The sequence below is a fragment of the Arvicola amphibius genome, chromosome 2, assembly GCF_903992535.2.
Source record: "Arvicola amphibius chromosome 2, mArvAmp1.2, whole genome shotgun sequence".
In the NCBI taxonomy this organism is placed as follows: domain Eukaryota; kingdom Metazoa; phylum Chordata; class Mammalia; order Rodentia; family Cricetidae; genus Arvicola; species Arvicola amphibius.
In genome coordinates this window covers 9,931,429-10,075,607 of record NC_052048.2, presented here as the reverse complement: position 1 = coordinate 10,075,607, position 144,179 = coordinate 9,931,429, and the positions used below count along the sequence as shown (strand labels likewise).

Sequence of the window (144,179 nt, the reverse complement as noted above, 5' to 3'; positions counted from 1 at the left end):
TCAGGAGTGACTGGATCTCCAGACGGAATGCAGGATGTCAGGCCTGGCCACAAGCCCTTACCTCCCCGGAGCTGTCTTACCAGCTGGAAGTGGATGGCGCTTTACTGTAATCCCAAGGCAGAGGGAGAATTTGCTGCAAACTCTAGCCAGCCTGGTGTGCACAACAAATCATTCAGCCGGGGCTTGGATAAGACACTATTTCCATTTTTTTTAAAGGGAGGGGTGGCCCAGAAGGGCAAAGTACTTGTTGCAAAAATGTGAGACCCGAAGTTGCATGCCCAGTACCATCCTTGTAGATGTCGCTTGGTATGAGGGCCACCTGTAGCCCAGCACTCAAGAGACAGAAATGGGAAATCCACAGGGAAGGATGACCATCTATGCTTGCGGATTCAGCAGGCTTTGCGGGGATGGGGTGGGGGGGGGGAGAGAAACTATGCCTTGATATTTAAAGTGGAGAGCAATTAAGGAAGACACCGACGTCAATCTCTGGCCTCCATATGTGTGTGTGCATGGTTCTGTATAAATAGGAAATAAAATGTATACTGGTAGCAAGAATCACATTGTAGATGTCTTGCTGTGGCTTCCATTGGTGCAATAATAGGAAGATGGCTTTGCTGCAGAAGCCAGTAAGAAGGCTGACCTGTATTCCAGACTGGTCCTGACATGGGGTAGCCAGCCAATTATAATTTCATTGTGGTTAAAAGGTTAAAAGCCGGTGGTGGCGGCACTGCCGCATCGCCTTTAATCCCAGCACTCAGGAGGCGGAGCCAGGCAGATCTCTGAGTTCAAGACCAGTCTGGTGTACAAAGAGCTAGTTCCAGACAGGCTCCAAAGCTGTCTCGAGAAAAAAAAAACAAAACAGCAAAACAAACAAACAAAAAGTCTGATCTGGGAATATGGTGATGGGAAGGAAAGTTGATACATACTGATTCGGGGAGTCTCATATACACAGTAATAGAGATTGGAGTTGGGGGTCCATCTGCTGGAAGCAAGTGTACTTTGGCAGAGACTAGGGAAGGTAATGATTGACAGTCAGTTGTGACCACCCACAGACAGACACAGAGAAAGTAAGCCAGTTCCTGAGAGGACCGTAATGTACCGTGGGTGGATCATGGTATAAAGTCTGTGCACATGTGTGTGCAGAGGCTGAAGGTGAGACAGTGAGGACAGTGGCGGAGTCTGGGGCTGGGGGGGGGACTTTTGGATGGCTTTCTTAGTATGTTCAAGGCACTGGTAGAAGATATAAACGAGGGAAGCCAAATCCTGAAGAACAAGGTCACCTATTTAGTAGTGTGGCTCTCTGTGCTGCAGAATGGTAGAAGGTAGGGCTGTTTGAACAGGGAAAGAGATGGGGTAAACAGGTTTACACAGCAGGAGCCAGGAGATCCTGTTGAGACTAGGTGTAGGAGAAACTGAGCACTGGCGGGACTGGAGATGGCCCAAGTGGTCAAGCGCAATGGTTGTCCTTTCAGAGGACCCAGGTTCGGTTCCCAGCACCCAAGTCATGGCAGCTCATAACTACCTGTAATTCCAGGTCCCAGGAGATCGGATGTCCTTTCCTGGACTTTTCGTGGATGGTTTTCTGCTTGCATGTGGCACGCATTTGCATCTACAGCCACACATACAAGATAAAATGAATGAGTAAATTTTTAAAGAACAAAGTCGCTGGTACCATGTTTACCTCTAGGAGGTGGTCCAGTGGGCAGTGGCTGACTCGGACAGGCCAGGTGTTACATCTGAGGTTTAACTTGCTGTGCGCCCTCGACAAGTAACCGGGGACAGACCTCTTGAGTGTCAGTTTAGGTAAGTTAAGGTTGAGAGTAGTACCCACCTCAGCCACACACAGCTTGTGATAACTTTACTTAAGCGTGCTAGGTGTTGGTGGGTTTGTTTTCCTGCTGTAGAGATTGCTGCAGTCTTTGTGGCTACAGTAACTGATCAGCTGTGGTTCCGTAAATCAGAAACCCAGCTTACTCATTGGTTTAAAAATGATGTTGGGCAGAAGACTGTGCTTGGTGGTGTCTTTGTCCCAGCATTCTAGAAGCTGAAGCAAGACAGTTAAGCGTTGAAGACCAGCCTGGGCTACATTAATGAGGTCTTGTCTCAAGAGTAAATGAAAACTAGCTGGAGAGATGGCTTGGTTGGCACAGTACCTGCCACACAGTAAAGCTTTGAGTCCAGACCCCTAGCCTGGTAAAAAGCCAGGAGTTTGTCAGGCCAGCAACAAGGGGCGGGGAGTAGGAAGCAGAGAGAGCAGACTCTAGAGTAGAGAGCCTCATCACTCCTGTGAGATCCGTGTCCCGAATAAGCTGGAGAAGTGATAGAGGAAGGTGCCTGACTGAAGTGGGCCTCTGGCCTCTGTGTGCAAGTGCGCCTGTATACATGTAATAACCACACTTACAGGGAAGTGCACATATAAACATATTAAATAAGGAAATACATGCGTGTTGACAGGACGGCTGAGAATCTTATTTCTCATGTCTTTCGACTTCTAGAGTTTGTCCTCCTTGGTTCCTGGTCTTCATCTCCTATGTAGGCAACCGTGCCTTCCTCCAGCCTTCATCTCCTCCTCACTCATTCTACTTGTGAGGCTCCCTCGGATAATCTGTAATCTCACACCCTCCCCGTCTTGCACCACGAGGTGGCATAGCCGCAAGTTCTAGGGTTGGGATTTGAATTCTGAACGTGGGTCAGTGGATAATTATTCTCTCACAAGTCTGGCAAAAGCTAACGTCTTGACAATTCCTGACACCTGTGTTTCTAAGTTGACCTGAGCCTTGTTGTCATGTGATGCTTACGTTAAGCGACATAGCTGCTTGAGACGGGCTCTCCTTCTGAGCTCCACTAGGTCTGATGCACAGTTATCGCGCTGATAACAAGTGTGTTAGCAGACCCAGCTGTTGGGGCTTGGTCTGAAGTCACTCTGCAAGCCAAGGCTCCATCTGCTTCTCCGTTTCTTGGCAACAAAATCACAGCTCACGGTTTCAGGTCTTTAGGTTATGGGCACTCAGCTGGTAAACTAAATATTCCAAAATCTGGAAGACTTTTGTCCCTGGGAATGAAGACAAGAGACCTTCACTCTATGCATAATTTTTATGAAATCACTTAAATAGGAAGAAAAAGTGCAGTCTTACATCTTAGCAAAATGAAGACAGTTTCCCAGATTATGTGACACAAGTCATAGTCTGTCTTGTTTGGGGTGCACATTTCTTTTACATTAATTATTGCTCTTATTTATTTGTGTATGTATGTGGTCTGGAAATAATGGCACAAATATGGATGTCAGAAGCCAGCCTTGGAGAACAGGCCCTTGCCCTCCACTGTGTGGGCTCTGGAGACTGAACTCAAGCTTGGGTCAGGCTTGGCAGATCCCCTGGCCAGAGGAGCTGTGTTGGCAGGCCCCAGATAGAAAGTTTCTCTAGGTTGTTTTATAATGATTGCAAATTCGAGGACAATAGCATCTGAATGGTTGAGATTGTAGTAGCCAGAGGCAGCCAGCAGATCTGTACTGGTCAGTTACCCCGCCCCCTTCTGGGCTTTTAGATTCACCACTGAAGTCCTGAAATTGACTCTCAGGACTGAAGAGACACAGACACATGGAATGGTGAGTTCTTAGTTTGGCCAGATGAGGGCACCGGCTCTTCACGCTTCTGGTGCTTGGGCTGTGAAGCAGATTTGGTTTCCCTTATTCAATCTGTCACTTTGTTTTCTTACTGCCAACAAGACAGTTTTGAAATTATTAATGATTTGATTGTGTCTTATTCTTATGGATTTTTTTTATCAAGAAAAACCTGTAGTTTTTGTATACAGTTTACATGTGGAAATTTTAAAATAATTGACACAATTACTTTTAAATTGACACAATTTAGAGGAACCTGGTAACTTGAAAACAAATATAACATTTACTTGTAATTTTGCTTATTAATAACGGGTGTTTAAATTTACTTAAGGAGAAGTAGACCATGGCTAGGCCAGCAGTGATGGCTATCCACAGCAAGTGCATATTAACTGTACTCATCTGTTACACGAGTTTAAAAATCTAAATTATTCCTTCTCACAGTTCCTGAGATTGGCCACAATTTTGTCCTGAATTCATCCTTAGTACTTGCCTGCTGAATCTCATTGAGGTCGATCAGATTTTGATGTTTGTTTTACTGTTAGCTTTTCAACTTTTAATAAGCTCATGTTTTATTGTCGTTCAGAACACGGCTTTCCAAAAGCACCGGAAACTGGTTTGATCGTCTGTGTGTCAGCGGCTGGGAGGCTGGTGGCTCACGCCTGTGTGTCAGCAGTTAGGCTAATACAGGAGGATCTAAGCTCTATCCTAGTGAGACCTTATCTCAAAACCAAAGCCCAGCCAGCAAGCAGAACCATCAGCATTGTGTCTTGTTTTCTTCTTAAGAATGTTCACACTGGGCCGGGCGGTGGTGGTGCACGCCTTTAATCCCAGCACTCGGGAGGCAGAGGCAGGCGGATCTCTGAGTTCGAGGCCAGCCTGGTCTACAAGAGCTAGCTCCAGGACAGGCTCTAGAAACTACAGGGAAACCCTGTCTCGAAAAACCAAAAAAAAAAAAAAAAAAAAAAAAACAAAAAAAGAATGTTCACACTGATGTCAAATAGTTGGGAGTCTCAACCATCCTGATGCTGTGGGCTCTTGTGTTGCATCTGAAGCCTTAAAGATACTAGTCTGGCGGTCCTCAGGGTAGTTCCCAGTCTGATATTAGCTGAGTCTGTGAGTCTCTGCATTCCTAGTTGGCCCTGGACCTCACTCAAGCCTTTGCTTTACTTACGCTAATTTGAACTTGATTGTCATTTGAAGCTACAAGAATCCCACTCCAAAGAAGTGTCTGTATGCATGCGCGTGTGTGTGTGTGTGTGTGTGTGTGTGTGTGTGTGTGCGCGTACACAAATACATTTTAAAGTATTCAGTGATTTGGGAATTGTTGTATGATCGGGCCACCAAATATGTAAATACCTCTGCTCTGTTTAATGTCATGCAGCACAACTGTGCACAACTGTAAGTGTAGGGTTGCTATCATTGATCAATCATTTTCTTTGGCTCAGTTTCCTTATTAGAATATGGCCTATTATTGCAAGGAGGCGGGGTATTTTTATAGTAAAGCCTCCTTCACACTGATAGCGCTTTTGAGACACTGGACCCCATTTATTTGTCACTTGTCTGTAGAGACTTGTGTGTTCTGCCAGCCACAGATCTTAGTAACTGGAATCAGACTAGAAACCATAGCAACATGAGTTGCTGAAAGGCCCCTAAATGGACAATTTTTCTGGTTTTAGTAAGTAACTTTGTTAATTTTGTCACTCGGAGTGGCGAATTCAGTGTAAAGCAATGGGTAATTTAAAGTATAATTCAACAACTATTTACTGGAAGGTAGCATTGAGAATAAAGGAGCAGGTGGGAGGTCTGTGACATAATGAGACACCGCGGGACATCTTGCCGCACACGCCGTCGTTGTGGCTTTCTTGATTGGTTTGGTCTCAGAGATTCTTACCGTATAGTCCACGTCTGCTCCTGCCAGGTACACAATAAAGCTGGCTAACTAGAGCAGAAAAAGCCACGTTATCTCTGTGTGCATAACTGACTCTGGCCTGAAGTAACTGTACCAAGTGTATATATTCAGACAGTTACTGAAAAGCCATCTGTTCATTTCTAATTAGTGCATTTGAGAAAAAGATTCCAGCTCAGGACTTGAGGTCAAAGTGGGGTCCAGACCTCCTTTTCTGTGGACTGGTCATATATATAACATATGTTTCTTGAAATTGTTTTAAATTTTTCAGCTTCTATTCTTTGCTTTATTTCTTTTTAAAAATACTGTTTGTGAATTTGCACTTACCCACTGAAATTCTACATTCTAAATCAGTTTTTATTTTACCAGAAACTTCTTGGAGAGTTGAAGTCAAAATTAATTTCGTCTCCTAAATAATACATATTTCCACCATTAACCTTAAATTTGTACAAAACCTTAAAATATATTGTATAATAATTCAATATAAAATATATTTAGTATTTATTGCATTTTATTGAACTCTTTAATGGTTAAAGCCAGGTTAAAGAACAGTATGTCATTCATGCCCTCTAGTGGTTGAAATAGACATTGCAAGTACGTAATTAAGACCAACTCCTCTTGGCATCATAATTTCTTTTATTAGTTTGCTGATTTGTCAAACGTAATTATTAGTATGAGTTTTTATCAAGACTTCAAAGGGACCCTTTCTATTATAGTTATATTCTTTTCGTGTATGTGGGGTCTTACAGCTGCAGTTCCGAGGTCTCCGCAAGTAGAGATGGCAAATTAGGTTTCTGGACTCTGTAAGGTAACAGGAAAGAAATGGCTCCGGAGAGCTGTCCTCTGGCTGTCCACACACAGCCAGCGATTCTCATTTCTGGCCTACCGTCCACTAGAGCACTGCTGGTTTTTCCCAAGTTGTGATGTAAAGTAGAAAAGGTAAAGCGGGGGTGGGGGGGAGCAGGGGTGATAGCCTGTGGGGGGACACATTCTCTGTAAGCATGAGGACCTGAGTTTGAATCCCAGCCTAACATGTAAGCTTAGCCCTGGGACATGAAGAGAGAAAGGTCCTCAGAGCCTGCTGGCCAGGCAGCCTGGCTGGACCTGAACTCCTGGCTCAGTGAGGGAGCCTGTCTCGAATAGGGCAAGACGGTGACAGAGGAGGACACAGGGACAGTCCCTTAAATATCCCCCTTTCCATTCTACTTTAATACGCTTTTTATAAACCTATTTTCAGATTGCTATGTTCGTTTTGAAAATAAATCCATACTACTTTAATGTTTTGAAAGTAGGAGCAGGTACAGACATCGAATATTAAAATTGTGTCAATCTGCCTTCTTATAGTCACTTTCATGTCATTTTTGAACCAATATCAACAATGTTCTTGACTCTGAAATTTTATTAGTGCTTTCAGAGGTGGTGAGCCTGTACTGGCTGCCGTGGGTGCCGGCCAGTCCGTGGGTGTACTTCTAGGTCTGAATTGTCAGCGTTAGTTAGTACTGAGACCTGTACTAACTTCCTGTAGAGCACTTCATTCCTTCTGTGGGTTTAGCTCGTTTTTATTTTATCTTGTTATGTATTTATATTTATGATTTATATGTAAGGTTATTATTATATATATTTTAGCAAGTAGGATGCATTTAAGAAAAAAAGTTTTAACTGAGCAATGTGTCTTGGATTTTTCTCATGTCAAAGCATCTGGTAATTTCCAGGGTCAAATACGTAAGCTCGGCAGATACATGGTTTACCAGGGAAGACCCTTCCTGGCGGAGAGATTCATGAGGCACAGAAGAATCCAGCATGCCCAGAGCATGACTAAAGGGAAAGGAGACGAGCTGTCACGAGGCTCCTGCATCGTACACATGAGAAAAGGGGGAGGATGGACGGTCAGGTGACCACACGCCACAGTAAGGGGGTGCAGACAGGAGAAATTCCAGCGTTGTGATCTCTGCGGCTGGAGGAGCCTGTGCACTGAAAGACGGTAGCTTAAAGATCAGCCAGGCTGAGGATGTGTGCGATGGTTGGGGGAAGCTGGGTGGAGGCTGAGGAAGGCAGTGATCTGCTGGTCTGCGCTCAGAAATGAGTCAGGAAAATAAATGTGGGGACATGAATACAGTAATGCAGCTTAAGCAGCAAAGGGCCTGTTCTCCGCTCTCACTTAGACAAGTGGTGAGTCTGGATGATAGAAGTGTGCTGACATTTTATTGACATGAATAACTGCTTTATGAAAATGAATAAAAGTTGGGAGAGCTGCATGAGAAAGGCTAGCCAGAATTCTCCTTGCGTGAGTGGCTTCTGCGGTTGAATATCCTTCTCTGTGCTTGTCGTCCAGGAACTGGCTGCTTGCATTGTCCTTTCCCCCGAGGCGTGGGCTCCTTGCCGTATTGATAGTTGAAAATCTGCTCATGACATGGCCGTTTCCCGCTTCCCTCACTTCCCACATCACCTCTCATATATTTTTTAAATTTATTATTCAGCAAAAAAGTTATTATTCAGATAAATCTCAATCTCAGTATCATTTTTTCCATAGACTTTATTAACTTTTCCTGTTGCCTTTGATGGCAGTCCATCAGAAGACCATGGCCTTTTTGTGTTTTCTCTCTGATTTTGAAATAATCTTGAAATAATCTTTGAAATACTCTTACTTATTACTAGAAGTTTTTTAGGAAATACTTAGCTCTTTACTGTTTACTGGGTAGAAATTATATTTTCAGTTGTAAAAATAGTATTTGAAGTCACAAGAGCTTTTCTGCTCAAACTTTGCGAATAATTAAATCAGCTGTATGAAGTTTCCCCCCTTCCCCCTCCTCCCCTCTCTTCTCTTTTCTTCTGACTCCCACACAGCTTTTTTTGTTAGCTGCTCGTTTATCAACTTTGCTGTAAAGCACTGTGCCAGACCTTGCAGAAGAGAGACTGGGCTGTGCTCCTGCGTCAGGCGTCTGCAGCTTCTCCCTGAGAGCCGAAGCAGCCATTTGCTGTGTGCGTGCCTGGTGCCTCTCGGCACACACAGCTGCTGCAGAGTCAGAGTGCAGACAGCAGTGTCATCAGCTCAGTGTCTGATCATCTCTGGCGTGTTGCAGAAGTGAAGATGACCTCACAGCCAGAACTTTCCATAATGTCAGAATCACTGCATGTCCCTATATGATCCGCTCTTTGTGTTTCCCTTGTGAGACCACCACTGAGTGTGTTTTCAATGAGATCCCCCAAAGAAACATACCTAGACGGGCAGGGGGTGAGGTTAAGGAAGCAGCAGCTGTGGGAGCCATTGCCAAGGCATCGACGGTGTTGGTGTGAGAACAGTGAGGGGTGAAGAGGGAGCCAGCAAGAGAAGCTAGACAGGAGCAGGGGGCGCGTCAGAGAGTGGAGTGTGTGCTGGCTGTTTCCTAGGATACCAGGAATTGTGGAGCAAGAGTTGACATGGGTTTGGGTCAAACTCACCAACTTCTGCACAAGAAAGAACCAAAAGATTAGAAAAACAGCCTATAAATAGAAAAAAAAGAAATCTTCGTTTCAGCTGTTTAGCTGACAGCAGATTAATATCTAGAATACATCAAAAATTAACCACCAAAGGGAGAAATAATTCAGTCAGCAAGTTGGCAAACAAACTGAATAATTACATTAAAATAATGCTCAATATCTTAAGTCATGAAGGAATGCAAATCAAAACCACACATTCCTTCTCACCCTCGTCAGATGGCTATTCTGAAGAAAGCAGATCTCAACAGAAAACAAAAACAAGTGCCGGGCTAGGATGTGGAGGGAGAGGAACTCTTACATACTGTTATTGGGAATGTAAATTAGCACAGTCATTATGTAAATGAGTGTTGATATTCCTTCAAAAGCTAGAAATAGAACTACCGTATGATTTAGCCATAGCACCCCGGGAAGGAATCCAAGTCAGCAGACAGTGAAAACTCCTCCAGGCATCCGTGCTTGTTCCTCTTCTATTGGAAATAGCCAAGGAATGGGGTCAGTGCCTGTCCACAGGTGAGCGGGAAGAGGAAACGCGTGTGTATAGCCAGAGCAGTAATTCAGCTACTGAGAAGAATGGAGTCGGGTCATTTGCAGGAAAATGGATGAGCTGAGATTATCATACCAGTCTTCAGTGGGTAGTGCGTGTTTTCTTTCCTGTGAACCCAAGGAGAAAGACAGAAAAGGACTGGGGAGCGGTGATGAAAGAAAGACAAAGGTAATAGGTGATGTGATAAAGATGGGTTATGTACACATGTGAAATGTCAGTTAAGGTCCGTCATTTTATCCATTAAGTATGAATTCATTTTTAAAAAGTAGTATTTTGTGTCTGTGTTTTTAAATATCTTGGCCAACATTCACTGTCAACATACGACTTACAGAAAAACTCAAATTAAAACCATGTATCCTTATCTTTCTCCCTGTACAAAAATGAAGTTGGCCTTGACTTAGTAACTGAAGCTGATGGTCTCCATAGAGAGGTCCAGGCCAGCCACAGGCACGACGTGAGACCCTATGTGCAGTGAGAGCATACGCCAGAAAACAAAGCTGAAAACAGCTAATGAGATGAATAGACAGTTCTCAAAAGAAGGAGCACAAGTGGCCAATAACTGTTTTTAGAAACGGTTAAGCATCTGTAGACATCAGGGGCAATCTAAATCTACTCTGAGATAGCTCATCATCCGGTCAGAATGGCTGTGGCATTGGCGCTGGTCATGATGTGGGGGAGAGGAACCTTATTCCCTGCTGATGGGAGAGCATCCTAATACAGCCATTACAGGTGTTGGCATGGAGGGTTCTCCAACATATCAGAATCGTTCTACAGTATGACCAGGCTGTACGTGTCCTGGACATGTGCCCAGAAGGCTGCCTCCCCTATCATAGAGGTGCCTGCACATCCATTATTGCTGTTCTGCTCACAGTAGCAAATGAGATGGGCATCGACACTTAACTGGATAGTGAGAATGTGGCACTTAGCAAAATGGAGCTTTATTCAGCTGTAAAGGAAAATGAAGTCTTAAAGTTGGCAGGGAAGTGCCTTTGCTTTGAATTTTATGGAAGCTTGTCATTTGTAAGGAAGTGCGGTTATTTCTGCCAATAACAGCGAAGTCAAAGGTATGAAAATAAGAAATTTTAGAAAATGGTATTTCTGAGGAAAGAAAATGTTTAAGTTCCGTTGGTTGGTAAAGTACAAAATAAAGAGAAATTAAGTACTCAGAAACTCAATGGAGTTAGTAATGGATATCACCAGTGAGTAACCTGATCTTCTATGATGTGGGAAGTGATGTATGCTGTGAATATGTTTTATTGCCATTGGTTATAAGAAGCTACATTTGGCCAGTGGCTTAACAGAATATAGCCAGGCTGGAAGAGAGAGAGAGAGAGAGAGAGAGAGAGAGAGAGAGAGAGAGAGAGAGAGAGAGAGAGAGAGAGAGAGAGAGAGAGAGCGCGCGAGCGAGCGAGCTGGGTCATTGAGAAGCCATGTAGCTGCCACCAGAGACAAACGCCTCCACTGGAGCCTGTTGAAGCTTTGCCAGTAGGCCACCACCTCGTGGTGATGCACAGATTAACAGAGATGGGTTAGTTTAGGATTTAAGAGCTAGTTAGAAATAAACTTAAGCTATTGGCCAAACAGTATTGCAAATAAAATGGTTTCTGAGTGATTATTTGGGGTCTAAGTGACTGGGAACAACCAAACAGCCTCCGCCAACACTGCTGGATCAGTCTGAAGCAGGTCTGGGGCTGGCACCGTGCTGTGTAACTGGTCCTCTAGACTGGGGACCAAATCTAGCCCATCTTTATAAATAAAATCTTGTTGGAACATAGCCCTGCTCATTTGATGTATTGTCTATGACTGTTCTCTCTTTATAGTGAGAAAGCTGATGGTTCACAAGGCCCAAAATATTTGCTATCCCTGTGGGATGAGCTTCTTGGCTTCTGTTTTAGATTTAAAAATACATAGCTTTTTTTTCTTAGATTTGTTTTATGAGTGTTTTACCTGCATGCATATACATGATGCATATATATGTACCACATATGTGCCTGGTGTCCTCAGAGGTCAGAAAGGGTATTGGATCCCCTGCAACTAGAGTTGCAGATTGCTTGCGAGCTGCCGTGTGGGTGCTGGGAATCAAACCAGGTCCTCTGCAAGAATAGCAAGTGCCCTTAACCACCGAGCCACCTCACTTCCAGGTTACATGGTCTGTTTGGGGCCATGGATACCAAGTGTGAGTCAAGGGTAGAAGGTCATAAACTAGAAGCATAAAAAAAATCGCACTGTTCATGTCTTTGATTGCATTTTAAGGAGAAAATTCTGATTAGAAAGTGCCAGAATATAGAGGTTTGTGAGAACGCTCTTCATTAGACTGGACTTTGTGGGGTGTTTTGTTCATTTGTTTGTTAGTTTTGGTTTTTTGTTTGTTTGCTCATTTGTTTTCAAGACAGGGTTTCTCTATGTAACAGCTCTACTGTCCTGGAACTCACTCTGTAGACCAGGCTGGCCTCAAACTCAACATAGATCCACCTGCCTCTGCCTTCCGAGTGCTGGGATTAAAGGTGTGTGCCACCACACCTGGTTTTTGTGGTAATTCATGACCATTGTTCAAGAAGCCAGTATTTGGAAAGTAAATATGAGCATTATGTAGAAGCAGTTTGAATTTTTAGCCTTCATTCCAAATTGGAAGTTAGGTCTGAATGTTATTACTTACTTGGAAATCTGCTCTCCTGTATGCAGTGTTTGTCTTGTTGTAACGTGTGTGTGCAATCCAAGAATAAACCTCTGGGATGTGTTGTCCCTCCGCTCCACTCCAGAGTGATGCCTGGCCGTCCGATGTGCTGTAGACGGATGGACTGTGAAGTGTCTGGGAGGCACAGGGTTGTGAGCAGGGCCATGAGGCTAAGCGTCTGCATAGCTGCAATCTCAGCTGACGTCTCCTTGTAGTGATTGGATTGCTGTCGCTGTCTTCCCTTTGGCTGTTTCTGTCAGGCTGACCTGGAACTCACAGTCCTGGTGCAGTGTCCTGAGAGCTGTAAATGTGTTTCTCCTTGTACAGTTATGTGACACAGGAGAAACCAAAGACAATAATTTATTCTGAATATAGTTTAAGGTTGAGGAATATAAAAGGTATTTGGAGTGACTAGGCATGGCGATGCGTTTCTGTAATCTTAGCACTGGAGAACTGGAGGCAGGAGGATCAGAGTCTGAGGCCAACCTAGGCTATATATTATTAACACTGTCTTAAAAACAAAACAAAAAATGTAAATGTTTTCGAGGAGAATTAATTTTATCTTAGCATTTTAATTTCAAAACATAAAAATAGATACCATATGTCGGGCATTTACACTATCTATACTAGATACTTTTCAACTGTGAGTTCACTTATTGTTTTTAACCCCATGAAATAAGGAATAGTGTTCTTCCCAACCAACCCTTCGAGAGTCTTTTGCAAGTAGCTAGTCTAGAACGTGAGTGTGAAGCCTCTCCGAAGCCTCTCCTCCTATGCGGTCTTCAACCGCATTGCTGCCCTGGGTGCCTTTTCTTTCTTTTTTCTTTTTTTTTTTTTTTAAATATTTTATTTATTTATTATGTATACAACATTCCTTCCATGTATGCTTGCATGCCAGAAGAGGGCACCAGATCTCATTAAAGATGGCTGTGAGCCACCATGTGGTTGCTGGGAATTGAACTCAGGACTTCTGGAAGAACAGTCAGTGCTCTTAACCTCTGAGCCATCTCTCCAGCCCTGCCTTTTCTTTCTTTCTCCACCCCTTTTGTGTCCTTCCTTTTATGTTCACTGCCAACTGCAGCCCTAGCCTTATGGCATCATATGGCACAAATGTGGCGCAGGATGTAGAGTGGAAGGAGCCTTAATTACACATCACATGTCTGTCCTGCTGCCCATCTTGTCCCTGTGGGTAGCTTGTGTCTGTTCTGTCCTCCACGGTCGTTTGTCCTCCACAGTCGTGTCCACAGTTCAGCCTTGGTCTCTTCAGCGGCCACGTGGTTTACTTTTAAGCTGTTCTAGATCATTCCCTTGACTTCTGCACGCTGCCTGCCATCTTGGTCGCTGCTTACATGATTTTGCCTGATGACCGTCTGGTGTTTGTCTTGCCTATGGTAACTGAGATGACTGAAATGTTGGAATGTATCCATCTAGTTTTAGATTAAAAGGGCATTAGTTTTTGTTCTTCCTATGACCTTTGGTGATACTTTATTGCATCTGGATTTCTTAAGTTTCGTTTCAGTAAAATTCATTCATGGAATCTTTTTTAAATTCGTTATTTCCAAGGCCCTTCACATGCCATATGCCAGCCACTCACCCGGACATCTACACCTCCATCCCTTCCCTGAGCTCGTGTGCACTGACATATATGTCTCATGCAGTCAGTTAGAAAAGAACTTTGCAAGCTTTGCAAACATCCTTAATCTCTCTCTCAGTTAGCAACCCTGCACCTCCTGTTGGTAGGCCCTGTACCTCCCGTGCCTCCTGTTGGTAGGCCCTGAACCTCCTGTTGGTAGGCCCTGTGCCTCCTGTTGGTAGGCCCTGTGCCTCCTGTTGGTAGGCCCTGTGCCTCCTGTTGGTAGGCCCTGTATCTCCTGCACCTCCTGTTGGTAGGCCCTGTGCCTCCTGTTGGTAGGCCCTGTATCTCCTGCACCTCCTGTTGGTAGGCCCTGAACCTCCTGCACCTCCTGTTGGTAGGCCCTGAACCTCCTGTGCCTCTTGTTGGTAGGCCCTGTACCTCCCATGCCTCCTGTTGGTAGGCCCAGTCGGCATTTTACCCTTCTAACAGTACCCCTGTGTTTACCATACCTCCATCTGTGCCCTATCATCTCTCCAATCCCTGTAGCCTCTCAGCTTTCACCACCCCTGCTGTTGACCTTTTCTGGTCCATTCTCCACCTAGTGGCTGAGCAGCACATCTCCTTAAAGTGTGAATGTCCCGGCTGGATTGGGATCTTCCTGGTCTTAACAGCCTTCTCATTGCATCCCAATCCCTTGCCTGGCCTAAGAATCTAGCCATCGTCGACTTCCTGTATTTCAGACTTCGGCTTCTGATTGGCGTCTCTCACCCCGCTGTACTTGGTGATACACGCCTTCTTTCTTGTCTTTAAAATGCCAAGCTTAGAGTCTAAATTTAGCTTGCCCAATCTGGACCTCACCCCTCATTTTTGTGCCATGAAGTCTGTTTAGTCATTGCTCCTTGGGGTTTCCTCCCATCTCCCACTGCAATCACCACAGCACATGGTACTCTGCCTGGCTCCTCTGTGGTGTATTCTGGTCCCTCCCTGGGAGGGTGTGAGCTCCCCAGGACAGGCACCTCTTTAGTGCTGTGTCTTCCGTGTGCACGAGTGTTTGCCACAGACAGTGCTAGCACAAGTTTGTAGGCTGAATGAGCAAAGGGAACAAATTCCTTTTAGAAGTAGATTTCTGTAATACTTAGGTAAAATCTCGTCATCTGATGAACAGTATTCTCAGCAGAAGAGAATAAAAACACGACTTCTGACTGGAGGGAGAGGTCCTAAGCAGTTATTACAGTGTCTCTCAGCAGAAAGTAATAACAGCCCTGTCCCGGCCCTGGCTTTTCTTTTCACTTACATAATGCAATATTTAAAAAATATTTTTTCTCTCATACCTTTTTTCTGAAGCAAGATTGTCTTGTATGTTTTTTTTAATTTATCTAGTGAAGCATGAGGGCTTTTTTCCTAGCATAAGTATTGTCTATAGCAACAGACAACTTAAATGCCAAAATAATGTATAATTAGGCCTATTCATTATCTTGCCACATGCTAAGTAGATGGTAAGGGTTTATTGCTACAGTAAAAGTCAATGGTATATTTAAGTTTATTTTATGAAAATGTATTTTAAAAATACAATTATTTTTGTCAGTAGTAAATTTATCATGTAGAATTTATACCTCTGCTAAAGACCCCTGTAAATTTCTGTGCCCCCCCCCAAAAGATCTTGTTGCTGCTCTCTCCCATTTAACAGCCCACAGGGCCTATTTTCTTTTATATAATTTTTTTTAATTTAGGTTTTTTTCATTTTATTTTGTGTGTGTGTTTTGCCTGCATGTGTGTCTGTGTACCATGTGCGTGCTTGGTGGTATTTCAGGTCAGAAGAAGGAATTGGATCCCCTGAAATTGAAGTTAGAGATGATTGTGAGCCACTATGTGGGTGCTGGAAACTGAACCCAAGTCCTCTCTGCAAGAACAAGTGCTCTTGACCACTGAGACACCTTTCTGACCCCCTAAAGAAACGTGTTTATTATTATTTTGAAGTTCGTGCGTATGTGCGTGTGTGTGCGTGCGTGTGCGTGCACTGCCCACCGAGGCCAGGCGAGGGCTGTGATCCCTTGGAGCTGGAGTTGCAGGTGGTTGTAAGCCTCCCCCACCCCGGGAATGCTGGGGCACCAGCTTGGGTCCTGGCAGAGCAGCACACGTTCTTCACCACTGAGCCGTGTCCTTAGCGCCTCGATTTCCTGATCTGTAGCTGAAAAGATCTAAGTTTTGATGGTTATTAAAAATGAATATTTTAAGAAATCAGATTCTATCCCTTTTTTCTACCTACTGCCTTCTGAAGCCTGGGTGAGAAAGCAGTAAGGCACAAAGAGGAATCTTTGCCAGCGGTGTGCATGGAGTCCATGCTTTGTGACTGGTGAGTGCTGGGACTGCCGTTGGCTTGTCTCACAGTGAGACGGTGACAGGGATGGCAGCCGCTGTTCCTAACTAGTGGTTTTGCTTCTCATTCTCAAGATCCTTTTTCTAGGTTGTGGTTTTGCTTCTCATTTTTAAGAATTACCACTGTCCCCTTCCCTAGTTGGTTAGAACTTCTTCAGACATTTTTCATAAATACATTGTCGTATATTTATGTGTGATCTTGAGGGCTTCCAAGTAGTGGCTCAACAGTCAACTGTAATTACTTGAAATTTGATGTATTTATACCCCACCCTCCTGAATGTTAAATGCCAGTGAAAGACATCATAAGCCTGCTAGCCGCAAAAACCGTTGGAAGAAGTACACTTAAACGTCCAACGCCAGTGAAAAACACCAGTGAGCCTGCCTGCCACAGGAACCACTGGAAGAGCATTCAAGACTGGAGTTCTGTGGAGAGACTAACTCCTTCTATCCTAAGATCTGTTTACAGTCTCAAACTATGTGCACAAGTTTGAAATGAAAATCGTCTTAGCCTTTTCTCATAGTCTTCCTGGAAATAGAAAACTTAAAGTCCCTGGTTCTGAGTACAGACCTGGGAGTTTGTCACTTTGCAGAACTAGTATGGGAAATGGCACGTCTGAGCTGATGGTGGCATGTGGATGATTCCCCACCAGAGCGCGTCCGGAGCTTTGGTCACTGTCAGAGCTCCTGGGAGGAACGTCAGGGGATAACCTTTAGCCTTTCTCTACCTTTCCAACCCAGTTCTGTCCGCATCTTGCTCTGTTTTTCTTATCTTTCCTCACTTATTAATAACTTCTGTTCTCCATAACCAAGGGGAAATTTTTAGTGAAGATGCCAGAGGAATTTGGGGAAGAAAGGATATATTTTTTCCCACAGATGAACTAATAACTGGAAGGCCATATGTAAATCAAAACAAAACATCATAGGTCTGTATAATAGTGACATTACAAATGAGTTGTTGACCTAAGATTAATAAGAACAAAAATGATAAAGCTTACGTTTATAATTCTGAGTCTGATAAAATTTTATTACATGCTAAAACTCATTGAAGAAAAATTGATTTTGTACTTGATCAAAGTTTCAGACTTTTGCTTCATGTAATTAGACACTGGAGAGAGCAGCAAACAAGCCACTGACTAGGAGTGTTGTCACAACTCTGCCAAAGAACTGATCCCAACTGTAAGAGTGCTCAGAAATCACCAAGATGGCAGACATATTCCACGCAGAAAGAACTTAGACACATAGCTAGTAAATACTTGAAATGTGTTTATGGTCATCAGACATCAGGGAATTGCAAAGTAACAGCCCCCAAGCTCACTGTCTAGGCTGTCAGTGCTGTGGGTAACCTGGAACACTTGGTCTGTTTTGTAGCCAGGGGCCTCTTACGTTGGGGGCAGAAACGTGCAGTGGTGTAACCGCTTGGACAGAAGTTGGCGGTTTCTTTAAAAATTACTTAGAAACTTGATTGAGTGATGCCTCACCCATCCATTTACTCAGGACTGGACTACATCTGCACAAAGATTTGTGCTATGATGCTGATAGTGTCACTAGTCCTCCAAGCCTCAGAGTGGACACAGATGCCATCTCCTGCCCAGATGCCATAGAGGGGCAACAAAGGGGCAGCATCCATGCAACAGAATAGTACCCAGGAATCAAAAGGAAGCACTAGCTGGTAGTACACTATGAAGAAACATCCAGGCCATTATATTAACTAAAAGAAGATATACATATATATACTACATACCATACGATTCTGTTGGAGATTTCCCATGAAAGCAAAGTGTAGGGACAGAGCACAGATCACTGGGTGTCAGGTCTGGGTATGGAAGGAGGGGCGACTATATTGGGGCTCTGAGGAAATAAACTGTGTTGATGGATATGCTGTAAAACCTGATAGTGTAAGTAGATCGTATGGGATGAAAGTTACACCTCGTCAAACTAAACAGAGACTGGGTTAGTTGTGTGCATAGCTTCTTGTTTACCACAGGTCCTTTCCTTCACTGTTTACTGGCTTTTCTCCCCTGCCTTTCTGTATCACCTTACCTATTGAACCCCTTGTAACAGCTCTGCCCCCTCTTTGAGCTTGCTGCCTTTGAAGCCTTCTTTAGAACACACATTTGGAGTCTGAGCCTGGGTCCAAGATCCAGTTCCTCTCACACTGTGTGGCCCTGGATAAGCCTGTGCATCCGTGAGGCATGTAGATTCGTGAGTGAGAAGGCCTGGTGCCTGGGGGTGGCAGAAACATTAAATAAAACTATATATTTGAATCATTTAATAAATACTTATTGCCCTTTTAAAGGGAACATTAACAACAGAGCAACAATCCAGTGGGGGAAAAGTCCCGGGGTTTTAGAACACAACAGCTATACTCAATTTGTGTGACATGTACCACAGCTCCTCTGCCTTCTGCTTGTGTGGCCCTGTGTAGCATCAGTGAGTCATCAAGGATCCACGTTTCTATTTTCTGATCTTTACTTGAGATTTTTAACAGAATTGTCATTGTCACATGAGGTTGTTTACACGTGTGAATGTTCATCTTCATAAAGGTTAAACACCGTGCCTGACACACTCAGTGGGTAAGGGCCTCTTATCATGAAGTCCTTGGCCAGAGCTTAGTGCCCCTCAGCCCCCTCTGAGATGATTTAAACCATAACTATACCTTCTTACCAAGGAATCCTTTTTCCTTTCCCAGCCCCCACTCTTCTGTCCATTCTGCACTCAGCAGTTGTCCACTTCTGAAGGAAGCCCCTCCCTTGGGTTTCTCAGTCTCACTCCCAGTGGGTAGCTGTGTTGCACTGATCTTCCTTCTGAGGGTCTTTGTCTAGCTTTTATTTTTTTGTACCTTTGAATGACTGATTTGATTTCTTTTTTAGCCCCACATAAGTGTCTCCTGCCTATTATTAGATGTCAGGTGGTTGTCAGGTTCTAACTCACTCACTGAATTCCGTCTCTCTTAAAGCATTTCTGTGCCTGTCTTACACCTGAATTCTGCCTAAGTAGGCCCACTACACCCAACCACCCATCTAAGACTTTTGCTGTAATCCAGGTTAGTAACTAATCACATAGTATAATCAAACTTAAAGTCACATTAGGTATGTTTTCAAGGCCAAACAAAGATATATTTTAGATAGACAGGTTGTCTGTCTTCAAACACTTCAGAGATCTACAGAATATAGCATTTAAGATGTGTTTAATTAAAAACGGCTCTTCTTTTATGGACAATGAGACATGTCTATTTCTGGCAGCACCAATTTACTTCAGAGAAGATAATGGGCATTGAAGAAACTTCACATGGAGTTTACTTTCTTTGTGGCAAAAGTAAGCCACTGGGCTAGAAAATGCCCCTGCCTTGACTGGTGACACTCTGCTGTCCTAATTAAACAAGCAGGGTACAAAAGGAAGTGGACTGCCAAAACATTGTCCAGACAAGAAGGGACAGCCCTTCAGAATATCCTGCTTCACAGAAAAGTGTATCAGATATGCCAGGCCTATAGACGGAAGATAGATGCCCCAGTGTTGCAGAGGACTTTGGGTTCAGGCAGCCAGCAGTTTCTGTCATTTCTCACAATTTTTTTGCAAGTCACTTGCTTATCAGTTAATGTTATTTCCTTCCTGGGTCTCTGAGGGAGTTGAAGACTAGATAGTTATAGTTACAGTTTTCTTTTTTTACCTGATGCAGAAAGCAAGTTATCATAGAAAGTAAATTAGGAACAAGACTTTAGACTCACCAAGATAGGACAGATATGGAGTATTTTCTCTGAATTTGTCAAATGCAAATGGATTAGACATTGTTGATGTAGTTATTGCCTGTATATGTTGTATATAGTCATTGTACTTTCTGTATATGGTTTTCTTATATTAGTTATAGCTTTTTATTTTAGACAAAAAGGGGAAATGTAATGATATTTCAATGTATTTTTAATAAATAAAACTTGACTGAAGTTCAGCGAGTCAACTTAATCCAACCTTACAGACCAGACAGTTGGTGGCCAACATCTTTAATCCCAAGTAACCACACTAGTTTGCCATAGAAACCCGGCAGTAGTGGTGCATGCCTGTTAATCCAGTCCTAGAGAGGATTATAAGATGGGAGGAGGAACAGCTCTCAGGACACAGCCTCATTCTGAGATTCCTGGAGGCAGGATCGCCATTTTGGACTGAGGCAGAGGGAAGAGCCAGTGGCTGGCTGCTTTGCTTCTCTCGCCTTCAGATCGAACCCCAGTTTCTGTCTCTGCGTTTTTATTAATCGTGCTACAGCACCTTCCATGGTTGAGCACCCTATCCTTTTGACTGCATGTGCGATCTTCCAGATAGATGTGCAGTTTTTCTCTTGGTTTTCCTTATGGCACCGCTTTGAAAGCTTGTAAACCACATTGTGCTCATCTGTACCGCAGCCACCAGTCTTTCTCCTTTCCACCCTCTCTGAAAGTCACCACCAGTGTTAGACCTAAAAACACGAGTGAGAGGGTATCGTTCCCGGTTAAAACAGCAAGTGCTTCTGAGGTGCGGCAGGAGGCCTTTGCTTCCTTAAGGAAACGCAGGATTGCTGTAGAAGCCCCTCATGAGTTCTCCCTACTGCCCTGGCCTCTTGCATTGCTTCCTTCCCACTCCTGCCCCATACCCCAGACAGCCAACACATGCATGCATGCACAGTGCCTATATGTCCCTTTGTTTTCTCCCATTGACTTGCTTGGCTTTTTTTGTATCCGAATATCTTAATTTTCTGTTAGGCTTACTGCAGAGATCCATGAGATGTGGCCTGCCCTGTTCAAAACTCTTTTTTTTCCCCGCAGAACTTCCTTCCCAGCTTTGCCGTGTTGGATCCCAGCTGTTTATTTCTCTCTCTCTCCATCTGTGAACTAGCAGTTCACGGTGAACTGCCAGTGTGGTGACTGTTAACCAGAGAAACTAGGCGGCTTATCTGGAGTCTGTGGTCAGCTGGGTAGGGTCTTTGCCCCTGAGTGCCTGGGGCCTAAAGGCTGTAAGGCTCTGAGGTCATCCAGAGTTCACCAAAGCTTGTGGTGGCTGAAAGGCACAAGCTGTTTTGAAAAGCCATAGCTGGGATAAGAGTTTTTCTTTAGCAGCAAGCAACCATGGGTGAACTAGAGCTTCTTCAAGATGTTGTGAGATTTTCATATCGACATGATGGTGGTACACTTAGTTATCTGGCTGGTAGCCCTTCATTCCAGACAGAAAAGGCTCTAGGGAAGGGTCTCACAGCTGTCCATCAGGTCAAACTGCTGTAGTCACCAAGGTCTTAGCTTATTCGAAGGAAAAATTGGCATTATTGGTGATTTAACAGTCCTTCACAGTGTTCAGACAGTGCTTAACTCTTGAGAATTCCTTGGGAAGGTGGGCTTTTTCTGACCTCTCTTAGAGCCTCCAGATTTAAGGAGTTTCTCCACAGCGTATGGCCTCACACAGAAAGACGGTAAAAGACTCCGGAAAAGAGTGCGTGTGAGAGCATGTGTGTGTTCTAATGCTCCTCGGCTTCCCCAGATGGCTCGGCTGCACTCCTTTGGTAAACAGAATAACAACAAATTGTAGTATGAGACTCCCTCGATAGAACATGCAGCTCCAACTGTGAACCCCAACATACTGTGGAGGGAGTAATGTCTCAGTGAGAGCCATGCCTGAGAGGGAGGGGAGGAAGTATGTGAGATCTGCATCTTCTGCTCGGTTTGACTACAAGCCTAATGCTGTTCTAAAATTACAATGGATTGCAGGCAGAACTCATGGCGGCTGGATAGGGGTGCATGCCTGTCCTCTAACCCAGAGAAATGTAACAGGAGAACCATGAGCCTGAGCCTAGCCTGGGTGGTATAGAAAGACCCTGTCTCAGAAGAACAGCAAAAAGTTGATGTGTTCAGTTTCATTCTTGGTCCTTCTATTCCCACCCTTGGTTAAGTGTCAAATAAAAAAAAATTATGTGTGTGTGTGTGTGTGTGTCTTGAGAGAAAGTTATTGTCAGAGATGATATCTTTGTTGAATCCTTTAAGCATTCATTCTTATTAGGGATTGTTGTTTCCGACTTTGCTGGTAGAAATGGTGAACTAGTCTTAAAGATAAGTTATGCAACATAATAGAGATTAATAAAGCAATAACAAAAGCATGACAGTATGTACCTGTAATCCCACTATCAAAAGACTGAGCAGGCAGTCACAACGTCACAGCCTACTGGGCTATGTGGTGTTAACCGTATTTCAAACAAAAACAGAAAAAGATTTCTCATTACTGTGAGCAGTTAAATGTATATAAGAGAGGGACAAGTCATGCTGAAGGGAGTTAGTATGGAAAGGTTTAAAGGGGGAAATGAAAGAGAACAGGCTGACACATGTTGCCTGAGTTGCCTCTTTTCACCTGTCCTCATTTGTGTGTGTGTGTGTGTGTGTGGTGCATGTGTGTATGTGTGGTGTGTGTGTGTGTGTGCACGCGCACGCACGCGCATGTATATGGTGTGTGTGTGCTTCTTTTGGCCCAGCCTCCTTCACTCTGCATTGCTCGGCATGTAGGATACTTGCTGTCTGCTTCCAGGGTCCTCCTCAGGATAATTAGCTTGTTTTCTCCTCCATCTTTGTTCATGCAGCCAGCGTCCCCGCATAGGTTCCTGGGCCTCTGTCCAGTCCCAGCCTCACTCCTGGCTGTGTCCTTCGCCTTTCTCTCCATATCTTTAGCATTCATCCAGGCGGTTCCGATCCTTATCCTCAGAAAAGCGCAAGTCATCTCCCTTGTCAGAATGCCTTCTGCTCTTCCTCCAGACTTTGTCAGTTGTGTGACTCTTGGTACCTGCTTTCACCCTTCGTTCTTTCCCTTCCTGGGATTTTTCTTCAAAGATAGAATGTTCTGTAGCTACCCGCAGATCTAAAGCTCCCAAGCTCTTTGCCAGTAACTATGCTGAAGAAAAGGTTTTGTTGGTAATTTGCTTTGAAATTAGCAGTTTCCTTGGGAAAGGGCTGAAATTAAATGTGGTTCCACCAACTTTTCTGTCTGAGGGTTCAGCCTTGCAGAAGCTAGCAAGCCCTCTATCCAAGTTACATATTTAGTTCTTGATTGTAAAACATTATATCAGATTATGTATATGTTTCTGCATATGAGGGTGGGTGCCCACAGAGACCTGAGTTACATGCAGTTTGGATATGGGTGCTGGGAACCAAGCTTCTAAGACTGGCTCAGTCTCACAATCTTCCTGCCTCTGCCTTCTTAGTGCTGGGATTACAGGGTAGTATTTCATTTTTTGTGACCAAGAAAAAAGCACTCATTAACATATATGCTCATTTAGTGCTAGAATTTGCTGCATCAGAGGGAGGTGTGCTGCCTTCATCTCTGTGCGTGCTGCGTGAACAGACACTTCCTACAAACACTTCTTCCTTTTGCTTGTCTGCCCAGGGGGGAAATGAGAAGTGGCTATGGAGGGTTGTGTGCTTGGGTTTTGTTGGACTATGTGCCAGGTCTCTTCATGAAGATCGAAAGGGGATAAATCTCCATCACCCCAAAAGTTCATGACTTATTGCTACAGCTTACCCAGCAAACCAAGGCAAATTGTTTATGTTCTGATATAAACGTTTATGTATAAATTCATGGTTTCTTGCCATTTTTGTAAAACTTGTTCTTTAAAATAAGCAATTTTACTCCGGGCAATGGCACACATCTTTAATCTCAGCCCTGAGGGGGCAGAACTCTGCATCCCAGGTTGTTGAGGGGACATACACACACACACACACACACACACACACACACACACACACACACACACAAGATTCAAGATTCTGTTTTCTACACTTAGCAATATTTGGGTCATACCTGATGTTGGGTAATACCATCTATAATGTATTATATAATCTGTACGTTGGAAAAAATCAACTTTAATTTATGGGTATAGCAAACATTGGCGCAAATATATAGCAGCTTTTCAGTCCACTTGCTGTTTACAGGAGAGAATTAAACACTTCTATAGAGAAAACTAAAAGAAGCAACCAAGCTGCTATGCGCTAGGATTGACCACAAAGCGGGAGCAGCAGTGAGGCCAAGCAACACCACCAGTTCACAGATCACGGTGCCTGGGGATAGATAGGCAGGAAGACAGACAGGGTTCCAGCTCCACTAGGTTCTAGTATGCTTGCTTTGTTGGTGCTTGTGTTTACATTTGGGGTTCACGTCTTAGCTGTCTTAGAACTTGCAGTGTATTCGGCATCTTGGAATATTTGTGTTGACAGTTGAGTATTGACACCCTGGGCTGGAGATGGCCAGCCAGTAAGCATTGCTCGTGCTTGCAGAGGACCCAGTGTCAGCACACAGCTGCCTGTCGTGTCAGCTCCAGGGACGGTCTAAGCTCTCTTCTTTGCCACCAGGACTACACATGCACACACCCACCAGAGACAATATTTAAGAAGCAGCATAACTCTTTAGCAAGTATTGAAACGTAAGGGTGTCGTTCTAATAAAAAATATAGAAGTTGCTCTCATTTGTCCCATCAAGTTAAAATGATGCACCAAACCTCAGAGTTATAGGCCAGCCAGCTAACATTTGTCAGCTGTGCGCAGGGATTGCAGTTGATATCATTGAGTGTGCGCTCTCTGCAGTTGTTTGGAAGTAGGCCGTCATGGCATGCTGGAGATACCAAGTCATTAAGTAAGATACCGAGCATGCTCACAGGAAGGAGCTGCTCGGGCAAGATTGCGGTGTGCCTTCAGCTTCTGGTGGAAAGAGCAGGAGGAAGAGCGACGCGGTACCATTGCGTCTGGAGAAAGCAGAAGCCCTGGACAGGGAGCAGCACACACGCTTCGTTAGCAGGAGACTGGCTGTGTGAGCGAGCGCCTTTCCTCTCTCTGTCCCAGTAGGCTGTGTCTTACCACAGCTGAGGTTCTGAGTTCTGTTGCATGAGCTGACCTAGTGGATGTGTGGCTAGTGACTTCGCTAATGTTCTAGAGGAAATTGTCTGCACTCGAGTTCTATCCTTTGTAGACCTTCGCTGTGGCAATCTGGGATGGAGAGCTCACCCACAGCTGTGACGGGAGGGCCAGCAGCGCTGATTGTGCCGGGGCGACGGGGGTTTCTCCACTAAGGCAGTGGAGCATTCTTGCATTTCATACCACACATTGTCTTTCACTGTGGTTGCTTTATTACTTGCAAATCCATGATTTTCTGCTGCATGTTCTCTACTGAATTGCTAATAGTAATCGGTAAGACCCCTGTTAGTGTTACACGATAACAAAGAGGGTTTACAGTAATGGTTTATTCACTAGGTGGCTCCGACATAGACGTTTTACTTTGCAATACAGCTAATCATTTAAAATCATTCTAAAGTAAATGAAAACAGCAGCACATTGTACAATGTGCTGCACTCCCGTATCTGTGCTGCAATCAGTCTCTGTTTTTTGGCTTTGCATCAACTATGAAAGTGTTTGGAACAGTATCTTGCTGTTTTTAGTTCTTTAAACTCACTATGGTACTTGCTACTTAAGTTTTTAATTTTTTTAATCCAAAAATGTTTGTTTTAGAACTTAAAAGAGGAATGTGTCATATTCTTTACGGGTTTTACTCTTGAGACAGCAGAAGTCTTTATAATCTTGTACAGCTGTTTTTTTAATGAACACTGCTTTTACTGTCTGGAATGGATACAGTTGATGACCAAGTGTTCGGGGTATTCTGAAGACTAAAATTCCACCTCTGAACTTGGGGTGAGTGCTGCGGCTTTGGGACTGGACTTTTGAGAGAAAAGCATAAATTACCATGTGTCTCACCTTAGGGAAAACTGTGTGTTGTACATACCGAATACCAGGTCAGGAATTTGAGGCTGAGAAGAAAGGCACTTTGAAGAGCCCTAGAGAGAATGGTAGGGAGAATGCCGAACTCTTAGTGCTGCCACGTTGCCAAGCAGTTTCCATGATGCTTTCCTAAAATATCTCTGTTTGTGAACTGCCCCCATGTGCCATTTTCCAGACATTGGCCACATGGGAAGGAAGGTGGGTGTACATTTCAGCTTGGAAGTTCGTAACGAGGAGGTTAGCAGTTAGGACATGGGGATGGAGGGCGCTCAGGAAATCTGTCCCGTTTCTCAGCACTGACACTCCCCCTCATGACCTTGGGCTTCACAAGTATCATTTGTCTGCACTTTATTTTAGTGGAGACTTGGCTGTGTAAATAGCAAGTTCTTTAAGGTATCTAAAGTGTTGATTGCCTGGACTGTGTGCGAACCATAACATATGGCTGCCGTGAAACTCTAAACCAACTCCACTTTCAAGTATTTTGGGGATATTTTTCTCTAGTATTTTTTAAAAAAAATGTATAAACCCTGTTGATTTCAAAGTTTAGTTGTATATTTAAACCTTTAGAGCATTTAACCACCATAGAGCATTATATTATTTAGCATTATTAGAGCATTCTGGCTCTTCGGTAGAAGAGAGATTTATTTATTTATTTAAGCACATAGGAACAGTGCGAAAAATGCAAGAAGGGGAATAGAGAAAGAAATTTGTTGATTACAAAGACTGCTGGTTCTAAGGGGTAGCACAGCTCGGTAGTCAGTGTGTTCATCTTCCTACTCAGGGATGCTCACGGAAGCTCGTGAGACTCACCAGCCTGGAGGCTCCGGAGTGGTGCTGGGTGATGATGATGATGGGCCCCAGGGTCAGGTCAGTTTGCAAAAAGCTAGCAATCAAGGCTTTTTATACAGAACGTAGCCTTTCCCATCCTGCTCAGGAGCTTAGTTTCTCCTAGAATAACTTTCTTTCTAAGCCATTAAACAATTGGCAGGTGTTCTGTTAACACAAACAGGAATTCTGCTCAGTCTGGAGGTGTGAGGCCGCCTGACTGGAAAAGTTCCGAGGTGAAACCTTAGCCGACAGGGCCAGTCACTCTCTGTAAAACTGCTTTCTTCAAAGATGTGCACTGCCCGACCAGGCTATGTGCAAAATCACATGCTGCTTTGAAGCCAGCGTTTATAATTCTTCCACGCTTCCATTGCTCTTAGTCCTCCTCGTCAGGTGTAGTGAGCATGCCTGGAAACCAGTGCTCAGGAGGGCAGAGGGCCACTGCAGGCCAGATCTGGCTCTTGAGGAAGAAGAAAGATCAGTTCTCATAAATTTTTCCTGTGAACAACAAATTTTTGTGAGGATAGCATTTTTAGTAAGAAAGTGAGTAGCCTTGGTGATTTGGTTGACCTGGCCCCTGATCCATGTCCTGCCATCTCTAATTTCATGTGCATGTCTTTAGTTCACTGCTCTCTCCTTTTTTCCTCCGACCATGAGCAGAAATGTTAATAATTTTTTAATTTGTGAAAATCAAATTTTATATTTATATTGCTATTAGTAACAAGGGTTGATTAATTAAATGTTTTGTTAATTTCCTTTCCAAACAATTATGTAATTAAAAATATTAACTATCTTATTCAAGAAAAACGGTCTTACAAAAGCATACTAATTTATTTATTTAAAATTTATTTATTTGTGTATTTAGTATATGAGTTTTCTATCTGCATATACACCTTTATGCCAGAAGAGGGCATTAGATCCCATTAAAGATGGCTATGAACCACCATGTAGTTGCTGAGAAGTGCAACTCAGGAACTCTGGAAAAGCAGTCAGTGTCTGAGCCAGTCCTCAACTTTTTATTTTAACTCAGATGTTTTGTATTACATAAAAAACATGTTAGCTAAAAATTACATTAAGTGAACCAAGCAGGCCTAGCATGGTTGGCATTGCTACCTGTGGATTTGTTTGGTTTCATTTTTGTTTGGAGCAAAGTTAGAAGCCAGTTCTCATGCACGTGTTGGAAAAATACTCTACCACTGATATATACTTGAATTAAATTTTTTGCTTTGTTTTAATCCAGGTACAGCAAGTAACGTCATTTAAAAGCTTGTACTTTTTCTCTTTTTGTGAAGGATTGTTGGCCCTTTTAAAACAGCAATAACTGGGCAATGGTGTACACACCCTGTAGTAGAAGGCTGTTGTTTGTTCCTGGTGCTCAGCCCCGAAATAATCACACAGAAAACATATTATTTGCAATAAATTTGGCCAATACGTGTAAGCGTATTTCTAGTTAACTTTACACCTAGAATTAACCCCATCTCCATTAATCTGTGTATCACCATGAGGCTGTGGCCTTACCTGATAAAGTTTTCAGCGTCTGTCCTTTGGCAGGGCTACATGGCTTCTCCTTGACTCTGCCTTCTTTCTTACAGCATTCACTTTAGTTTTTCCCCACCTAGGTCTACTCTACCCTATCACAGGCCCCAAAAACAGCTTCTTTATTAACCGATGGCATTTACAGCATACAGGAGGGGAATCCCACATCACACAACCTTTAATTCCAGCACTCAGAGAGGCAGGGGCAAGTAGGTCTCGAAATTCAAGGCCAGCCTGGTCTACGGCGAATCAGTCCCAGGACAGCCAGAGATACACAGAAAAACCCTGTCTCGACAAAACAAAAACAAAAAGAGAAAAACCAGCAATGAAAGTTTTAAGACTCAAACTGGGATTAAATTAGATACTCTTATGTAATTTAGTTCTTTGTAATGATTGGTACACAGTAAATTCAGGTCCGCGAATGAGGCTCCCCAGTATAGCTCTTAAGCAGCAAGGTTGTTCAGCTGTCAGGTTGGCAAAGAATATGTCGGGTAGTTTCTTATACCCATATTCTGTACTGTGTCTTCTCTCTGGTCTATTTCTTCTAACAACTGCTTTTTGGTAAAGTTAGGGTAGTTCAGCTGACTTGATATAATAGTAATATATTTTAATGAGCTCTCAGAGGTGTAAATGACTTAAGATTAGGTGTCTTAGTGTTCTATTGCTGTGACAAGACACCATGACCATGGCAAACCTTATACTAGAAACCATTTAATTGGGGCTGCCTTACAGTTTAGAAGTTGAAGTCATTATTGTCATGACAGGAAGCATATTGGTATGCGGGCAGACATGGTGCTGGAAAAGTCTTCATCCTCAGGCAACAAGAAGGGGGAGACACCTGGCTTGGCTTGAGCCTTTGAAACCTCAAAGCCCGTCCCCAGTGACACACTTCCTCCAGCAAGGCCCCATATATATTAATCCCCTCCCAATAGTAACCACTTCCTGATGACTGTCTTCCACAGATGTGAACCAATAAGGGCCATTCTCATTCAAACCACCACAGTAGGCTCATCAGAAGTGTGTGGTTACTTAGCCTAACCTAAATCTAGTTAAGCCAGTAACGAACAACAGATGGCTCCTTACCACCACCGAAAATGCATATGTAGCTTAACTAACCTCAGTCTGGCATGGCCTCAGAGTTGGATGGTGCCCTTGAGCTTGTCGCTTTCTCTGGATTGCAGCTCGTTAGTGGTTTTCATCTGGACTCTTTTTTGCATTATAGCTCTTTCATCATTTCTTTTTTTAAGGTCATTTTGGTGTTCTGCATATTTTATAGCTCTTACTTTTCTCATATGAATCCCTTAGTAAGCGGAAATCTATGGTTGCATGGGGTTCAAGTGTGTCCCCATTCATGTGCTAGGTAAATGTAGTCCGCAGTAGAGGGGGTGCTTGAGGGTGAGCCTTTTAAAGGGGAGGGTAATGAGTGCTTGATTAGACCCTCACTTTGCGTTTGGTCATGTAATCTCCTCTGCATGGGCTCCCATGATTGTAGTCTCATCAGCCAGGAGGTCTTACCGGTGACCTAGAGGTGGGCTGCCTTGGACTTTGTGCTTCTAAAACACTAACCCAGACAATTCTCTTTTCCTCCTTATGTATCACCAACCTTTGGTGTTTGTCACAGAAATAGAATACAGAATGTTCTCTGCATGTGTGAATTTGTGTCTGCGTAATCCCTTTCCAGAGTCTCAGTTGTGTGTGAGATGGCTCCTGAGGCGTTCTCACCCCTGAAGAACAGGCAAGGACCAGGGCTAGCAAGACAGCCAGGTGGGTACGGAGCCCTGATGTACAAGCTTGGCCTCAAGTTTGATCCTTGCAGTCCACAGAGAGGTAGAAGGGGAGAAAGGACCCAGAAAGTGGTCCTCTAACGTCCGCAGTGCTCATGGCCACATTCGAAGCACTATAATCAATAGTAATAAAATAGTAAGAGAAAAAAAGAGTAAGGTCTACTCAAAAATAGAGGCAGCACTAGTGACAGTGACCATCTTTGGTTTGGTTTTTGAGACTATCTCAAGTTACCCGGCTTGCCACAGCCAAAGGTGACCTCAAGCTCCAGCGCTTCTTACCCTCCAGTAATTCTGGGTCTATAGGCATCCAGAACCTCTGCTTGCCAGACAAAAGTCTGATTCTCCTGGCTCTCTCTCTGTTAGTCTCCAAGGTTGGAGTGTCTGGAGTGACTTTTGTTTGACTGGCTCTTTCCTTCCACATCTGCCGCAAGTTCTCATCAGAATCTGGCTTCTAGGATCGATGTGATGGGCACCTGGGAAAATGACTCAGAGGTTAAGAGCCCTGGCTACTCTTGCAGAGGACCCAGATTTGATTCCCAGCGCCCACATGGTGCTTAGCAACCATTTGTAGCTCCAGAGACCGCCAGGGACGCAGGTATGCACGTGGGAACACAGATGTCCTTGCAGTATATGCCATAATCCTCAGTAGCTCTTCAGCTAAAGGTGTGCACACCTATCTTCACTCCAATTTTGACTCCTTAGACCTATTTTTCTTTCTCATAATTTTTCTCTGCTTTCTTGATACCCCAAGTTCTGCTAGGGAGGTTGAAGACTAGCCGTTATTCCCATGTTACTAGAATATCAAACCTCCGGTCTCATCAGTTGAGGATACTCCGCTGTTCCACCTCACTCACTTCAGGAACTTTGTGTTTGTTTTTTGAGAAAACTGATAATTTGATTTAGTTGCGGCTTAGCTTGTGTCCTAGCATCCTTGTTAAATCTGAAATCTAACTTTCAGCCTACATATGTTTCTCCAGTCCATGCTTACTCTGAGAAGGGGGTTATACAAATATTTGTAGATCTGTGGCCAATGCTTCTGTCCTTAACATGCTCAGGGGTGAAGGTGGCTGGTCTGCTATACCCCATTATGTGAGCACTGAGATTACTTTTATTTGATCAATATTTCGGTTTCTTGTTAAGTTTGGTTTCTTGATGGCTTCTAACCGTGTTTAACCAAAAGTAACGTTTTATACATTGGAGTGTGCAATGTAACAAACGTTATAATACAGCAAATACATGTCCTAGCAAAATCTTCTTTAAAATATTCTGAGATTTCTAATATTTTCCAATTATAAATTGAAAAATTGGGGTTGGGCTGGGTAGGATATTTCCGTAGGAAAGGTGCTGGCCATGCAAGCATGAGGTCCTGAATTCAAATGACCAGCATGCTAAAGCTAGATATGGTGGCATCTGCCTGTAACCGCAGCAACTCCCTGACCGCCCAGCCTATCTGAAAGGGGAAAGGGAATGCAGTGAGAACCCTATCTTAGGGCAAAAAGATGGCAAGCTTTATTGTGGTGCCTGCACAGGCAGTGCCCACACATGCATATATCACACACCAAATGAAACAATAGATTAATTTTACTCTACAAAGATATATAAAGTCACATGATCTTGATTTGGGTCTCTGGGCAGAATATCAATGGAATTCCCTTAGGTGTCATCTGGCACAGAAGGGCTTCCAAGGGAGAAGTTTCAAGGTTAGTTTAAGAAGTTTGATGGTGACCATCTGCTTGGAGTGGAGTCATCTTGGTGTCTGTCTGGCACACATCGGTAGACTTTTCCTTGCTTACATAAACTGTGGTGGTTTTCCTTTGTCTCTTAAGAGTAGATACATCTTAGATGAAACTCTTTTCCTTGAGAAAAATCTCTGAAATGTATAGGTCAGAGAGAGAAAGGATTTGCCTACTAAAGACAATTTATAAATTTATCAGAAGCCTTTGTTTTTAGGACAAGTTGCTGTGGGGAGAGGACGAGAGGAAAGAAGCGGGGAGGGGAGGGGGGGGGGGTTATCATTTAGCCAGCTATGCATCCAGAAAATGGATGATTGGATCTTAGAAAATACATCAAAGCCCTCCCCATGTAAACACATGTAAATCCTTTGCAAAGAACAGGAATGGAGTGCCCCAAGGTCAGTGGCACACAATGGTGGGTGAGCTCCCATCTGGAGACTTGAAGGAAGTCGTGTTTCACACAACTGCAGCTAAGATCTTGGGTCCTGAGCAGATAGCATGGAGGTCAGGGTAGTGACCGAGCAGGTGGCTTGAGGAGGAGAGTGGCAAACTTTTAGACTAGCGGCTGAAGAGACTGAGTACAGAGTAAAGGGCCGCTTACAGTACTGTTGAGAGCCCACCAGCCTCCCAGTAGACACTATTGATCACGTGAGCCTGCTGGCTGAGGTGCAACCTTTACGGATACAATTGCGTTTCTTTTCGTTTTCCTCCAGAAGGTGTTTCTTTTTGAAGTATCTGGCTTCTCACTTTACGCTTGTTAAAAGATTTTTTTTTAACTGTGAAATATAAAGTGTTTATGAGGTTAAAACTAGACACTTAGTCACGTGGGTGTTTAGTGTAACGAGAAGGTATGGCCTTCAGCATGTTGGTAGCCGAGGATTTGCTCCCGTGGGAATGGTGTGAGTTGTGTAAGAGTCCTTTGGGTAACAGTACTCACACCCCTCATCCCTACCAGAAACTTCAAGTTACATTTCTTTTAACTTTAAAACATTTTTATAATTGAAACTGTGTTTGTGGCCTCCTAAGCGGATATCATTACAGTAAGCTATACAAAGGGCCCATCCCACTTCCCTTCAAAAATTTAGCAATTGTGGGCTGTTGAGATAGCTCAGCAAGTAAAGACACTTGCCCCGAAGCCTGGTGACCCTGTTCAATCTCTCAGGAGAAAACCACCTCCGGAGTTGTCCTCTAACCTCCACATACATGTCACGGCATACATGTGTGTGCACCGCGCGCACACTGATGTTTTAAAAGTAAGATAAATAAAAATATAATCATTATAAGGAAATCTCAATTATAGGAAATCCCTATCTCAAAAAACGATAATTAATTAGCTAAATTAATTAAAGAAAATCTCATTTTTCAACAAGTTTTAAGAATCTATTCAAAATTCCAACTATTGGATAGGTAATAATTGCTGGCATTATCATATAGCACATGAGCTTTGGCTAAATGAGTCTTCAGAGGTCAGATGATAATTTAACATGAATTCTTCAACCTACAAATTTAACAGAAGCGTTAGTATAATGTTGGTCTGGGTACAGATCACGTGTGTTTATAGAGTGTTTTTGTTTGTGACAAACACAGGGGTTTTTATATGTTACTGTGAAGAGCAGGGTGTGAGCCAGGCACACAGTGAATTTTAATTATGCTTGATAGTGTTGCTGCTATCAAAAGGTGGGAATTTAAATCAGGGCCTATGTATTTAAGGGGTATGGTTAAAACATGTGCATTGCGGACTAGAGAGATGGCTCAGCACTTCAAAGCACTGACTGCTCTTCCAGAGGACCTGAGTTCAGTTCCGTATGTGAGCACATGGTAGCTCACAACTATCAATAACTGTATCTCATGGGATCTGATGCCCTCTTCTGGTTAGTAGATGTACACGCAGACAAAACACCCTTATACATAAAATACATAAACACATCTTTTAAAGTACATATAGTGCATGAAAAAAATTAGGAAGCTTTCCAGAGACCCTTGGTCAGCGCTAAAGCCCACTTAGCAGAGTCCAAGAAGGTAAAAGATTTCCAGGTGTCAAAAGCTGTGTAGATCCCAGAAAGCATGAAAATCGGAGACTATTAGTTGACCTTTAAGAACGCAGTTTCAGTAGACTGGTTGACGTGGGCTCGAGAAGAGTTTGGCTTTCTGCACCTTAGGAGCCTGCTCTAGGACCAGCAAGGTCAGCTGGAACTCGGGCTTTAGGGTCATGTAGCAGAAGGAAAAAAAAAAACTGGTTCTGCAAGCTATCTCTGACCACCATCACCACCACCACCACCACCACCACCACCACCACCACCACCACCACCACCACCACCACCTCCACCACGAGATCTGAGACCTTGAAAAGCAACTGGGCTCTCTGGGGTTTGAGGTGAGAACCAGAGAGGGGCAGGCTTGACTGTAATACTGGGCTGCAGCAGACACTGCCCCACCTGAATTACCTTTGCCCAAACCCCAGCTCTTACAGCCTGTCCAATCAGAAAGTACGAGATGGCAGTGGTTTGGGTTAGTTTGTTTTTATTTAGTTTGAGGTTTGTATTTTTGTTTGGTCTGGGTTTTTTGTTTTGTTTTGTTTTCAGTTTTGGTTTTGCAAAACAGGATTTGTCTGTATAACTGCCCTGGCTATCCTGGAACTCACTTTGTAGACCAAACTGGCCTCGAACTCACAGAGACCCACCTGCTTCTGCCACCACAACCAGGCTAGCAGTGTTTTTTTTTAATTAAGATATAATTTTGTTATTTTTGTTTGAGGATGTCTGTGTGGGGTGTCCAGCCGAGGCCATAGGAGAGTGTGGGACCCTATTTGAGAGCAGACTGGTGTAGGAGAAGGGTCTAAACTCAGGTCTTCCAGAACAACAAGCGCTCTCCAGCCATAGCATTTTAAACAAAATGCCAAGTTAGTGAGAACAGTAATGGGGAGTGCGAGACACCCACATAGACCACGCTTTATTCCCATTTAGGAAATGGTCTTTAATTCCATCAGTTCTAACAGGAGAAGAAATAACATACTCTTCACTACTTAGAATTCATGTTCTCAGCAATCGCATCCAAAAATGTCTACAGTAGAAATAGCTCCACAAGGTGTACTATTTTTATTTTCTCTGAAAACGGGTTTCCAAATTGTCTGATTGATTTTTTTTTCCTCAGTCAGAAGGAGGGAATTTTGATAATGAGTCTACCCATCCCAAATAGTGATTTGAACCCAGGGCTTTAACATGCTGGGGCAAATGCTCTACCTCAGACTGCGTCCTCTGACTGACTGCTTCAGACTGCATCTGCAGACTGCACTGAGCGCCTGTCTCCTCCCTCATATTCCTCCCTCCGCCCAGCTATATCACTCCTGTCTTCACCTCCCTAGTGCTGGGATTAAAGGCACAGGATCCCAAATTCTGGGACTAAGGGTGTGAGCCACTCAGGACCTGCACCACTAATGGCTTAGCTCTGCCCTCTGATCTTCAGACATGCTTTATTTGTTAAACACAAACTATCACTACACCAGCTCTAGGAGAATCTGGTGTTTCTGGCTTACCAGCTCTGGAGATGAACACACACACACATACTTTTTTAAAAACAGTATTGGAACGTTTGGTTTTACTGGGAGAGAGACTTTATAAAGGTTGTTTTTCTGTTTGCCTGTGTGAAGTGTACTGTTAGAATTTGGCAAAATACTCTTGCCAATGATGCTTTTTTTTTTTCTCTGAAAAAGATTTACATAAAAACAAAGTCAAAGTTTTAATTGCCATTTTATCATCTCCTTGGTTTAATGCATCTATACTGGCTGTTTGAATGAAGTTGTCATTTCTTTTTTTTAAAAAAAGGGGGGGGGACATTAACTTCTGTTAGCCACACGCCCAGGTAGTATAGCTGCACCCTCTTGGGTTAACTAGTTTACAGTCTGCATCATTGGCCTTGATATGGTCTGTAGGAAAGGGAACCTGGTGGTATGCCTGCTGAGCTCTGGAGTGAACCTGCTGCATTTCCTTCTCTCCTCCCTCTCTTCCTTTCTTCCCACACTGTCCTCCAACTTTCTTCAGCTGGAAAGGGTTCCAATTTTATTCTGAGAATGTGAACAGAAGAAAAGTGTGTACAGATGGGAAGAAGTGTGTACAGATGAGAAGAGTGTGTACAGATGGGAAGAAGTGTGTACAGGTGAGGAGTGTGTACAGATGGGAAGAAGTGTGTACAGATGAGAAGAGTGTGTACAGATGGGAAGAAGTGTGTAGAGATGAGAAGTGTGTACAGGTGAGGAGTGTGAACATATGGGTGTGTACAGATGAGAAGAACTGTGTACGGATGAAGAGTGTTAAGAGATGAGGAGTGTATTCAAATGAGAACAAAAGTTTTCATTTCAGTTCCAAAAATGAGGCCAGAAGTAAAAGCTAAGGTGGGATCCTTGTGTCCTAAATAAGTAGATAGCAAAGAAGTGCATTGTTTTCATTTTCTTTTTTCTTGGTTTTAGAGAAATGCCTCATGTCCTAATAAAACTTGGTTTGAGATACCAAAGAGATAGATTAGATAGATAGATAGATAGATAGATAGGATGGATAGAAAGATAGATCCATGCTCCTCCTCTTCTAGAGGACTCAAGTTTAGTTCCACTCCAGGCTAATGCCCTCTTCTGGCCTCTCTCTGGGCACTATTTGCATGTGGCATTATGTACACACATGCATGCACATAAATAAATAATCTTTTTTATAAAAACAAACAGCGTGCTGTCAGACTCCCCCTGTTTGCACCTTTGGGTCAGCAGTAGAGCTGAAAGTGGCCCTGTCTCAGCCATGAGTCTCCGCATGTATTCTGTCCTGTGTGTGTCTTCGTTCTTCATTTTGCACATACTGCCATTAGAAATTTTCTAAATTTTTAGTTCAGTGAAAATGTAGTTAAAGATTAACCACTGTCCTTTTTTTTTTCCTATCAAGTAGGGGGGAAAGTGTAAAGGTTCCAGGTCTGATACAGACACAACCACACACTTCTCCTCTAGTTCAGAAGTTGAGATGTCTGCTGACAATGAGCATGCTGACCAGTTCTAATGCATTCTTTGCTGCCTTTATTAGTTTTGAGACAGGGCCCTCAGTATGTAACTGGCTGGCCTGGCGCTCACTGTCCAGACCAGCCTGGTCCCCAAGTCACAGAGCTCTGCTGCTTTTTGCCTCCAGAGCGCGGGGGCGGGGGGAGGATTAAAGGCGTGGCCACCGTGGTCCACCTTTGTTCTGCTTTGTTGGTGCCATTGGGTCATACCTCTCACTTTGCCTTGTATGTGATTGTGTAAGTGGAGTAGTTCAGTGTCAGTGGTGCGCTCTCACTGTGCAGAAAAGTTTAGTTCTACCCCTCGGGGCAAGCACTTTGAATAGTGCTTGGTCTTGCATTAATGCAGTGCAACCTCAGCAAGCAGCGTGGACTGGAGCTCTCTGAGAAGATTGGTACTTCAACAGGACTTAAGTAAAGTGAGTTGGTCAGGTACTATATAAACTAGTTGAATAGTTGTGACCTTATGCAAAAAGCAGAACTTAGAAAAGACTAGAAGAAGAAATAGAGAATTTTGAAGTCTTACATCATACTCTTACTCAACTGGCCAGAAGGTCAGGGTGCCCATTAATGACCTAAATACTAGATAGCTTTCTCACATGCAAAGGGTCTGAGTCCTGTTGGTAAGCGGGAAGAGTCTAATGGCATGAAAGGCATTTTTCTTTATAATTGGTTTCTTCCTAAGCAGGTGTTTATGGACTAATTGGTTTCCTAAATCACTCATCTCTTCCAATTACTTGTTCCAGGCATTGCTATTTTGTGAGATTTATCTCTAAGGAACACTGGCTTGAAACACAAATCATCTTTGAATATTTCGTGGATAGTAAATGGAACCCCCTCCTTCTTTTCTTGATTTTTTTTTAAGGCAGTCCCTGCCTCCTGGGAACTGGGACCATGGACATGTGCCACAGAGTTGTGTGCATTCTAGTGTTTTTCTCATCAGAAGGGTTTGACCTAGGAGATGAAAATCACTGACCACCCAATATTGACATCTTCCACTTCCTGTTTCCCAGTAGTGTTGGGTACTGGAAGAAAAGACTTGAGGGTTTTGTCTTTCTTTCATCATTACAAGGGACCTGTATTGGAATATTAGTTATGAACAAACTGACTCTACATTATGAATGGAGTTGGGTTTCAGATTGGAAACCATAAGTCTGACTTGCAGAGTAATATTGAGGCTCCTGATAGGTCGAGTAAGTCAAGGGCAACGATGGCCTTTTCAAGATTAAATATCACTGGGAAGTGAATAATATGTATGGACTGAAAAAATGACAGTATTGTAACTGGCCCTTGGGTCATCTCCAGACATGGCTGAGGTGTGCTGAGATATCTGTGTTGGACAGTGATGGCTGGACCATACCTTCTGTGTTGGACAGTGGTGCTGGACCCTCGGTCACTCCACAGATGTACTGGAGGTGCTGGCCGACCATACTCTGTGTTGGTGCAAAGTTCTTAGGAGACCACTCGCTGAACTTTTTCTCTCTTTCTTTCTATTGTTGACTATGTATGTGTATTTGACTGTGTGTATGTATTTTTATCGTCTTACCATGTGTGTTCCCTGGTTACCCGCAGAGTGGCCACGAGAGATTGGCCTCCACTGAAAACTGGAGTACAGATGGTGTGAGTCACCATGTGGGTGATAGGAATCCAACCCTGATCCTCTGTTAGGACAGCGGTGCCAACTCTAATCCCTTCTCGTTGCTTTTTAAAAATGCTTTGTTTTTACTGTGTATGGAGGAGGGGTGCCTATGCCCACTCTGGGGGTTTCATTCTTTCCTTCTAACATGGGCTTCAGGAATTAAATTCATGTCATCAGGCTTACATGAAATAACTTTTGCCTGCTCAGCCACCTCAATGGTCCCCTCTATTTTTATGAGGCATGGCTTCTGCCCGTACTTTAGAGAACACATGAAAAGAACATTGGAGATTAGTTGTGGTTTAGGATTCCCTACTGATTTGAACTTGATAGCTCCAACAGTGTAGTGGTATGTCAATCTTTTCTCCACTTTTCTCCTGAAAATGTCTGAATGCAGTGTATTGAGACGAGCTGGACAGCAACTGTACAAAGGTACATGAGAATGCTCTTAGTGTTAATATTTTTAAGTAAATTGTTTGCTATTGGGAAGCTTTTGGTTAGGTGGGGAGGTTCAGGGTCTCTCTCTCTCTCTCTCTATCTCTCTCTCTCTCTCTCTCCCTCTCTCTCTCTCTCTCTCCTCGTCTCTCTCTTTCTCTCTGCCTGCGTGTTGCTGCCTACTCCCTAGCCAGATTTCATCTTGCAATCGTCCAGGTCAGTGGTCACATTATTAGTGGTTTCCACACATCCCCCAGCAGTGAGCCGTTTCCTCTTCTGGGCTCTGCAAATCAGGTTATGTTTAATGATTTGTTTACAGCCTGCTTTCTCTTATTAAACTGTCAGTTTGTCCTGTCGTGACCTTGAGAAGATTGACCTTGTCTTATTTTCCCATGGCCACACCACGGTTTTCCTGTGGTGGACTGTGAACAGTGAATAAGTAGGGGAAGGGCCCCAAAGAAACCATACAGGCTTGGTAACCTCACAAACCAGGTGCCTGGTTGGCTTGTCACTCTTGATGTCCCTGGTAATCCGCAGACTCTGAACAGATCTCTGCTGCTCCGTTTTAGCCTTTTCCCCAGGGAGAGCTATGTAGAGCCTCCATCCATCCCCTGTGTGATTCTGCAAACACTGTGCTATGTGTTCATTTTTTAAAGTTCTGTCTTCATATGGAATCACATCTAAATCAGATATGCTAGGATAATTGGAAACCTTTTTAGTACATTATTTTGCTCATCTGGGTTAGTTAGTATTTTTTTATTGTTTTCCCTAACAGGATAGGTTGTTCATGATTTTAATCTGAAATTTGTCCTCCAGTGTTTCATATTGAACCCAGCTCCCTAAATGATGGCATAGTTGGGGAAGCCGCAGGAAGCCTCTTGGAAACTTTTTGGAGGTGAACTTTGTGAAGGACTACTCCGCCCATCACTCCTGTGTAGGCGTGCCCTCTATGCTTTTTGGGTCTGCTGTTGATGTGATCAGCCACTAACCACCCAGCCCTTGGTGAGGGAAGTGAGCTCTATGGGCATGCCTTCCAGCCATGATGAATTACACATAACTGAACTCAAGTGGACCCTCCCTCACAGTTTGCCTCTGTCAAGAGCTTCTGCCTGAACAGGGGCAAAAATAACTGGAAGAGAACAATAACTTGTGGAGTAGAATTGCTTTTGTTGTGTAACTAAACCTGACAATGTGGCATTAGGTTTTGAGAAATGACATGTGAGAGGAATGTGAAGGAGTTTGGAAATGTAGGCTAAGAGCACCCTAGAATGATGTAAGCGGAGTGAGAACCATTCTGGTAAGAGTTTGGAAAACAGAACCTATTGAAAACATATAGTAAAGACTGTTCTCTGAGGTTTAGAAGGGATCAATGACTATTGGAAATTGGACTGGAAACGGTCATGTTACATTGCAGCAAAGAATCTGTTGGTAGTTTATGCGTGTCCTGAAACCTAAATGAATATAAACTGAAAAATGATGAGCTAATTAGCTGAATAAAAGACAGTGTAGCATTCAGGCTATGCCATGTTTGTGCTAACTGCTTTTAACCAGTTCACACTGAGCACCAGGAGCTTATATGCAGGGGAGAAATGAAATGCATGGGGAACCAGCAGTTTGGCCAAAAGTAGCTCATTTAAAGTTGCAAGGAAGGAAACCATTAAAGACAAGCCCAGCTGTTTACACAAGAATGTTAAAAGTGCCTTGTATATTCAGGAGTTGAGATTCCCCATTCTTAGTACCAAAATAATTATTAATCAAGGTTTTGTAGAGGATCAAACCTAAAAGAAAAAACTGTGAGAGAGACAGGCAGACAGAACAGTCCAAGGGGGTTTGTTTGAGTGGCTTGCATAATAGAAGGCGAGGAAGCTCGATAATGGCTACCTGCACACTGGACAGTCCGGTTGCTGAGTCCACATAGGAAAGGCTGGGGAAGCTGAACTCATGATGTCCACAGATAATGACCAGCGGTGTCACGTACTTACTTGGGAAAGAAACAAGCTTGCGCGCATGCCCTGGCCGCCCTCCTCTTCTCAATTAGATCCATAGAATCGCCACCCACCCTCATGGTGAATCTTTCTCCCACCCACCCCCACTTTCCCATGTCAGTCCTTAGGAAATGCCCTCCAAAATTTACTCAGGGCTGTGCATTGCCAGGCCTAGACATATCTCAGTGGAATCATTTTGATAATTGAGTTTAGGAGTCAGTCTCACTGTAAGCTACAGCTGGCCTCTACCTCACACTCTCTCGTCTGGCTTTCCTAGAGCTGGCATATGAACAGGCAGCATCGTGTTTGGCTTAGTGAACTTGGGAAGGCTCTTTGTTACAGAACTGTCCTGATAAGGAACTCTTCATTAGGTAACAGAGAGTCTAATTCCTGTGGGAGATAATAAGCCTTCCATATTGTAGCTCTCTCATTCTGTTTATCAGTTGATAATGATTTCTGCTGTCTAAAGGGACTCTTCCTTTGCATTTTGGATTGTGAAGGTAGTTTTATTGACTTTATTTTCTAAGACTGGTATTGTTTTCTTTCTTAGTGTAAAAAGTCTTAAGTTGATTATATATAATTGAAATTAGCAAAATCTTAACCTAAAAAGGAAGGGGAGGATTATGAGCCATATGTACAACCTTCCGGTTTTAGCAAACTGTTGGCCTGCTTTTTATATTTCAGACTATATAATTAAGCAATTTGGTCCTCTGGTTTTAATTTTTGTTACAGCAGTTTCAGAGAAAGGGGGTGCTTTGTCAGCCATTAGACTGTGTGTTAAATTTGGTTTTAAGATAGCCCCAATTAACATATTTTAAAGTATTATACCATTAACATTCTAACAAGGTATTTGCAGTATGTTTGGTAAAGTAGTTTGCCCTTCTCGTATAAGTTACCATCTTGTGAAAGAGGCATGAACTGTAGAAGAAATGCTGTCAGCCATTAAATGATTAAATGAGTCGGCTTTTGATTAGGTGGCTTTATATGAATTTTTTCATTCTCATAGAAAACCCACAAGATTAGATTATTAGAATTGTTTTCCTTACCAGAAAGCTGAGGCCTGGCACCAGACTCCAGGATGGTTGCCTTTGACCAATAATTAGGCTGGACTGCTTCCTGCAGGACTGCACATCCCCAGACGGCACTTTCTCTCTGTCAGGTGTGCGAAGAAGAAGAGTGGTCGTCAGTGTTCGGTCTGAGCCAGGATACAGGGAAAAAAGAAATGGGGTGTGCTGGAGTGCATGTATAAATTGTTGACCCTTTAGAGAGGACAGTATAGACCTAAAGCTGTACACGCTCTCTGATAGTCTTTCTGTATTTAGGAATTATCCTGTGTAGCTAAACACACAAAAAAGCAGGAAGATACACAATGATATTTTTTTTAATTACTTATACCTAGAAATTGAACATAGGTGTCTGTTAGTGCCCAGGGTTAACTAAGTAGCAGGTAGCCATCAAATGAAAGTTAGGGACATGGGACCTTTGTGAGAACAGTCTGCTGCAGGAACCTCCTGTGTATACAACCTTTGGTCTCCAGGTGTATTTCAGCAGACTTGTCTTTTGATCATTAACAAAATGCCTGGGCAGTGGGGACACTCACAGTTCCGGGTTTTATCAGCAGCATGACTCAGCCTCAGTTGTGCCTCAGTTTCTTCAGTAAAACTAAGGTAAGAACAGAAGCCACTTGGACTGTGAGGCGAGGCCCGCGTGGGTCGGTGAGGTGCTAGACATAATGGATAGTGAATCCGAGGCCCGCGTGGTCGGTGAGGTGCTGGACATAGTGGATAGTGAATCCGAGCAGCTGCCGTCATCTCTGGAGGGCGGAAGACAGGAACTTCAGTTCTCTTTCTGTCTTTCATGTGTTGAATTTTGAAATAGTATGTACTGACCTTGGAAACAGCAGGGTGTGGGGAGACTTTAATCCCAGCACTCAGGAGACAGGCAGGTGGATCTCTGAGTTTGAGGCCAGCCTGGTCTACAGAGTGAGTTCCAGGACACCCAGGGCTACAGAGAGAAACCCTGTCTCAAAAAGAAAAAGAAAAAAATCAAAAGAAGTCCTTTTAATGTGCTTACAGGCAGAAAATGCCCAATTATTTAGAGCATTTATTTTAAATTTCTCACTAAGCATTCCCTTTGAAAGCTATCTGTAATCGTATACCTTGGTATTTTACCTCACTTTCTATTCCACATTTAAGGAAATTGAAGTCATTTTATTTTTTGGCTAGAAGGCAAGCTTAATCATAACACATTCTTCCTGGAGAAACTGCTTTAATTTGCGGCTGCAATGACAGGCTAGAGTGTGACGTCAGTGTGGTGTCAGACTTCAGAGTGGCAGGCCAGTCTGAAAGCCACAGTGCATTTCCTTGGTGTTTGGTCCTCACAGGACTCACTGAGAGCCGCTCAGAGACAAAGGAGTTGAGTCTGTTTCCATCCCGGGTCCGTCCTCTGTGCCTATACTGAGTATCTTGAAGGAGGTGAGTGACTGTCTGTCCTTCTTGCTGCTAGCTTCACCATGCTCTCAGTGACTGGTCTGTAATGAGCACTCTGCACCCAGTGCCACGCAAGTACCCACTGCAGAGGGTTTGCATATCCTAATACTTCTAAACTGTTAGAGTCATGTGAATATGTTTATGCAGTTTGCACATGATTTGGCCATTTTATGAAATCAGTGTCAGAAATGCCTTCTTCTTTGTCTGTCCTTAACTTCCAGCTACGTTAATATATCATAGACATGACTTACTTTAAAGCCAAGATTTTTTTTTTTTTTAAACAAATCAGTTTACCTTAATTTTTTTAACCTACTCAGATGAGAAGTTGGGTACACCCGCCTCAGAATAGATGAATAATTCTTCAAAGATTCTTTTGGAAAATATAGACAATACTGATGAATAATGTTTAACAATTTCAGTGTAGCTTAAATTAACACTTAGTTTAAATTTCCTTTGTTTCTCTAATCTGGGGTTGTTTCTGTGATGTGATTCAAAGTAGGAATCCTTACTAACCTAAACTTTAAGAACAAAATGCTAGGAGAAAATTTTATATTAGAGACAGTGTTTTTTTCCACTGGAAGAAGTTTTAGGAACATAAGTTGTTAAGGCCAACAAATGTGACTTTAAAATTTTACTCTTACTTGCAATACCAATTCATGTTTCTTTGAATTACAGTATAAATGTATTTCATTGGAAAGCATGATATAAGAAAGTTATATTGTCTGAGCCTCCTTTTATTTTTGAAAGGCTCTTTTACTACAATTTCTTTGGTTTGCTTTATGGATACGTTGTTTATGCTGTGCATAGTGGAGCTTTTAAAATCTTCCTAGTGACATTTATGACATTAAGCTTTTCATGAAGGTTCAGCTGCAGTTCTGATTCCAACTTAAGAATAGATGACTTATATGAGGAAAGGGCAATAATTCCTAATAAGTATTTTTGTCTCAATTTTATATAACAAATAGGAATGACTTATTATACATGTTTTTATATGAATAATTATTTTTGGCATTATGTAAGATTTCAAAATTAAGGGCTAGGTTGCCACCCTACGACTTGCAGTGTAGTATATTTTACTTACATATTTGGAAGCATAGAAACGGGGCTTCATGTTTGTTCTATTGAACTTGACAGCGTTAAGATTCACAGTTTTTTCCCTGAAGTTGCTGAGTTTTCAGCTTCTACCTAGGACTTAGCCCAAAGCTAGAAAATTCAAGAAGCGCTGTGTATGGAAAAGTCATGGATATTTCTAGTCCCTTTAAAAATTTATCATGAATTCACTTAAAATATTTGAACGTGTTTTTAAGTCTGTGTTTGAAACCGAAGCAGTGCTTCGCCATGGTATGGTGCCTTGGAACAGATGGGGCATACACAGCTCAGACAAAGACGGTTTTGAGGCATTATGACATCAGAGGTCACTGGCTGCCACCGAAGTTCAAGTGAGAAGGGTCTGCTGTAACTTCTTTTTAAATGAACAGGAAATTAAATCTGACAGAAGGATGGTAAGCATAGCTGTAGGGAGATGACTCGCTGTGGACCTACAAGACTCCCTGGCTCTAAAGTAGTAGAAGGCAGTTATACTTGGAAAGGCGTTAGTGTGGTGACTCGGATGGCTGGCTCAGCCCTTTTCGGGCTTCAACTCTATATTTTGTTCTCTTGTGGTAAGCAGAACAAAACATTGGGCATATTAGATGCTTGAGCACATGTCAGCATGAATAACTAAAGTTACAAAGCAAGTTAAGCGAGAGAAAAGAATCTCTGTATTCGAGAGGTCCCATCTTACTGCCAAGGTCCAAGCCTGACCCTCAGAGCTAGCCAGCTGAGGACCTTCCACACCAGCCACTTAAGGCGTCAGTGTCTCCAGACGCAGGGCCCACAGTTCTGCCCTCGTGGCTCCTTGTCCCCACTCTACTCATCTCCGAGAGGAAGTGGGCCTCACTCAGCTCTTGCCCTGGGCACCCGGCGGCAATTGGTTGGTGACTAATCTGGACCGTAAGTGCTAGGCAAACTTTTCTCTGCTGCCCATATTTTGTCTATAGCTCTATTACTCTTTGTCGTTATGTGCTTGCTTGTGTTGCTAGGGCTCACTTGAATGGATGAAAAGCATTTGCAGTACAAAGAATGATGCATCCTTTCGAAAGGAAGTTGATCTTGTTTCACATGGGCATTATTTGACTTATGCTCATGAGAAAATTGTTTCAATACAGCTCATGTAGGTTTTTTTTCCTGATTGGCATTTTTATCTATATAATACAATAAGAATCGGAAATGACATAGTTTTTTCTTTTTTTATTATTGTTATTATTATTACAAATTTTCACCTCCTCCCCTTTCCCTCCCCCTCCCTCATGTATTTTTCTAAATATAAGTAAACACTGTGGAGTGAAAAAATAAGTAAATTAAGATGCTGGAGAGTTGGCTCAGTGGTTAAGAGCACCTGCTGCTCTCCGGGGGACACGGGTTCAGTTCTCCACATCTACATTGCACCTCACAGCCATCTATAACTCCAGTTCCAAGGTGTGCAACTCCCCTTTCTGGCCTCCTCAGGAACTGCATGTACATGGTACACGTAAATACTTGCAGCTAAAAAAAACCATGCACATGAAATTTAAAAATAAAATATTTTTAAAAGACTAGTAAACTAAATCATTGACATTTTTTCTATTTTAATTGTATTTTTTACTTGGCTCTTAAGTTTGACTCTTAAGAATGCTTCCTTCCCAACAAAGCAGTTGGGGTGCTTTAAACCGTGTGGTACATGTGTAGGGTAGGGGTGGGCTCCGTGTCTAGAGTGACAGCCTAAGAACTAAGGTTTGAACTTGGTTCTTTTCTGGTTTGCTGTTTGCTTCCTTCCCAATGGTACAGTAAATGTCTATATAATCGATGTTACTAAGGACTATTACTAATTAGCATTCATTAGGGAGTGGTAAAGTTGTCTGGATTCATGAAATTATAGGTTATATACTTTTAAATGCCACATTCTTGCTTTTAAATGACAAATGGAATATTGCATGTTTCTAGTTGAGGTTCTAAGTTTTGTGACAATATTTTTTGTACAAATTTCTTTGCTATTCTTTAAATAGTCCTTTAAACCACTGTAATATTCCCCGTAATCATTTTTATTCTGTTGTGTGGCTTTGTATGAGCCTTTCCACCCTAGGTCAACAATAACTTCTAAGCATAGGCCGTATTCCTTGTCCAGTAAGCTGTAGTTGTCTGTGTCATTTATTTCATATTAAAGATGATGCAGGTAGCCATAATCTTAAATCAAGGAAGCACCCGGTTGTATTTGTCTTCAGCAACCAATTTTTCTAGCACATTCTAGTTCAACCATGATTTGGTAAGGTGTACTCATTAATATGACTTGATGCTACCAAACACACTGTCCTTCCAATTATATATTTTGTTATTTTTCTTTGGTGCATATTTTACATGAAGAAGTAGTTACACTGATGTAGATTAAAGAGCTTTCTAAAATGTCTCAGGATCAGAAAAAACATGTGTTTGTAACAGGCACAGAAATGTATTTGGTAATTTGCAGTGGAAACTTAGGAAGTAGATAGACTGCCCTGAATGTGGCAATCCAGTGGCCTTAGCTCAGGGGTAGAGCTGCTCTGTGTACGTGCAGTCCCCGTCTCCAGCACCAGCACCGCCCACCTTCCCAGGATGCACAGCTGCAGTGCACCAGTGCCTGAGGTGGTGCAGGCTGTCTTCTATCAGGAGATGAGTTTTACCCATTACCAGAAATAGCATGGCTTCAGTTTTTTATACTTGGCAGACAATCACCTTGTTTTGTTTTTGTTTTGTGTTTTTGTTTTGTTTTTTTTCGGTTTTTCAAGACAGAGTTTCTCTGTAGCTTTGGAGCCTGTGCTGAAGGTAGCTCTTGTAGACCATGCTGGCCTCAAAACTCACAGAGATCCACCTGCCTCTGCCTCCTGAGTGCCCGGGGGTTTAAAGGGTCTGTGTCACCACGACCCGCCCGGCCATCCTAAATTTTTATGCACATCTTAAATTCATATTTCTATCTTGAACGTACAATGCCTAGCTATTCTTTTCATTAAGACAAGCATTCTAGCCAGGTAGTAATAACACACAGCTTTAATCCCAGCACTGGGGAGGCAGAAGCAGTCAGATCTCTTGAGTTCGAGGACACCCAGGGCTACCCAGAGAAACCCTGTCTGGGGTGGAAGGGTAAACATCCTAAGTCTCACTCATAACCAGTTGTCTATGGGTAAAGGGATGGGTTGGAATTATTTTAGTCTTTTTTTTTCTTTTAATTTACCAAGTTGTCCGAGATATAAGCCTCGTGATGCTCAGGTGAATGTGACAGGAACATTTTGTCTTTAACTAGCATAGTGCTAATTGAATTATTCTTGAGTTACCTCAGAATTATTTAAAATCTATTGCAAGTGTTTCTTTTTATAGGCATATGTAATGTAAATGCTATTTTTATTTTTAAGAGCTTTTTTGGAGGGCAGTTTACTCTCTCTGAGGTGTGTGCTCTCGGGTTCTGCACTGCTGTTCTAGTCCGTAAGGAGACTTTCAGCCTTCTGTTCGGCTCCTTGCTCACGTTTTCCCACCCAGCTTTAAGCCCCTTTCCTGGTTTAGGCCGAACCAGATTTTCAGTTCCTGTTGGTGTGATACATGCCTCGGAGTTGGTGGCATTTGTACTCTGGTACCTGTGATAGGAGAATGTGACATAAGATTTCTAAATCTGCTGTGGTGATAATTTTCATTGGAACAGCTGACTAAGAGAAGGAAATGGCTACAAAGCTTGAGAGCATAGCAAGACGGGAAGGCATTGAGTTTAAATTAGATGGGAATTGGAGGTTTCGTGATAGCTTCAGAAGGACGTGCTGTGGTGATGCTGGTGGCGGGGCCTGGAGGAACCCCTAGCAAAGTGGTGTCCTAGTCTGCACTCCCTGTTCCGGGGGAAGGGACAGACTTCTGAGCAAATTGTGCTGGTGCCTGCCCTGGGTGCCATTGCCACAGACAGTGAGGACAGGACCACAGGGCAGGGGAAGCTGTAGAAAGGATGTGGCCGTCTGAGGGAAGGGAGCCATCGCCGGTGGGTCAGCCTATGCAGTGTAACTCACGACCCCACTTCAGAGGGACTCTGAGGACTGTCAAGCGCAGGTCCCCAGTACAGCAAGACAGCAGTGCTGTCACCGTGAGAACTGCCACCAGTGACCGCTGTGCCCTGCTGGGAAAGAACAGAGTGAGGTTCTCACACACTTGGTCTCCCTCCTCTCTCCCAAGATGTCAGAGGTGATCTGTTTTCTGAAAGCCGGGAGAAGGGTGGGAAATAAAGGGTTAAGCCCCAAGGAGATCTGCAGGGCAGGTAAATGAATCCCTGAGGCTAAGCACACGTCTGGAAGAGCTTAGAGCTAAATTAAAGGCAGTGGCCTTTGGAACTGCTGTGGGGAGAGGAAGTGAGGATATGCTTCATGTGTTTCTAAACAGTTACATACTTCGCATTGCTAACCGTGTGGTTGCTTTCCCACATAACCAAGGCCGAAGAATTGGATTTCTCAAGAAAGTCAGGGTGTTTCTTTCTTTTTTGTTCTGTTCCTAAAATTTTGAGTTTAATTGTAGGCCCAGTCTCTTATGCCAGCTTATTTTTAGTCTGTAAATAAGTTGGTAAAACAATCATTGTGGTGGACAGATTTCAAAATAATATTTCCCTCCTGTTTGTTAATGAAAATGAATAGCTTGCTATATATAAAGCATTAGTGAATTTTCCACTTAATAATATAAACATTGTCGTGAGCCAGTGTTGAATTCATGAATTTAGTAACTAACTAGCTGCTACAGGCATGGTTTTAAAGCTAATCACGTTTGATTGTCAATGATGGCAGTATGAGTTATACTGATAAACATCTCTCTTCAGTGCAAGCCAGAGAATATAACTGCCTTGTGGTGTCTTGTCAACTAAACTTGAGCAGCATATGAGCTCTGGTGCTCTTTCTGCTGTGTGGACGTGTGTATAAAATGGGCTGCACGCACACGTCTGGGCTGCTGGCTGCAGGCTGCAGGCTTCTGCCCTACCTGGGAGGAGCACAGCGGCTTCCACGGTTCCCACAGGCCTCTGCCTCTTGCTCTCACAGTCCCAGGTACATGGTGAGCTGTGGGTCAGGCTCCTGGAGCAACACTGTGCTGGCTTTGCTAGTGGTTGCCAAAAGAGTTAGCAGGCTGCAGCTGCCAAGCCTCACCGTGCAGCCCTGCTTTGCTTTCACCAAATCCTATCCTTTCTCTCTCCCTTGAGATGATTCATAGGTCATGGGGACTCACGTCTTAGTTTAACGAGACCAACAAGATTTGGGGGGCAGTTTTCTAAAGCATATACTTTTTTTCTTAATGGTTGTATTTCCAGCTTTGTTGCCAGTTCTATTAAAACACCACCACCCAATAAGCTTATAGTCTATCATTACAAAGATCACATTAGCTGTTATTGGCAGCATAGTAGCAGTGATTTCACTATCTGCTGCAGTCACTGAGGTTAGCCACGTACTGTAGTTTGGATGCTGGGCATCCCTCAGAGGCCCATTTAGGTTTGGTCCCTAGAGTCGCCCTATTGGGAGGCAGTGGGAGGTAGGACCTTTCAGGAGGTCCTTAGGTCATTGAGAGCATGCTTCCACAAAGGGACCCTGCTGGGTCCTTGCAGCCAGGGGAGTAGAGCTTGCTCAGCAGGGTTCTCAGCATGAATGTCCTGCCTGAAAGGCTCTAAGCATTGGAAGCAGTCAATTAGTTGAATCACCAAAGTTTTCTCTTAATTAACAATCTGAGATAGTTTGTTATAGCCACAGAATCAGACTAGCACACTATGAAATAAAATGTTTTTCTTAAGTCAACAAAAGCAAATGATTCTACAGGGAAGTTATAGTACTAAGAATAGCCAGAATATAGTTATTGGCCAAAACATTAAAACATTTTTGAGACCATGAGGCACAGCCTCAAGAAATCTTATGTTGTGATTAAATCATCTTCCTGACCTTCCCAAAACTTCCCAAAGGATGGAACTGGCCAGTTTGCCTTTTCCCCCCCCCCCCTTGGAGAGTCTGCTAGCGGGAGTCTTTTCTTTACCCCACGTGGAAAGCTGCTGTGTCCAAGAAAGCCTTGCACTTCTCCTTCCAAGATACCACAGTGTAGTCTCATTGATTTAATTTCCTCCGTATGGGTTACAGATTAGCCATTAGACTTGATTGGACTGTGTGGGCTTATGGCATTACCGTTATTCTGCTGCTGCTGCTGCTGCTGCTGCTGCTGAGTTAGGCATGGACTTTGCTCTATTTGCCTGACAGAACTCTAGAGAAGAAAGGCTGTGGCTCATTGTCTAACCTGAAACGTGAATGCCAAGAAAAACTGCACTCTGGACTGTTAGTCTGTATACATGGTACAGGGACACTGTGGTCAGTTTGAGCCTAATAGGATACCCACGTAAAAAGGACATGGTCAACAATAAGGATGAACCTTATTGAGGTCCTGGGGATTGAACCTCGGGACCTCATGCAGGCTACCTACCACTCAGACACCCATCCCGTAAAATTCTGTCTTTTAATTTGGGAAATAGTCCTTACCCATACATACTTGATTCAAAGAAATCATTATGTACTAATTCGTGTAGCGTTTATATCTGCTCCTCTTGGTTGGTTTCTACACTCTAAAGAACTGTGCTGTGTGGCCATCACTTGCTAACAGGCTTTAGAACAAAGTTTTTCACTTGTCAGTGGTCTGTAGGGTGAGAGTGTTCCTTCAGTAATTCTGGCTCGTATCATTTTAGAAACTGGAAATTTGCTAGGCAGTGGTGGTGAACGCCTTTATTTCCAGCACTTGGGAAACAGAGGCAGGCAGATCTCTGAGTTCAAGGCCAGCCTGGTCTTCAGAGTGAGTTTCTAGGACACTAGGATAGTTAAACACAAAGAAACCATGTTTTGAAACTGAAAGAGAGAAGAAAAAGGAAACGAGGAATTCAGCATGCAGTTATTAGCAGAAAAAAACTTTATCTCATTCATATTTTTATTAGAGTTTATAACTGAAGTATATGATTTTTTATAGGAATGTCGATGTCATTCTGTTGTGTCTAGAGAAATGCAGGATAGTGAAGAAATGCTTCCACTTAGTTGAGGCTCACTATCAAGGCTGTAGTGGTGCAAGGCAGGCTTCCCTCCTAGGCACAGGGGCCTTTCAGGGCTGCTTTGATGTGGACCACTCTCCTGCACATGATAAAATGTTTAGCATACTGTAGACTCCACCTACACTCAGTAGATTCCAGTGACAGTTTCCAGTTAGAACATGCAGAAGATGTCTTCCTATTAAATAGACAGACACACACGCACCGCACGCACGCTGCCGCCCACCATGACCACCCTTCCACCCTGATAAAGAGATTGTCTAGAGGGAAAGAGAGAGTAGGAAGCAACCTGCCATCGTGTCTTTAATGTGCGCTTTCCAACCTTGCGCAGTGAATTCAAGACGAGGGAACTCATTAGTTCCATGGCTATAAGTGTGGTTTTTTCAAGAATTAATTGTTGTTTTGTTTTTTTTTTTTTTTTTTTTTTTTTTTTTTTTTTACGTAATGCTTTTGCTGGTTGGTTGGGAATTTCACATAATGCACCCCGATCACACCCCGCTCCCAGTCCTCCCAGTTCTTTCCCTCCCCACCTTATGACCTGAGAGAGAGAGGGAGAGAGAGAGAGAGAGCATCTTTGTCAAAATTTAAGAGTTTCTGTCTAGGCTGTCACTTTGTGGGGGATGGGTAGATGAGGTGGGGCAGGGATTGTTACAGAAGTGTTCTATGTCCTTCTATCGCAAGTGTGAGTCAAGACCTGAGTTTTATCCCCTTTTGTAAGACTCTCTTAGAAACAACAAATTTACATTTAAAGAAAAAACAGGAAAATAGTATCTTTTCCCACTGTCTCTTTCGTTCATGGAGAGTATCAGATCTCTTGACAAGTTTAGTTTTGTTTTTGAGTGTACCTCTGGCTCAAGCCGAAGCCTGGAGCATGCTAAGCATATGTTCCACTCTTGAGAAAAAAGGCTGGGTGCTGAGAGCATTTGTTCTGTGTGCATGAGACCCAAGTTCCCATAGCATGGCACACAAATGCTGGGTGTGGCATAGCATACCGATAACCCCAACTTTGGGAGGAAGAGAAAGACAGATTCCAAGAGATTTGCAGGGCAGCCAGCCCAGCCTAACAGCAGGCTTCTGGTTCAGAGAGACTGTGTAAAGTCGAAAGCACTAGAGCAAGACGGTAGAAAGTCCTACATGTTATACATATGGCCATGCACGCATCCACACGTATGCGTGCATGCGCACATGTACACACAATCAGGGCTGTGATAAGTTCCAGAGTCTGTGGAGAAAATGGGTTAAAAGCAATAGTGACACAGGAATAAGGGTGAAATCTCATGAAGCTGACATACAGTCTTATAAGTTAGGAAAGGCAGAGGCTGCTATAATAGTTGTGCCTTTGAAAGGGAATACAGTTTGCTTGAGAAGTGGGCATTATTGGGCGGGCTTCAGCATAGGAGTTACTGGCAGGTGTTAGAGTGATTGTCTGGAACGGAACATGAAGCTATATCATTAGATATGGTGTGTTTCCTAAATACCCCACGACAGGAAGCAACTGGTGGGTTATGGATGTGTGCATATGTTTGTCTTATCAGTTTTGGTGGCTGTGTCGCATCTAGCAGACAGTTTTCTGCATTCATAGGGGTTTCCACAGATTAAAAAAGAATAGTGTTTTCCCTCAGATTTAGAAACAAAATGTGTAGGCAAACACAAGATTTGTGCTGTGCTCAGTTCATTCTCTGAGGTATGAAGGTCCTTGAACGACATTGCCAGACACATATTACAGTAGAACCAAGGATGGTCTTATTTTGAGCTTTTAGAAATAAAATCAAGACCAAAGCAAACCTGGTGAGCTGTAGGAAAGAATGGCAAATACAGTGTGAACATGTGGTTTGCAGAGAAGCAGGAGACGCATTTGGTAGAACCGAGGAAAGGAATCTTTGTCTCTCTGCCTCTGCAATCAGGATTGGTTACCCCTCCTTGTACCAAAGACAGTGCTCAAGAGCCATAGCTGGTGACCAACTACCTCTCACAAGGCCAAGTGGGCACCCATTAAAGAATTCTGTATATTAACACAGAAGGGGGGTAAGAGAGGGGTGGAACTGGTGAGTGTGACCAGAATGTCATATATACGTATGTGAAGCTGTTAAAGAATAAGTTGATTTAAACATACACTTTATTCTTAGCTTTATGAGAGCTTAGTGTACTGATGCCCCTGCGGTGTTTGCTTTCTGAAATGCACCAAACTTGGGCCCGAATTAAAGGGACACTGACAGATCTGCTCATTCTTGTGGTATTGTGGCTCATCTGAGAAATATAAGAATATAATGGTAGCTGGCATGGTCAGGCAGCACTTTGTTTAGGAAGTATTGAGGTCTCAGACTTCATGGTGCTGTGCCTGTGTTCGGCATTCACCGTCGGCACACCGCAGTAAGCCGAGGAGAAGCTGCGGTTTTGCTCAGTGACCTTCAGATGTCAGAGTTTTCATGTAGGTGCCTTTTGCTGTAAACTATGAGAAAAGGTTCATGATTGTAGAAGTATGCCCACATAATTCATTTTTTCTTTTTATTCTTTCAGCCACAATGAAAGGAAATGACCTGCAAAGCATCCAGTCACAGGAACAAGGCCATCCAGGATAATTGTATCTTTGTTGTGACGACCAGTAAGTGAAGAGTGTCAGGGCATGCTTGTCCTTAGAGTGGGGTTCCGTGGGATTGCTATGACCCATGTATGACACTTGTATGACCCAGCGCAGTTAAACAGCTTTCTTTATCTGGACATATGTGGTCAGTGTAAGCTGTTTACTATCGCAAGAGAAACATGATTTCACTTTTTTTTTTCCCCTGAGGAATGTAATTTTAGAAGCTCTTTCATGAGAACTTAAATTCTGGCTCTCAGCTCTGGAGCTCGGGATGCCAGGTAAGAAATCTGCAAACTTGGTTCTATTGGACTGAGTTGAGCTGTTTTCTCTCCTGTCAGTTTGAGGTTGTGGTAATTAACCATTTTCTATCACCTTTTTTTTTTTTTGGCCGCATCTCCCCACCATTTCCTACATTATATGCCATAAAACTGTTCAGCTATTAGTTATTTATAACATTAGGATAGTTAACATTGTAATTTGTGTGTGTGCACATGCAGATTCATGGAATTGAGTCCACAGCCTTGTGCATGCCATCACGTGGCTCAAACCCTTGCATTGATTTTTTTTTTTAATTTTTCAATTGGATGACCAAGACTATCTGCAGTGATGCCTATTTAAATATAGTTCTAATTTATGATGAGCTAGAAGTAGAAGTGTTGGTTTAAGTGGTGATAGTGTGAAGTATAACTTTATGTTACTACGTTGAAAAGCAGGCTGCCTTTATAACTTGGGGAGGCCTTGCTGTGGCGCTCTTCACAGGGACAGTAGGCTGCAGCATGGTGTTCTTTTCAGGACTGTTGCGGCCATGACATCTGAAGAAAAGAAGGAGCGACCCATAAGTATGATAAATGAAGCTTCCAATTACACCTGGCTTCCGACTATGCTGTGCATCCCATGAGCCCTGTGGGCAGAGTAAGTTAATCTGCTTATTGTTAATTTGTTAGAAGTATCGGTTTGTAGCTATTGCTACTACTCATTGTAGACTTAAAATTGGAATTAGAGAATGATAATTACATTTTTATTATTGCATGGTACTAATTATAATAGTAATGGCATAAAGATAGCTTCAAATATAAATTAACAAAATTTTAGAGGCCTGCATATCTTGTAGCTACTGAGTGGAGATATTCAGTAACTTTGTAAAACATTGTGGGTGTTTGTATGAGGAAATGGGCCCTCTGTTCAATTCAACTAAACTTTTTATATTCCTTATTTTTTTGTAAGTATAAATTTACCATCTGAATTTCAGATTTAACTGTTTTTTGAAATTCATTCTGTATAGTAAGAAGTATTTCAAATAATTAAATTTTGAATCAACTAAACTTTTAAAGGCAAAATTAATGTAGTAACCTAGAAATTACATTTCTTTGTGTACCGTTCTTATACTTGAATAAGCCTGCAAAAGTAGAATTTAATTTTTCCTCCAAATATCAGAGAAATCTGGAAAAAGATTAAAATTATAAAAGTAGAGAAAATCTTAAAGCTCCAACCCTTAATAACTATATGTTCTGTCCTGCTTTCTTCTGTTTAGACGTCACGGGCCTCCAAAAAGGTTCATAATTTTGGAAAAAGGTCCAATTCATAGAGGAATCCAAACGCCCCTGTGGTGAGGCGCGGCTGGCTGTATAAGCAGGTACTTATCTCCGCTCTCAGATAGGGTTAAAGCGCTACTGTCTGGGAAGGGTGACTAAGGATTTTTATAAATGAGGGATTCGTTTTCCTGTGGGTTTCAGACAGTGACTACCAGTAAACTGAAATGACACCCAGCCTGCAATCTGTTACCTGCCTTTCACTCTCTGTCCCGGGCAGTCACACCAGTTACCTGACCTGGTCATTGGCACATCTCATAGATGTTTAAATGTCTCATTAGAGTCCCCCAAGCGTGCGGGTACCCCATGGCCACTGAATTTAAAAGCATTTTAAAACCAGGCTTGTAGCCCATGCCTGTAATCCCAGTATTCGGGAGGCATGGGCAAGGCAAACAAGTTCAAGGCCACATTGGGCTCAATTCCAAACTCCAAGGAAAGTTTTTTAAATTACATCGGGTGGCTTAGTGATCTTACAGATCTATTTCTTTATAGTCAGTGATTGACTTTCGGTGACCCTAATAACATTTACTCATTCAAACACATAGTACATTTGCTGTGGCAGAACTCCTGAGATGCTGCTCCCCCGAGAACCCTCGTGACGTCCATGCTCAAGCATCTCTGCACATCGAGTTGTAAGAGGGCTCTGTGTTCATCTTACCTGCTGCCTATAACCCGCAGATATTGAAGTAGCTTGACACCGTTAGACCCACTGGCAGCCAATGGCCACTCACTGAGACAGCTGCAGGATCTTGCTTCTCATTCCCACGGCTGGACCTTATGGCACAGTGTTACTAGTATGAATGTTTAGCAATGGATATGTGACTTTAAAATTTTTTGTGGCGCTCCTGTCTGATCCGAAGAAAGATCCGAGGGACAAGCGTGTCCCCTTGGGCTTCTGGTTTCTCCTTCATTTGAAAGATAACATTTTACATTTAGGATTTTTTTTTCTACCCATATTTTATCTCTATCATTTTAAGATCACTGTTAGATTAGCAAAAATATATTAAGAAGTATTAATGCAGGCATCTAAACTGATGTCTAGCATTTTGAGGGCATCCAGTTTTCCCAGCGTTCTTGCTTATGAATGTGGGAAAGTACTTTTCATTAAGAGTGTGATCTCATTTGCAGCTGGTAGTTTTATGAAGTAGATTACCTTAGCATTAGCTAAAGAGACGCAGTCTCTTGCAGGATGAGCAAAACCTAACCAGAGATGGAAGAATATTTACTCACTAAATTATCTACTAAGGTTTTTCATTCTTGTTCATTTTAATCATCTTACCCTTCAAATAATTTCACTGCATGTGTTTTTGCTTCTTGTTGGCGATAACATGTTTATTAAACCTGGTTAGAGTGAGTCTGTACACCATTTCATGCCTCCCTCATTCTTGCTTCACAAGCTCATGTGTTCAGAAGTGAGCTTCAGGTGGCGTCGGCCTATTCTTTTTTATGTGACAGCACCACTCTTCAGAGAACAGTCAGCTTATGACCATCTTAATTAACATAAGTCCCTGGAAATTTTCCTTAGTCAGAACATAAAAATTTATTTATTTATGAAGGACCATGTGAACTTTTATTATATATTTATATTTATATAATATATATTTAAAATATATTTATTTATATTTTTATTATATTTTATATATAATATTATATATAAAATAGATGATATATTTTTATTTTTATTATATTTTCTATTATATTTTTGTTTATTATATTTTATATGATCTATATTTATATATTATTATATAATAATATAATATATTTCAAATATAGCATTGTGATCAAATCGGGGGCAGCATTCTGCATTCTCAAATATCCATCTTTTCTCTGTGGGTAGAAATATTCTTTCTGGCCTTTTGAAACATGCAAGAGTCACCAGGCTGTGCAAGTAAGAGGTCAGAACTTTTTGATAGGCCTTTTAATTAGGTTGTGTTACATGCATATCAAAATGTATATCAGAAGTATCTTCAATCGTTGTTTAATGCAGGACAGTACTGGCATGAAGCTGTGGAAGAAACGCTGGTTTGTGCTTTCCGACCTTTGCCTGTTTTATTACAGAGGTGAGCTCATCAGCTGCCAAGTATCTTAGTCCATAACTGCAGAGTGTGCTAAGCGGTAGCTGTGTCCTAAAAGACGGGAATACTGTTGCTGTTTACAGATGATGTTGAGAAAACCTTCCTTCACCAAGCCAAGGTTCCGAGTCCCTAGAGTATGGCAGAAGGCAGAGCAGGGCTGTAAGCAGAGTGGAAACAGGGTCTCACAGTGTGGCCCTGGCTGCAGCTCACAGTATAGACCAGCCTAGCCTTGAGATCACAGAGCTCCACCTGCCTCTGCCTCTTGAGTGCTGCCATTACTGGTGTGTGCCACCACACCTGGCTGAAGGCTGCTGTGATTTTGGTCTGTTTCCTGTGTTCTGATTTGTTTTGTGTGAAGAGCTTAAGAATAGTCTGCCACCCTGTCTTTGAATACTGCACCTAGAGATAAAGTCCTTGGTTGGGTACTTGTTTTTGGAGCTGGCATATCACACTGTACTGGAGCTAGCCTGGAACCAGTGAACTGCCTCAGCCTCCTAGCTTCTGGGATTATAGACATGACCATCACTGCCAGCTAGGGCTTTTATATATGTTAATTTTATGAGCTCTAGCTGTGGATTTATAGAATGCCCATAGCTGTGATTTTATCCAAATGAGTGTATGTCAGGAATTATTATAATTGATTGGAAAATGAAAAAAATATGCATTATTGATATAAATGTGTGTTACATTTATGCATCTATTTGGGTTGCTTGTTTTTGTTCTTTTGAGACTGTCCAGTCTAGTTTAGTCCAGGCTACTCATGAACTGAAACTTCCTTCCTCAGCCAGAGTGCTGAAAAATCAATGATCATTTTCTTCTAACATGGAAAAGGTTATATGAAAGACACAAAGCAGACTCTTAGTATTGGCACTGAAAACCTGCAAGGGTTACTGGGAAAAATGCACCCCTTCATTCTCCTTGATGGATATGAAAGATTCCTTCTGGTTTTTCTCATTAGGAAATTATTAAAACAAGCTCTCATAGTGTATTTTTTTTCTCTCAGTGTTACCTCAAATTCTTGAGTTCAAGCAACCCACCCACTCTACCTCCCAAATAGCTGGGATGTGGGCAGGCTTGTGCTACCTGTTAGGAATATTCATAAGAACCTCTCTGCCAATTCAGGATATTCCAATTAGACCAGATTAGACCAAATCTGGTGTTCCCTTTCTGAATGGCAGGGCCAAATAGCCTGTGGGAGTGATCCTGACCCTCCCTAGGGAGGGGTCAGCGCTTGGCAGGCTTTCCAGGGGGAGGAGGCTTCCAGCCTGGTATTACATTCCAGAACTCTTTGTATAAGGGTAACAGAGAGCTGAGGTGATGCTTAGTACCAACATTTTAGGCCTTAGGCCTTTTTGGCTCAAGTCCGGCTATTTCCTGTGGGCATGGGGCGACGTGGGGGAGGGGAGAGCTGGGAGTTGGTGAGCTCACGTTCAGCGAGAGTTGCGGCTGGAGTGGCATCCAGTTTACTGTCATTCTGGAGGTCCTCAGGCAGCTGCTTTTTTAGGGTGATGAGAAAGGCAGGTGGCTAGGAGAAAAAATATTGTTATTATTGGCCCTATAAATGGGGCTAGCCATGGGAAGTCATTAACTGTCAGAAAGTGCCCTGGTTGTACAGGTGAGGCTCAGGTATATCAGATACAACCAGATTTTAGTTGGCAGGTGTCCTTGATCCAGGAGAGTTGGTACCAATGATGAAGTCCCAGAACTGGTGCAGGTGTTGGCATTGTCTGGAGAGCGCTTTGTCTTGGCCCAGACAGCAGAAATGACCTGTAAAATGTGCTCGAAACTGGTTGGGGGTTAAAATAGGCTCTGGAGACTGTTAGTTTTTGCCAGACCTGATTTTTGAACTTTTTTTCAGGAACCTGTAGGTATCTGTCATAGCAAAAGGCTATTACTTTTAGGATACTCCTGAAACCTGTTAAATCCTGGACTTTGAAACCTGCTAAAGAGGCACACCTGTCTGTATTTTAGCAGGAAGCTTAACAAATAAAGTAATGAGCTGCCAGTACGTTTCGTTATCAAATGCATTAGACAGATCTGGGAGGGATAAATGAGCAGATATGAAATTGCTATGCAGGCAATTTCTCCTAGTCCTTAGAGAACACCAGTCTTAGAAGCAGTGCTTGCCATTAGCTGTTGAGTATAAGAGGGTCCAAAGATTTTTCATGTGGGAGGAAGATTTAGTCTCCCTGTTTTGGCTGGATGAGAAGATGGATTCCCTGGTTGAAGCATCCAGGAAGCTGAAGAGGTGGAAGGCCACTTTTTGCTGTGAGTGGCTTTGCCAAACCCAAAGGCAAAGCCTGGAGGCAGAAGGTCTTTTGAAACCATGCATCTTCTTGGAGTAGCTATTGGATGCTGTGGAAGCTGGCATGTCACAGTGTTAGAAGCTCTTTTATTAATGCCATATACTCTCAGATCTGTAGAGGCATTTGAGAGTTTGCTGCTTCTGAGTCTGGCTGGCAACTCCTCCTCCTCCTTCCCAGCATTCCCTTAGTCTAATTCAGCTCCTAATGATATTCTGCCTAGCTATAGGCCAGTCAGCTTTCTTATCTTTGTGAGTGTAAAGTTTTACACCTAATTTACCTTTTATTAAAACTAAGGAAAACATTAAGTCTGATTATTTATTCTTTAACTAAAAAAAAAAAAAAAAAAAAAAAAAAACCCAGAGGGGTGTAATGTTATGTAGCAATAGGGACATCTGGCTACCTGAACAGTCACCAAAAGTTCTTTTGTAATGTTGGGGCATCTGTCTTTTATACAGGTGTAGTATATCTGACAGACGTTTTTGAGAAGCAGGGAATTTTGAAGGATCGTCCTACCTTGTCTTGGCAAAGTTTGGCAGCCACTTTTTGGTTTTTCGAGACAGGGTTTCCCTGTAGTTTCTAGAGCACTTTTTTTTTTAAAACATTCTTCTGGTTCAGTTTGAGCAGTGACTGTCAGCAATCAAAGCAAGGGCAGTTTCTTTGCCCAAATGATTAGCTTTTGCCATAAAGAAAGCAGACCATACAGAGGTTCTTCAATGCCCATTATCATTTTTTGAAGCAGATTGGTGCTGTCAGGAACAGACGTGTCTCACTGTCATGAAAAACTTTAGGTTATTAAATACTTTAAATGCCATATTTTGTATGTCTTTGAAGTGTTTGAAGACCATATATATCTAAATATATCTGTTTAGCCTTGAAAACATACCTAATATGACTACAAGTTTGATTAGTATTGATAACTAACTATAGATTTGATTACTGAGGATGACTAACCAGTTTTTAAATTATGCATTACATTTTAAAATGAGTTGCATAAACATAATACCCCAACCAAGAGTAGAAACATACATATAATATAGCAAAAATGACTTTAAATTTGTATTAATTAACCAAAATTCATACCAGTGTAAAACATTTTGAGATTAGCAAGTTTTTTTAGATTAAAGTACTTCAATAATCTATCCTTTTAGACTTATTATTGATTATAAATGCTCAGCCAATAGCTCAGGCTTGTGTTTAGCTAGCTCTTATAACTTAAATTAATCCATATTTTTTATCTACACTCTGCCACAAGGCAATACCTTTTTATTAAACAAGGCAAGTTCAAGATAAGATAAAGAGTAGAATATTTTTCTCTTATTTTGACAAATACAAACGGACTGAATATTGTAACTAATTTCTTATTTGATAACTGTCTTGGTGTGTGTGTGTGTGTGTGTGTGTGTGTGTGTGTGTGTGTAATTTTACTATTTTAAGGTAAAACCTTCCTTTTTAAGTAGACAAAAAGAGGGAAATGCTGTGGAACAATCTCTGTACACTGTAAATAGGTGTTGCTCTTATTGTTAATAAACACTGATTGGCCTATAACTAGATAGGATTTGGGGACAGAGAGAATGATGGGAAGAAGGGTGGAGTTGGAGAGGTTGTAAGCAGACGCAGAAGAAGCAACCTGGGAAGTTCATAGATGAGGTAAATGAGCCTTGGGACGGCACATAGGTTAGTAGAAATGGGTTGATTTAAGTTGTATAGAGCTGACTGGAGACAAGCCTAAGCTATCAGCTCATTATTTATAATTAATAATAAGTCTCTGTGTGGTTGTTTGGGAAGCATCTGGCGTGACAGAAAAGTCCACCTACACATGAGTTTATCAGCTAGATGCATGGCTTCATGAACTTGTCTGGTGGACCCATAAAAGTGACAATGTGTCAGGTTTCCTCAGAGATCTCCAAACAACAAGCTCTTTGTGGAAGATGAATGTTCAGTCGTTTTCCTCAGTGTGGTTTATGTGCTTGCTTTATAGATCTGCTGCTCAATACACCAGCTTCACTATGTTCTTAGCTACTAGTAAAGGCAAACCTGAAGCTCCATAGCTTTTAATTTATGCAAGTTCTATCTCATATTGGAAATACTTTTTCATGTTAACATATCTTTGTACACCGTTCCACCTCTAAGTGCCTATCCAGGGAGGATGGGAAACAAAGGGGACCACTAGAGTTGTTGAGGAAGGGGGTGGGAGTTAGGACACAGGGTAAGTGGCAAAATTCCCAAAGAACAAAAATTCTAATGAAAGACTTGACTTGTGTTTAGATGAGAAGGAAGAGGGGATTCTGGGAAGCATCCTGCTGGCCTAGTTTTCAGATAGCCATGCTTACCTCTGAGGACCACATCAATCGCAAGTATGCATTTAAGGTAAGGAAAGGAGCATGGTGCAGAAACTAGCAACAGTTGCTGGGGCTGGAGAGATGGCTCACTTTTACAGGCTAGGGCTCATAACGAGAGAGAGAGAGAGAGATGAGGGAGGGATGGAGGGATTGATGGCGTTAGGAGGTGGGGCTAGCTAGATAGCGATCGAGAGAGAGAGAGAGAGACGAGAGAGATGAGAGAAAAATGCTGACCCATAAACTTTGTAAAGGAGATCTTCCTGGTAGTAATGTTTACACTTAAAAGTGTATTGGTGGTGGCTCACAATTATCTGTAACTCCAGTCCCAAAGGACTCAACACTCTTTTCTGGCATAGACATACATGAAGTCAAATGCTTATGCACAGAAAATTTTTTAAAAAACTTAAAAAAGCTTATTGGTTAGTGATGGTACAGCCATGGCAGGGAATAGTGTCATCGTAGGAAGCGCGTGCTAACATAGTCCAGGCTGTGTTTTCCAATGTTTCTCTGCAGAACAAGCATGGCAGAGCAAACACGATGGAGCACTATGGCTAGACATCCTAGTGGTCATTGTTCTGTCAGTTACTATTTGAGTTTCGTCAGATGGACTATATGGGGAGAGCGTTGGAGAAGGGTCTCTTCATGACATACTTACAGATTTGTGCATTAGTCTCAAAGACGATCTCAAGTGCTTCATGCTCATTGCCCAGCTTTAGTGGCCAGCCACCTGGGTCCCCGCGGAAGCCATCTCTCACCCACTCATCTTGTGCTATTGCTGCTGTGAAAGTTCACCTTAATGCTGATTCAGGGGCGAACTTTTGTTTTACAAAAAACACATTCTTTGCTTTAAGGTTATGGTTAAAAAAATTTCAGAGGTGACCCGTCTTGGGGTTGAAGTTTGTTTTGTTTTATTTTTCCCTGGCTATATATACTTTTAATAATCGTGACAATTTTTAATGTGGAAATTTTGTTTTAAGAGTAAAGGTGCAGGGGCTAGACAGATTGCTCAGAGGTTAAGAGCATTGGCAACTGTTCTAGAGGCCCTGGTTTCAATTCCCAGCAACTGCGTGGTGGCCAAAACCATCTATAGTATATCTGGTGCCCTCCTCTGGCATGCAGGCACACATGTAGACAGAACACTGTATATATAATAAATAAGAAAATAAATCTCTTTAAAAAAAGAATAAAGCTACAAATGACAAAATATACTATTTATCAATGAAAATGCTTATTCCTTTTCAAAATGCATATAATTTTAAACTTCATTTAAAAGAATACTTAAGACTGCACTAGTGTGTAACTTTTGCTAATTCATATATTGCATTATTATTATTAACTGTGAAGCTAAAAGCAGAGGAAGGCTTAAGCAGGGTGAGAAGGTGATGCTAGAGCAAGGCCCGAGTGCTTGGGAGTAGCCTCAAGTGTGAGTCATCTAGCCCAGCAAGCATGGTGTATAGAGCGTAGTGGCATGAGGAGCAGTTGAATAAAATTGGTACCTGGATGTGTGCCTCGGTGGCAAAGCGTCTCCTGTGCATAAGGCCCTAGTTCAGTTTCCAGCATCTCAAAAGCACTGAATACAGGTGACTTCCAGTAAGACCTTTGTAAGGACGTGTCTAGAACTGCAGTGCTCACACGGACTTGGCCATAAGCTTAAATTTTTCATCTGCTAGTAAATTAAGCAAATGTTTATTGAAATTTTTCTCTTTGAGGGACATTTTAGCTATACTCTTAGATTCCTTAAAAAACAAAACAAAAACAAAGTGCAGTATGAAAAGAAAAGGCAGGCCAGAGAGGTGTCTCAGCTGTGAAAGGCTCGGCTCACAGCCACGAAGAAAAGCATTCTGCAGGGCTAGCGAGAAGGCTCCGCAGTTGAAAGCACACAGGACTTGGATGTGGTTCCCAGCACCCACATGGCAGATCCCAAGATCTGTATCTTCAGTGCAGGGGATCCAATGCCCTCTTCTGGCTTCTGAGGATACTACTTGCATGTAACACACAGACATATACACAAGCAAAATAGTACCACATAAGAACTTAAAATGTAATAGTAATAAAAATCAGTTAAAGAATGTTTTTTAAAAATCTACAAAGTTAAAGTAGCACAGAAGTGGCCACAAGGGTCTGGTATAGTTTCTCTATAACTATTAGTTTTGTTTTGGTTTTCTTTTGCCAGTAACAATAGTAATTATTGTTTTAACTTCTCTTTTGTGGTGTTTACCCTAAATTTTGAGCTACTGTATGACCGCATTTGTTGACTTTGAGTCTGCTCTTATCGGCATGGTAAGTAGGAACTTCGCAGTTTCTGAACTAGTGCATGGTGGGGTGGCTGTGTGCATGGTCTGGCTTCTGTTGTCTCAGGGTAAGGACAGGATCTTCCCACTGTTCCGGCCCAGTTTCCTCCACTGATCAGAGATATGGGCAGTGTTACCAAAACCCACTCCCAAGAGTCCAGTGGGACTGCTGATCATTTCGGCACCAGAGCACTTGAACTGTGTCTTGGGCTACTTCAGCAGTTACCTCTGACCTCACTGTGGAGATTTGTTAGTTAGGACATTGCAGTGACCGCTGCTTATTGGCTATATGTGTATTGTAAGTATTCTAAAGATGTTAAGCCAGTTTGCTCTAGGGGAGAAAGTAGATACAAGACGTTGGCGGGAAGGGTGTGATTCTAGATGTAGAAGTCTAGTTTACTACTTAGCAATCAGCTGCTTAACCGACTCCTCCCCTCACTTGGGCTGCAGTGGCCTTTCTTCATTCGACCAAGTCTTCAGGTGTCCAATGAGAAGTGAGCAGAGGGTTTCTGAGTGGAGCCTGCAACTGCTCCCTTGGGTGTCCAATGAGAAGTGAGCGGAGGGTTTCTGAGTGGAGCCTGCGACTGCTCCCTCGGGTGTCCAACGAGAAGTGAGCGGAGGGTTTCTGAGTGGAGCCTGCGCCTGCTCCCTCATCCCACAGCTCGTCTGCTGTACTCTGCCGTGGCTGTGCGGTGCCCTCCCGCAGTGGTGATCTCGCCAGTGTCCTTACGCTGTTTGCCTCCCGGTTTTCTGATAAAGGTGCACCATAGACGAAGACCCCAGTGGGCGTTTGCCTCCTCTCAAACTGCAGGTGTTTGCAGTTTTGTAACTTGGAAACCTGGAAAGAGAACCTAGAAGGAAATGCCATTGGAGTCACTTATGCATACATGTCCGTACGCCATCTCCAAAAGGCGCAAACAGCAGGGCTTTTACAGAGTAAAGGCATTGCTACCGAGCAGCAAGAATGCTTGCATGGGCTTTCCCGTTTTGTTGCTGCTCTCTCTCTAAAGCACACCCCATCTTAGTGTTATTTTCCTTTGGTTTTTGAGACTAGGTTTCCATTCTGTCCTAGAACTCACCATGTGACAAGGCTGGCCTAAGAGTCACGCCTCAGCCTCTCAAATGCCATGCCTGGCTAGAAATATTATCCTTGAATGGGAAAATATTGGCTGCACCGAATTAAAAATGGTTGGAGTTGAGTGAGTGGGACAGACCCCACAGGTGTATTTTGAACATACTTCCTAGAACACATGTTTTTGTAGCTTTGAGGTATATGCAATTGAAGAAACATTCAAAGGATAATTAATGTTGTAGCTGCTGGGGTCAGTATGTATGTTCTTTCTTAAGTCATATCTGTGTCTTATGTAAATGACCAGTCTACTTTCTCTAAAATTACGTAGTAATGATAGATACAGAGCCGCTTTTCCCTTTCTTTTTCAGAATTGCGTATCATGATAAAGTGATGGTGTCGTTTCCACTCAGGCAGCCCATCCGAACATGCGGACCTATTATTTCTGCACTGATACAGGAAAGGAGATGGAGCTGTGGATGAAGGCCATGTTAGATGCTGCCCTGGTGCAGACAGAGCCTGTGAAAAGGTACAGCTTTGCAGGGAAGCTGCAGTGGCCCCGCCCCCATGATAGTCCTTCCCTGCCAATGCCATTGTCCCTGTGCATGGGTTTCTCTTGGCCTCTTTCTCGGCCTTTGTAAGTGAAGACCCCACCTGCACTTTTATTTCGCCTTTTTTCTTGCCTCATTTTCATCTGTCGGTGTGCATGGTTATTCTAGAATCCTAACATTCAACCTGAATGTTCTCTCTTCTTACAGAATTACCTTTAATTTCCGGTAAGTACATCTTCTTATTACCTTAAAGCTGTACGGATTGTGTGCTTCACAGAAGAATTTTTTTTTAAGAGCCTAAATCATAGACGTTAATTTCATGCAGTTAAGTTTATTGTGTTCTTATATTGTGTTGGTATTTGGGAAATAAATAACAATAAGAAATTCTGAGATGTTTTTTTCTTAGTATTTTCTGGCTAATTCTGATTATTTATTATTATAACTCCAGAAAATCGTTCATAAAACATTTAAATTATTTCTAAATATGTCTACTACTTGATGTAAAGCTGTAGTGCTCAGATTTCTTGCTAAAACTGATCCTAGACTTGTTTGTGTTTTCTTCTTTGCTTGAAGATAATGGGTCATATTAATATTCCCCGTTATTCTGAGAATCAGCATACCAGACATGGTGGCATGCACATGTATGTGCACATGCATGCGCTACAGTGTTCTTGTGGAGGCAAGAGGACAGCTTCAGGAGTTGCTGCTCTTCCTTTCGATGCATGAGTCCCAGTGACCACACTTAGCATCCACCCACTGAGTTGTCGCTGGCCCATGGCTCACACTTATAATCCAGGCATTCATAGGCATGAGAGTCTCAAGCTCAAAGCCAGCCTGGGCTGCATCACAAAACCCTGTCTCAAAAAGAAGCAGACCTAATCAAAGAAAGTTTGTGTCTCAAACAGCAAAAATAGAGGTTGAATGGATAGGCTTTTCCTCCTTTGCCCCCCCGCCGCCCCCCCACCCCCGTTTCTAGACAGGGTTTCTCTATGTAGTCCTAGCTGTTCTGAAACTTGATCTGTGGACCAGACTGGCCTTGAACTCACAGATCCACCTGCCTCTGCCTGCCAATTGTTGGGGAATACGCTCCTTAAAACTTCCCTATTATTTTAAGGTTTATAGTTTAATTAAACTTTCCAGTCAATGATAATTAAATTCGCATCTTATATAAGAAAACTGCTAATGTGTACATTTAAAGGGATGTGTGTGTATGTCTGTCTATCTGTCTGTCTCCCACTTAAAGACCAAGCCCCATGACATCATGCATACTGCTTCAGTGTGCATTTTTTTAGTAGTCTTTTGGCATGTTTCTGAAAGACTGAATTGGGCTTTATTAGATATTTGTACTTTTTTTTTTTCAGGCAAGGTCTCTCCACGTAGCTCCTCAAGTCCTGAAATTCTTTATGCAGACCAAGCTGACCTCACACTCAAAAAGATAAAAAGATTCTCCTGCCTCAATCTCCCAAGTGCTTTAAAGGCTTCTGCCACTAAGCCCAACTCTTATTTGTACTATTGTTTTTAAAACCCAAACCCTCACCCATGTACCCAAGCATGGAAATGAACAGGTTCTGGGTTTGCTGGTGTGGTGGCTGTGCTAAAGGTCACACCCAGGGCCTGTGCCTTGTGTATGCTAGGCAAGTGCTGTACCAAAGCCATAGTCGTAGTTCTTGGGTCCCAGCACTGGAGTGGCAGAGGCAAGATGGTTTCCCAGGCCAGGACCAGTGAGTGTTCTGTGTGGGTAAAAGTGTTTGTCTCCAACGCCTGATGTCCTGAGTTCAGTCTTGAACCCACGGGCAAAGGAAATGACTCTACAGTATTGTCCTCTGCCCTCCATATGCACACCGTGCATGTGCGCGTGCACACACACACATACACACACACACACACACACACACACACACATACAAGTAATAAATAAAGAGCGAGTTCGTGGTGGAACACACCTTTAATCCCAGCACTTTCAAGGCAGGGGTGGGCAGATCTCAAGTTTGAGGCCAGCCTGGTCTACAGAGTGACTTCCAGGACAGCCAGGGCTACACAGAGAAACCCTGTCTCAAAAGAACCCCGAAATAACACTAATAATAATACAATAAAATAGAATGAGAAGTTATCTGTGCCCATGTACAGCGTGCACACCCACATACATTGAGAGAAAGAGAAACAGAATGGATTTTAATCTGGTTTCTCTCTCACATCATACTTAGAAAGAAAATTGAAAATATGCGAATTTATCTCTAAGTAAAACTTCGAGGAACTTTTAAAATATAGAAATGAATATAGAAATTAGAGTATTTTGTTTTCAAGTAGTTTCTGTACTGCATGTTATACTTTTGTAGTTTCAACTTATTTCCATTTTCTTTTGTTGAATTTATAATTCTAAGAACTGGAACCAAGCGTGGTGGTGCACCCCTGTAATCCCAGCACCGAGAAGGTAGAAGCAGGAAAATCATGAGTTGCAGACCAGCCCTAGGTTATGCAATGAGATCTTTCATTTAAAAAGTGATAAATTAATTAAAACCGCATATTAAAAAATAGCACATGAGGTGTGAGAGATGGCTTATTAAGAGCAGCGCTAGCTATTCTTTCAGAGGGCTCAGTCTTGATTCCCAGTAGCCACACAGAGGAGGCTCACAGTACATCTGTGACTCCAGTTTTCAGGGATCTCCTGCCCTGTCCTGGCTTCCAAAAGGCAATGAGATGATGAGTTTGTGTCCCCATAACGGTTTGCAGGCAGTTTTGTTACTGTCATTTGTCCCTTAGCCAGCAGTTACTGGGCACCTCCTCTGAGCCCAGCCGGGAGGTGTCAGTCACTGTCACACCACAGTGTAACACACCTTCTTCTACTCTGAGCTGTTTGGCACCATTGTGTTTTAGACATTCCAGATTGAAAGTATCTTATTTTTGTATTAATTTCATAAATCCAGTGAGATGTTTTATTTGCTTGAAGTAAGGTAATGGGGTTTCTTTGCTTTGTGACTCCAGTACTTAAAACAGTTAACCAGAGCATATCACCTAAGAGATAAAACAACCCGGTGGGGGAAGGGCAGAGTTGTGGAGCTGGATACCAAACTTAAGTCCTTTGTATGTTAAGTGAGTACTCAACCACTAAGCTACATTCCCAGCCCCAAACATCCACTACCGAGCCCTGCAAGGCTTGGTCTAAAACCTGACTGGGGTGACTAGGAAATGAAGAAAAGACAAACACATACAGAACAGATGGGGCCCAGTGGGCCATGCGCCCTCGACACCAGCTTCCGAAATAACGTAGAACTGCAATATGCTTGTTAGGTTTGTTATGCTTGCAGGCAAACACCCATAATTTTTTCACAAGAGGCATCAGACCCCTGGAACCAGAATCAGGCAGTTGTAAGCTTCCATGTTGGTGCTGGGCATTGATTCCTGAGTCCTTGGCAAGAGCTACAAGTGCTCTTAACCCTGAGCCATCTCCTTCCAGCCCCTCGGTGTTTTTACTTTGTGTTGTGTGTGTGTGTGTGTGTGTGTGTGTGTGGTGTGTGTGTGTGGCGCGCGTGCAAGGCATCCAGCCCGTGGCCTCTCCTCATGCCGGGCAAGCACACCATCTCTGTCACTAAACTATACCTCCCACCCTGTATTTTTATTGTCAGTTGGACATGCAGTAATTACACATTTGCTATAGTATAGTAATTTACATGGGACCATTTCCCATGTATACACTGCAGTATCAGACTGGGGGTCATTAGCACAGATGTCATCTCAGACTTTGATCGTTTCCTTTTTCTAGGGATTAAAAATCCATACTAGTTATTGTGAAAAATCATTATCAACCATAGTTTGCCTTACAATGCTGTTAAGATATAAAAATGTCTCCTCCTATTCTGCTGTACCTGCTATCTAATCCTCTCTCCGCCCACCCCATTGATGTATACATTACATTTCTTGGCTTTGTGAAGATGATTGTGCTGTAATAAGCATGTACATGCAGGAATCTCCTCACCATGCTGACTGGATGGGTTTTCAGGAGCAGGATGGCTGGATCATAATGCATTTCTTTCTTCCTTTCTTTCTTCTTCCCTTAATTTTAATGTTTTGAGTCACTGTCTCATTCATGTAGCCCAGCTGGCCTCAAACTCAGTGTAGAGAAGAATGATCTTGATCTCCGGTCCTCCTGACTGCACTGGGGCCAAGGTGTGTATTCCCACACCTGTCTTCAGGTAGCAGCTCTGTTTCTTGGTTTGGAAGAACCCCTATAGTACTACCCTTTGTCTTAATGCCAGAGAGGTTTCCTATGTCTTTGCTGTTATGGCTTAAGTACCACTTTCTTAGTCAGGGACATGTCTCCTGGTTTGTGTTCTTATAGTTTTTTGAGTCAGTTTTGGTTCCATTTAAGGAAGCATCATACAGGCTTACTTTTCTCCAGTGATAAACCTTGGGGGAAATACTACAATTCTAGCCTAAAACAGTAGCTGCAGTTGACTGGACTTAGTTTCACATTTTTTAAGATACTCAGCATTCATTGTTAAAGAACCTCTCCCTGCAGACATCAGTAAATGTTTGCTGTCAATTTCTTAGTGGTTTCCTCTTTGAAGGGAAGAAGCCCTACAACCTATCTTTGTAGACTGCCCTGTGACTGTTGCTAGGTCTGATTTGGAAGCAGTGGTTCATGTGTGACTTGTATGTGTGCAGTGTGTGACTTCACCTCTTGCTAGAGCCCCTTGCCAGAGTGTCTGTACAATCTATGTTTCTTCACTAAGAGTTGAACGTGGGTACATACGTGTGAATATGTATGTTTTCCACACATCCCAGAAGTTAACAACAGTACCACCATTGGGATCTCACAGTAGCACCGCGGTGTGCTGAAATGCAGGAGGCAGGCCAGTTCTGTGAGTTATTGCTGAATGAGGTGATCTTGGCAACTTCCTGCGGGTTCACACAGTTAGCTTGGTTTTATAAAAGCCTAGATATGATTGGCTCAGGAAGACAATTTCTCATCAGAAGGAGTTGGTGGCAACTGAATAGTAAACTCAGGTGGCCCAGGCACACAAAACATTTTCTTCTCGGGCACATGAATCCCACATGGAACTGCTCAATGAGCTAGAAAAGCAGAGGCACTAAGGCCCCTGCCAGCTGCTGTTGGGTTCTCATAACCGTCCTCTGGCATTGCTGAAAGTCTCAGTTTACCAAAGAGGAAAAAGAGGCAGTGTAAGCTGCTGTACCCTGCCCAAAGAAGCAGCTAGTAAGAAGTAAAGATACTTTACTGAAGCTGGGCAAGCTGCTACACACCTTAATCCCAGGCAGAAGCAGGCAGATCTCTGGGAGCTCTGCTCAGCCAGGCCTACACAGTGAGATCCTGCTGTTTGTTTGTTTGTTTTGTTTGTTTGTTTGTTTAAGAAAAATATGCCCACTGAGCATCAGCAACTTGACTGGTAGCTCCTAACCCTTGCTGTCTGGGTATGGGGTTTGACACCTATGATGCCAGCAGCCATGGCACTTGAAGATCAACCTGGGCTACTCAGTGACTTCTCTCCAGAAATAAAGCCACACACAGGTCCTTTTGTATTCAACAAGAGTTAGTCATACAGTTCAGCTGTTTGGTGGCATCAGACTATGATTTCCTGTTGCAACAACTTCCACAGCCAGACTCAAGGTTGTCTCATGATGAGCTGGCCTTCATAACTGCGATTTGTTATTTCAATTGACCGACTTCCATTAATGGTGAGAAATAATAGCATTTGCTGTTTCCAGATGTTGGCAGGCAGAGGCACATGGCGCTTGTCTCAGTAGCTTTTGCCTGACGATTTTTTCTTGCATTCAAGGTACTACCCCTGCATGGTAATGCCACAACTCTGAGATTCTGTGTCAGCTTACGCTCTCTGAGTCTGTTAGTTCCTTTGCTTGTTTTCATGAAGGTTAAGAGTCCGAGGTGTAACATACACCTATTCCATCTATTTACTCCCCGTTTCTCTCTGCTTTCAGAGTGGACAAGATTACAACTGAAAGTGCATCAACTAAAGAAACCAATAACATCCCCAACCACAGAGTTCTCATTAAACCAGAGGTCCAAAACAATCAGAAAAATAAGGAAATCAGCAAAATTGAGGAAAAAAGAGCCTTAGAAGCTGAGAAATACGGATTTCAGAAGGATGGCCAAGAGAGACCATTAACAAAAATTAACAGTGTGAAGTTGAACTCTCTGCCCTCAGAATATGACAGTGGGCAAGCCTGCCCACCTCAGAACGTGCACTATAGACCCATCAATGTGAATGGTTCAGATGGCAAAGCAGATGTCCGGGGTGGACCCCTGCCACAGAAGCTGATCGAGTCCTTCAGAGAACAAACTCAATGCAGCAGCTGGAGCAGTGGATTAAAGTGCAGAAAGGACGGAGTCTTGAAGAGGAGCCCCGAGGGTGCGTACCTTAGCGTAGTCTTCAGTTACAGGACTGGTTTGAAGTATGTTTTCGACTTCCCCCTGTCATTACTGGGTCAAATGTGAGTACTTTCTGGCTCATGTTTCTGTGGATAGATAGCCTTGCTTTGGGCAGGAGCCGTCCTTTCTGACCCAGGGACAAAAGACAGGCTGAAGTTGAGGGGAGAGATGAGGGAGGTAAAGAGGGGCCTCTATCCTTCCATCTTCACCCTATCTCTCCTCCCCTCCTAGAACTCTGAACTGTGGTAAGCCAATGGGAATTTGTCTGCAGCCCTAATCTTTAGTCTTTTCGTTAGCAGCTCCTACAACCTCCGAGACCCAGGTGTGGTAGCACACACCTGTAATTCCAGTGTTTAGGAATAGAGGTAGGGGGATCTAGAGTTCAAGGCCAGCCAAAGCTACGCAATGAAACTGTGTCTCTAAACAAAACCGAGAGATCTCTCTGGGACCAAAGTTGTGGATCAGTGTGCCTCGCGTGCCTTAGGTTCAATTCCCGGCACTACAAAAAAAAAAAAAGGGAAGGGAAGAAATATCTTGTCACTCGATTGTAACCTGATTGTTTGGAGAACGTTCCTGTGTGAAGTGAGAGGAGAGAGGTCTGGCCCCATGCTGCTTTCTTCCTTCTTCCTTCCTTCCTTCCTTCCTTTCTTTCTTTCTTTCTGTTGTTGTTGGTGGTTTTTTGAGGTAGGGTCTCTAGCTGGCCTGTAACTCGCTCTGTTAGACCAAGCTGACCTCGAACCCCCAGAGATCCGCCTGCTTCCTCCCAGAATGCTGGGATTAATGTCATATGCCATCACTGCCTGGCTGTAACTTTTTTCTCAAAACACAACTTGTTAGAGAAAATATGTTTTATTTTAAGTGATTTACCTTACATGCTTTATGTTGATGATATGGTTTGTACTGTATGTGTACAGTGATTTTCATGGGGATCGCTCTGTAATGTTATTGTGACTTCTGAGTCATAGAAAACAGAAAGCGTGACGCAGATGGTATTTTGGTTTACCACTGAAACCTGTGAGGTGTGGGAGTACGTTCTAGTTTCTGCTCAGTCACAGTGGCTGGCCTGCACTATGAGAAGCTGTCTTCAGGAGCATGGCTCTAAAGCCTGTGTAGACTAGGCTTGTTAGCTCTCCAAGGCTTCTCCGTCCTCAGCACTCATTTCAGGGTTTTCACAGGAGAGAGTAGTGGATGATAGTGATTTCCAGTCTGTAAGTTGTAAACATCTACTCTGTGACATAATGACTGAGTCATAACAATGAATTCTATACTTGAAAATTGAACAAGACAGATTTCTTTGTTCATTTTTTGAAACAGACCCGGATCTTATAAGATACCCCGTGCTTCTACTTCTAAGCTAAGATCTTGAATCTTGCTAAGATTCAAGGTTGCACCCTGCCCCTGCCCTCCAAGACAGTGTCAGAATTGCAAGTTACATGCAGTCATGCACACACTCAGTTTGATTAGCATTTCCATGGTATGTGTGTGTTTTATGTATGTTTGTTACACTGCTGCCAATTTTTTTTCAAAAAACTATGACTAAATGTTCAGATTTAATCAGTTACCAGGAAATTACACATTAAATTTAACCAGTTACTAGGGAACTTACACATTAAAGAAACAATGAGATAATTGTTTCACTTCCATATTGGCCCACAGTCATATTAAGGCAAATTGCTTAATGCATGGATGAGAAAGATAGAATTTAATTATTGGGTGAGATTATAAAGACAAATCAAGTTCATACATTGTCCGTAGGAAAACAATAAATAAAATTTGATTAGACAGAAAACAGGAAGTAGTTCTGCGGGTCAGAGTGGTTGGGAGGGCACTCCAGGTCCCATTCAGGAAATGATTTAGACTGGAACTTCGCCAAGTCACTTCCTCTCAACTTGCATCTCACTTCAAAGAAAAATCTTTCCCTCATAAAATACTCCTTCCTTGAATTTAAAAGTGTAGAGAGGATAGTGGGTTCCTGCAATTTAATGTTTTCATCTGTGAAGTCTTGGTGTCAGCCGGCCTGGGAGGGTTTTCTAGCTTTTCTGCGGATGGCTTGCCCCCTCTTAGGCTGACAAGGGCTTTCTTTGCTTCCTTCTCTTTAGGGTCCCCTGAGTGCTTGTGGTGTGGCATTCTTTTCAGATGACTCAAGGCCACTTTGCATCTCATCTGTGTTCCTAAATACACCTCGTCCCCAAAAAACACTTACAAACTTTATTGGTGAAAGGAAATATCATAATTCATGAAAGAGTTTTTTCCATATGAAAGGCTTTGTTTAATTGCTAAGACCCCGGGTTAGGAAGCAGGGGAGGTTTAATGTTTAGTTGGATGGTGGGTCCCCACGCGTACCCTGCCCCCTCCCTCCAGCTCCCACTCCCTTTCACAAGCTGCCTCTAAACAGAGCTGCAAGAGTGTCTTTGTTAGTAGCAGAGCTGGTCATTGTCCCCCAGGGCGGATCCCAGGCAGCTGCTGCTGAATGGCCTCACAGTACAGGCTTCTTAAGCTTTTACATCAAGTAAATCACACTGTTGCCTATTTGAATTTCTTTGGAACAAAATCAACTGAAGTAAATCGTACTTGTGAAAATCAGTTCTCATAATGCTGGACAGCATGTGAGACAAAAATGAATTTGCTTGTTAATACTTTTTTTCTGCTAAGAGTCCCCTAAAGTTAAAAAAAAAAAAAGAGTCTCCTAAAGTTTCAAAGATGGCAGAAGACCATTTTAAACTTAACCAAGGTGACGGGAAACACTGCAGTCAGTAACACGAGGACACTTAGCGTAAAGATAGCAGCTCACATGACAGTGACTGTTTCCGCAGAACTGTAATCTGTCTGTTAGTGCATAGGTCCTCACGGTGTGTTTTAAACTGGCAACGCCTGTCCCTTCCGTGTTGGCATGCTGTGTTGAAGTTTGCAGTTAATGCTTCTGTAGTATATCTTCCATTTCTTACTTAGCTGTGTGGAAATTTCTGAAGCAACCTGGGGTGGGTAACTTGCCTCAGGGTTAGTGTCTCAGCTGGAACCGACCTGAGGTAGACTGCTTGAGTGGGGTCTTGGGTGGGATCAGCTTCCTCTGGCTGTAGCACTTCAGAATATATGACTGTGGGGCTCCCAGCTTTTCTCCCCTAATTTCTGCCTTTCATGCTATCAGAGAGAAGTGGGGGGGGGGGTTAGAAAGCTGTGTTGGGGAAGGAACCAGGCATACCACGTGGCAGAACCACAAATAATTGAACTCTGTTCTGGTCACATGGACTGTTTTCAGCTCCCAGAGCTGCCTGGTGATTGGTCGAAATGCAGGGGTTGAGGGCAGGGGCATTTTCTTGAGTTTTGCAGCCTGTGAATGTTGTAACAGACCACTTATTGGTTCCCGGCTGCTCAGCCCCAAAATAACCACACTGTAGATGGAGCGGAAGGGCTGCGTCCCGCCATCCGGCTAGTTTTACACCTGAAATAATTACACGGAAACTGTATTCTTTTAAATACTGCCTGGCCCATTAGTTTCAGCCTCTTATTGGCTAATTCTCACATCTTGCTTTAACCCATATTTAATAATCTGTGTAGCACCACGAGGTGGTCGCTTACCAGGAGAGATCTTAACCTGCATTTGTCTTGGAGAGGAGAAGCATGGCGACTGACCATGGCTACTGCCTGAAGCGTCTGCCTTCTCTCTCCCAGAATTCTGTTCTGTCTACTCCGCCTACCTAATTTCTGTGGCTATTAAAGGGGCCAAGGCAGTTTCTTTATTAACCAACGAAGTAACATACGGACAGATGACTCTCCTCCATCACCACATAGAAACTGTATTAACAAATTATTGCTTGGCCCATTAGCTCTAGCTTTTATTGGATAGCTTTTACATCTTAATTTAACCCATTTCCATTATTTTATATTTTACCATGAGTCTCGGACCTACTGACAAGGTTCCGGCATGTCTGTCTCTGGAGGGCAGCTCCATAGCTTCTCTTGACTCTGCTTTCTTCTTCCCAGCATTCAGTTTAGTTTCCCCTCCTACCTCTATTCCCTGCGCAGGCCCAAGACAGTTCTTTATTAACCAATGGTATTCTCAGCATACAGAGGAGAATGAATCCCACATCAGTTGAAATAGCAGAGAGGAACTAAAATGATGAAGGAAATATTATTCAGGAGAGGTAACTGAAGGGATCAGAGAATTTTTCAGTATTAGTGAGGAATGTGACCTTTGAGTTCCAGACAGCTTCATGATCCAATCTCTTGTAGGCAAGAAAGCACTGTCAGTAAGGTTCATGTGGCTGCTGGCAATGGTTGTGTGCTTCTGCGGTTGTGTGCTTCCTAAGCTCTGCCTTCTTTATCTTCAGTTTTGTTTTTAATTTTCGTTTGTGGGTGGAGCATCATGGTTGTGGGTGTTGAGGGGGGTGCCCGAGAGGCCAGAAGGTCAGACGGTTGTTCGTCTCCTGATGTGGATGTCAGAAGAGCAGCAAGTACTCACTGCTGAGCCGTCTCTCCAGCCCTTGATGCCTTAGTTTCAGTTAATTCATTACAATAGATGAGTAGTTGGAATATTTTTCAGGCATAACATGCATGCCTTTAGCAGATTTTTTAAAGAAGGATAACTTTTTCTCATTTAAATATAAATATTTGGAAATTGCTGGTATAAATGAGTATGAAAGGAGAGTGGCTGCGCTTTCATTCACAAACTCTTTCTATAATGTCAACCATGAGAGGAATATGAATGTGATAGCCGGCTGGCCTGGGATTTACCATGCAGGCTGCGCTGGCCTTTGAGCGCACACAGAACCTGCTGCCTTTATCCCCAAGTGTGCCCTTCCCTCCAGCTGCTCCTACTCTGCCTTGTGCTCTACACTGCAGTATTGTTGACAGCCACACAGAGAAGATAGTCCTTCTTACCTAATGGGTGGGATTACAACTGCCTATAACTCCAGGGTATCTGACATTCTTTTGGCCTCCATAGGCTCAGTACACACATGGCATACACACACACTAAAAAAATTTTAAATAAGGTCTTTAGCTTCCAGTTTATAAGCCAAGGGTTCAGATTATTGAAAGTAAAGTAGAGGCTGGAGAAGTGGGCTCAGCAGTTTAAGAGCACTGGCTGCTCTTCTGCAGAATCTGGTTCTGTTCCCAGACCCAGTTGGTAGCTCACAGCCATCTGTAACTGCAGTTTCCAGGGGATCCATGCCCTCTCCTGTCTTTCACCTTCACCAGTCTCAAAAATGGTGCACATTGCATGCATATACTTATAGCACACTCATACGTATAAAATAAAATAAATACAAACACATAAATATTCTTAAGAGTGTAGTTGAGTGGCTTGCACCTCAGTTTTCACCCTGGTTGTCAATGTGGCAGCATCTCCAAGCATTTAACACTGGGAGGAGGCAGCGAAAGTAGGCGTGGGTGTGCTGGGAACAGCTGGATTGTGCTCTGTGGGAAATTACAGCCATCAGATGGTGGGCAGAACCCACTCTTTCCCATATCCTGTTTCATTGAATTATAGTAACTTAGGATATAAATCTACTACAGAATGGTAGCTTAAGATGAATACTTGGAATTTAGTCTTACATGTTCTTTTTGTTTGGTTGTTTTGTTGTTGTTTTAAGGCATGGTCTTACTATCTAACTAGTTGTACAGACAAAGGGGAAGACTTGAGGTTAGTTAGTTCTTGAATATTCCCTTTTTAAATTTTACTTATTTATATTTTGGGAAGTGGATTTTGTTTTGTTTTATTTTGGGAACAGTTTGGGGGTGAGGGACAGGGAGTGTTTGTTTTTGTTTTGTTTTTAAAGTCAGGGTCTCACTGTGTGGACCAGAACTCACAGAGATTCTCCTACCTCTACCCTTCAAACTGTGGCATTAAAGGCTTGAATAGTCTTCATTACCAACTGAAGTGGGGTAAATACTTCTTCTGCATCAAGCCAAATCTGTTTTGTGGAACTTATCTTCACACATGATTGCCATGGATTCTGTTTATGAATCTACATTACCAGATGGAATTTCATTTAAAGCTTTAGCTTTTGAGCAATTTATACCTCGTATAGCATTTTGGGACCAATTGGTCCTCCCTCCCTCCCTCCCTCCCTCCTCTTCTTTCTCTTTGTTGGGTACTGAGGGTCAGACCCAGGACTCTTGCACCTGCCAAGCAAGTACGCTGCCCTTAAACTCTGTTCTTTAAGAAAAGGCAGTCATACTTGCTTGCCAGGCAACCAGAAGTAGTATCAGTTAAAACTGCAGAAACAGCTCGCCTCCCGGTTACTGCGTCTTTTTTATGTTTGCAACTTTTTTTAAATTTAGAGTAAGTTCCTTATCAAAACATTGCCAAGAAATATGCCAAGCCACCGAGCCCAGATTGTGGCCCGCTACCCTGAAGGTTACCGAACACTCCCAAGAAACAACAAGATCAGGCCTGAGAGCATTTGCAGTGTGGCGCCTTCTGGCCATGGAGAAGGCTGGGCCCGGAGCAGAAGAGAAGCGGCGGTCCATGAGGGATGACACCATGTGGCAGCTGTATGAGTGGCAGCAGCGCCAGTTTTACCACAAGCAGAGCACCTCCCTCGGCACGGCTGCCTGAGCAGCCCCAAGGCCATGGGAAGCCTCCTGACCAGACGATGCACTCCATCCCCACGTCACCTTCCCATGGGTCCGTAGCTGCTTACCCAGGATTCTCCCCGCCACGAACATATAGGTCAGAAGTGTCCTCACCCATCCAGAGAGGAGATGTCACGGTAGACCGCAGGCACCGGGCGCATCACCCTAAGGTAAAAGACTAATTTTATGTTAACTCTTTGCTTAAGATGTTGTATTTTCTTCTACTAATACACTGTTTGAAATTAAGTTGTTTTTGTTGTTGTTTCTTTGTTTTGTTTTGTTTTGTTTGGTTTTCGAGAACAGAGTTTCTCTGTGCTTTTGGAGCCTGTCCTGGAACTAGCTCTTGTAGACCAGGCTGGCCTCGAAATCACAGAGATCCGCCTGCCTCTGCCTCCCGAGTGCTGGGATTAAAGGCGTGTGCCACCACCGCCCGGCCTGAAATTAAGTTTAAGGAAAGAGAATGGGAAGTTAACAGGGCAGGAAGTCAAAATCCCATGTGTAGAACCTAAGCTTTACATGTTTCTCTAATGCTTTTATTTTGAGACAGGATCTCTGCGTTGCCCAAGTGGGTTCACACTCCAGATGCTGCTGCCTCAGATTTTTTAATAACTTGAACTATGGGTGTGGGCTTCATGACAGGGTTTCTCTGTGGCCTTTGGAACCTGTCCTAGAACTTGGCTCTGTAGACCCAGGCTAGCCTTGAACTCAAAGATCCACCTGCTCTGAGATTAAAGGTGTGTGTTACCTACCACCTGGCTTAGCTACTCTTCTATTGCTATGATAAACCCGATGCCCAAGGCAGCTTATTGAAGAAAAGGTGTTCAGGTTTACACTTTAATAGTCCATCAACGTCACAGAGAGGAAATGGCAGCAGGAAGGGAGAACAGCAGAGAATGGCTGGTGGTTTTTGAAACCTCAAAGCCCATCCCTGGGGATATACTTCCTCCAAAAAGACTAGACCTCCTAAACCAATCTAAACAGGGCCCAAGCATTCAAATCCCCACGGCTATGGGGGATGTTTCATTCAAACCACCACAGGACACCACACCCAGCAGAGTGTTCTGCCCCCAGACTACATTCCAGCTCACACAGGGGTTGGGGGAAGAATATGTATACATGTAGGTGTGCATAGCCACGTGTGGAGGCCATGTTCCCTCTGTCGCTGTCCACCTTATTCTTTGGGACAGGGTCTCTTTCTAGACCTGCATTGGCTAACTGGCTGGCCAGCCACTGCCTCCCAGCACTGAGATGAGAGATGCTGGGTCACACGTAGTTTTTTACGTGGGTGGTAGGGATCAGAACTTGGCTCTTCTTGCTGGTAAATACAGCCAGAACTTTACCGGCAGAGCCAGCTCCCCGGACCACACGTTCATTTTTGTTGACTTTTTGTATGCTTGACAACTGTACCCTTCCCACTGGCATGCCTGCAAGCTCTCTCTGTCTTTATTAAGGGCAAAAGTATTGACTTCACCTCTAACCAAATAGCTGTTTGGCATTGAGATCTCTTATAGACTCAAATTCAGTGTTAGTATCTAGCAGTATTTAGCAATATACTTAAAAACAAAATGTTTGAGGACTGAGAATGTATGGTTAGAGCTTGGAGAAAGCTCTTTGGTTAACTCCAGCTCCAGGCAATCGGATACCCTCTGCTGTCCTCTGTGAATTCTGCAGACACACACACACAAACACTACAATTAAATCTTAAAGAAAAACAAAGAAGCTGTTAAGGGTCCTGTTTTGCATGCTGAGAATCAAACACAGGTCCTGGTACTTTGTGGGAAAGTGCTTTGTCATCAGGCTGTATTCCAGCCTCGTAAATCCATGTGGAATCTAAATGTTCATTTATGGGCTGGAGAGATGGCTCAGTGGTTAAATGCCTCCGTTGCTCTCCAGAGGGTCCTGAGTTCTGTTTCCAGCAAGCACATGGTGACGCACAACCATCTTTAATGAGATCTGGTGTCCTCTTCTGGCATGAAGTCATACATGCAGGCAGAGCACTGCATACATATTAAACAAACAAATAAATCTTTAATAAATTTAAAAAAAGGTTAGTTTGCCTCCCAAAGACAATGCTCAGTTTGAACCTTTGCTTTTCACTGAGACCAGCTTCTCAGTTTGATATGCACTAGGAATGTTCTTTGTGTATTCCAGTTTATTACATTGTGATAATAGAAAACGATATGTAACAAAAAGTTGATTCAGTAAAATTAAGCTGGGTGTGGTGGTACACACCTGCAGTCCCAGACCCAGGAGGCTGAGGCAGGAGGATCACGTGTGTGAGGGTCAGTTGGGTTATACATTGTGACTTTGTCTTTAAAAAAAAAAAAAGATTTAAAAGTGTCTCAAGGTGATTCTTTGTATGTGTGCAATCCTTTTTCAGACAGGATCTCTTACTGACCTGGAACTTTGTCAAGTAGGGTAGGTTAGTCCATGAGCCCCAGGGATCATCTGCCTCCCTTGTCCAGACCTGAGATGTTTTTCCTAAATGTAAGTTCTAGGGATCAAACTCGTTGCCCTGGTTTTTAGAACTGGTTGTGATATAGTCCAGGGTGACTTCAAACTTGCCATATAATTAGGGTGACCTGAATTTCTTATCATCCTGCCTCCACCTGCCAAATTCTAGAATTACAAAGCAATGAGCCCCTCTCCTGAGCTGTTTCCTTTGTTTTTCAGATTTTAAGAAGGAAGTCTCATAATCAAGGAGGTTAAGTGAATCTGCTAATTAATTTGTTTTTGTTTTTAAAGACAGGGTCTCTCTGTGTAGCCCTGGCTGACCTGTAACTTGCTCTGTAGACCAGGCTGGCCTTGAATTCATAAAGATCCACCTGCCTCTGCCTCCCAAGTGCCATGATGAAAAGGCATGCACTACCACTGCCCAGCCAAAATTCTTAATTGTGAATATATAAAATCAGTTATTTCTCTAGGTATTATTTGCATTAATAGTGCAGAAACCATAGCGACAAGGGTGATATAAAAGCAGTTATGAGAAACCAGCCAAACAGTAAAATTTGCAAAGCTGTCCAGCTGTGTTGCTCCTGTCATTAGGTTTTCTCTAAAGAGTGTGAAGCAGGGCCAGTGAGATGGTTGAACAGGTAAAGATGTTGTATAAGCCTAGCGGCCTGCATTCACATAAAGGTGGAAGGATAGAGCCAGTGCCACAGAGCTGTCCTCTGACCTCACGTATGTACAACCCAGACAGCAAACACATACACAGTAACAATAATAATAAATATAAAGTATGTGTCTATGGGCCTAGGCATAGTGGTTCATGCCCGTATGGATAGCACTCGGGGAGTGGAAACTAGTAGATTAGGAGATCAAGTGTGAGGCCAGCAACAACAGCAGCACACACATACACACACACACACACACACACACACACAGTCCTGAGAACAAGAGATAGAATGCTGCTGAGCCAGTTTTCATAGAATCGCTCTTTTTATTTGCATCTGTATGTTAGTCAAGTAAGGAATCTTGGTATGTCTCTCATAAATACTAATGACAATTGTAACTGGTATTTTATACTTAAATTTAAGATTATTCATGAATAACATTGAACGCCCCCCCCCCCCAAAAAAAGAATGTTCCCCACTCCCCACTGAGTTATATGTTGTCTCTGTTTCCTAGCATGCCTATGTACCTGACAGAAGGTCAATGCCAGCTGGCCTAGCCTTAGCGGCTGTTAGTCCCCAGAGCCTCCAAGGCAGAACGGTGAGTGTGATAAGTTTGCTTATCATTTGCCTACTTTATTTGCTGCCCAGAAAGGCATGAAGCTGACATGGCTTCTAAGTGTGAATTCTCAGACGTTACCTGCAGAAGAAAACAGCACTACCTTTGTGATACAGATTGTACAGCGAAGAATGTAGACTCATGTAGCCATGTCAACATCTTTTTTGCTGCCTTCCCCTAAATGCCCAAATAAAGGAGAAAATTCAAAGTTTACTATTTAACTCTGGGTTTTTGATTTATTGTTCCCTTTATCTTCAAAATAAAAGCCAGGCAGGCATAGTGGTACAGAGAAGAATGGCTGTGAGCTAAGGCCAGCCATGATTTCCTAACATACAAGACTACTTAGTTAGAGTTTTGTTGTTGTTTTGGTTTTGATGTTTTGTTTCTTAAAAACCCAAGTAGCTCAGTGGTGAACGCTTGCACAAGATATACTAGACATGGATTCAAGACCAGCCACCCCTATACCAGTGGTTCTCAACTTGTGGGTCTTGACCCCTTTAGGGTTGCATATCAGATATTTATATTATAATGCATAACTAACAAAATTACAGTTACGAAGTAGCAACGAAAATATGGTTTAGGTTCACCACAAGCATTAGGAAGGTTGAGAACCACTCCTTACACACACACTCAGCAGACTTTGGAGTGATAATTAGTAGAAGTCCAGCAGCATCTGTCTGGCCACATAACAGACCTTCTGGTGTCTTCCCTGTGCTTTTGTTTTATTCTGAGACCAAGTCTTGATAGTGCAGCCAGCCTGGTCTCGGTCGTTGTTCTTACTTGGCCTCCTCAGTGTTGGGATTATGTGAACATACTGCCTGCCTCACTTGGCTTTTCTGTGGAATTTAATATAAATCAGCCACTTTAGAGCCAAAACTGCATTGGCTTATGTATTTACACAAAGACTATACATGGTCGTGGTTCGTGCCTTTAATCCCAGCATTCCCAGCTGAGGCAAGATTGAGAGTTGGAGTCCAGCCTGGGATTACAGGAGGGGAGAATCAGACAAAAAAACCTCAGTGAGGGTCTTTCATATCAGTTACTCAAATTTTTAAAAAAAAAAAAAAAAAGGTGGCTTTTCCTTTGCTTTGGCTTGCTTTTTGTTGTTTTATTTTTAGGCAAGGTCTTGACCTAGCAGTCTCCCTGACGCAACCTCTGGAATACTGAGATTACATCACCAACACTGCTGGAATGCTTTTTTGGGCTATTCTATTGTCAATAGATTAGTCCTGTTTGCTTAAGGATGTGATTTTTAACACTTGTAGGATTGATGATGATGATTATTTAAAATTCTCTTCCTACAGTAATCAAAACAAACTCATCTCTTTTTTTACAAATCAGTGTCATATTTCATCTTACACATTTAGATAATAGGGAAATAGTTCCTGGATTTAAAGTGATTGCCATGTGTTTACTAAAGATGGTGAATATATTTTATTAAAAACCAAGAACTAAGTTGTGGTGGTGGTACACACCTTTAATCCCAGCACTTGGGAGACAGAGGCGGGCAGATCTCACAAAGAAATCCTGTCTCAAAACAAAACAAAATCAAAACAAAGCAAAAACAAAAAAAAAAAAAAAAAAAAAAAAACCCAAACACTATTAAATGCTAGATTGTGGATCAATCAGGCAGAAGCAGGGGTGGTCTTAGAGCAGCTGCTGGCTGTCTGGTATTTTCTCTTCCACTTTGCTCCCTCTAGTGGCTGTTCAGGATCAGGTTTATTTACCATCACCCTACCCTTTTCCAGCCAATAATGCCTCTTTTTTGGCCTCAAAATGTGACTGTGCAGCTACCTTATAGTCTTCTGTCCTTTTGGAAATGCTATAATTTTAGTCCATACACAAACTAGTTTAGTTTGGATTTTCTGCCAGAAATCATCGTGAAGTTTAGAATATTCCAATCTACCAGAGTTTAACAGTCACTTACTCTACCCTCAAGACCAGAACATGACGATCAGAAGATAAAGCCTCTCCCAGAGTCATGAAGTCACAAGGTGCCCTTCTGAGTTCAGAGCAAAAACAGATGGGCTTTTATTTTCCCCCCACTTACTGCAGTTTGAAGTCGCATGCCCTGAACACTGTCAACTGTTAACTATAAAAGCCCGTTGCCTTCTTTCCATATGTGCCCACCTTCCTCTGAAGGGCCAGTGGGAAGGTATAGTTTACTTCAGTGATGCTGTGCCTGTCAGAAGGCAGTACTGAAACCGTGCTGTGGGTCTCCAAAAGGCCTTCATGGTATAATGGTATAGAAAATGGGGCACAACAGCAAATGAGCTGAGCATGGGCAACATAAGCTCAGCAACACCCTGCCCGGGACGTTAAGGGAAGAGCCCCACCCTCGTGCTCTGCAGATGTGAAGGGGTTCACCCACTGTTGAAAGCCTTCCTCCTCGGGATTCATAGTAACCGCGGGAGAACCAGAGTCTCCCGTTTCCAGAGGGGGTATACAGGCTGGGTGCTGGGGGACACTCAGCAGTATTTGCTTTCCTGTTTTTCTCCTAAAAAGTAGGACTGACATTTTAGTCGTAAGAATGCTACAGAAGCTCTATTGGCGACATGACCCATGGTGACTAGCCTTGCACACCAAATCTTAGAGTTCAGAAATAACACCCAAGTTTTACATCTCTGAAATGCAATTCTTTTTATTCACTTGTTCTTTGAAATGGTGTGGGATGGGCCAGCCTTGTTCTGTTGCTGGAAGTGTCTGAGGTGTGGTGTTCGCATCCTGCTGACATCTTCCATGAGCAGCTTAATGGTTGTTAGCAGTTCTCTGTGCAAAGCGTGATGGTTGGGTTTGTGAAATACTCTGGAGAGTTCTGAGAAAATGCCTGCATCCCCTGTTGTTCTGCTGCAAAGTAACACTATTCCTTCTGTCTCTCTAGATGGCTATGCATTTATGTAGGACCCATCATAGTGCCTAGGCACTGTGATGCCAACCGTAAGAGGAAACTTGCCAAGAAATCTTGGTTTAATGTCTGTCACTTAAGACAACAATTAATCTGTTTTCCACTGTTTGGATTCTTAAATTGTACTCCTTCAGCCAGAGGAGCTTACGCTGCTGCTCATAAAGCTGAGACGGCAGCAAGCGGAACTGAGTAGTATCCGGGAGCATACCTTAGCACAGCTCATGCAGCTGAAACTTGAGGCCCACAGCCCAAAGGTCAGCTATGGAGACGTGTGTCGGGCATCATCACTCATCAGTGCATCCTGTGTCCTCGGTGTCAAGCATGAGCCTGTACCATCCTCGCAGGGACATGACAGTCTCCTATTGACCCTTTGAGAATTCAGCTCATTTTCATGGCTGTACAGTCAAGAAAACATAGCGGGGAGGCCTTCCTCCTTAGCTGGTTGGGAGGAGGATGGAGGGAGCTCAGTGAGGTCTCAAGACAGTGCCGCTGTTCAGTACATACTCTGACTTCCACAGCTGATAGGACAGTAAGGTACCGAAAGCCTGTGTTCACACGAAGCAGTAAGCTGAAAATTCATCATAAACCCTATTTCTTATGGGGAAGAAATGAACACATAATATTTCTCAACTCCCACATGTGGTCCCAGCACTCGGGATGTGGTACAGAGGATGGGGAAGTTGAAGGCCAGTCTGAAATCTCTCAAAGGGTTAATAGCTTCTGTGTGTGTGAGGAGGGAGGGAGTGTAAGGCTTCTACCTGCTAAAGCCATTGCAAGCGTTTTCCTACTTAATAACTCAGTGTCTACAATTTTACACACTTGGTGATGTCATCTGTGCCCTGACAGCATGTTTGTGAAGGTTGTGTGCTATGATACTACACTGTTTTCTCGTTACCAACTGACCTTTTGATGATTTGCTCTTTGTCCCTCTTTCCTTGACCGATGGCTGCTAGAATGAAATTCTTTCACATCATCTTCAAAGGAACACCATGTATTTGGATCATCAGGTGGGGTTTGTAGAATTTTCTTACTATCACACCAAGTAGAACTTAATGATTATAGTACAATTTGTATGGCTACTTAAGGATCTCAATCACTTTGATTAATAGTGTGACTTCTACAAGTGACAGTCAAGAGCACTGACCAAAAGCCAAAGGCATTTGTGAGGGTCATTGGAGGATTCAGAGACCGAGTCACCTAAGATCACGAGCCTATATGCTGTTTCTTTCCTTGTATCTCATGACAGTGCTGACGAAGTGAGGTTTATCAGAGCTGGGAGCAGCCAGTGAAGGAACACCGTGAAGGGTGTCCCGCTGGCAGCTGGGGGGGTGGGGGGGAATGGTTCTGGATTCTGCATGGAGTTTGCTGGAGGCCGCCTTTAGTTGCCCGTGCTGCCTCCTCCCACCATTCAGTCTTTGCCCAGTGTGCAGAGCCTATTTCACAGTGGCCTGTGGTTCTCCCCATTGCCTCAGTGGTGGGTGGCCAAGGGGAGTGGCTGCAAGTGAAAGGCGTGGCGGCTCGTGCCTGATTTCCTGAGCTGCAGACCGAGACCCTGTCTCATGAAAGGCGTCGGGAAACCAGGATTGTCCTGGGTTTTAGTGTCTTAGACACTCAGTGGGCCTTGGTATCTTATTAGACATAATTTCTGCTAACAAATGAATTCTTTAATGCTGATCAAGCTAAGCCTTCCTTTGATTTGTCTTAAAATGTATAAATTTGAGTGTTTTACCAAATAAGTTCCTATAGGAAATGTTGTAAGACAGGTGTTTACAAATTCAAAGAAAATGGTAAATGGAGCTTTATAAATTCAACTTTAAAAAAGATTTTATGCCAGGACAGCCCTTTGCAGACACATTCAGTCATTTCATTTTAAAGAAGCACACTTTGTTAGCATGTAATTTACATACTTCCCATTAACTTTTCCGTGATTTTCCTATTGGAGTTCTTCAGAAATCAGCATACTGCTACCCACGGTCAGATCTTCATGCAGAGCCTGGGCTTATTCTGACAGCCGTATCATAAGGATGCGCAACTCACACTCTAAAAAGCTGTCTTTAAACTTCCTCTGCACTGTAAACTAGCACACATGACAAGGTAGCCCACGGCCCTGGCACAGCAGGAAGCTCAAAACTTCATAACCAACTGACTGTCACAGAAAAGTTTACCTGACTAATAAATAACCGAGCAAACCATAGATTATCTGAAAACCTGTGGGGTATTATAAAAGTAGGGTAAGCCTGAATCAGGTTACCGAGAACCTTTGGGAGTAAACCCAGTGGTTTCCGTTGTGAAGTTATAGGAACAGAACTTTGGGGGATTGCCTGACAGAGGAGTCTGCCACACCCACCACTGGTCCTGAGATGCTTTTCAGTCCTGTACCCGGTTCCCAGAGTGGCTTGTGTGCCATCACAGTCTCTAGGCCTGCGGTTATGCCATGCTAGTGTCCCGCTGCAGTACCGTGAGGTGTGGTCATCTGTGGTCTCTGTCAGCAGAGCTATCAAGGAATTTGCCCTTCCTCGGATTCTGGAACAGTTTCATTCGTTCCACTTTTAAATTTTATAATAAGAATAATTAGAAAAATGGATGTTTTCAGTGATACTTTGCCTGTAAGTCTAACTACTTCTGATAATAAACATGTGGCTATTTTTAGATACCAGCTAAAATTTAAAACTTTTATGAACAGAAACTCATCTATATCTAAATGTGTACAACCTTCAGATCACCGTGGGGCTAGGCAGATGGCTCAGTTGGTAAAGTGCTTGTTGGCCATCCCCAGAGCCCAGCATAGGGAACACACTTGTAATCCCAATATTACTGTGGTAGAGACAGGCGGTCCCTGGAGCAGTCTGGCCTAGCCAAACCTGCAAGCCTCGAGTCCTTGCGGGCTTCAAAAGGTGGGTGGGGTCCCAAGAAATGATCCTGAGAGACAACAATGTTCACCCCCTAGTTTAGACACATATACATTCACAAAGGGTTACCTAAAGAAAATGTCTCCTTAAATACATTTAAAAATTGTTTCTAGTGATGTATTGAAATGAAAATTTTTGAACTTCATTATGCATTGGATGTAACTATAGCTATACAATATGTAAAAATGATTATGATGATTTTAGTTTAGTAGAGTTTCTCATTCAGCTCAAACCTTTGCAACTGTCTATCTGGTTCCTGCCAGTAACTTGTTTGAGCTGACCAGGTATGTTATTTTTGCAGGCAGTTTTGGGTGTCTGGGATTTATAGATTGACTCATCAGTTTTATAGAACCACAAATTAGCAGATCAGAGGAAGAGGCTCTGAGCAAACTCTGAAGTACACACCTCGAGGAGCATGTTCTGGCTTACTCTCCCTCTCAGCTCCTGCTGGTCCTCACTCACATTAAGTAGAAGCCATCAATACAGCCTTCCTTTGGCCTTCTGTAGATGCCACAGCCACCCAAAGGAAAACGAATTCATTTAAATTCTATTAATTTCTAACATGATTTGTGAAAATAGAGCCAGAAGATATCCCCTGAGCTATTTCAGAGGTCAAAATGGGGAGGCAGGCACGTTGAGCGCCCAGTCTGAAGAGCTTGCCTCCTGGTCTCAGTAGCTTGAGCGCTGGCACAGGACTTCTCGTCGTCTCCTCCGAGGACAGGTGGCTACTGAAATGGGTGTGGTGGTCCATACCCTTACCCCCAGGGCTCAGGAGCTGAAGTGCCGGGGTTGCTGGGAGATGCATATGTAAGTTGTAGGCCTGCTGGAGTACACCCTTAGACCCTGTCTCACAAAATTAAAACAAAGAACAAAAGCTGTCCAATTCTGTGCTGAGCTTCTGTCTCCTTTGCTTTCTGCTTTCCTCTGAAGTGCACTATCACGGATTGTTAGACAGCACTGTAGTAAACTACTTGAGATCTGTGTTCTAGTGCTGCTGTTGTCTAGTCTGTGGGAATCCCGTGCCGTGTGTGTTGTAGTCCACTCGTCTCCTCCCCAGGATCCCCACGACACATCCCCCTCCCAGCGCCATGTCCTCCTTTCCATAGCCCATTGAGTCAGTGAGCTCGTCTCATTTGGTTCTTCCGACCTCCCTTTCCGTTCTAAGAGCAGTGAAGAGAAAGGATTTAGATTGTTCTCTTTCTTTCCCCCCAATCTTCCTGCCCCTGCCAACTTTCAGGGAAGACAGTACTAACAGAAACTAGCATATTAGGAATGGTGGTTCAGAGAAGACAGGAAGCAGCAACACAGGCGAGCGCCAGGCAGCAGGGGCTGACGTCAGGAATTAAAACTTTTTACAGTGTATCTTCTGAAACAGTATTAAATGCTTAGGAGGTGTCAAAGTCGCCTTTAATACTGCTTTCTTCTAAATTTTCTTTTAGATTTTTATTTTAATGTGTGTGCTTCACCTGGGTGTAGCTAAGCACACCACGTTTGTGTCTCCAGAAATCTCTTCTCTTCTTTTCTGCCTAGCTATTGGCCATTCAACTCTTTATTAAACCAATCAGAATCGCTTCTCGGCCTTTTGGCTAAGATCAAGTGTAGTATCTGTTCTTATCAGTTTAAACCAATCAGAAGATGTCTTAGGCAGAGACAGGTCTTTACAGTATACATAAAGATTGACCCACAACAGGAAATGATACCAAGGTGAGAGCAAAGTGTGAACAGGGAATAAAAAACGTAGGTACCCTGGACTTCTTCCTGTTCAACTTTGACAAATGAACAGATAGGGGGGAAGTTATACAACTTCACTGGGTAATCATCCTGGTGAACCAGACAGGAGATTGGCTCCACCCTTTAGTGTCCTAGGTCTGAGACTGGCTACCACTACCCTGAGGCTGTGCTTGCATAGGTGCACTGGGTGGGTTAGGTGCCAGTACCACTACAAAGATGAATTGATGAGGTATGGAGAGATGGCTCAGTGGTTAAGAGTACTGGTTGCTCTTACAGAGAACCCCAGTTTGATTCCCAGGACCCAGTGTGGCAGCTCACAACTGTCTATAACCCCAGTTCCAGGAAATCGGATGCCTCTGGATTCTGCATGCATGTGCTGCACAGATGTGCATGCATGCGTAACACCTACACACACAAAACAGAATCAATTAAAAGATGTTCTCAGTGAGCTCTGTAGCACAGGCCCAATATTCCCAAAGCAAAGAGTAAATAGGATCGCAAGGAGAGTGTGAGTCATTCTGTCCAGGGGCTTTTTGGAACAGACTGCCCTATGGCTGAGTTTTTCTATCTGCATGGAGATTTCCAGGTTGCACAGGCAAGTTTCCTGGGAATTGTGTCCATGGGTGAGGGACCACTGCCCTAAGTAGGCTTTTAGTTCAGAAGTTTAGATTATCCTGTGCTATCATCTATCCTAATATAGTCATTAATTGGCTCCATTGATGGAGGAAAAATCCGGCTGCAGCACTGCACTAAGTGAGGCTTTTATGGCCTCTATTGTACAGGATAGTCATGTGTGGTCATGTACTCTGCAAATGCTGTGGACGGCGCACTCCTCAACCCTGGGGGAATAATCACAAACACCTGCCTGCATAGAAATGCTGAAAATTTTGTTAGCCACTTACTCTCCATTTTGCAATGCTTGTCTTTTGGATGCTTTGGCTAACTACATGAAACTGTACTTTTCTAGAAGGTAGAAATATAGCTGGAAATGTCAGTCATTGCTTTCAGCCTGCCCTGGTAGGAGCTCAGGAGTTACTGAGTCCTTGCTGAATAAGTTTTATTTTAAATGTCCTTGAATGGGGGCCTGGAGAGATGGCTCAGCAGTTAAGAGCACTGGCTGCTCTTTCTGTCATCCTGAGTTCAATTCCCAGCAACCACATGATGACTCACAACCATCTGTAATGAGATCTGGTGCCCTCTTCTGGCATGCAGGGATACATGCAGGCAGAACACTATATATGTGATAATCTTAAGAAAATTTTAAAAAGTCCTTGAATGATTCTACGCATATATGATTATACTGTGAGAAAACCCAAGAGTGTATAAAAATGCCTAGAGTGTATGAAAATGCCTGTTAAGACTAATTTTAATAAAATGTTATCTAAGTGATAAGAACGTTGGGTATTATAAAATTTTAATATCCTTAGAGAACTAATTTTTTTCTGACTAGTCTTAATAAGAACTGGCATTTAGTTTCAGTTTTATTAGTGAATAGAATTAAACAGTATTATTTTACTCCTTCTAAATCCACAGATTGTGGCCCTCTAGAAAGTTTAGATTGTCTTTTTATATTTAATGCTTTACCATCTAACATATGTAAAAGTAGCTGTTAATTGGCTGTATTGATTAATGTAAACGTGATTTAGCACTGTCGCAGTTAGGCTTATTTTATAACCGTTGGTGTATTTTATAGCTTTAGTTGCTTGCTTGAAATTATTGGTGTGGATTAAGTCTGTGCAACCATGGGGTGAAATGTAAGCAACTGCTGCTAGGAAGATACTAAAGTAGAGGATATATTTACAGTGTCGTCTTTCAAATCTACCTGTGCTGTAAACTGATGTTTGCTGTATGCTCCTCCTGATTTGAAATAGATGAAAGAAAATGAACCTATTATCACCATGGTTCACACAATGATTGAGAACTCGGCGCTAAGACCACAACTGTACCAACAAGTAAGGTCTTGGTCAGTGAATGACACTGCATTGTCACCTGCAAAACCCCTCAGTGACAGCCTTGTCTATCCTCAGACCTCCTCATAACATCGATGTCTTCACATTTGTTTCTGTCTGTCTGAGAAACCACACTTCATCCATGGGCCCCGAGATGCTGTGGTACCCTGAGCATGGCTTTGCTGAACCCTTGCCGTTGACTATCCCATGTGTCATCTTCCTAAGGTTTTTGTTTACATCATGTGGTCGATAGATACTTGGAGGTCTGCAGTACACTTAGCTAAAGTTACTAGGTTTCTGTGTGTTAACTCTGAAGGCATTGCAAATGCATGGCAGGGAGAAAGATTTGAAAACTTGTTTCCTTTGAAGCACAGCCCTGCAAACCTCTGCAAGTCCAGATTTCATTCATTCCGCCTGTGTGGGAGGCGATTATCTAGTTTTTATACTGATGAAGTGGAGCCTAGCCCACGGTTGTAACCTAGGAGGGCTGTTGGTTCCCCTGTATTAGCATTCCTGTGCATCCATCCAGGCATTTGCTCCCCTTCCTGCTCCTTTCTCGCACATCCCCAGTGTGTCGGGGAGTTGGCAGGTTTTGCCTTAGGAAGCTTGGTAACCTGCAGATCTGCAAAGGAAGTCACGTTCCTATCCATTGCTTCCAATTATTATTTTTCCATGGTCTCAATGTTCCTGGCTCTGTGTTCAACAGCATCAGCTTCTTCCACTTCAGCACCCTCCAGTTCTCTGGGCAATGCCCTGTTGGAATATTTTTAAATCATAACAAAGAGGAAAGAATTAACTCACATGAAAAATGAATATGGATCCTAATTCAAATGCAAGAAGCCCCTGATAACGGACGCTTGTGAGCTTGCCCTGGCCAGAAAGGCCCAGGCACCTCTGTCCCTGAAGTGTGCTTGTGGGCAGGGCACAGGGCTGCTCGATGCCGAGAGGTTAGGCCTCCTCTGGGCCCCGTTTTCAAAATATTTAAATGGCTGAAAACATCTTTAATTCGCCAGAGATGACCAAAATACTAAATATTTAAAGTTAAGCAGCTTTACTTTAAGAAAACAGAATTGACACCTTACCTTTTAGTGTAACTGTACACGTGTATGAGCACAGCCCTCCATGGTGCATGTGTGAACAGCAGAGGGCATCTCCAGGCTCCAGCTCAGTTCCCCAGCTCAGGGGCAAGGGCTTTACCTACTGAGCCATCTCTCCACCTCTGTAGTTTTGACCTGAGACTGCTATCTCCTCAGTGCTGGGATTATACTGCCCAGGCCACCAAGCCTGGCAGAGACCACCTTAATTTGCATATTCTCTTAGGTGGCCTCCTGAAAACCCACCTGGACAGAGGGATTTCTTCAAATTGACCAAATAACAAAGATCTAAAGTTCAGTAGTAAACAAGTATCAAATTATTGTTTTGTTTTATTATTTTATGTGTGTGGGTGGTTGGCTTGTGTCACATGTGTGCCTAGTGCCTGGGGAGGCCAGAAGAGGGCATCAGAGCCCCTGGAACAGACAGACTCGAACCCAGTTCCTCTGGAAGAGTAGCCAGTAGTGCTGAGCTGAGTCTGCAACTCCTGCATCAAGATTTTTAAAACTCTTCTTAATTTGTTGGTCGTTCTACACATGACACTTCATGTGCTTTGTGCTTTATAAGATGGTGACTACTCGTGAGTTCTGAAGGAGGCGGATGAGGCAAGCCAGCAAATGCCTGCAGTGCTATCCACATTGTTTGCTGGCCTTGGTGGCTGGTTGTTTTGGTGGCGGTGGTGATGGTTGTTTTGTTTTGTTTTGTTTTGTTTTGTTTTGTTTTGTTTTGTTTTGTTTTGTGGGGCGGTTACTTTTTTGGTTTTTCGAGGCAGGGTTTCTCTAAATAGTCCTGGTTGTCCTAGAACTCTGTAGAGCAGGCTGGCCTTGAATTCACAGAGATCCTCCTGCCTCTGCCTCCCTGGTGCTGGGGTTAAAGGAATACACCACTGCCACTACTACCTGGCTACTTTTAATTTTTTTTCAATGTTTGTAAAATGTAATAGAAAACTTGAGAGAGAGAGAGAGAGAGAGAGAGAGAGAACATGTGAGAGAGAGACATCACAAACAAGGAAGGAATTTTAAAGGTTGCGTTTTGTTTCTTTGTGTGTGTGTGTGTGTGTGTGTGTGTGTGTGTATTTGGGTTTGTTTTTATTGTAGTTTATTTTTTTTTTAGTTTTGTGTTTTGTTTGTTGGCAGGGGTTGGAGTGGTTTTGCTTTTTTGTTTGTTTGTTTTGGGTTTTGGTTTGGTTTGGTTTGGTTTTTTGGGACAAGGTCTCTCCTCGTAGGTCTGGCAGCTCACTATATAGATCAGATTGGTCTCAAAGATCCACCTGCCTCTGCCTCCTGTGTGCTGGATTAAATATATATGCCTCACCTTGCCTAGCTCTAAAAGTTACATTTTAATTTATATGATTTATTTTAACTTAGCACCAAAGCCAGTGTTAGTGAAAGAGAGAAAAACTAACAGTAGACTAAGGCTTAGTGATGAGTATTTGCCAGCCTTGCTAGATTCTGGGTTCCATCCTCAGCACAACTAAGGAGGGAGAAAAGAAAATGAAACCAAGGAGAACCGACAGAAGAGGCTCAGCTGCAGCTCCTAAAGGCAAGGCGGGCCAGCTAGATAGCTCGGTGAGCCCTCACCACCAGGCCTGACAGCCTGAGTCGGACCCATGAGTTCTACATAGTAAAGGATGAATTATCACACACACACCAAGAAAGGGGCACTGGGGGCTTGGATTTGAATGGGGGTCTTTGGTATTTTAGGAAAGTACAGTGCTATTGCTATTTAGTAGCATACTATTGTGATTCCAGCTCTTGGGAAGTAGAGACAGGAAGATCATGAGTTCAGAGCCATCCTTGGCTGGGTGTTTGTGGTGGTGGTAGGGTTTTTTGGTTTTTGTTTTGTTTTGGTTTTTGTTTTGTTTTTTGTTTGGGGGTTTGTTTGTTTGTTTGTCTGTCTGTTTGTTTGCCAGTCTGGTCTTCATGAGACCCTGTCTTAAAAAAGGGGTTGAAGTGCTGGAGAGATTGCTCACTGATTAAGAGCACTAGGGACTCTTCCAGAGGACCCAAGTTCAGTTCCTAGCATACATATAGTGTGGCTTAAAACCAACTGTAAGTAACTCTAACTCCTAGGAATCCAACACCCTCTTCTGCCCTCCATGGCCACCTACACATATATGGCATATGCACATAAATTAAAATAATTTAAAGAAAATGTCCATTGATACAGTAAGTATCCTGTGGATATGATATCTTCACCTGACTATAAAGACATCACTCAGAAGCTAGAGCAGCTGGATCAGCTGAGCCGTGCCCACAGTCTGAGCACTATGGAGGATGGGTATAATAAGTCCAGGCCAGCAAGGCTACATCACAAGGCCCTGTCAAAAGGTTGTAACTGTGCAGTAAACACTTCTGATGCTATGGCAACTGATAGGAAAGTAAGTCTTAAATGGTTCTCTTGAATAGAAACTGAGGTCCTAAATAGTCACCATCAACTCCTCTTAGTAGACTGGTTTTCTTTTCCTTGGTCCTTGGACACGGATGCAGTTTCTCCTCTTAACCTCGATATAGCACTCTGCATACACGTGTTGTGGTCTAGTAAAGCTGCTTTGCATTTAACTTTAAATATGAAGCAAAATTACGGGAACATCTTAATAGCACAAGGCCTCTCACCTTTAAGTTCTTCAGTGTGAAAACTAGTGTGGGCCTTCTCCAGTTGGTATCGTGGATAGAAACGTTTTAAACCTCGCTTCTTGTCCCTTTTCCAGGGAAAAATTGGGTCCAGGTGCTTTGGTCTAGACTTTTGTGGGGATGCTATTGGCTGACCTCTACCTACAATAGCAAACAAACATTCTTTTACTGTCAAATTCATTTTTCATGGACTATTCCTTTCTATAAAACCTTGTGGCTTAATGGTCATTCTGCATACCTGAAATAGTCACGATTCATTTGCATGAGGTATGTGAAGTAAAGTTATAAGATGAAATATGTAATTGAAGGATTTATTCATATGTTTGAAATGCTTGAATTTTTAACCTTTTGATCTCCACGTTTCTAGATTCATTTAGTGCTCTCCGCTGTTTATATTCAAACTATAACAGGCAAGCCCTATCTTTACAGAGGGGACATATAGCCAGACATTCTTACGGATTTGTACATGTATATGTAAAATTTAACTCCCGTCTAGATTATCCTGGGGAGTGTTACTCCTGAACTGACAGTGAGTGAAATTGTGCCATTTAATAACCATACATCAAGGTTCAGCTCAGTCTTGCCCACTGTTTCTTTGTTGCTGTCAATATCAACTGAAAGCAAGATGATGCGTGCAGAGGCTGCGGTGTGCTCTGGGTACGACTGGCCGAGATGTACGGCCGAATAACTCCTTACAAGGCTGGAAGTGTTGTGTGCTCCGTTGTGGAGTGCTTGATAATCATGAGTGAAGTGTTGAGTTCAGTTCCCAGTACTACAAAAATAATAATCGTTTTTTACAATATCCTACAAATGCTGTCCGACACAGATATAAACCTCTTGTGCAGTCTGTTTATTCATGTTACAGCATAGGCTTTCAGTTTGAGGAGGTTTCCAGTGATTTCCTTTTGCAATTAAACCCGCCCTTTTCCTCATTATCTTTTAGTTCTTAAGACAGAAGAACCAGATAAGTCTCTATTGTGTATGTGTATTTATATTGCATATACGTATACGGTGTGCTATAGTTCTGTGTTAGCGCGGTTGTGCCAAGATGTGCTGATTTGAGTGCCCACACTGTCTGACTGTGTGTGCACCGTGGCAGATGCTTTTCCTGAGCGTGCTGACGCAAACTTTGGTTCGGTGCAGCTGCTCTGGCTGTGTTTGTCCATTTTCCAACAAAGTAATGTTTGTCTTTACAGTGGAAAATGGAAGGTGCTATATTAATTTTGTTTGGCCAGCTTATTGTTTGGCATATTCTTATGTATCTTGCATATTGCATCAGTGCTAAGTGTTTCTCTACTTTTGTGATGGTTTGTGCTTGAATTAAATTTCTAGAATTATAAAAATCATTAAAATCCTGCTTGTGATTTTGACAGAAGTTTTAAAGTGTTCACTGTAGACTATATATTACTTAAATATGATTTTTAAAGTTGCGCTGTGGCATTTTTTCTTATAGCTGTCACAAGATGAATGTAGAGGCCCATTGTACAAATACAGACCCGAAGAAGTAGATATTGATGTAAGTATCTCTGACCTCCAGACAGAACTCTCTTTGTTCTTTGCTTTGAGCTCAGAGAGATCCTCCTGCCTCTGTCCCTCGAGTACTAGGATTAAAGGTGTGCAGCATAAAGCCCAGCTATTCAGGAACCACATTGGTCCATTCCTCCCATCCCAGCAAAGCTCGGGCAGGAGGAGTTGAGGGGGTTCCCAGCCAGCATAGATGAGGAGACTTTGTCTCAAAAAAACAAATAGACAAATAAATAAGTGGTTTTCACTAGGGCTGTCGTTGGGCAGTAGAGCATGCGCTTATGATTCCTGAGACCCTGGGTTCCATCTCCGAAGCCAGAAGAGAAAGGAAAACATCAGTTATGCTAGCGTGTGCCTGTTAAGGGTGTTTGGAGAGGTGTGGGCACCCTGTAACTGTTTGTCTGTTGTTGATTTGATTGGAGAGATCTGCCTGCCTCTCTCCAGAGATTAAAAGGGCGCGCCGTGTTCCCTGCCACATTACTGTTGGTGGTTCTCATTGACATAAAAATGCCCTAAAGGGGGAAAGTGTGAACAGAGTATAGTGCATGAAAAAATTTTTTCAATTAAAAGAATTAATTTTTACAAAGTTCTACTACATATTCCATGATTGTTTTAAATGGCTCCCTTCCCTTTCTTACAGGAAAGACTTTAAATTGCTAACAACAGACCTCTTCTCTTCTAGGCCAAACTAAGCAGATTGTGTGAACAGGATAAAGTGGTCCGCGCCCTGGAGGAGAAGCTGCAGCAGCTCCACAAGGAGAAAGTAGGGCCACTCCTTTACTATGTCCAGTCAGTGTTGCTGCCTGTGCCAATGACAACGACACGGGTAGCCAGAGTTACAGGAGTGTATCCTCTCTATCCCAACAGTACACGCTCGAGCAGGCCTTGCTGTCTGCCAGCCAGGAGATAGAGATGAATGCAGACAACCCAGCCGCCATCCAAACTGTGGTGCTGCAGAGGGATGACCTGCAAAACGGACTGCTGAGCACGTGCCGAGAACTCTCCCGAGCCACTGCTGTGAGTACTGCAGTTTTCACAGAGGTCTGGGAGTCCTGGCTCTGGACTTGGTGTCACAGCACTAGAAGACTGAGGCCGGATGCTCGCTGAGTTCAGGCTAAGGCTGGATGCTCGCTGAGTTCAGGCTGAGGCAGGATGCTCGCTGAGTTCAGGCTGAGGCAGGATGCTCGCTGAGTTCAGGCTAAGGCTGGATGCTCGCTGAGTTCAGGCTGAGGCAGGATGCTCGCTGAGTTCAGGCTGAGGCAGGATGCTCACGGAGTTCAAGAACTGCCTGGTAGTGGAGTCAGTTCAGGATTGGCATGTGCAACTTAGTAAGAACCTTTCCTTTTTAGGGGACTTGGAGATGTCGGGGGATTTCAAGGCACGGTTTCTCTGTGTAACTGCCCTGGCTGTCCTCGAACTTGCTGTGTAGGCCTTTAATCCCTGTCTTGAAAAAAACACAAATAAATGAATAGCATAGCATAGCATAGCATAGCATAGAATAGAATTAGCAGATGATGCAACTATACCGCTAAGTTGCAGAAGACTAAGTCAGCACACCACAGAGACATGCTCATCCAGGGTTACTACCAACAACCCCAAGAGCTAAGAAATGGAACCAGCCTAGATATGCATAATCTAATAAATGTCATACGTATACACCATATGTACACCATGGACTTTTTTTTGGCATCCATAAAGAAAGGTTAAATTATGACATTTACAGAAAAAATAGATGGAACCGAATGAAGCCATTTCGTTAAATAAAATAAGCCAGACTCTGAAATGACACCAAATGTTTTCTGTGAATGAACTGAGCCTTGTAAAAGAGGAAACCACAGAGGAGAGTGAATTTTCGCAGTTTTGTTTGGGTGCTGGAGGTGTAACTCAATAAAACACTTGCTTACTATGTTCTTGGCTTCCGGCTCCAGCACTGCCTAAAGATATTTTTATTTTGCCGAAAATAAACCATACAGTTTCCTGAAATCTTGGGATGTTTTAAGTATACTGATAATACCATTAAAACTTGGGTCCCCTTGTAAAGTAATGAACGCTTTGACTTTAGGAGCTGGAACGAGCCTGGAGAGAATATGACAAGTTAGAATATGATGTGACTGTCACCAGGAACCAGATGCAGGAGCAGCTTGATCGCCTTGGGGAAGTGCAGGTAGGACTGGCGGGCGGTCTGCTTACAGTGGGCCTCTGTAGTCTGAGCAGCTCAGTGACAGTCCGCTCGCTCGCTCATCTTTAAAGCCTTTGCCTTTTACTGACCCCTGAGGAGCCCTGAGGTGCTTGTGCTTCTTGATGCTTCGCTTGGTTCCCTCGGCACTGTGGTCTCAGCTCTCAGCTCAGCTCTCAGCGCCTCTGGGAGGTCCAGACTCACAAGTCATCAGGCTGATACAGAATTGTTCATTATATGCTTTGTTTTTTCCTCTGGTAAGTGTCACCTTTGTGGCTCTTGCAGATGCTGACGTTATAAATGTGCCGCACCAGACCTATTTATCAAATAGTGTTTATTTCTCCATGATATTTTTCTTGGGGCTAGAATGACTGATGGCTTAGCACTTCAGAGCACTTGCTCTTCCACAGACCCCACGTTGAATTGGGAAGGATTGGGAGGTGTGGCCTTGTTGGAGAAGGTGCGCCCCATCCCACACCAGGCTCAGTGTCTCTCTCTGCCTGTTGATCAGGGCATAAAGCTCTCAGCTGCTGCTTCAGCACTATGCCTGTCTGCTTCCAGCTGTGATGATCAGGGACTAACCTTCTGAGAGTGTAAGCGAACCCCCAGATAAATGCTTTCTTTATGGGAGAGTTTGCATTGGTCATGGTGTCTCCTCACAGCAACAGGACAGCAACTGAGACAATGTGTATGTCACCTATGTGGGCACCTTTGAAGGCCAGAGGAGGACATTGGATTCCCTACACTAAGTATTACAGGTGTCTGTGTGTTTTCCAGTGTGGGGGTCTCTAGAAGAACAGCAAGTGTTCTAAAGTACTAAGCCATCATTCCAGCCCCGAGAAAAATACTGTTTCCCTGCAAGGGCCATACAGTTGGAACAAAGTCTTGCAACTGTGTGATTTTAGCCTAAAAACATGATGCGGGATATTAGAAGTAGGAAAGTGAATTACCAGAGCAGAGTCACATTAGTGATTGATGTTTGTATTGCAGACACGTTTATTTACTTCTGTCAATCCAGTGTTTCTTATGTTCTAGAATTTAGGAAGTAACACAGGAGCCCTTATCCTCAGAATAGGCCCCATGCCTTTCAGTGAATCATGAAACCACAAATAATATCGGGGTTGGGAGGAGGTGATCCCCAGGGCATTGAGAAGTGCTCGGCATCAGCCGGACCACTGAACTGCTCCGGTCCACACCTGCAGCATCAACAACACACTAGCGCCTGTGGCTGACCCAGCAGTGTAGAGTGGCTCCTCCTCCTGTAGTCCAGTGCTGGGGTATTGCTGAGGGCGGTCTCCGTGCTGGCCCAGCACACTCCCTACCGCTGAGCTGCGGCCCACGGTTGGCTATGAATAGGGAACCCGTGAGAATGGACAGATAGTGAGGGAGCCCACAGAGAACCTCCTGTGGCTTCCTCTCTGTCCTCAAGGATTTGTTTGGTTTTTTTTAATTTTTTATTATTAAAAATTTCCGTCTCCTCCCCACCTCCCATTTCCCTCCCACTCCCCTCCCCATCCCTCTCCAGTCCAAAGAGCAGTCATCCTCAGGGATTTGTGTCTGTCTTGTTTTAACTTAGGAATGGTGAAAGATAAGATTTTGTTTTCTCAGAGTGTGCCTTTCTGGGATCATGAAGAAAGCACACTGCAGACGTGTACATAGCACCCTTGTATCAGAGAAACTGTTTTTCTCTTTGTGCTTTGCCTTTTTATCTTTGCAACGTCATGGACTCACGTGTGTCATCCTCAATATCCTGGGTGCTTAATCCTCTGTGACTCTCTTTTTATTATATAACTAGTGAGACTTAGAACTTTGACTCCCCACCCCATTTATTGTTGACTTAGTTATTTTCCTATTGCCATGATAAAAAACCCTGTCAAAAAGCATCTTATGGGGAAAAGGGCCTATACTTGGCTCATTGTTCTGAGGGATAGAGCCATCCTAGCCGGGGAGGCGTGGCAGCAAGAGCCAGAGGCTGGCCTGAAGGCCTAAGGAGAGAGCGAGGATGGGGAGGGAGCTCCACCTAGTGTGTGCTTCCTCTAGCAAGACCCTGCCAGCTGAAACCAAGTGTTCAAAATGCATGAGTCCCTGGATGACATTTCCAGCTCACGCACCACAGTGACCTGTCCGTCTTTACCAATAGAGCGAATCAGCAGGGATTCAACGGGCACAGATTCAAAAAGAACTTTGGAGAATTCAAGATGTCATGGAGGGCTTGAGCAAACACAAACAGCAAAGAGGCTCCTCAGAAACAGGTGGGTCAGCTTTGCGTGTCTGCATCCAGCTAGAAAAATCTGTCCTTTTAATGGGGTACAGGAGTTAATAAACTAGAAGCAGAAGTTTGGCAGCCATGGCCACACTCAGCCTTGTCCTGTGTGTACGATGCTGACCGTACTTCAGCAACTCCTCTCTTCAGAATCTTCTCAGTGGGAAAAAAAAGAACTCACTCTGTAGACCAGGCTGGCCTGGAACTCACAGATCTGCCTGCCTCTGCCTCCCGAGTGCTGGGATTAAAGACGTGTGCCACCACTGCCCAGCAAGGATGGTGATCTTACACAGGTTTTTCCTTTTGCTTTTCCCCTTTTAATAATATTTTATTTTTCTTTGAAAGCTTCATGCATATTGTACACAATGTATCTTGACCACACCACCACAGCTTCCCTCAGGGCTGTCAACACCACCTTCCTGTGTTTTCTTTCCCTTTTCTTGTTTCCAACCAATGATTGCAGTTCCTATTGCTGTTAGCCTGCTGACTGATCTGGTTGCTTGGCCTTCCCCTCCTGAGTGTATGTGATGCTAGCCGCCTGTGACACTGTATAGATTAACTACGTGATCCTTCTCCATACTGTTGAACATGTGCAGTTTCTGGAGTACTGTTTTGGTACCGTCTGTAAGTCCTTCTTCCTTTTGTAGCAGGCATCATTAGGTATATAACAGAACATACTTGCTAGTCCCCACTGGGTTCCACAGTGTGAAAGTTAGTACATCCTGCATTCTAAAGGATATGGCCAGACTGCTGTCATCAGATAGCACTGTTTATACTTTATTATATTATATAATAATGCTTGAGGAAACCTATTTTCACATATCCTTTCTTATTCTATATTTAAGATTCTTTTTGGAATTTATTTTATGTGTACAGGCATTTGCCTCCATGTTTGTCTGTGTAACGTGTGTCCCTGGAGGTCAGACCAGGGCTCCAGGTCCCCGGGAACTGGAGGAACTGGACTTGTACAGAAGAGTGCTGAGAATCCAGCCAGCGCTCTTCCCCAGTGAGCCGGACTCCAGCCCCACGACCATTTCTTAAATTTAATATTTAGAGCAGGTATTGGCAGCACATACCTTTAATCCCAGCACTCAGGAAGCAGAAGCAGGCAGATCTCTCTGAGTTTGAGGCCAGCCTGGTCTACAGAGGACAGAGAAACCCTATGTTGGAAAACCAAAAAAGAAAAGAAACTGAAGGCTAGCCCATGTAACCCTAGCACTCGGGAGGCTGAGACACGGTTGCCTTGAGTTTGAAGCCAGCCTCAATTAGTAGCAGGTAAACCTGCGCTCCATAGCGAGCTCGGGGAAGCACACACAGGGAAGGTGTGGGGACAGTAATGAAGGCTGCGTGTGAAATGGGTGAGTAAGTGAGCCGGATGGCTCACTGGGGAAGGACACTGGCGGGCAGGTCTGGAGACTGAGTTTAATTTCTGAGGCCCACCAGGTGAAAGGACAGAACCCACTTTTGGAATTGTCCTCTAACCTCTGTGTGTGCACTCTGGCACGTGTGTGCATACCCTCACACACAAAATAAATGCATTTAATTTAAATTCTTTGTTTTTGATTTTGGTTTTCAAGACACAAGATTTTCTTTGTGTAACAGCCATAGCTGTCCTGGACAGCTGTAGAGAAAACCAGGCTGGCCTCGAACTCAGAGATCCATCTGCTTCTGTCTCCCAAATGCTGGGATTAAAAGCATGCGCCAACACCGCCCATCTTAATTTAAAATTTTTAAGTAAAGTAAGCTAACTGAAATCATTCTTTCTGTGGGTGTAGGAAGGTTTTCTTAGTATAAATAGTTATGTTTTCTGATTTTCCCAGTAGGTCTGGCAGGATCAAAGCCTTTCTCAGCAGTTAAGTACAAGAGTGAGGTGAGTTTGGTTTGTTCTTGTAGCTAACTTTACATGTTAACGAGTGAAATTAAAAGTTAGCCTTCTCTATTCCTGAAATAAATAATGTTTAGCCTGCCTGGAATGATCATGTATACCTGTAACCCCAGTACTCGGGAGGTTGAGGCAGGGGGATGGCAAATTTGCAGCCAGCCTGGGCTACACAGCATGATTCTTTCTCTGGAAAAAGAAAAAGAAAAATAGAAATGTCTTTTAAATGTATTTAGATCAGTTTAATCTTGAAATGTCACTGACTTGGTAATTTAGTGTCTTAGTAATTTCTAACATGATTTTTCTTCCTTAAATGTGAAAATGAAATTAGTACAACTTTTCATCTGCTGGAGCTTTACTATCACTGTGCTTTTCTAAGTAATTTGAATATTTATCGTGGCTTCTTATCTTTGATAACATTTATAGGATGGTTGCTAGCTAAAATTGGCTTGGTCATGCATGCCATAGAGAATTTATAACAACAAAGAGATACTGTCAACCTAACTGAAAAAAGTCTGTGGCCTTGAGTTTTATTTAAAAGCCAAAAAGTTCTTTTCCTTTTTCTCTCAAAATCATCAAAAATACATAATAATATCATTTTTTTATTATTTTACTATTTTCTTTTTTAGTCCTCCTGGTTTTGCAGTGGAGTACAGTAATTTACCATAGTAATCTATCTGGGTAGATAAAGCTACCCCCGTAAGTGTAGGAGAAAACAGATATGACACTTAAAACCCCGTTGTTTACTATCATGTGAAATTGTTTTGGTTTTTCAGTGTGAGACTTTTGGCTTGGCAGTGTCCCTTTAATGATATAAAGTAACTTTAAGTTAATGTAGCAATGAAAACAGTTTAGAAATGCTTAACCCGATCTGCTTATCTAAATAAGGTGACTATTCTACAATCTTTAGGAAGAGGAAGTAGTCCCACCTCGGCCTCCACTTCCTCGGTCCTATGACTTTACCGAGCAGCCTCCCATAATCCCCCCTCTGCCCAGTGATAGCAGCTCCTTGCTCTGTTATAGCAGGGGCCCCGTGCATCTGCCTGAAGAAAAGAAGATTCATCAAGTTCAAGGATATCCAAGAAATGGATCTCACTGTGTAAGTGGCTGGAATAGCCACAGAATGATTTCATATACCCACCCATTTTTGAAAATTAATTTATTTCATACTCCTGCTTATTTTTGCTATAACTCCATTTTTTTAGCTAGTGCTTTTTTGTTTGCATATAACACTGCCCTTTGTTTTTCCAATTTACATTTTATCATTTTTTTATCTCATTTTAATATTTCATTATTTATAAAGTGGTTACTTTACACATTCTGATCTAACCATATTTTAAATTCGCTACGTCAGAGTGTTAGAGGCGAATAGAATATTTAGCACAGAAAATAGCAAAATGAGTGGAAGGTGGGCAGTTTAGGAAAACCCTGAAAGGACATAGGCACTGGCAGGGAGCAGGGATTGAAAATGAGGGCTTTATTGAGCAGCAAGGAGACTGTCATGAGCAAGAACAATAGGGACCTAGAATCAGGCAGATGGATTATGAGATCAAGGCCAGCAGACCCTATCACCAAAAGCAAAACAAGAAAATGGACCTTAATATCATTTTGAGAAATACAGAGTATACTCTGACAGAAATGTAGTTTGGGGTGAACGTTACTTATTCAGACTTACTTCTAGATAGAAATTTATTGGACATGACAACAATGTAACTTTGAGCCGGGTATGATGACTTCCACCTGTCCACCAGCACTCAGAGGCAGATTCAGGAGAGCTATGGCTCTAAACCAATGTTGGCTTGGCAGCCTCTGAGAGAGAAAATGGGAATACATGCTTAGAGATCAAAAGAATCAGGAGGTCAAGGCCAATCTGGGCTACATGAGACCTCCCTCCAAAGGATGACTCTGGGTTATAAAAGTACATGCAGGGAGCTCGAGAGATGGTTCAGTGGTTAAGAATACTTAGCCATTAACGTCTTGACTCCATAGGAGCCCACATTTAGTTCTTTGTACCTACATAGCAATGCACAGCCACCCGGAATGGCAACTCTAGGGAACCGAACACCCTTTTATTGTCCCTCTGGACGCCAGGCATACCTGTGTGGTATACTTAGAAACACACAGCCAAAACACTAATGTACATAAAATAAATCTTTAGAGTGAGCACAGGGCCTTTGGTTCAGTCCATACACACAGAGGAAAAAAAAAATAGAGACTTTGTTTCTAGGAATATTCTTAATTTTAAAATAGTAAGTTTTACTAATTAAATTTTTTCCTAAGAAAGGAGGAAAAACTTTGAATTATTCTTTCTACTCAGTTGGCATGTGACATGTATCACGCCCTATCAGAGTTGGGGTACTCGGTTGCCGTGTGATACGTGATATGCCAGAGTTGGCACTTTCGGTTGAGCCCAGGACCTTACACACTAGACGAGGCTGGCAGCGCCAAGCCTCCTGCCTGGTTGAGGTGCACAGTAGACGGTGACCGTGTCGTCTTTACTGTTGTTGCAATCACGTGTCTTCCATTCAAGGGTCCAGACTATAGACTCTACAAGAGTGAGCCAGAGTTGACCACAGTAGCTGAAGTTGATGAATCTAACGGAGAAGAAAAGTCAGAACCGGTTTCTGAGACGGAAGCTCCTGTTGTTAAAGGTCAGTGTTCACAGTATTTTATCTTCTCCTTTTGTGTTTCACGTTCCCTCACCCAGTAAGTCCATAATCTCATATCTAAAATCTTTGGGATCTCTTTGAATTTCCCAAGACATTAAAAAATGTCTTGAGCTGGGCATAGTGCTGAATCTCTGTGAGTTCAAGGTCAGTCTATATAGTTCTACGTAGTGAACGTGAGGACAGCCGGGGCTATATAGTGAGACCTTGTCTTGGGGGAAAGAAAGGAATGCTTTGACCCAGACATGGTAACACAAGCGTACAGGATTGCTGAGTTGTGTTCAGCTAGGGCTTCTTAGCATGACTCTGCCTCCAAGAACATACATAAAGGGGCAGAGTTGGCTCAGTGATTAAGAGCACCTGGCGAGGACCTGGGTTCAACTCTCGATACCTGCATGGCAGCTCCCACCATCTGTAACTCCAGCTGCACAGGATCCAAACTCTCTGACCTCTAAGGGCACCAGGCACACACAATGTGCACATACAAACATACACATCAAATAAATAAATCTAAAACATGTGTTTTTTAAAGAAATTAAAATAAAGTAAAAAGAACCAGAAATGTTTAAGCAGAAGAGTCACCATTAGGGGTCGGGTACTGGCTCGGTGATGAGGAGTGCTTGCTGTTCTTCCAGAGGACCTAGGTTCGGTACCCAGCACCCACATCAAGCAACTCACAACCACCTGTAATTCCAGCTCCAGGAGATTCCAACATCCTCTTCTGGCCTCCAAGAGCACTGGCAAGTGCACGTGAATGTGTGTGTGTGTGTGTGTGTGTGTGTGTGCATGTGAATGCGTGCGTGTGTACGTGCACGCTCAAGCCACAGCTAGCAACTTTCCTGGAGAACTGTCTTGCCCAGCTGACTGACAGGCCATTAAGATTGTTTCCTATAGGGAGTGCAGCGGTGTGCTATAGTTCTTTTATCGGAGAGCCTCCCACTACACAGTAGTCTGACAGGATTCAGACGGTTCTGTGTGGAGACTTTCTAGGCAGGATGTCATATCTCTGCCTGGGACCCCATTCTCGGTCCAGTAATCATGGCCCTGCAGTTGTAGTTTTTGCTTTTCCTAGCTACTGTTGGGAGGGAGGCTCATCTGCATCTAGAAACATCTCGCAAGCATCCTTTTGCTTCCCTCCCTGCCTCTGCTTAGTGCTGGGGTGAAATGCTTTGTCGCCAACCTTGGGTCTCATCTGAAGTAGGCTGATGGGCTTTTGCATGATCCGTCACATCAAACTGCATTATAACAAATGATTTTTTATTTCATTTGTCTTAATGCTTTCCTGTATCTGTACATGTGTTCATGCATGCCAGGGCACATATGTGGAGGTCAGAGGACAACCTTGGATGTCGGTCCTCACTTTAGAGACAAAGTCTCTTGTTTTTTATTGGTTTTTTTTTTCCCCGTGTGTGCTAGGCAGTTGGTCCATGACCTTCTGGGGATGCTGCTGCATCAGCCCCTCCACTCCCCACAGAGGTGCTGAGGTGACAGCTGTACTCTGTGCATCCAGTGTGTGCATGCCCTGTCACTCTCGTGGAGGTCAGAGGACAGTTCCGAATCAGTTCATTCCTCCAAGTTTTATGTGGGTTCCAGGAGTTGAAGTCACGTCTTCAGGCTTGCATGGCAAGCACTTTTATCCATTGAACTATCCACCCCTGTACCCTTCCTTATTTTTTCAGACAGCGTTTCAGTGTAGCCCAGGTGGACGGGGGAGGGGCTCCTCTTTTTCTGCTGCCGGCCTCTGTTTTGCAGCAGGGAGACTCATGCTTTCTTCTGCACATCCCCAACCTTTGCAATGTTACGGCTGTGAAATGACTGACTGCTCGACGCGGAAACAGTGAGCTGGGTGGAGAGATGCTTCCTGCGTCTGCCAGTCTGCAGTGGTGGAAACTGCAAGAGCAGCCACCCACAGCACAGGACGTCCCTGCCAGCTATGACTCCAGAGTGTGCCAGTTAGTGAAGTGCTGGATGGGGATCTGGTCACTGATAGAGGAAGGGAGGTGCTAGAGGTTAGGAGGCATGGCTGGTGCTCGCTGCACGGGCAGCACCTGTGGCCTGTGCCTGCTCTGCATGTGTTTCTCCCTCACGCGGTTTTCACACTTCCAGCAACAGAGAGGCTAGAGTTTGTCACTAAGGTGCTTCATTTTGGTCTTGAACACCCTCACTGTCCTGCTGCCTTCTTGTCCTCAGCTTCTCTTGCTCCGTGTTCCTATCCCTTGGGACTGTCTCACTTTTCTGGAATGGGCTCAGATTCACTGTGCACCAGAGTTCATGCCAAGCTGGTCTTCGTGTTGCTTTCAGATGTTAAAATGGATTACAGTTCAGTTTATTTTGCTTTTCTTTGGATCTAGCAGTACTGGCTATCGGACCTCACGTGTGCTAGGCAGGCTCTTTACTGTGTGTGATCCAGGCGCTCACGGAGCCCAGAGGATCAGATACCTCTGGAGCTGGAGTTCTGGGTGGTTGTGAGCCGCCTGGTGTGGGTGCAGGGAACTGAACCCAGGTCCTCTAGGAAAAGAGTATGAGCTCTGAACAGCTGAGCTGTATTGATACTAAATCATTCCACTTCCATTCCTAGAATAAACCCAATTACAGAGTTGTTGGCAGAAAATACAGCTGTCTTTCCCACATTAAGAGTAGGTTATGGGGCTGGAGAGATGGCTCAGAGGCTAAGAGCACTGACTGCTCTTCCAGAGGTCAATTTCCAGCAAACACGTGTTGGCTCACAGCCATCTGTAATGAGATCTAGTGCCCTATTCTGGCCTGCAGGCATACATGCAGACAGAACACTGTATACATAATAAATAAATCTTTTTTTTTTTTAATGAGATTTTAAAAAAGAGAGAGTAGTTTATTCGAACCACATGTGTGTGTCCATGACCTGGGAACACACCTTCAGGTTACTGCTCTGGCAGAGGACCTACCTGAGTCTGGTTCCCAGCACCCACGCCAAGCATCTCACAATCACTAATAACTCTGGGGATCTGATGCCTCTGGCCTCTGTGGAACTCACCATGCCCACACACAGAGAGTTAAAAATACAATGAATTAATGTTTTTGAGGTTTATTTTTATTTAACCGTTTTATAAATGTGTGTCTCATGCGGGTGCCCTCAGAGATGAGAATAGGCAGTGGAGAGCCTTTAGAGCTGGAGTTAGGGGTGGTTATGAGCTGCCTGACGTGGGTGCTGAGAGCTGAACTCCAGTCCTCTGTAACAACAGGAAACGCTCTTAACTGCTGAGCCATCAAGTGGGCGCCAGAACTGGTGTGGTCTGGTGGCTGGCAGAGCCCTGGCCGTGCTTGAAACTGAGTCCCAGCTGACAAGAAATCCCTAAACAGCAAAGCCTCCAGTGCAGGTGTCACCAGGACACCATGCTGTGTCACAAATCTTCTGTGGAACTTACACTGCCTTAACTTTCAGGTTCCCACTTTCCAGTTGGAGTTCCTCTGAGAACGATGTCACCCACACCGGAATCCTCGACAATAGCTTCCTATGTGACCTTGAGGAAGACGAAGAAGGTGGAGCTAAGAACGGTACAGACCAGAGATGAGCAGCGAGCGCCAGGCCTCTGCGCCGCTGCTGAGAGCTTGCCCTTTGTAGAGTCTGATTAGAAATATCGCCTTCCTTACGTTTTTATCACAGTGGGGAAATCAGGACCTCAGAGTACAGCCGATCACAGTATCTTTTGCTCAGCCCCAACATAAGGCTTAGTCCACAGTTTGGCTACACAGTGAAAGCATGTCTTTAAATTTAAAAAAAAAAAAAAAAAAAAAGCAAGCAAGAAAAGAAAATATAATACAGAGCATGGTGGCATGTGGGCATGTGCTTATAATCCTAACTTCTCAGGAGGCCGCAGTGTACCCTTGAGTTTGAGGCCAACCTGGACTGCATTAGACCCTGTGTCAAAATTCCCCACCTCCCAAATAGAAATAATTGTGAGATGAAACTAACAGCTATGTGTCAGTATTAATGTGGTGGCCATCGTGCTGAAGTCCCGCTGTTAGGAGACAATAATGTTCTATAGTTTTATTGCTAACCAAAAAATATTTTAGGGTGTTTTCTTGACTTAACGTATGACTGAAACATTCTCTTAAAATGAAAGAAATTCCTGTCTGCCCTCTCTCTCCCCTCCCCCATCTCCCCTAATCTGAGTTTCATGCCATTTTCTGTTTCCAAGACATGGAGTAACTTTATTCAGGGAAGCCACACCATTTATTTAGTGTTTGTTTGTTTGTTTGTTTGTTTGTTTTAAGGGCAAGGTTTTTCTTGGCTGTCCTGGAACTCACCCTATAGACAAGGCTGGCCTCAGACTCACAGAGATCCCCATGCCCCTGCCTCCCGAGTGCACCATCAGCACCAGGCCACATCATCTATTTATTTATACATTTATGTTTAGTGAGGCAGGACTCAACATGTAACCGGAGCTAGCCTCAAATGTAGCGCGCTCCTGCCCCTGCCTCTTAAGGCGTCATTGCACCGGGCCACTGTGTGTGCGTGTGTGAGTATATAAAGGCCGGAGGGTCCACACTGGCCGTCTTCCTTGATCATACCCCATGGGGTGTGAGCTCCAGAAATCTGCCTGTCTCCCTCTGCCTTCCCTCACCCAAGCCCTGGGGGTTTCAACAGGAACGACTGTGTCTGGCTTTCTCGTGGTGCTGGGACTGCAGGCTCAGGTCCTCACTCTTGCACAGCGGCACCAGCTCCCCAGCCCCAGCTCCATCTTTTAAAGTAGCATTGGCGTTTAAATAAGATAGTTTTGTTTTGTTTTGTTTTCAAGACAGGGTTTCTCTGTGTAGCCCTGGCTGACCTGGAACTTACTCTGTAGACCAGTCTGGTCTTGAACTCACAGAGATCCACCTGCGTCAGTCTCCCAAGTGCTGGGATTTAAGACATGTGCCACCGCCACCACCCAGCTTCAATAGGGTTTAATAAAATGACTTAATATAGATTTGGGGCTTGTGGATTAAGAGAAAGAGAAGCACTCAGAAAGAACGCCAGCAATGTCATGAGCGTAGGCTCTGAGACAGTTGCCCTTTGGCTGTTCCAGCTCTCAATCTCCATACCCTTACAGCACTATGCCACAGGCTGTCTTCCTAATCCTGCTTTTTGCTGCTGCTGTTTTTCTTTGTGGTTCCCTATGTCTCATGTGGCTGAGTGAGACTGACCTCAAACTTGTGAGCCTCCTGCCTCAGACTCCTGAGTGCTGGATTATTTGCCTGAACTTTTTTTTAAAATTTGTGTATTTTATGTGTATTGGTGTAACAGTGTCAGAATCTCTGGAACTGGAGCCACAGACAGTTGTGAGCCGCCATGTGGGTGCTGGGACTGGAACCTGGGTCCTCTAGAAGAGCAATCAGTGCTCCCAACTGCAGAATCATCTCACCAGTCCTCCTGAACACTTTTAAAACCAAGAAAGCAGTACCTTCTCTGCCCTTCTTCTCTATGCCTCTGCATTGGTAGCCCCCTTGCTGGTTCCCTCTATCACTGCCCACACATTGGGACCAGTTGAGGGTGAGGTCCCTTTCGCTGCCGTCTGATGTTCCCTCACTGGCATTCAAATCTCCACTTGATTTTTGAAAGCAGAAATAAGTAACTACCTTATAAAATCTTTTAGTCATGATATTTTTCAGAAGTATCTGTTTTTGACACAACATCTCATGTAATCCAGTCTTGCTTAAACTCTGTAGGTGAGGATGGTCCTCCTGCTTCAGAGCGCTGGACTGATAAACAAGCACCCGGTTTAATTGGAGCAGGGAATACAGTTCAGGGCCTAATACATGATATGCGAGCGCTCTACCAACTGAACATCTCCAGTGTGGGGGGCGGGGGCAGTGTGTGCATGCGCGCATGCGTGCGTGCCTTTGTATTCACGGGCTTGTTTTTTGATCTTAAGGAAAGACCGAGAAGCGCAGTGGAACAGCTCTGTCTGGCTGAGAGCGCTCGGCCTAGGATGACCGTGGAAGAGCAAATGGAGAGGATAAGGAGACACCAGCAGGCCTGCCTGCGGGAGAGGAAGAAAGGACTGAGTGTCATCAGTGCTTCCGACCAGTCGCCCTTACAGAGTCCTGCTGTGCGGGACAATCCTTTCAGGGTCACTCAGGTATATCGGCTTCGGACCTGACGGAATTGCTTTTGGTTATTATGTATCAATCCTTTCTGTTGTTTGTTAAGAAAACTGGCTTATTTAGCTGGCTACAAAGAAAGCAGCCAGCCTGTCAGTGTCAGAAGCACGGGGACCATTTTCCTGTTGTTCTGGGCTAGTTAATCAGTCACCACAAAACTACATCCCCAGCCCTCAGTAAAAGTTTTTATTTTGAGATAAAAACCTCATAAATTGTTTGGGATCTCTTTGAACTCATCCTGTAGCCCAGGCATGCCTGGAACCTACGGTTCTCTTGCCCTGTCTCCCATGTAGCCAAGATGACAAATTTGTATCACAAGACCAGGCTAAGGTCATAGGTAGAACTGATCTGCAGACAGATTTTTCTTTGAGCGGCCAGCACACAAAAAAAAAAAAAAACACAGAGAGACTTATTATTAATTATAAAAGCTTGCCCTATAGCTTAGGCCTGTCCCACTAGCTCTTATAACTGAAATTAACCCATTCATATTAAGCTACATTTTGGCTTGTGGCTTTTTACCTCTCCCATCTTACAGCTCCTGTTTGTTTTCCAAGTCCTCTAGCGTCTTTCCTGTGTCTAGATTCATCTTTCCTTCTGTCTTTCTTTCCCTCTTCCTCTCCCTCTCTCTCTCCCTCTCTCTCTCTGCCCAGAAGTTCCACCTAACCTCTTTCTGTCTTAGCTATTGGCCATATAGCTCTTTATTAAACCAATAAGATGGTACTTTCGCAAAGACACATCCTCACAGTATACTAAAAGGTCATGCCATAACTGATCTTTATCTGTATATTTTGTGTATGTGTGTATTTGTGTGGCTGTGCATGCCACAGCACACACGTGAAGGGATCACCTGTAGGATTGGTTCTCTCCCTCCAGCTAGGCTCCAGGGGTTGAACTCAGGTTGTCAGGCATGCCAGCTAAAGTCCCCTTGCCCACTTCACCATCTCTGGCTAGTTTCTCTTTCATCCCTGCTGTTTGCAGCAAGACTAAAATGTGTGACTGTGACATCTTGGAACCTTACCGCCTGGGCTGGACTCAGAGTTTCTCAGCCCTCCTCCCTCTGCTCCCACGTATGAGGACTACAGGCATAAGACACCCAGTTTCACCTTGTTTTAGTCAGGGCTGGGAGGAATAACACAGGTCTGTCCCTGAAAATGACCTTCAGCTCCTGATCTCTTGCATCTATTTCAAACTGTGCCAGCATCCACTCTGAAAGAAAGGAAGGAAGAGAGAGAGAGAGAGAGAGAGAGAGAGAGAGAGAGAGAGAGAGAGAGAGAGAGAGAGAGAAAAGAAAGAAAGAAAGAAAGAAAGAAAGAAAGAAAGAAAGAAAGAAAGAAAGAAAAGTATTTTCGGACAGAGTCTCACTAATTGTCCATGTGTCCTTTAGCCGACTTTGCAGTCAGGTGGTCCTGTATTAGCCTGCAAAGGGGCTGGGTCACAAGCAGGCACCATCCAGGCTGCTTCAGCTGAGTTTTACACACATAGACGTACATGTTTGATGGGTTTTAATAGTTCTTCCATAGAGATAGCTGTTTTATATGATTTGATTGTTATAATAGTAAGCTATGGTAGCTTATTAAAATGAAAATAGCCCCGAGCTCAAGACAGGATAGCTGCTGCCACTAGTGGCTCCACACCTTAATCCCAACACCCAGGAGGCAGAGGCAGGTGGATCTCTGTGAGTTCGACACCAGCCTGGTCTACAGAGTGAGTTCCAGAACAGCCAGGGTTACATAGTGAAGACAGGAGAGGGGGGCAAAGTGGGGAGAGGGGAGCATGGGGAGAGAGCCAACATAGTGGGTGCTCTTGTGCCCCCTGTGGCTTCATTTTCCAAGCTGTAAACTAATGATACAACATGGCTGTTTGCCTCAGAGAGCTTTAAGAGTTCTCAGAAGGTGTGAAATGCTGTGCAGGACAGGCCCTGCCCTAGGGTTACCTGGTGGTGTGATAAGCACCAGGACCAAAAGCAACTTAGGGAGAAAAGGATTTGCTTGGCTTGCAATCCATCATTGATGGGAGCCAAGGCAGGAACTGAGGGCAGGAGCTTGAAGTAGAAACCATGGGAAGGGGGCTGGAGAGAGGGTTCAGAGGTTCTGAGTTCAGTTCCCAGCAACCATCTGTGATGGCTCACAACCATCTTCAATCTGATGCCCTCTTCTGGCATACAGGCAAACATGAAGACAGTATACTATATATATAATAAATAAAAAGCACTCAGGACCCCTATTCCTAGGGATGGTGCTACCCACAGAACATGGTCCTCGGGCCAGTCTGATGGAGGCAGTCTCTCAGTCAAGACTCCACCAGATACCTCCAGGCTGTGTCAGGCTGATAGCTGACATGAGCTTGGAAGTGTGTGCTGTGGGGGCTTACCTAGACTGTGCACGGCCCTGCATCTGTTTCCCAGTTCCCCAAACTGTCTGTCTGCATCACGACTTAACAAGACCTGTTTTGTAGCAAGAAAGATTGTTCCTAATTTTTCACCTTGCTTTTGTTACCCTCAGCAGAGGGGTTACCATCCGTTTGTCTCAGTTGTTCACTGCCCGTGTCCCCCTCCAGGTGAGGTCCACCAAGCATGCTGTGCCTGCTGCATCAGCGGGAAGGGCTTCCTTGCCCTGGTCCACCTCTCCTTCCCTCTAATAAGAGCAGACTTTGCTTGTGGCCAGTAAACTCAGAAAGTTGAACATGGCACAGTTTATAAATTGTAAAATGGCTGACTTTTAAAAGAGAGGAAAGGAGAAAAGTATATATTCCCTTCATTATTTTTTTTATAGATATTTTCCTGGTGACTGAAGCTCTGGTTTATAAAACATACACAGGTGCACAGTACCAGTCTAAAGATACTTTAGGAAGCAAACAGAAGGAAAGCCGGGTGTGGTGGCTCAAGCCTGTAGCCCCAGCATTTAGGAGACTGACTCAGGAGGAATGCCTTGGGTTCAAGTGAGGTCAAGGACAGCCTGGACTGCCTAGTTGAGACCTCCCGTCTCAAACAAAACAAAAAAGAGGAGTACTGAGCTGGGTGGTGGTAAGGCATGCTTTAATCCCAGCACTTGAGAGGCACAGGCAGGTGGGTCCCTGAGTTCGAGGACAGCAAGGACTACACAGAGAAACCCTGTCTCTAAAAGAAAACAAAGCAGGGGCTAGATAGATGGCTTAGCTGTCAGAGCACTGACTGACTAGTTGCTCTTCCAGAGGTCCTGAGTTCGGTTTCTGGCACCCACGTGATGGCTGACAGCCATCTATAATAGAACCAGAGGCCCTCTTCTGGCCTGCAGACTACTCATACATAAAATATAAAGAAATCTTAAAAACAAAAAAAAAAAAAATAGGAGTGCAGTAGAGACTGCTCAGAGGTAAAGAGTGCTTGCTAGGTTAGTACCCAGCACCACATCAAACAGTTCACAAGCACCTGTAACCCCAGCTCCAAGGGATCTGACACAATCTTCTGGTTCCACAAGTACCCACATACACATAAATAAATAAAAATAGAATACATCTAACAACAAAATACTTTAAGGCTAGGCAGTAGTAGCAAAACCTCTAATTGCAGCATCCAGGAGGTATAGGCGGAGGATTATACTTTCTCCACCTGGCTGGGCTACATAGCAAAACTGATCTATAATCCTACCAACTCAAAGTCAGCCAAGGCGAAAGACTCCCTACAGATTCATGGCCAGCCTAAGCTACACAGGGAGCTATGGACCAGCCTGGAATGAGACCCTGGTTCAAAACAATAAAATAAAATGTAAGCACATGAATAGAATTGCTCTCTGTCTTTTGAGCAGACTCTAAGGAGGGAGGACACGGTTCAGGAGCTAGACACCATCCACAGAGAAAATGATGGAAAGCCAGACCACGAAACCCCGGCAGCAGAAACTGTTCTACTAGAAGAAGCTGAACCCCGGAAGGTGAAACTCGGCAGAAAGGTAGAAGTGGCAGATATGGCGGGGTGGTGGGTGCTTGGAAGACTAGATCAGGGGAACTAAGGTGTGCTTTTCAGTCAGAGAGCTCTAATCTAAAGGAAGTGATAACTCTCTTTAGTTTGGTGGGTGTATTTGTCATAGACATATTCCCCAGTAGCTGCATCAGCAGTGTGTGCCATCTCTTTGTATAAACAACTTTATGCATTTCAGTAGTAAATACTGTGACTGTTATTCATATTCTTTAATCTAGGCTTATTCACAAACATTTATGACAGCGTATAATTTGGGGCATAATTTTTAATCAGTGTGATCATTTCAGCTTTACTAACGTTAAATGTGGCAGAAATGCTCTGAAAAGTGCTGTCTCGTCTTTTGCAGCTTCAAAGAACTGAAAGTATTTTCTATGAAATGCTTTACACGCCTGAGCCCAATGGAATGAATTCTGAGGGGGTGATGGACAAAGAAAGTCATGAAGGTCAGGCACTTGAAGACGTTCCCTGCAGGTAAGAGCTCAAGAAGACAGGAACTGGCTGCTCAGGAAGCTGGGAGGCTCTTTTCTATGATGTATTTATTTATCTTCATGTGTATGAGTCTTCTGCCTGCATGTGTATATGTACACCATATGTGTGTAGTGCCCACCGAGGCCAGCACTGGATTTAACAGATGATGAGCCACCATATGGACAGAACCCATGCTCTCTGCAAGAGCAACTAATGCTCTAAACTGCTAAGCCACCTCTCCAGCTCAGCTGTGAGATTCTTTAAAAATAGTGAGCTAAGGTAGGTGTGGCAATGCTCCAGAGGCAGAGGCAGGTGGATCTCCAAGTTTGAACCCAGACTGGTCACAGGGTGAGTTCCAGGACAGCCAAGGTTACATAGAGAAACCTTCTACGTAAAGAAAAAAAAAAAAATGCCTGGCAGTGGTGGTACATGCCTTCAAGTCCTAGCACTCAGAGGCACAGGCAGGTGGATCTCTGAGTTTGAACCCAGACTGGTCACAGAGTGAGCTCCAGGACAGCCAAGGTTACATAGAGAAACCTCTCATGAATGAATGAATGAATGAATGAACGAACGAACAAACAAACAAACCAGAAAAACAATGCCTGGCAGTGGCGGTACATACCTTCAGTCCCAGCACTCAGAGGCAGGTGGATCTCTGAGTTCGAGGCCAGCCTGGTCTACAAAGCAAGTTCCAGGACAACCAGAGCTACACAAAGAAATCATAACAAAACAAAAAGAAACAAACAAACAAACAAAATAAAACCAAGGCTAGTTGCTGGATTAGAAGTGGACTTTATGGGTCCAGAGAAATGAGTTAATTGTTTGCCGTACAAGTGTGAAGACATCAGTTCAGGTCCCTGATAACACACACAAAAGCTAGTACAGCAGTGCACAGCTGTACACTATGGGAGGATATGCAGAGAGAGTGGATCCCAAAAGCCTTTGTTCCAACCAGTCTAACCATCTAACCATTCTGAGAGCCCCAGGGACAATGAAGAGACACTGATTCAGATAATATAAGGGGGGAGCAGTAGAGGAAGAGACCCAATAATTCTGACCTCCACACATCTGCATACGTCTACAAGTACGTGCACATTCATACACACACACACACACACACACACACACACACACACATTAAGATGCTGTCTGGCAGTACAGCAAGTAGACCTTTTAGAATCCCAATCAGATAATAATCCTAACATGGCATTGTATGAGCGTCAGGAAAGATTTGGAGTGCCGACTCAGTATCTAATGGTGTTAAAGTATTAAAAAGACATGCTAGGGGCTGGAGAAATGGCTCAGCAGTTAAGAGCACAGGCCGCTCTTACGGAGAACTTGGGTTGGATTCCCAAACTGTACATGGTGGCTCACGGCTGTTTGTAACTCCACTTCCAGAGAATCTGATGCCTTCTTCTGGCCTCTGAGGGTACCGTGCATGCATATGGTGTGCAGACATGCACGTAGATAAAACACCCACATACATAAAATGAAAATTAAAAATACTGGTTTAGGGAGTCAGGGATTCATGTGAGCTTTAGCTGAAACACAGGTGGTAAAGGAGAGAATTGCTGGTGCTGAATAGGCGGCTTTCATAGATGCTTTGCTCTGGTCTTTCTTTGTATTTTATAAGAAAGAAAATAGCAACTGGGTGGTGGTGGTGCACACCTTTAATCCCAGCACTTGGGAGGCAGAGGCAGGCGGATCTCTGCGAGTTCAAGACCAGCCTGTTCTACAAGAGCTAGTTCCAGGATAGGCTCCAAAGCTACAGAGAAACCCTGTCTCGAAAAAGAAAAAAAAAGCATTATTTATAAGAGAAACATTAAGTCATTAAATATAGATGGTGGCATCTTTTCTGTATGAGTGGGTGTGTTTGTTAGGAGAGGGTCTCGGGTTGCCCAGGCTGGCCCACCACTCCCTCCATAATCAGGATGACCTTTACATCCCGCCCTTGTATGGTGTGGTGGCGCACACCTGTAGTCTCCACATTTGGGAAGCTGAGTCAAAGGATCAAGTTCGAGAACAGTGTAGGCCATGTAGCCAGACCCCATATCAAAAGAACAAGAGAAACTGCATGGTGTCCTGCAGGCTTTAACATGCCAGTCTGTTGCCAGTAGCCCTCAAGAAGAGGAGATGACAAACCACCGGGCAGAAGGCCACCCAGAAGAAGTAGAGAGTCATCATGAAGAAGAGGAAACTCTTGCTTCTCTGGAGCCACCTCCTGAGATTCCTAGAGAGAACCAAACCACAGGTACATGCACGCTTCACTCTCCCCTTGGTGGGTGCTCCTACACAGTGAGTATACCAGGATCTTCCTGCAGCGCCTTAGCTACACGGACTTGATTGCCCAAGGAGGAAGCAGCTGTCCCTGCTCTGCCACCCCCCCACCCAGGCTTGGGCTCAGAGGATTAATTTTCATTTTATTTTTAATCATGACACAGTGAACTATTTCTAAAAAGATCCTAGAAGAGCCAGGCATTGGGACTTTCCTGCAGTTCCTATACTCCAGAGGCTGAGGCAGTTCAAGGCCAGCTTGCACTATCAGAAATATCAGTGCTTAAGACCACACACTGCTCTTACGCAGTTTGGTGCCACATCCAATGCCTTGAGCACCTGAGATCATGTGCATCCACTTCTACACAGACATACACATGTGTTTGTTTGTTCGGCGTTTTTGAGACAGGGTTTCTCTGTGTAGCACTGTTTGTAAACAAGGTTGGCCTTGCCTCTGCCTCCCTAGTGCTGGGATTAAGAGTGTGCCGCCACACCCAGCTACATAATTTAAAACAAAGTCCTTTTTAAGCAAGGCCTTCCTACATGGAAACCTTTCCTGCTCGCAGGACTGGGTTCTGATGTCCTTGCTCCAGCCTGGCTGATACCAGTGGACTAGCACACCGCTGTCCAAGGGGTCCACATTAGAGTGGACGCTTGGGTACTTCTCTGCCAGTCTTCCTTGTATGATTTGTGTGAACATGATGGTGGAACCTTGGCCTTCACAAGTTCTTTGCTCCTGGGCTCCAGCCACAGCTTTCTCATGTGTTTTTAACCCTTTTTTTTTTTTTTCTTCTTTCATTTTGGAGGATGGGAATGGGGTTAGGTGTGCTTTTAACCTGTTAACTGTTTAAGCAGTTGCTGCTTAAACTTTAAGTAGGGGGAAGTGGGGGTCAAGACAAGAGTTTCTCTGTGTTGCCCTGGCTATCCTGGAACTCACTCTATAGACCAGGGTGGCCTTGACTCAGAGATCCACCTGTCTCTCCTTGCTGAGGGCTGAGACTAAAAGTGTATACCACTACACCTGGCCTCTTACATGTTTGCTTCTTATACTCTGTGAGCAAGACACATTTCCAGAGGAGTTACAGAACAACCAAGTACACAGAGAAACCCTGTCTCACAAAAACGAAGGAAAAAGTCTCACCGCCTCCATCCCAGCCCTGTGGGAGCACAGCCTCACCCCTCCCAGCCCTGTGGCATTGCAGAGATCCCAGCATCAGGAGTCACTCTTCATGGTGTCTTAAAGATGTCGTCTTCTGGCCTCTGGACTGGAGAGATGATTCTGAGTAAAGGCACTTGCCACCAAGCCTGACAACCTGAGTTGGATTTCTAAGCTGTCTTCTGATCCCACAGCATGCACAGATGAATGCACACACAAACACACACACTAAATATTAATACCTATGTTCAAAGCAACATGTGTATGTGTGTATAGGCATGTATGTTTGTGTGTATATACTTATCTTCTGTTTTCTTGGTGTATTTTAGTGAAAAGTCTGTCCCTGTCTCCTGAGTCCTCCACGTCACCAGATCCGCCCTCTCCGCCAAAGCTCACAGAAGGATCGCATTTCATGTGTGTGTAGTCTCAAAAGTATGTCTTCTCCTTCTCTTTGGTTCCTTCTGTTAGGGGTGTTTTACTTGGATTGTATTCCTTTGTTGGAACAGCAGTCCAGGCGAATTAACTCTGGACTGAGCTCAGCCAGAGCAGTGCAGCAGACCATGTATCTGAAGCCCAGACGGTAGCTCAGATTTCTCACATTGGCCTGGAGAGATTCGCTCCATGACTGTTTTTTTCTCAGTCTCTCTCACTCTGGCCTGACATCCTGCCCATGCTCAGGGCTGAGGATGCGTTTGCAGTCCTTTCATGCGACAGTGTTGGGCACTGAGTTTGGCACCTCTGCCTGGCTTCGTGGGAATTAGCCGCTCTTACACTGCCCCTTAGACTGCAGTTGTAGAACTGAGGATAACTCTTGAGTCACTGCTTCCTTTGCCTTTTGTTATTATTACTATTATGTGATGTGTGTGTGTGACAGGCATGAGTGTACCGCAGCAAGTGTGTGGAGACCAGGGGACAACTTGGTAGAATTAGCTCTGGGATTTGAACTTGTTGTTGAGTGCAGTGGCAACATTGCTGGGCTCTCTCACCGACCCCCAGGACCTGCTTGGGAACAATGTGGAAATTGCTTTACCTATAATTTTGTGCTCATAAGTAAAGAATTTTCTTTTCCTGAAAAACTAAAGTAGAGCCAGATGGTGGCAGCACACGCCATTAATCCCAACACCTGGGAGCCAGAAACAGGTGGGTCCCTGCGAATTCAAGGCCAGCCTTGTCTACAGAGTGAGTCCCAGGACAGGCTCCAAAGCTACAGAGAGAAAACCCTGCCTCAAAAACAAACAACAACAAAACAAACAACAAACAAAAAACCTAACGTAGAGTGAGAATGTGTATGCCTTTTCTCTGTTTTCTCAGCATCTGCCACCTCTTACGGTGCTGGGAGCTTATTTTAGGTTACCATAAATTCCCAGCAGGCATAAGCGGCAATGCAAACACTCAGAAAGTCTTCCAGTCTCACCTGGCCGTTGTCACAGCAGGGCCTGCTGTCTGGAACCTGTCTTCACTCTAACTTTTCTAGTAGCTGTTCTCTGCCCAGAAGCGTTTGTGTGCTCAGCTTCATCCGAGACTGTCAGCCTGCACTGGGTTGAGATGCTTGCTACAGTTGGGAGTGACCTGTTTGTTACGACAGGCGCCTACGTATCCTGCCTGTTTACAAGTGACATTGGTGGCAGAAGAACCCTAGACAAGGGGAAGTAAATGCACCCATACTTTAGTGACATTGAGAGCCAGTCACAGGGCCAGGTGTGAAGACACACAACTGTGATCCCAGCGCCTGAGAGGCAGACACTGGTGGATCTCTGAATTCCAGGGGCCAAAGCTGCTTAGTGAGACCCTGTCTCCAAACAAAAAACTGTCTACTGAATATGTAGTTCTGTTGGTAGAGCGTATACCTAACATACATGAAGTGTCTAGATTCAGTTCCCAGCACCACAGAGAACCGGGCATGTTGGTTGTCTTAGTGTTCCATTGCTGTGAAGAGACACCATGACCATGGCAACTCATAAAGGAAAACATTTAGTTGAGGTGGCTTACAGTTTCAGAGGTTTAGTTTATTGTCATCATGGCAGGGAACATGGCAGCATGCAGGCAGACATGATGCTGGAGAAGGAGCTGATACATATTGAACTACTAGCCTGAGCAGAGGAGACCTCAAATGCCCCCATAGTAACACACTTCTTCCAACAAGGCCACACCTCCTAATAGTGCCACGCCCTTTTTGGGCCTGGGCCGTTTTCTTTAAAGCCATCACAATGGTGCACACCAGTAATCCCAGCACTTGGGAGGCAAAAAAAAAGGTCATCCTTGATTAACCGGTAAGTTCCAGGCCAGCCTGAGCTTCCTGTGGCTCTATGTCAAAACAGAATGCCATCCACATGGAATTTTTGGCTCAGTAAACAGGCTTTAACCTTTGGCTCAATAACCGTTCCTCTAACAAAGGAAGGTCAGAGCTCAAGATTCGCCAGTGTGATAACTTGTTACTGAGTTGTGTCTTTTGACTCTCATTCCAAGTGTCATTGCTCATTATCTCTAGGCACAGCCATCAACTAGTTTTCTTGTCCCCTGTAGTGTGGCCACCACACAGCTGACCTGTGGCACAGACACTGCCACGCTTACATCTTACCATTGCGTCTGTCCTGTTTTTCTGCTCTTGTGGTTTTGCTGGGATGTGAGAATCCTCACGAATGCTGCTGCTGTGGGGGTGGCTCAGGCAGTTAGTTCCTAGTACAGTGAAGTCAGGCAAAGCTATGCCTACCTTATTGACCTGCTCAGCAACACATCCGAGACATTTTTTCTGAATTGCTATTTAATTGCATCAGGCTTCTCTGTGTTCTCAGCTGGACGTAAGGAAATGAAGAAAGCGCCCTTCTGTGTGTTCTGTGTTAGGGTTTTCCAGGCCATGTTTGTCACTTCTGCTGTTCTGCCTTAGTTACTTTGGGACACTGGCATTCCTTAGCTTTGCCAATGTCAAAAGTCATTTCCTCTCTCTTGGTTTTCAGCTGCACTGACTCCTGAGAGCACACAGAGCTGAAGCTGTGGACCCTCAGCGATGGAAGAAGATGTTGTACAGTATACCTTAAATCTATGAAATTCATAGTTCTGATGCTTCTGACCTCAGAGCATCGTTTTATCACCTTTGGAAAATGTTTATTCCAAAATAGCTTTAATGGCCCATGCGTGCACTCCGTAGTCTCAAGGTCGCCATCCTCCACCAGTGCTGCTGTAGTCAGAGCATACCAGTCCAGGCCCTTTCTCCCTCGCGCTCCATCCAGAGCTTGCTTAGTTGCAGTTCCCAGATTCAGATGCTTAAGTCTAGGTGAATTTACGTTGCTTTGGCTTTTCCGCAAAGCTATACTTTCGTGTGAAGCTTGTTTTCTTTCCTTTTTTTTCTTCCCATTTTGGCTACTGCAGTACTTTGTTTGACACTTGATTTGTAAAAATTTTATATAAATATATTTAAAATGTGCCATTTTATTACTGCTAAGTGAAGTATGTCCTGTTTTCTGCTATAATTCTTCCTCGGTCAGATTGCACCGTCAGCGGTCACTGCCACACTCTGTCAGCTTCAACACAAATGCTACTGCTTAGCTTTTCTTTAAAAAGCAAAACAATTACAAGTGTAGGTATTTTGAAGTACTGGACTTTTCCGTCATTGGAATAGATGTGTACAGCAATAAGCAGGCTTTTAGATCCAGTACTTGGTCTGTGTACAGATGTAATTATGTTCATTGTAGATGTTATACAATGAGCACATGTAATAAAGGCTGCTTACTATAGTTTAATGCAAATGTTCATATCTCATTTCTTTTTTATCATGTTAAATAAATGTTGATGTTCTTAAATCACTTGTGTTAGAATCTTTTTCCCTCCCTTCCTCCCTCCCTCTCTCCCACTCACCCCTCTCTCCAGGGTTTCACTATATAGCTCTGGCTTTGAAAGACAGCCTGCCTCTGCTTCCCAAGTGTTAGAATTAGAGGTGTACACCGCCACATCTGGCTACAATCATTTTTCTTTTCATTGAAAATGGAGAATCTGCGATCTGGAATGTAGCCCAGAGGTTGAGCACTTTCCCAGCATGTTTGAGGGAAGGGGGGTGGGGGGAGTGGATCAGAGATCCTGACTTCTAAAAGAAAAAGTGGTGTGTTAATCCTGTCTCCCTGGGCAGCGCCATTAGGAGGTCTTATGTGCCCAGCCCTCCCGTGACAGAGTAGAGGAACCTGAGGCCAGAGAACAAAATGATGCCAACCATAGTCATACCCACTTCATGACACAGGGGAGCCCGCCATGTCATATCCGACTTCCCATAACTCCGTCAGCTCATCGCCAGTGAACAGACTTAGTTTTGTGAAGTCTCCTACCCCAGTTCCATGTCCCCAAGCTGCAGTCCCAGTGTGCTTAGTGAACATGGGGGAAGGCAGACAGGGCTGCCATTGGGAACAGACAGAGTTTCTCACGAGTAGGGGCCCTCGGAGATGGTCTCTTTAGAATACATTCTTCGCAGATGTTCACGCTCTTCAGACTCAATTACGTTTCCTTCCTTTCTGACCTTTTGTTTGTGCTATATATTGTTCCCAGAGTTCAAGGAAATGCTAAGCCTTCTGGATTCCCGCACAGAGCAGCTCCAACCAAGTTGGCACCGGCGAGTGAGCCCCCCCACCCCACCCCACCCCATGATACACTAAAGAGGATTTAGACTTAATTCTAAATGCAGGTGAATGAAAATGTGCGCACTGCAAAAGGAAACAAACAAAAATGTGCTTCACTGGAGTCTGTGGGTCAGTGAGCACAGGTTAGCCCAGTGCTGCAAGCTCCGTATTGCTGTCAATAAAGTTCCAGACCACGCCCCCTCAGTCATATCATGATGGAAGGTGGCTTTGCCATGGTGAGAGGTGGTTTTATTTTTCTCTGAGGATTCTTTGAGCTTCTTTAGGGTTTGGAGTTGTGGGGGGAGGGACTTTTTTTTTTAAGATTTGCTTATAATCTTTAAGTGTGTTTGTGTCTATTGGTACACATGAGTTCAGGATCCCACCAAAGCTACAGACATCGGATCCTCCAGGTGGAGTTACAGGGAGTTGTGGGCTACTGTGAATCCCACCAGGCGAGAATAGGACCACTACCACGATTTCGAGCCAAACTGAAGCAAGCTTTAAGTTCTGGCCAGGATGATGGAATCTGGCCAGATCCATTCTGGGGTTCCCAGAAAATGGCCAACCCATAAGGCTAAGTTACTTCCTGCCTACATCCATCCTGGGACAAGCAGACATCCTGATGCATTTCCTGCCCCCATACCTCCTACCTGCCTGCGATCGAGCACATCTGTGCAATTGGGTCAAACAAACTTGTCTAGGAGAGTGAAAACGTGCCTTGTTAATCTTACATGGCCAATAACCTCCAGCCTCTCAGGGAGTGCCTGCCCGGGGCATGGGGCTTACAGCTTAGAGGCATTTTTGTTTTATGGAGCTCAGAGGCACAGTAATTGAAACTTAAAACACGACTTTGGCTCTTGCCCTTCCTGACATGGGTGCTGGTCCCCAAACTTGGGTCCTCCGGAAGAGCAGTATACACCCTTTGTTCCCGACATCTCTCCAGACCCTTCTTAGGTTATCTTACCTGTCTGTTTCTAAGTATGAGTGTGTACACCACGTGTGCGTGCGCGTGAACGGGCTCAAGGCCAGAAGGGCTTCTGTTCGCCTAAACTGCTTTCAAGTGACTGACTGTGAACTGCCAAGTGTGGGTATTGGGAACCAAACCTGGGTCCACTAGCAGTGCAACGTGTTCTTAACCTGAGCCATGCCTCTAGCTCCTCCCTACAAGTCTTCCTAAGGTGAAGTAGTTGGTGACATTTCTGTAAATCATCTTGAGTTATAGGAACTTCTGAAGCTTGTCTAGCAGAATCTATCGCTTCAGATTCTCTGCCTTCACCGCCCACGTGCTGGGATTGTGGGCCTGCACCACCATGACCCGTTTTATGTGGTCCCCGGGATCAAACCCAGGGCTTCCTGGATGCTAGGTGAGTACTCTGCCAGCTGAGCTGCCTGCTAGCCCTAAATCCCTCACTAAATGCTGAAGGTTCTTTGTTATGCTAAAGTGCTTTGAGTCGAGGTTTCCCAAAATTCTTTGAATTCATCATGTGCTGGTTAAATGCAAATCTGTAGTATGTGGTTTGGATATTAAAATTGGCATTAATTCTCTTTTTTTATTTGTCGATTTTGAAGTTTTTAAAAAGTTGATCAGAAACATGAAAGGGCCAAGAGTAATACGGCTGGCAGAATAAACCATGCCAAGGGATTTGAGCCTGGGGCAGCTCTCTGAAGCATAGGATAGAATAGAACCAATGTCCCTGTGTACCCCTCAGGAATCCCTGGTCTCCGGGTACAGTCCCTGGCTCCATCTAACAGGATTTTGACTTACCAAGGAGCACGTGCTGCAGGTGTTAGGTTGTGTAAGCAGCTGCAGAGACACAGATGGCAGAAAGAGGCTTGGTCTGACCATAGGCCGGGCCATGCTTTTTCACAGTTGGTCACTCGTGCAGAGGACCACAAGGCCTACAGAGAAGGATAAGATGCAGCTCTTAGAGGGGCAGAAATGACTTACACAGTCCACAAGGGAAACTGGGAGGTGGGAAACTCATTACTAACTCAGACTATAAAAAGTGCAGGGCCAGGGGTGTTACAGCTGCTTTCTACTGAGGAGGGTCTTTGTTGGAAGGGGTGGTTAGTTGTAGGTCCATAAAGAGGGGGATCCTCCGGTCATGTAGCAGAGGGAAACTCTTGATTGGCTGTGATGGATTAGGCGATTGTTGTCCTCTTTTGCTGAGGAGACTTGGAAAATAATTGTCTCTGTGAGCAGATGACGCAGTGACAGAGTAGCACTGGGTGATTTTCTGGGAAGGATGAGGGATAGGGAGGGAAAAAAGGTGGGAGAAAGACAGTGGCCACCGAGAGAAGTAGGTATAGAGTTGACTCACGGTGGCAGTGACTGGTGCCATTGCCAGGAATAAAATGAAATGAGCTAGCAGAAGCGGTAGACCGCTACAGAGCATCAGAAGAAGGGAAAACAGAAAATAGAAGATTAGCGTAAAGAATTGTATCCGGCCTGGGGTGAAAGGATGAAAGGTCTTTTTACAGATTGTCTTAGGGCTCTATTGCTCTCAAGAGACACCATGACCACCCATGGCATCTCTTATAAAGGAAAACATTTAATTGGGTCTTGCATATAGTTCAGAGGTTTAGTTCATTATCATCATGGCAGGAAGCATGGTGGCATGCAAGCAGACATGGTGCTGTGCCAGGCACTGCGCCCCCGTGTCTGCGTTCGGTGCGCTGGTACCCAGTTCGCGAGATTCAGGCAAGGGGGCATGAGGTTAAAATACACAGACACATACAGACAGAGAGACAGAGACGCGGGTCATCCTTGCATTCCCCAAGAATGCCCCCTTTATTGTGTTCAGGGGCAGATTATATAGAGATAGCCACGCCCCAGCCAAACCCACCAGAAACCACTCTCCTGCCATCAGGAACTCCTGAAGGTCTTGTGCTCAGAACAGCTGTAGGCACTCAGATCAGGGGATTACAAGAAATTCAGGATCTGGGGTCTCACTGCTCCCAACAGTGCTGGAAGAAGAGCAGAGAATCCTACATCCAGATCGGCAGGCAGAGAATGATACTTGGATCTGAGTTAATCTGAAATCTTAAAACCCCACCCCACCCCTGTTATACACTTCTTCCAACAACAAGCTCACACCTCCAATAATGCATCCAAACCACCACAGATGTATCGGGAAAAAAACAGAGCTATGAGAGGGTTACTTGGGACCAGCTGCCTTCATGGCCCACTGACCACTGCTGCCACTTGGGGACCTGCAGCATTTTACCATAACAGAAAGCATCTAAGTGGCATTTCTTGCTTTTGTGTATATTTTTAAGTATTTACAGTATCGGCTACTATTTCATGAACAAAAACAGCATCTCAAATAAAACAGTTTTTGGTTTAGAAACAATTTGATAGGTAAAAGCCTAAAACTTGGGACTGTTTCCTTAAATGACCCTATTAGTATCTGAAAACATGACAGTACAGATTTTTGTTATAGTTGCTAGGTCATCATCCAAGATGACGGCAACCCACGCACTCTTTAGTCCTGTTTAGAGGTGAACCCATCAGGTATGCACTCCTTTTACAAACAAACAAAAACTAGTTTCACAAGCAAGATTCGAATCCAAGTTACATATACAAGCATTCTGTAGCATTTCCTTACAGTCAGCCCTTCTAACATAACTTTACAGAATTTTTTTAAACCATATCCAATGAATTTACAAATCCTAAAATACAGAAGGTGCATACAATGGTCTTACAAATCCGGAGATAAAAGAAAATGTATCCTTTAGCAAAAGTTTTAGAGCTATAAGAGGGGGCGTTGTTTAGAGAGTTAAACAAAAACCAAGAAAAGGAATGTAAGATAAGCAGCCATAATCCTTCCTGGGAATGGTTTCCTTGTAGCTGTTTCTAAGTACATAGTATCTTTTTTTTAGGCACGTCAGTTTTTCTCTTCTTTTTCCTGTCACAGAGTCCGGTGACCCACTGTGGGAGGCATGGAGATCTTTGTGCTCACAGATAAGCACTATGGGAACCTGGAATGTTAAAACACACAATTGTTCCTTCAAAGGAAGGGGTACATAACCTGTTATCCACCCAGAAGGCTAGTAGGATACTGTTTAACAGCCTGGTGACCTTTGTGCTTTCTGTGTGGTCTCATTCACACCAGATCCTCCCCAAGACCCGTATCATGAGCTTGCCAGTTTAAACCCATCTCTAGGAGGTGTCACTTGTACTCTTTGTAGAGTCTTCGTGAAATCACGTCTGATCTATATTTAACTTACTTTGTGATTTATTGTGCACATAGGATTCAGTTAATTATCACCGGGAAAGTTTTCCCAAAATTGTGCTTTGCTTAAACAGGCCTGCAATAAACTACTCAGAGTCAGACTCCTGAAGTTTGAACCAACACTGGCTCCTTACTTGTGTTGAACCTCCCTCCCTCCCTGCTTTCCTCTGCTGGCCATAGTGGTTGCAGAGACTGCTCACAGCCCACCTCACCCGGCAGAGAGACTTTAAAGGAAACTTTTAAACAAACATGCTTGGGTCTGGAGCAGGCAGGCTAATTTCCAGCTCCAGAGCCAGCCTTTTTAATAGAGTAGAAGAACGGCGTGAAACAATTTTTTAATATTATTCACACAAAAGATATTTGAATCTCTGTAAGACTGAACCCAAGATCTACACATCTATAATTGGTTTGTGTGTATGTCTGCAAACAAGGACAACAATCTGAAATGCTTTTACCTCTTAGCTGGTAAAGATACAAGCATGATTTTTTTTAGGCATGCAATGTCAGGAACACGGTGGGTCAAAAAAAAAAAAAAATAAGCCAAAAGAAACAAAGGGCAAAAAAGTTCTATGCTCTCAGGAATAGAGACAAGTTTGGAGGTCTTCCAGCCCTAGATCGGGTTGCAATCCAGAGCCATGAGAAGTGATCTGTGAGTTATGTGGGAGAGAGGCCTCAGACCATGCTACCATTCCATCTTGTGGAGTTACCTAACTCCATTTAGATACTAGAAACAGAAAGTTTTGAATTTGGGGCAGCAGTGACCATTTGTCTAATGTGTATACTGAAGCCAGATTTGTACTGAGATCTGAACAAGTGAATTCAAAATGAGGTCTCCAAAATGGAGCTTTTTAGATTAACCTGCAGCCAGGCTGAGGAATGGAGAATTTGGAATCTGTGGCGATGGCTGGGGATCAGGGTAAAATTAGGGGTCACTATCCAACCACTTAGAACCTCCTCTTAAGCAGGGAAGTAATAGTGCACGCCTTTAATCCCAGTACTTGGGCAGTAGAGGCAGACCCATCTTTGTGAGTTCAAGGCCAGCCTGGTCTACAAGAGCTAGTTCCAGGACAGCTAGGGCTGTTACACAATGAAACCCTGTCTCAGGAGGTGGGGGGGGGAGGAAAAAAAGAGAAAGAGAAAGTCCTCTTAAGGTGGTGGTGGCACATGCCTTTAATCCCAGCACTTGGGAGGCAGAGGCAGGTGGATCTGTGCGTGTTCAAGGCCAGCCTGGTCTAAAAAAGCTAGTTCCAGGACAGGCTCCAAATCTACAGAGACTGCTCAAAAAAAAATTCCTCTTAAATATTACAATGACCAATCATGCCTGGAAAGTAAGAGGATGTCCCCAGCCTTGACAATAACAGGGTCAAGAAACCACCAGGCCAGTGGAGGCTTCTCTGGTCTTTCTGCTGATTGAGTGGTAGGCCAGTGGAGAATCCCAGAATTAGAATTCTCAACCCAACTTCCTCGTAGCTGTAATGGTCTATCTTGTCCCTTTAAGAGACAAGCAATGCCCCCACCCCTCCTACCCACTTCCCACCCCCACCCCCCACCCCTGCTAGCTGATCTTCAGCTTCCAGCCTGAGAGCCTGAGTCCTTCCCTTTTCCTCTCTAAAAGAGGCAGCTTCTGTCTCTCCCTTCTCCTCAGTTCTCCCCCTTCCTCCTGTTTCTCTCTCTCTCTCTCTCTCTCTCTCTCTCTCTCTCTCTCTCTCTCTCTCTCTCTCTCTCTCTCTGCTCTTCTCCCTTCTCCCCTTCCCTTCCATAACCCACTAAATAAATATCCAACCTCACTCTGCATGGTGCCTATCCATCCGTCTCTGGCCCACCCAGAGGCTCCCTGCCTGGGATTCATGGCCTGCTGCAGCCACTCAGGGAACTGCGCCACCCCTGCCTGGGACTGCCTGCTCTTGGGCCCCACTGCCTGCTGCCACTTTGGGGACCTGTAGCATTTTGCTTTTAGCACAACAGTAGCCATTCAGTCTCCCGTGCTTTCTTCCACTGATCAAATCACAGCACGGAGGCACTTTTTCCACATGTGTGCATGGCCAAAATGCCTACAGAAAATGGGATGCAGCTCCATGTAGGGGGCAGAAATGGCTTCCATAGACCACAAAGGAACCTGGGAAGTGTAGTCTTTCAGCAGGAAACTATCAAAAGTATCTGCAGGTTTTATTTTTTTTTAGGCAGAATCTTACTATGTAGCCCTGGCTGACCTGAGACTCAACATATAAACCAGGCTGGCACCGGGCAGTGGTGGTGCACACCTTTAATCCCAGCACTTGGGAGGCAGAGGCAGGAGGATCTCTATGAGTCTGAAGCCAGCCTGGTCTAAAAAGTGAGTTCCAGGACAGCAAGGGTTGTTTCACAGAGAAACCCTGTCTGGGGGGTGGGGGTGGGGGTGGCATGACAACAACAAAACAAAAGCTCCAGGCTGGCCTCATCTCACAGAAAACCTTCTGACTTTGCCTTCCAAGTGCTTGGAAGCATCACCACTCCCTGCCTTTTGTAAAAATTTTCTTATATTTTTATGGTTTTGTGCCTGAGAGATAACGGTGCAGTCATGGGTTGGTTGGTTTTCTCCTTCCATCCCACATTTTTAGGAATGGTGGCAGGTGCCTTTGCAGACCAAGCTATCCTGATGGCATTTGGGGGTTGGGGGAGTGGTGCATGAATGGAGAGGTCAAAGGGCAATCTGTAGGTTCCCAGGGATGGAATTCCAGTCACCAGTCTTGGTGACAGAGTGCTTTTACCTCACGGGGTCATTTAACAGGCCCTTGTGTTTCTTTTTTAATGTTAATGCTTCCTTCCCATTTTAGCATCTGCGCTGCCAAGGCAGGCACCCAAGTGGTGCTTAATAAAAGGGAGATTAGATGGCTGAGGAAAGAATGCGAGCTGCTACCAAACCTTGGCAGCTGTAAATTGTTCCTTAACATATTTCAGGTAGACGGAGGGTAAAGGTCTGGCTGCTGCTTCTTCAGAGAGGCTGGCCAATGCCACTTTCTCTGACAAACTCTGTCTCCCTCAGGGGCTCACCCAGCCTGAGATGCTCCGCCCATGCTGGCTTTTTTTGCTGCCTGCTGAATCTTGCCCACAAAGACGACAAATTACCCATGCATGAGTGAAGCCTGGCCTCGCTGACAGGCCGAACAGAAAACCTTTCAGCAGGAGAAATTGCTCTGGGGTGGTGCGTGGAAGCACGTGCCCATAATCCCCCAAATCAGAAGTAGAAATAAGAAAGCCACGAGCTGGCCTAGACCCCAGGAACCTGTCTAAACGCGCGCACACACTCCAGGGAGAGGAGACTACCAGGAATTAGCCAACAAGGCTTAGGGGTTACACCTTGGCTCTGAAACTCCAAACCCTTCTCAGTTCCTGAACCCATCTAACAAGGACTCAGATTTATTTATTAACCTGGAGATGGGCTCAGAACCATGGAGAAGACAGTTTCTGCCCTGCCCCCAAAGTCCTAGTATTTCATTCAAAACATTTATTTATGTGTATATATGCCACATGCTTGCAGAACATATTCCGTGTGTGTATACGCATATACATGTATGTGTATATATGTACAGATACATATTCCATGCACACACACACACACATATGTCTACTGGGGCCAGAATAGGGCATCAGATCCACTGGAGGCTGTTGTTATAGGGGGTCATGCTTAACAAGGGTGCTAGGATCCAAACTCCAGGGCTGGAGAGATGGCTCAGTGGTTAAGAGCATTGCCTGCTCTTCCAAAGGTCCTGAGTTCAATTCCCAGCAACCACATGGTGGCTCACAACCATCTGAAATGAGATATGATACCCTCTTCTGGCCTGCAGGCATACACACAGACAGAATGTTGTATACATAATAAATAAATAAATATTCTAAAAAAATAAAAAAAAAAAAAAAGGATGCAAACTCCAGCCCCCTGAAAGAGCAACAAGTGCTTTTAAAATCTCTGGGCCAGCCGGGCGGTGGTGGCACACACCTTTAATCCCAGCACTCGTGAGGCAGAAGCAGGCGGATCTCTGAGTTCAAGGCCAGCCTGGTCTACAAGAGCTAGTTCCAGGACAGGCTCTAGAAACTACAGGGAAACCCTGTCTCGAAAAAAAAAAAAAAAATTTCTGGGCCACCTACCCAGCTCCTCATTTAAGCATTTAAATTTGAATGATGGCTCACTCCTGTAATCCTAGAACCCAGAAAGTCATAGCAAAAGGGGTTAGCTTCCACCAAAGCAATAAGTTACATCATGACCTGTCGCCAGGTGCCTTTCTCCGTCAGTCATGTGACATGTGCACCCCTTAAAAGTGCCTGCCTGTTCTCTGTCTGTCTGTCTGTCTGTCTGTCTGTCTGTCTGTCTGTCTTTCCACTGATGGAGCAGTAGACACTGCCTTTATCTTCAAGGTCCTACCCCATCGCTACTGATGAGCCTAGCAGACTTTCTTTAACTGAAACTGCTGGTTTTCACCTCAGAGGTCCAGTCTGAACAATGGGTCCCCCTGAACTTGTCAGGGCTTCTGATCCCCGACTACCTGTGAGGCCTCAGGTCTCTTTCCCAGCCAGCCTCATCCATAATGCAGTAGTGTCCGCTTTAACGAAAGCCTGATTGACTCCCTCTCTTTCAACGCAATCATGAGGATGAAGCAATTATGCCTAATGACACAGAGGAAAGAAAACCACTGTTTGCCTCTCAGCCGTACCTCAAGAAGATCATGTGGCCTTTGCAGTATCTTCAGGAATTTTGTTACAATAGTTTCATAGACCTTTTGTGTCCTAATTGAATCAACCTGTCCTAACAGCTCACAGTTTCTGAAGCCAAAGTGTTCTTAAGTCTTTAAATAGGAGGTTTCATAGAAGGACATTAAAGGGTTTGCCAGTGAACACAGACAGGGCTGTGATGGAACTTAACCATGGGTTCATCTTATGAGAAGGCATAGCAGGGCCAGCAAGATGGCTCAAAGGTCAAGGAGCTTGCTGCCAAGCCTGACTACCTGAGTTTGATCTGAAAGACCTGGATAAATTCAGGTCTCCCCAAAGAAAGCCCTGGATAAATCTAGGTTTCTCCCCCCACCCCCAGCAGGAAGAAAATAGCCAAAAATCTAAGCAGGAAGAAAAGAATCAGAAATCTAGGATTAGCCGGTTCAGTGACTGTGTTTCAGGAACTAGCTGAAGATAAAGTTAGATTGTAATCTTGAGAATAATCTTGAGAAACAGGGAGTTTCCTTCCCCCTTGTGATCATCACTGGTATTTCAGAATTTTCTACACCCTCCCTGCCCCTTTCGGATCACTGGGCTGTGGTTTCTTCCCTTCAAAACTCCTTCTCCCGGCCACTGGGGGGGGGGGGGTCGAACTCTTCCCCTGGATGGGTTATGAATCTCGGCCCCAGTGCACTGGTTCCCGTCTCATCTCATCATTAAAACCTCATGTGATTGCAGCAAGGATGGTCTCTCGTGAGTTACGGGGGGTGGGTCGTGTTATCCCGAGACTTGAGTGAGAGTCTCCCCATACTGGGGGTCTTTGAGATCCTTGGGATCTACATGCTAGGAGAGGAATGACTCCCACAGATTGTCCTCTGGCCTCCTGTAGGCATGCTGTACACACACACACACACACACACACACACCATACAAACTGTAATTTAGAAAAATCAAAATGGGGCCAGAGAGATGACTCAGCAGTGAAGAACACTTTCTGCTTTTGTAGAGGAGCCAAGTGAAGTTCCCAGCACCCACATGGCAGCTCAGGGCAGCTTGTAAGGCCAGCTCTAGGGGACCTGACACTCTTCTGGCTTCCTCATACATCGTAGGCGCATGGTAACTAACAGGTACATACGCATGACTTTAAAATTCTTAAATTAGATCAGGAGAGTGGCACACACCTTTGATCCCAGCACTCAGGAGGCAGAGACAGATCTCTGAGTGTGAGGCCAGCCTGATCTTTAAGATGAGTTCCAGGACAGCCAGGGTCACACAGAAAAACCTTGCCTTGAAAAAATTATATAGATAAAAATCAAACATGCAAAGCATCGATGACCTCCTGGGCATTTTCTATTCTTTTTTAAGTACTAAGAATTAAACCTAGAACCTCGCACATGTTATACAGGCCCTAGACCACAACCATTGAACTATAGCTCCATCCTTTTTTTCAGATTTTATTTTACTTTTTTTTGAGACGGGGTTCTTTGTGTAATAGCCCTGGCTGTCATGGAACTTGGTAGACCAGGCAGGCCTCAAACTCAGAGAGATCCACCTGCCTCTGCCTCCCGAGTGCTGGGCTTAAAAGCAAAGTGTGTGCCACCACCGCCCAGCTCGGTCTTTTATTTCTTTTTTTTAATTAATTAATTTATTTATTATGTATACAATACTCTGTGTGTATGTCTGCAGGCCAGAAGAGGGCACCAGACCTCTTTACAGATGGTTGTGAGCCACCATATGGTTGCCGAGAATTGAACTCAGGACCTCTGGAAGAGCAGACAATGCTCTTAACCACTGAGCCATCTCTCCAGCCCATTGGTCTTTTATTTCTGAGACAGGGTCTAGCTAAGTTGCCCCAGATGGGCTTGATCCGAGATCTTATGCCTCAGCCCCCAGGGTGACTTACCTGTGACATCACTTTTCTACATACCTGAAGCTAACCTTGACATTCTGATTCCCTGCTTCCATCTCCTAGGAGCTGGATTACAGGACTGTGTTGCCACACACAGTTATCGGGGACTAAGGATTGAATAATTCAGGTCCTCACGTAGTGAAGCAAGCACACTGCTGAGTAATACCTGCTCTTCAGGGCATTGTGTTCTTTACTTTAATCATCCTGGATTAATGAAATTACTGAAAATTGACTTTAATTTTTTGTTTGAAACAGAGTCTTTCTACATATTCCTGGTTGTCCTGGAACTCACTATGTAGACCAGGTTGGCCTAAAACTCACAGAGATCCTCCTGCCTCTGCCTCTTGGTTGCTGGGTTCAAAGGCATGCAACTACCACACCCGGCTGACCTGAGTTTTCTTTTCTTTTTTTTTTTTTTTTTTTCAAGACAGGGTTTCTCTGTAGCTTTGGAGCCTGTCCTGGAACTAGCTCTTGTAGACCAGGCTGGTCTCGAACTCACAGAAATCCGCCTGCCTCTGCCTCCCGAGTGCTGGGATTAAAGGCATGCGCCACCACCACCCGGCTATATGTGATTTTTCTAACTGGAACAGAAGAAAAGAGATATTGTGTAGATGGAAGTTTCTGTACTGCCCAGTCCTGCAGACATTCAGTCCCAAAGAAACACACAGGAGCTTATATTAACTATAAACTGTTTGACCTATTAGCTCACATTTAATATTAACTAGCTCTTACAACTTAAATTAATCCATAATTCTTGTCTATGTTTAGTCCCATGTCTTGGTACCTTTTCTCAGTGAAGCATTCTCATCTTGCTTCCTCTGTGTCTGCCTGGTGACTGACTCTCTGCCTTTCTTCTTCCCAGAATTCTTCTAGTCTGGATGCCCCACCTATACTTCCTGCCTGGCTACTGGCCAATCATTATTTTATTAAACCAATATGAGTGACAAATCTTTACAGGAGCATTATCCCACAGCAATATTGTCTAAGAAAAGGTTAAACACTGTTACAGGTAGCCCATCATGGATGACCCCTCAGATACAGTTTATATCCAATTGGAAGTCTTTATTCCAGCTGGTTGGGACTACACCCAAGTATTCAGGGACCTACGTGTAGCCCTAAGTGTCCAGAACACAGGGTTTTTGAGGCAGAAACCACATCCTGGGGTGTGGAGGAGCTTCATGTAAGCCAGCAATTTAACAGAAGCTAAACCAAGCAGTTAGCTGGAGGGGAGTCTGCATAAATGAGCAGTTTAATAGAAGTTGGGAAAAGTTCCCTAGGACAGCCTGACCTTGGGCTCCTAGAATAGAGATGGGCAATTTTCCACGGCATTCTCCATCAGGGATATCAAATTCTAGTTAAATCTGAAATGGCTTTAGCAAGAATACAAGACAGGAAACTGCACTATCTTGCCGTGTCTCAACACCCCCCAAAAATTCTAACTAGATGCAGCATGAAGGCCAAAACAAAATTGCCCTGTATTATTTAATCCACCTGCTTTAGTATGTCCCTGGCAGGTATCTGAGAAATCGTGTTCGTTCAATTACTGAACTTCAGACTGTATTAGGCATAGCCGTTCCCCTCGAGTCCCAATTAGATAAGGCTGAACCAGCTTTCTGCCAGCAGCATCTGTGCAAAAAAAAAAAAAAAAAAAAAAGCTACTGATGCATTATACTACACACTCTTAGGAAATAAAGACTATACCTTTTATTTTTTAGTTTAGATTTTGTTTTGTTTTTCAAGATAAAGTTTCTCTGTGTAGCTTTGGAGCTTGTTCTAGAACTCGTTCTGTAAACCAGACTGGCCTCTAATTCACAGAGATCCACTTGTCTCTGCCTCCCAAGTGCTAGGATTAAAGGTGTTCACCACCGTCGCCTGGCCTTATTTTAGTTTTTACTTTATGTGTATGTATTTTGCCTGCATGTATATTTATGCACTACGTTTGTGCCTGACACTTGCAGAGGTCAGCAAAGGGCATCAGATCCCCTGAAGGCAGAGTTATAAGAGGTGAACCACCATGGAGATGCATGGGAACCAAACCTGAGTCCTCTGCAAGAGCTACAGATACACGTAGTCACTGACCCATCTCCCAGGAAAGACTTTATTTTGTTACTGATGTGTATGCATGCATGTCTGAGTGTGTGCTGCGTGGATACAGGTAACTGGCTGGCATGAAAGCCGGGCAATGAACTGGTTCTCCGTAAGAGCAGTCTATACTGCTGATCCATTTTCTCTTGAGCCCAAATAACTTCTCTCTTAGAGGGTTAAAATCTCAGAAATACATTTTTTTCTTTACTCCTTGGAAAATAGTTCCTGAATTGCAAAGGGAGAGGAAGGAAACTATGAAATCATTTTGAGTGAATTTGTTCAGCTGGGGAAGAGCTGGCTCGTTTTCCACGTGAGCTGCCAACTTCACCAGCCGTGGGTGGGTGGGGGAACTTGCTCTTGTTTTCTTACTTCATGTGCTATTCTTAAACTCCAGTCTTAGGGAAATGAAAAATTCCATTTGGAGATCATATTCTTCAGATGGATTTAATTTATATCCTATTTGACCAAATCAATCAGATTGGGCTTAGTGGGACAGACTTTTTTGTTCTCCTACTGTGTGGCGCCATATAAGGAATGCTCTTTTCTAAGTTTAAGAGAGTCGTCTTAGTAAGGGATGCATTTCCTGTGAGCTCTGTACCTAATTACCTTCGGGATAACACTTGGGGAGCAATACTTGTTTGTCTCCTAAAGAACAAAATCTCCAAACCTTTGTCTGATGTTAAGCTTCTAAAATCTAGAGTTTCCTCGGATTCACAGTAGAAAATGCCCAGGGACCAGTCAGCAGACACTAGCCTTCGTGTCCTGCCTTCATAAATGTGCAAAAATCGGGATGAGCAGGGCCGGGAGCAGGAAAAGCGGCGCTCTCTAGAGATTACGCCTTCTCTCGCTCTAAAACAGATTCATTGCTCAGCCTCCTTTTCCTCGCCTCACACTGCTTCCTGGGCAGTGTTTAGTGAGTGTCTACTGTCATCCAGAGCTGAAAGCCTGCCAGGTTTAACAGACTACTGCACACTGGTAGCCGGTGCTCACTGGCGCACCCAGGCAAAGTCAAGACCGTAGTCTCAGTGTTCAAGGGAAGCTGGAGTGAGCACACCTTAGGCCACTTCATTATGTCAGAAGTTTGTTTATCCCATTAGTAAATCCACACGGACAGTGCTGGGACTCCCTGGCTGCCAAATGTATAAAAGGAAGAGATTCAACTATTAGAGACAGATTCACATCGTGTGTTTTCATTTATACAGTTTGTTCTGGCAGATGGAGCTGATCTAAGTGCCTGCTACCCCAAAGCCTGGGATATCCCATATCCTGGGCCTCTGGACTACTGCTTCCCACCCCCCACCCCCAGCTTATTGGCTCAATCAACCCCTCTCCAGCCCTAGCCAAAGCTTTCTGAACTCTTCACCACATCTTTGCACAGATAAAGTGTTTAGTTTTATTGATTTATTGATTGATTAACTCATTCATTTTTAGACACTGTCTCACTATGTCACCCTGGCTAGGCTGGACCTTGCAATGTAAACTCGGCTGGCTTGGAACTCACAGAGATCCTCCTGCCTCTACCTTGGAAGTGCTGGAATCAAAGGTGTATACTGCCATGCCCAGCTAATACATAGATAGACAGACAGATAGATAGATAGATAGATAGATAGATAGATAGATAGATAGATAGATAGATAGATAGATTATATTTAATTATGTTGGATTTGTTTATTTTATGTGTATGAATATTTTGCATGTATGTATTATGATGTGCACCCACATGCATGCCTGTGCCCAGGAATGTCTAAAGAGGAAGCTATTGGAAGGCCTAGAGCTGGGGTTACAGATAGTTCTGAGACAACCTGCATGGGTACTAGGGACTGATCTCTGGTCCCCTTTAAGAGTAGTAAGTGCTGGCTAGGCTGTGGTGGCGCATGCCTTTAAACAGTTAATCCCAGCACTTGGGAGGCATAGGCAGGATCTCTGTGAGTTCAAGGCCAGCCTGTCTAAAGAGTTCCAAGACAGCCAGAGCTGTTAAAGAGAAACCCTGCCTCAAACCCACCCCTCAAAGAAAAGAAATCATTCAGGGAGGGCATAAAAATGTAAAAATCTGCTTTGGAAGCCAGCAGCAAGTCTTATTCTTGTTCTGCTTACAAGTGTTAAAATTGAGAATTTGTTTGGAGTAAATTAACTTTTGTTAGTTAAGCTATACCTCAATTCATGAGTTGATGATTAAGCTCGTAAATAGCCCTGAAACACCATCCATTTAGGATGGGATGAACCTTTGGACAGAAAGAGCTATTAGGAATCTGAGAGGTCAGTTGGTGGAACCATGAGTGGTACGTAGGCCCATAGTCCCATCACTGGGGAAGCAGATGCAGAATCACAGAATTGTCAGTTCAAGACCAGCCTGGGCATCATACAGAGTTCCACAGGTTGTGTCTGTCAGTCTTTCTGGGGAGATTTTTTTTTTACTCTAGACTGAACACGAATTACAGACCCAATAAGCGGTCTCGTCGAAGCCTTGCTTGGTGAACCTATGAGTTTTATTGTGGTTGCTTACAGGAACATGTGTGACTCAGACAGCTGCTTTACTGGAAAATCCACATCAGCATGTGGGTGAGAACTCATGAAAGCTGCAGCCCTGGAGATTCCTGCACATCTTGCAGTCAACCCCACAGGAGAGTCTCCTCCTAAGCTTACTGTAACCTTGAGGAGTAGTTTTGGGAGGCTTTGATGTTTCTGAGCTTGGGGGAATCTTTCAAGGTGGACGAATTTCTCCCCTTCCTCTAGCAGTGAATGTTTAAATTAGGAGATGATCACACAATTGATACACAGAAAATTCAAGTTCAAGTTTGACCAGCCTAACTACACAGTACCCTGCTCCAAAGCAAAAATAACTAAGCATTAAGACACAACTCCTTGGCAGGCATCAGGTACTCAGATTGCTGCCCTGTAAGAGGTCCAATAGCTTCATGGATAGAAGTGTTAAGAAGTGTTGAAGTGTTGAGACAATCTCTCTCTCTCTCTCTCTCTCTCTCTCTCTCTCTCTCTCTCTCTCTCTCTCTCTCTCTCTCTCTCTCTCTTTGTGTGTGTGTGTGTAGACAGGGTTTCTTTGTGTAGCCCCAGTTGCCCCAGAATTCACTCTGTAGACCAGGCTGCCCGCAAACTCATCAAAGAGATCCGCCTACCTCTGCCCCCCAAGAGCTGGGATTGAAGTGTGCCACCACAGCCCTGAGATTTTAGTTCTTACCCTGTATTGAGCCAAAGGACCTCTTGGACTCTCTAGCTAGATTTTTCTGCATCTCAAAATGGTTATTCTAGTAATCCTTACCCCATAAAGTTCAGAAACTTACACCAGCTAATTCAGGCAAAGACCTTAGAGAAGCCCCTGGAGCAAGCGGAGAGTTTAGCAAGTGAATTTGTCAGTGCTGCCATTTCTCTTGTCTTAGGCCTTGGCAGCTCAGGGGCTCCCAACACTACTGCCCTCTTCTCCAGAAGGAAATGGAGTCATCAATGAAGGTCTGCAAAGGAAGCAGGCACATAATGAGGACCAACTATATACTTCAAGAGGAGAGTATGCTAACTCATTTCCTTCTCATAAAAGCTCTACAAATGATGACCCACATTTTACAGGTGACACTGGATCACATGAAGCAGTTCGGGTAAAGCACAGTGTTCTTTGGCAGATGACTGTCTTGGGCTGCAAAAGGCGTATGTCTTCATTCTCATTCTGATCTTTATTTCAGATCACCTACATAAAAGGTATGAATCATAAGGCCTGAGTCCATGGGGCTTCTGTAGACTGTTCTCCACACAGAGAGCTCTACCTTTGTCAGCAAAGCTGGGCTTTTTTTTTTCTTTTTTAACTTAAGAGCAAGGCTTATACATAAGCCTTAGTATAATGTCAGTGTTACCTGCCAACTTGAGAGAATCTAGGCTATGGGTCTCCAGGCATTCTTGTTGGGGATTATTATTATCTTGATTGGTTTGACTGAGATGGGAAAATCTGTCTAAGATAGGTGGTACCATCCCCGATGTAGGGGATCCTGGACTGTGCAAGAGTGAACAATCAGAGCTAAGCAATAGCATGCATTCATTGATTTCTCTCTTTGGAGCAGCATGAAATGCCACCAGCTGCTTTACGCTCCTGATTTTGGGACTGCCATGGTGAGGTGTAACCTGGACTTCTGAGTTAAAGATAAACCCTTAAATTGACTTTTTAAACTTTATTTATTAGTGTGGGGGAAGGGAAGTGTACCATGACATGTACGTGGAGGTCAGAGGACAACTTTGTAGAGTTTGTTTTCTGCTTCTGCCTTTCTGTGGGTTTGAGGGATTGGACTCGGGTTTTCGGATTTACAAAGCAAGCACTTTTTTTTTCTTTCTTTTTTCTTTTTTTCTTTTTTGACAGGGGGTGGAGGGGAGATTTCGAGATAGGGTTTCTCTGTTTAGCCCTAGCTGTCCTGGAACTTACTCTGGCTGGCCTCAAACTCACAGAGATCCAACTGTCTCTAACTCCCGAATGCTGGGATTAAAGGTGTGTGCCACCACCGCCTGGCTTAAAAATTGTTTTTATTGAGCTATATTTTTTCTCCAGTCCTCTCCCTTTCACTCCCCTCCCCCTCAACCTTCTCCCTTGAACCCCATGCTCCCAATTTACTTAGGAGATCTTTGTCTTTTTCTACATCTCATGTAGACTAGATCCATATATGTCTCTCTAATGGTCCTCATTGTTGTCTAGATTCTATGGGGTTGTGGACTGTAGGCTGGTTTTCTTTGTTTTATGTCTAAAAGTCACTTATGAGTGAGTACATACTATTTTTGTCTTTCTAGGTCTGGGTTACTTCACTCAATATAATGTTTTCTAGATCCATCCATTTGCCTGCAAATTTCAATATGTCATTATTTTTTCTGCTGTGTAAATGTACCACATTTTTCTTATCCATTCTTTGGTTGAGGAGCATTTAGGTTGTTTCCAGGTTCTGACTATAACAAACAATGCTGCTATGAACATAGTTGAACACATGTCCTTGTGATATGATTGAATATCTTTGGGTATATACCCAAAAGTAGTATTGCTGGGTCTTGAGGTAGGTTGTTTCCTAATTTTCTGAGAAATCACCATACTGATATCCAAAGCAGCTGTACCAGTTTGCACTCCCACCAGCAATGGAAGAGAGTTCCCTTTACCCCATATCCTCTCCAGCATAAATTGTCATCAGTGTCAATGATCTTGACCATTCTTTTTTTTTTTTAAGATTTATTTATTTATTATGTATATAGTGCTCTGTCTGCATGTATGCCTACAGGCCAGAAGAGGGCACCGGATCTCATTACAGATGGTTGTGAGCCACCATATGGTTGCTGGAAATTGAACTCAGGACCTCTGGAAGAGTAGTCAATGCTCTTAGCCTCTGAGCCATCTCTCCAACCCTGATAATGGCCATTCTTACAGGTGTAAGATGGAGTTTCAGAGTTGTTTTGATTTGCATTTCTCTGATAACTAAGGATGTTGAGCATTTCCTTAAGTGTCTTTCAGTCATTTTAGATTCATCTGTTGGGAGTTCTCTGTTTAGGTCTGTACTCCATTTTTTCAAATTGAATTATTTGTTCTTTTGATGACCAATTTCTTGAGTTCTTTATATATTTTGGAGATCAGCCCTCTATCTGGTTTAGGGTTGGGGAAGATCTTTTCCCTTTCTGTAGGCTGCTGTTTTGTCTTGTTGACCGTGTCCTTTGCTTTATAGAACCTTCTCAGTTTCACGAGGTCCTGTTTATTAATTGTTTCTCTCAGTGTCTGTGCTGCTGACACCAAACTCCTTAGGTATGCAGGATGTCCTTGAATTCCTGAACTTTCTGTTTCTGCCTCCTAAATGCTAGAATTGCACATGGACGTGCCTTATGTAGCCATGGGTGGTGTGTCTCATGTAGGATTGTATCTGTCCTGTGACAGAACATTCTGGAAGTCACAAAAAAGCTGTTGGTGGGTTCTCAAA

General features: G+C 43.8%; 1 protein-coding gene, 1 long non-coding RNA gene and 1 pseudogene across 2 annotated transcripts; all 3 read left to right on the top strand.

Moving 5' to 3' along the window:
- Positions 1–42,450: 42,450 nt before the first annotated feature.
- On the top strand, positions 42,451–54,093 carry LOC119806613. Its single transcript, XR_005284245.1, has 3 exons — positions 42,451–42,562; positions 43,279–43,369; positions 54,033–54,093. It is a non-coding gene; the product is annotated as an uncharacterized LOC119806613 (long non-coding RNA).
- Positions 54,094–54,901: 808 nt separating this feature from the next.
- Plekha5 (pleckstrin homology domain containing A5) lies at positions 54,902–124,521 on the top strand. The gene is given in 32 exon segments (XM_038318416.1): positions 54,902–54,959; positions 54,962–55,008; positions 55,628–55,729; positions 57,673–57,745; positions 62,332–62,369; positions 62,371–62,433; positions 66,179–66,294; positions 72,269–72,594; positions 72,597–72,703; positions 79,008–79,147; positions 79,149–79,255; positions 79,258–79,302; positions 79,305–79,465; positions 82,923–83,006; positions 86,064–86,183; positions 86,883–86,936; positions 92,441–92,521; positions 97,187–97,222; positions 97,697–97,759; positions 98,450–98,530; positions 98,635–98,784; positions 99,830–99,931; positions 102,084–102,195; positions 104,030–104,076; positions 106,616–106,736; positions 110,173–110,285; positions 112,646–112,852; positions 116,657–116,797; positions 117,173–117,297; positions 119,412–119,545; positions 121,054–121,156; positions 123,679–124,521. Coding segments are annotated over 31 exon segments (3,249 nt in total). The 3' UTR covers positions 121,149–121,156; positions 123,679–124,521.
- LOC119808610 lies at positions 90,405–90,524 on the top strand (annotated as a pseudogene).
- Positions 124,522–144,179: the final 19,658 nt, after the last annotated feature.